This window comes from Perca fluviatilis, chromosome 3 (assembly GCF_010015445.1).
Source record: "Perca fluviatilis chromosome 3, GENO_Pfluv_1.0, whole genome shotgun sequence".
Taxonomy (NCBI): Eukaryota; Metazoa; Chordata; class Actinopteri; order Perciformes; family Percidae; genus Perca; species Perca fluviatilis.
The window spans coordinates 20879699-21023877 of NC_053114.1; the positions used below are offsets into that span (position 1 = coordinate 20879699).

General features: G+C 40.0%; 1 protein-coding gene across 1 annotated transcript; it reads right to left on the minus strand.

Moving 5' to 3' along the window:
• Window positions 1-41245: 41245 nt before the first annotated feature.
• On the minus strand, window positions 41246-110527 carry pcdh17 (protocadherin 17). The gene is made up of 5 exons (XM_039795143.1): window positions 110334-110527; window positions 106717-109510; window positions 83481-83539; window positions 82835-83007; window positions 41246-46048 (listed from the first exon to the last, which is right to left on the minus strand). Exons 2-5 carry the CDS (start codon window positions 109210-109212, stop codon window positions 45351-45353), a joined length of 3426 nt encoding a protein of 1141 aa, XP_039651077.1. The 5' UTR covers window positions 109213-109510; window positions 110334-110527; the 3' UTR covers window positions 41246-45350.
• Between the last annotated feature and the right edge of the window lie 33652 nt (window positions 110528-144179).

Here is a 144179-nt window from a genome sequence, read left to right on the forward strand (position 1 = left end):
ATATTAAGAATCTGATTTTGATCTTGGACTCAGATGAAGATCAAATGACCCAAGGCATGGGAGAACCTGAATTCACACCAGGGTACGACAAATGCAGGAAGGCAATGGGAGATGCTGAGTGAATACCAATTGATGTGGATACAATGTGATGGCGAGTGCTGTCAAGAAAAGCTGGCATATTCAACTCGACCGGAAGCAAGATACCATGAAACAGATTGAGCTGATTATGCTGCTGATTATGTTAGCAGGAAGAGAGACAAGCAGCACTGATAGCAATAGAGGAAGAGGCCCTGCCTTCCTAATGAACAACTGACGTATTTGCTGGATATGCAAGTAGATAGAACCATTATGTTGATATAAGCTGCTTATTCTAATGGTTTAGTTGAGGTGCATGGGCTTATAGTGAGGGTTTGTTTTGACATAACAAGTCAAAATCCAATTATGAATCTCAATTAGGCACTTTTGTCCATGGAATCTTTCTGCAAAACAATGGAATGCTTACACCGTACCCATATAAGAGAGGACACTGTTCAATACATTTTAAAAGTGTTTGGTCAATTTTTCCTACATAATTTACCTCAGGTCTTTAGAGACTTGTTACATATATAAGCCATATTAAGGTTTTAAATCAAATAGCATTGCTTGTAGCGTTTTCCAAACAATAATTAAGCCCTTACTTATTTGTTATTTTTCAATAATCTATAGATGCCACATTTTACTTTAAAAAAAAAAGCCTATTGATATCTTCTTACTCATCTGTGACTTCCAATATCACAGAAAGTTCTGACCTGCACTGTACCTGACACAGCAATGCTGCACCATCATGCTACTGTGACTGGTAAGGTCTCAATGCTTGTATATGCATTAATTTATAGTATAAGTTACATGGAAAAAAAATTACACTTGTCAAAAAGAACTAGTTTGAGTAATGTAAATTACTTGAGGGCTTGCTTGAATAAAATGAGGGAATTTGACAGGTTGCGTGCAATATACTGTAGTTCTGGGAACTAAGACCCAAGGTATCTGTTTCAGTGGTAAACAATCCACTTGACTGCTAGGAACTTTTAGTTTGATTCAATTTTGATTTTAATCTCTGAGAAAAACAGTATTTACAATACTAGTAAATACTGGGCTGTTTTGGGTGAAAACATGTAACATGGCTGAAAAATGTTTTATAAGCCTGCATTTTCTTTTCAAACTGTATGTTTTGAAATGGTTCCATTAGCCTTTGTCATAATGTAAAACATAATAAGCACAAACAAGTATCAAAGGTTACCATTGACTAAAAAAAGAAAGAAATGTTATTTGAGCAGTGTTGGCCTCGTATCTTGTGTATGATGGAATCAATCATTTACATCAGCCATGTCTTTTGTGGTATTGTACTCACTGGTGCACACAGCATTTCCTTCCTTGACAGTTATTTGCTACATAGAATATTTTTCAGTCAGACTACTTTACTTATCTCCTCATCTCTTGCATTACAGATTGGCGGTAGATTAAGATAGCTAGCAAACCTGTTAACTCTATTTTTCATCATGAAATGCATACCCACCTGCTGCAGCCTAATGTGGCCATGAGTACATTTCTGAAAAACAGAAAGCTTGTTTATTGCTTATTTTCCCATGTTACACAGGACTGAAAAGAGGATTTGCTGCCAAGGTTTCCTGATTGTAAATGATCTGGAAATGTAGTTTTATGATATTATTTGGTGGTGATGCCTTCGAAGAAAATACTTTTTGCTTCTTTTTTTTATTCTTGATTATGTCAACTTGAATGTATTTGGTTCATAATCTGAGTTCATGTAAAATATGTTTCTATGTCTGTACCATCTTAATCAATTAGCATTATCAACAAAACAAAAGCAAAAACTCTCTCCATATCTGGCCTTGTAATTGAGGCAAAAGACATAAAAACATTGCCTACCATTTTCACAGTCTCAAATTTTCTTCTGCTCAGTCTCTTTTCACAGAGCACTGTATGTAAGTTGGCTTTCATACAAGTTCTGAACTGCTTTTAATACATGTCTTTGAGGTGTTCTGGTGTGGATTGCTACGGAATCAGAGGTGGGCAATAGAAAGGCGAAGGCTTCGACAGAGAACACAGGGTTTTTCCTGTTCTGCCTCTCCCAGCATTAATAGTTGGAGCATTCCTATTACCTGCTCTGAGCCCTGAAGATGGGATTCCTGTGGTGCAGGCTGGGAGCTGCTCTGCTGCACTGCATTGTGATGAGTTCTCCACTGATGTTTTCTTGCTCTCGCTCCTCTCAACTCTGCCAGTTCTACTTTTCTCTCCCGCCTGTCTTCAACCATGGTGTAGTCGCTACACTATATGTGTAGTACTTTTGTGCTTCTTTTTTCTATCCTCTTGCTTGAATTTATGTGTACTCTTTCTGCATGTTCTCTTCATGTTTGTGTGTGTGTGTGTGTGTGTGTGTGTGTGTGTGTGTGTGTGTGTGTGTGCATGTGTGCATCTTTTCTTACTATATCTCATACTATTCCTATGAGCAAACTACTACTGTCGATTTGAGTAGAATAATATTAACAACTGCAGTCAAAATTGAAAATTGAATCACTATACATTTTCAGCTGGGCTATGAATGAATGTATCAGGTTTTAACCCTCTGATTTGGCCAAGTCAAAATACACTACAGCAGCATTGTTTCTTTAACAATGCACAGCTCTTACAACCCAACCCAAAGTATTGTCACCTTCAAATGAAACAAATGTATCATTTAAGAAAGGAGATACAGTATTATATTATGATGGATTATGCTCAGAAACATATTTGAAGCAGACTAACTGTCATTATGAAGCTAAAAGCAGAAGAACATAATGAATCCATACATTCTATGCACTACATGTGCAATGACAAGACCATCTGAGAGTTTAACTGCAGAGAATTAGACAGAAATTGCAGGCTCCTTGGTCAGTTTCTCTTCTTATTTTCAACTTCTGTCCTCTTCCCTGTTTCTCTCTTTCTACTAATGCTTCTCTGTGTTGTCACTCCATGTCTCGCTATCAGACACTACCGTTTTCTCATCTGTTTATACTCTCTTGGGAGACCCTGTTTGTCTCCTTTTTCCCCTCATGTATCCTTCCCTCCTACTTTCTCTTCCCTCCCCAGGAGTCTCCTGTCACCTTCTTTGCTCCCAGCGGTACATCTCGGAACAAACAACCCATGTGTGAATATAGAAACTGGAGGATCTAGAATATTGCATTGACAATGAAGTGCTTCATTAGTGTGTTCAAGGATGTGTTTCCAATGCTCATCTAATTAAAACTTAGAGAAATTAGGAATGTGTGTATATCTATATGCTTATGTGTGTCTCTGTGCATTTAAAATGTGTTCCAGTTTGTTTAAGCAAAGATGAAGTCCATATTCCCCAAATAACCCCACACTGCTTCCCCAGGCTCCTGCCACTCCTACTATCACACCCATCCTCCGGGTAATTCTGATATGGGAGCCTCTTTTGCTGTGGGGTTGACAGGAACCGATCCCCCCCCCCCCCATTGGAGCTTGCATGAAGTCTGGGACTCATCACAGAACTGGCTGCCTGACAGCTCATCCATTCCGCCTGGCCCCACTAGGCTTTGCCCCAGTGCTCGCTGCCTTAACTGGGCCTCCATAACAAACCTCTTTGCCATGTTGACTGTGGAAAGCAAAAGGCCATAGAGGAGAAACTGGCCAGACTGTGTGATGCTCTGGACTCGGGGGCTGTAAGGTGGATGAAATGAAAGGGGTGGAGGAGGAAAGGCTAAGGGACTGAGACAAGGAAAATGAAGTAAGGCAGAAAGAAGAAATATGTTACAGTCAATAAGTAACCTAATACAGCAGTGGTGAGCAGACCAGGCATTCCTCTTCTCAGTCCCTTGTGGTTAGCCCAGCAAGCCATTTTTCAAGTTAAAAGAAGGATTTGGGTTAGATGTGGAGGCCCATGAGAGTCAATGTGGCATTTGCACTATGCATTGGGAACCTGTGGAAAAAGGAAAGAAGGCATACTGTAGAGCAAATAATTTATCAGTTATAGTTAGATACATAGACAGACATAGTTGTAATAATTAACTGGCATGTTTATAATTATAATACTATAAAAAAGTATTAATTTATTTCTAAATACATCTTCACTGTCCATGACAAGTGAGAAAGCTCAGTTCGCTGATAAAGAATGTGACTGAAAGCAAATAGGGGGCCCTTGACTTTTTTTGTCAAATTACTGTGTGAGGTTGAAGCTCAACATGTCTCAAAATTACTTTTAAACACATTTATTAACAGTTGAAAACTGAATTTGTACATGAGGATTAGTTCAATCAATCATTAACTGTTGCTAGATTAGTTATAAATATTGACAAATACATTTATTAACACCTAAATGTCTTTATTTCGGCCTGTTCTCATTTTGTCTTACTAAGTGAAAGAAAGACAAAATGAGAACAGGAAAAATTGAAAAGAAAACATTCTTCCTATGAATGACATTTTTTTTGTCTCAGGTTGGTTGAAGACAGTAAGAAAATATCTAACAGCAATATAAACACACCTTCATTTAGAAGAATATGGGCACAAGACACTGTTTTAATCACTTAGACCTAGATACTGAGGAGCTCCACCAAAATAGCTCTTTGTTCCGACCCGCTTATTCCCTGACGTCTGAGTGGGTGCACCATTGCTGAATAACCTCCTCCACACTCTGATGGTGGCCAGCTTCTACTACAGATGGAGGGGAATTGGATGGATAGAAAAAGAAATAGAAATAGGACAAGCTGGGCCTGAAGCAAATAAAACAGAAGTGGGAATCAATTTTATCATCCAATTATCATTTTGGCCTGACCCCTGTGCACTCAATATTACAACTTTCAATAATAGATTTAAAAGTGCTTTCCCTACATTCTAATTAGAGTTACTACATAGAAATAAAGATTGGCCATCTTATTAAGTTACTATACATCAAGTTGTGTTTAGTAGGTTGTACTATATTGAAATCAGACATAAACATACCCACATATTCATGTTAATTAACATTAAATGAATAGAATGCACATATTTTATTTCTTCCAAAATAAAAACGAGACGCAACATGAAGCCTGCCGGTGACTAAGCATGACTAATCATATAATGCTGAGACATTTCCAAGCTGTCATTTGCCAGGAACCATCACAACTATGAGAACTGCTCCCTCATATGGAATACTTACTATTATTGTTGTTTAAAAACTGAATATACATACAATCTGGTGCCAAAAGAAGTATACTGATAGGATCCTCACAAAGTGATATGCATAACTTGTTTGCTAGATTAAATGCTACCTTACATCATGGGGCATCACCAGCTACAGTAAATGTCTTCACTTTGACTTTATTGTTTTATTTTTTAATATCCAGATGCAAGAAGTACAGTGCTGGGTAGCATTCATCAAACTGTCAGACAATCAAACTTAAAAATAAAAAAAAAATCTTTTGGAGAAGTGCTGGTGCAGCATAACAAGTCCTACAGGAATAAATTGTACAGATATAACTAAGGCTGTGGTAGCATGAGTTATGTGAAATGATGATCAATGGTAATGAACAGTATTTTATATATATACTGTATATATACATATATATATATATATATATATATATATATATATATATATATATATATATATATATATTATCTTGTCATCTTATTAACCTCAGATATTAGAAGACCGGGTGCAGCTATGCAGTTTAATGAGATGGCTACTAAAGCCCTAAAATAGCTAAATAAAGCTATAAACAATTATTTTTTCATATTCTTATTTTTATAGAAATACAGCCACTGGATCAGTGACATTAACTATATGCATGTACATGTATTTAATATTTATATACAGTATACATTCTATACTGCCAAGAGCAACATCCACAATAGGTTTCCTCTGGCAAACTCTTGTGTTTCCTTGTTTATTTTGGTGAGCAATAGCATGTGGATGATACATGATTTAAATGCTGGTATGCAGTATTGGCATTCTATAGCCTACTGTTAGCTGTTGCTTCAGTGACTCTGGAATTTCACAATGTTAATGATTCAAAATGTGTACAAAGGTTTCTCATTCTATGCTGCCTGCTTGACAGTGACTTGTTGCCAGACAATCATAGCTGAGTTGTTTGTTGGGGACATTGGATCCTCACAGTTTAATTGATAGCTGTATCTACATTCATTAGACAAATTTAAAGTTAAGATAATCTTAACAGTATGGAGATTTACATGGATACTTGATTTCTTGATCGCAGTGTGACAAGTGTACTGCTTTATTATAACACCAAATTTACAGCTACATCAGAAACAAACACACAGCTAGTTCTTGTATTCAGTTTTACATGAGGTAGCCATACCAAATACTCCCCCACACTTAAAGTCACAGGACATTCAGACACCACAGGCCTAAAGAACATTGTCTGATGTACTGCAATAGTGCTTCACTTCCCTGCAGGCGTGTTTATTGAATAGAAGGGATTGCTGACCTCTAGCCCAATGAACTACTTGTGACCCGAGTAGGCCTGTTTATGTGCCATGTGTGTGCTTCTGTCACTCCCGGACACTCCAGTGGCAGCCAACAATGACCTCTGCCAGCATGTCACAGTCCGGAGCTGCTCTCAGGATAATGGAACAAATTATGCAAGGAGCTGAACAAATAGAATGAACACACAGACTCATTCTAAACTCCTTCTTTCTCTCCTTCTCTTGTGAAGCAGCATGATTTCTGTTTGAACCACTGAGAATAATTGACTTTCCATGTTCCAATCTATAATTGTCATGCATTACCTATATTATCGAATTGCACTTTGATTCAATAAACATGGGGACTTTTGTACTCAATTCCCAAGGATGTAATCACTATTTTTTGAACATTAGATGGTGACTTTTCCACCACTAAAATTGATTAAATTATTTTAACTGTGCCAGCCAGAGGAGATACTGCATATACACTGCAGGCCAGCACAATGTGGCTGAGGTTAGATATACAACTCAAAATAATTGTAACAGTTTCCATATAGAGTGGTAGTAATCCATATGGGAACCTTGCAGAGATTAAAGCTTTTGACCTCAGTATGGACCCTTGTAGGCAGTCATGGCCAGCGAAAGTTTTGTTTAGCTGGATAAATGACACTGGAAATAAACTGAGACTTAACTTTTAATCTTCTGCTTCTCTCTAAAAGCAAATGTAACACCATGGTTTAGTGCACATTTTAAGTCTGTGCTTTTTATTTTGTCTTGTTCAGCATAGCACATTTCATTTCCCTTTTTGTCATGGACTGGTTTTCAAAATATTTCTGCAAATCCTACAGTAAAAATGCTGCAAATTGTTTGAGCAGAGGAAACACCATTGAATGTAATGTGCCCATTTACCATAGAAAATGTCTGTCATGACCCCTTACAGAGATGTCTCTATAATTTCTGTTTTTGCTTTATTATAGTGAAAACATTGGCTATTCTTTATAATGTTGATAAAGATCCCCTTCAGGCATGTTTTAAGACATATACAGTAAAATAACCTGCTTTGAATAATTATTTGTGTCAAACTAGAAGTCTGCATATACCGTACATCATTCTGCACATCCAAGTTAAATAACCATATGCAAAACTCCAACTTCAGTCAAACAGAAGGAACATAACTGATTGATGGATCAATGAAGCAAATGTTCCCAGATTTTAGTAGTAGTAATTTGTTTCATAGGAGGAAGAAGAATAATTTAGGACTTTCTGAATTGACTTTTTTTTAAAGTCTGAGATTTTTGGATTGCATTTCCTAGTTGGCTTAACTACTCAGCTGTGGTTGCTGCCTGCTTGGTTAACATTTTCAATATTTTCCTTTCTAAACAAATAATTACATTTAATACAATGAACAAGTCTTATGTTCATATATTTTAAACCACCACTTCAGTCTTGTATTCTATTATAATGAATTCAGTAAAAAAAAAGTTCTCAATGGTAATTACAGATAATCTGATTTATCATGTAGGGCAACAACACTCCATCGGTGAAATTAGCTTGCAACTGCATGGGCTAACACTGATGTTGAAGGCTGTCTGACCTACATGTTGATAAATTGGCCATGAGTGTGTGCGATTCTGCTTTTTTTCCCCTTCTCCTCTGGTATGTAGAGGCATATCCAGCCCTCTCCCACTCCTTTTCTCTGTTTTACACTCACATGCACACAATTATTCTTCACTGAAGGCAAATTTTATTTCAGAGTTTTCCAACATTTGAACTTGTCTTCTCTTGCATATACTATATCTGCATTTTGGACATAGTGCGTGGGGTCATGACATAGTAATTAGTTTGCATGTGTGTGTGTGAATACTAGCACTCATCTGGCAGACATCTGGCAATTAAAAGACACAGAAGGTGGTCAGCTCAAAGAAAGCCAAATTGCAAAGAGACCAAGAAACTGAAAGAGAGACTGGTAGGTACAGCAACATCACCTCACCTCAGACAAAGGGTAACTTCCAAGAAACCCTCTAAATTTAAACACGCTCATGTATTCTTGTAAATGGATGCAATCCTCCTCATTTTGTGACAGAGTTTATGATACCGCATTTTGTATTATGCATTAGGTCAAAGAAATGTAAACGAGGTAAGAGGAAGAAGAGCAGAGGAAAAGAGACACAGGTGTGACTGGCTGGGGAAGAGTTTGACCCAAAACGGAGTTGGACTGTTGAGACTGCTGGCAAGAAGCAGGACACATAGCCTTGGACAAGCTGGACATGACGAGAAGGGGAAAAGACTTGGTTCAACGCGCGTATAGGCTGAGTAAATCAGCTGCAGCAGTTTCGAGGGACAGTGGGACCATGTGGGGAGGACAAGTTACTGAGGAACTGAATCAGAGGGCCACAAAGGCCACACACCATTTATAGTTTTTAGAATATTAAGCTTTTTTTCTTTTTACGCTGAAAGTCAGTGAAGCGATCTTTAAATCGTCTTCAGGCTTCTTCCACTGCTAAATGCTACTCCTCCCACATATGTTCACCTACACACACCATTCAAACTTTAAACTTCACAAAACCTAATACTATTAGAAAATTATTAATCTTTTTGAAATATTTTACAATTTTTATGTTATCACTGTTTAATTTTAGTGCTTCTTTATGCTTTTCTGTGTTTTTAAGGGCTGCCGAGTGTGTGTGATCTCCAAGCTACAGTGCAGAGGAGAGAGAACATTGTCTTAAAACTTTCTCTTTAACTTGCTTTCATACACCATTTATAGGTCAAAAGCCAATGTGCTAATTTGAACAATATTACTTATACATTTGGCTCAGTGAGCCTCCAAATGCCCAGAGCCACAAACATTCCTTCATTGACAGCCCTTCTTAAACATCCTCGACATTTGGTGAGGTCATTATATTAATACCATGTATTGTTTAGGTTAGGCTTCTTCAATGGGAAGTTTACCAGTGCTCTTTCAGTTAATCTGACATAGATATACTATACTATGACTTTTTATCACTTTTTTTTATCACTTTTTAAAAATTATATTACTTTTTTTTTTTAAACATTCTATACTATGACTATTTTATGACTTATTTCGGGCATACTATACTTTGACTTTTTTCTGCTATGCTATGAAGGTAAATTAACATATTTGGTGGCTCAGTTATTAGCACTGCTCCAACAGGCAACCAGCAGGTAGTCACTGCATACTCTGATCCAGGTTTGATTCCTAGTTCAAGTTTGCCCATATCATGATGTTTTTTTTCGACATACAATACTATGACTTTTTTCGCCATACTATACTATGACTTTTTTATGACCTTTTTGACGTACTATACTATGACTTTTAATGACTTTTTTCAACATACTATACTATGACTTTTTTATGACCTTTTTGACATACTATACTATGACATTTTCATGACTTTTTTTGACAAACTATACTATGACTTTTTTATGACTTTTCTCAACATGCTATACTATGACATTTTTGACTTTTAATCTATATGTCATACAGGAGAATTAGCTCAAATGGTAGAGAGCTTGCTTAGCCTGCGAGAGGTAGCGTGATTGATGCCTGCATTCTCCAGAGGACTTGTTCCCTGTTTTTGACTTGTGTTTGTTGCTTTACAACTGACTCTACAAATTATGACTTTTTTATGACTTTTTTTCGACATACTATATTATGACCTTCTTCGACATGTTATACTATGACTTTTTTTATAACTTTTTTCGACATACTACACTATGACTTTTTTCGACATACTATACTATGACTTTTTTACACAGTCTCATTTAGGTGATTTTCCCTTTAAAATACAGATCTTAACTTGGTTAAGCTATCTGGTATTCAAGAAACAAAAGGAAGGAATTCGAGCACTACCTGTTTCAACCAGCAATTATTATGACACAATACACAAAACAATCAAAGGCAACTGCTATTTAAAATATAGTAGAATTTATTAACTTCAAAATTATCAATGGCCAATCAATAATCCTTCGATCAATTAAAACAATATACCCTTTTTTAAACTATAACAAAAACAAAGCAAAAACAAACCAGCATGGGGGGAGACACGTCTGTGTCTGTGTGAGTGTGAGAGTGTGTGAGAGAGTGCGAGGAGGTGTCGAAATGTAGTCTAGCCCAAACACTACAAAAATGGCTACTCCTGTGAGCTGCACAAAACTATTTATCTTTATCGATAATGACCAGCCCTCTCAGTCACTCAGGTCTGGACTAATGTGAAATTAGGGCCGACTGAGGACTTCTGACTGGGGGGACGTTCATTATAACCCCTCCAGTGGCTGATTCTCCGAGGAGATAACACGGCTCTGCCGGTTTACACAGACCGCGGGGTGGCGTTCTCGCGGCTGTGAACAGATGGACCGATGGAGATTATTATCTCGCAGAACAGTAACTAAAACTCCTCAGCAGTGGGAGAAGCAAAAAGTAGCATTTACAGCCTGAACAAGCTACGTATTCAACACAACATATCAACCATTCACCTTGATCAGTGGTGCTTTCACAGAAATCAACGGTCACAATCATAGATTAATAAATCAAACGCGCACCAGCACTTATTAATCAATCACATTAATGGTAAACAATGGCAACATTAGCCTTCACACATTAATAAACATACTATATTCTATCTCTGCCCAGAACACTAAGCCTTACTGTATGTAGTCCATCAGTCCGTAGGCTTCCACGGAAAAAAAAGAACGGGTCCGTGTCACTCGTCAGTGGCCACGGAGAAACTTTCCCTCCAAAAAGGGCAGAAGGAGGGGAGCTATGTTGACTTTGAAGAAACAACGGTGTCCTTGTCCTTCGTTCTCTCTGCAGTGTTGAAACAGTGTTTCCAGGATCCCTTAATTATATCCACTTTGTTTAGACCCTCCCTGAAGCCATTTTACACTCTTCTCCTCCTGGTAGTTTGGTGACAAGGGCTGTGGTTTTTCCACCAAGGCCAAGATCTCTTTGTCTGTGTCCACATGTGCCACATGTGTGTCTTGTCTCCAGAGATCAGTTTAATCTGAAGCCTTTTGGTTAAAATCAGGTTTAACACCACTGATGTTCCCAACAAAAGCATAACAAATCTTTTTTTTTTAAAGTTGGATATTCCCAAATTAAAATGTGTTAGTTGAAATTCGTATCGATGTGAAATGACGGACGCATGAACAAACATTCCAGTGTGGCTTACCTGAGGCAGGGATCAAACCCGGGACTGCTGAAGTCCTAACTGCGTCTTTCACCACTAGACCATCTCAGTCATTTCTTTTGTGTGGTGCTGAGTTTTTGAAGAGACAACTAAACAGAAATGTGTATTTGTTTTACCAACCAGTCCTCCAAACCATGCAAGGATATGGGTGGTTTGTCCCCTCCCTCTTATACGACCAACAGAAGCATTTCACAAATTATAGCTCCTAGCGGTGGCAGGAAATACGACCTCATATCTAAACAAGAGAAGGTAATGGTCGTCGGTAACGATGTAAAACGGTCGCAATTTTGTCACGTTTAGGCACCAAAACTACTTTGTTAGGTTTAAATAAATAATAATATGTGCACGACCGAGATGACTGCAACAATTGATGTAACAGTATCACTCAATGGCTCTGTCACCAAATCCATTTTGATTTGACTGATATCTTGCAGTGTGGTGCTCGGTACCCAGTCTGATGTCTTGATGACAGCATCTTCAGCCCCTAGTATGAAACAATCACTCCCACACAAGTTCTGTCTGGAGACTTGAGACAAGGCCTTATGAGGAAAAGAGAAATTGAAAATGTGATGTAAATTGTAACAGAGGGCGACAGATTTTTTTAGTATTATACGACATTGAAACAAAAGCACATTGTTGTTTTTCAACCTTTACTGAGCGGTTCAGATATATTTTTGCTATCACAATTAACATCTGGATTTGCACAATACTTTATTGTTCACAAAAGAAATTGTTGTGAAATTATGTGTTGGACAAGTGGTTACCTTTTGTAAAGTTTTGAAAGATGTACTGTATCTCTTGAAGCACTTTTGCAAAGGGAGTTGGCCTTTTGGTACTCTATCACAACAAGAATTTGAAAAATCTATTTAAACTGAGATATGTCTGAAACAAAAACCTTGGAAGAACATTTTATTTTGCTCATTTTCTTTGCTCCTCAACTACATATCTTATGGAAGTGTTGTATTTTGTGCACAAATGTTTGGTTCTGGTGCAGTAATAGGAAATTAAAACATTGCCTCAGAACATGAGGATGAGTAGGATGTAATGTTTGAAGTTTCTGTTTCAAGGAAGAGAACAATTGTGTTCTATACAACAAGCTCAATAAATATTTAGACAATGATACATTTAAGCTCCATTAATCTGCTGGGGGGGGCTTTGGAAATCATCTTGTCCTGGGTCGCGCTACGTGTGTATATCACAAGTGTCTGTTCCATCAAATGTACATGAAAATGGTGACTGAAAAATGTGGCTGAAACGCTTTCTTTGTATACATGCCTTAATTTCTATATGATGAAGCTACATTCAGTAGGCACTTGTTTTGCATAAATACTGGAAGGGGACGAGCTAATCTGGCGCCGTCTGAAGTAAAAAAAAACTTTTTTATGCTATGCTAAACTAATCTAATCACTTGCAGCTCTAGCCTCATATTTACAGTTTTTTTCAATTGCTTAAGCACAATTTTGAAAACAAGGACTGTCTTTTTCAAAACACTACACACAATTAGCACAACCACACACACAATTAGCAGAACACCTCAGACTCTTTGCAAAATGAAACACTCTTGCAAAAACTATACACTAATTTATAAAAAACATATTTTGTTACCATATGAAACACACATGTTTCATTTGACACACTGCTGTTGCTAACCTAAAACACTTTTAGCAATTCTACTTCTCAGTGATTAGAATACTGTAAATGAAGTACACAGAGAAAGTGCAAATTTACAATAAGTTCATCACACACTACACTAGACCAATGCTGCAGACTGAGGAAAATATAATTTATTTCTCTCCATATACCCAAATCAGTCAACATGTCAACATGGAGAATCACAACAAAACATGTCCCAGTTTTCATGCTACTACAGTAGTGTGCATAACACTGTTAGCTCAGTAAACAACAAACATAAAATACGGTATCCAGTACAGGTTACAATCACAAAAAAAACAACAACAAACAAAAAAATGATCTGAAAAAGTACAGAAAAAACTAGACATTATCTCTTCGCCTAGCAGGATCTGGCCAGAGAATTTCATCAACATCACAGGCGATATCCTCATTGGCAAGACAACCGTCTTGAATGTCGAATCCATCCTTGCGCAGCTGCAGCGTTGACTTGGTCACAGGCATCCTCCATGGCCTCAATGAGGGGTACCTGAGCCTGGGGCCGGAGATCGTAAACCATCACGTGAATATGGGCCCCCTTCCTCCTTGTCGTTCTCGACCCTTAATCCTCAAATGTCACAGGGAGGGGTATCAAAAGTGCTGATATGGTGCATACAATGAGCAGCTGATTACTGTAACTGTAGACAGATTTTCTTTTACCTGTTTCCTCATGACAGATGCCACTGTATATCTGCTAAGATTTGGCTGAACTCTTAGTCCAGCCTCCCTCAGCGTCAATCCGTGGTTCACAACATGGTCCACTAGTGTTGCGCGACTTTCATTTGATAAATTTGGTCCTCTTCTTCTTTGAGCATATTCTCCGGCTTCAGGTCTTCCTCTCCCTCTCCCTCTCCCTCTCCCTCTCCCTCTTCCTCTACCTCCACCTCAGTCTCTACCTCTGGCTGGGCCTCATCCTCTTCCTCTACCTCCTTCTCCTCCTCTGTGGATTCCCCCTCTCACTCTCAGTCTTCTTCTTCTGACTCCTTCCATTTTGGTTGAGGGCAGGTGAACTTACCTGCTGCATTTTATATAGTGCTTAAACCTGATTGGTGTGTCTAAAATTACAGTTTTTTCCAACTGCTTACACACGTTTTCAAAACTATGTCTCCTTTTTTCAAAACTCTACACACAATTCCCAAAACTGCACACACAAAATGCAAAATGCCTCACATCTCCTTCAAAATGAAACACTGCATTCAAAATACCATAAACACATCTCAAAATGAAGCATTTGCATCAAATGGCAAACACTTTTTTCATAATAGTAAATTTTTGGATATACCATGTACACACTGTTGTTCTAAATCTAAAGCTCTTTTGTCTTTCATAGGCTTATATCTACAATGTTCTAGAGAGAAAGTAGTCTGCTGAAAGTGGTTGAAAAGTGCACTGTAAAAAACAATGTAATGTTACAGTAAAACAGAAAATATGTATTGGGCAAAACATTACGTCTGTAAGAGTAGCCCAGTGTTGTATACAGTAGCATGAAACAAGAAAAAAAAAGTATAAACATATGTAAACCAAAGGTATCATTTTAGAATAAAGAATATGTGTGTGTGTGTGTGTGTGTGTGTGTTGTGAGTGTTTGTGCGTGCTTGTGTGTGGGCGGGGGGTACAGAATTGTATGCACTTTGATTGATTTGTAATGCTGAAATAGTCATTAGATAGTTGCATGCAGTATGGACGCCACTGTAAAGCTACTCAAGATGGGCTTCTCTCCCTGATCTCATCAGAAATGGCTCTCCTTCTTACTCTTCTTCCCTCCTCCTCCTCCTCGTTGTTATCCCCTGTCTCTCCCTCCTCCTCCTCTTGCTCTTTGTCTATTGTTGGCATCCATTGTTCCAAACAGGTAATCTGACCTTTGGCCTCTGTATAGGCCTATACTAAAGCAATGATTGGTTAGTGTTCAGTTATGACATAATGTGTTTGCACATGTGAGGAGTGTGTGTGTGTGCCCTGGTAAATAAGTGTAGCATTTTGATTGGTTGTGTTTAGAAATGGATAGCAAGTCACTTCTTGTTAGATTTTTGTGTCTTAGGTAGAGAATTGTGTTTAATGTTTTGAAAAAAGTGTTTTATGCAATTGAAAACTGAGTGAAAGGCTGAGAAATAGCTTATGGTTTTGGAGATTTGCTGTGTAGTTTTGCACTTTGAGTGAGAGGTTTCAAAAATCGTGTGACATGAAAAGATTTTGTGTGTAAGCAGTTGGAAAAAACTGTAAGCAATCATGTGTTTTCATACCTGGTGGCTGTGTTTAACCAATTGGTTCATGGGTGTGTTCATTTGAATGTCTTTGCTTTGAAATTGCAAGGAAATGACATTATGATAAATTTCTGTGTAAAATGCATACAAGTGTGTTTAGTGTTTTGCAAATCACTGTGTGTGATGTTTTGCAAAAAGTGTGAAGCTCCTTGAGTGTAAGGTTTTGCTAATTGTGGGAAAGTTTTAATTTTAGTGTGTAAGCAATTGTAAAAAACTGTAAAACTGAATGGTGTGTCTACAATTACTGTAAGCAATCATGTGTTTGCGTACCTGATGGCTGTGTTTCACAGGTTGGCTCATAGGTGTGGTAATTTGAGTGCTTTGGAATTGCAAGGAAGTGACATCATTATATACTTCTGTGTCTAATGTATACAAGTGTGTTTAGTGTTTTGCAAATCACTGTGTGTATTGTTTTTCAAAAGTGTGAGGTTGACATTGTGCTTAGTGGTGCACATCTGGGCCAATGTTTTGCTCCTGGAGTGTAAGGTTTTGATAATTATGTAATACTTTTGATTTCAGTTTGTAAGCAATCAGGAAAAACTATAATTTTTAGATGGCAGTGATGTCTGTGCAATGGCGATAGTGTAACTGAGGTTCAGGAACAAGACCACACTCTCCCACTAATTCAAATCACCTGTATCTCTCTAATTTACCCACCTGTGACTCACTCATACATATACATATAGTCATATTCTCTACAACACATGAACTCAATGATAGCAGAAAAAGATATTAGAAAAGATAACAGTAAGTAAGGAAAAAAGACTTCCAAAGAGATGTACCAAATCTAAAATTGAAATGGGCCATGCAGTATTTTAAAAGCTAAAGTGCAGATGACCATTATTATAAAAAAAGTGATGCACTAAAGCTTTAAGCACTCCAAGTAAAGATAAACATACATTCAGTAACAGAGTGCTGTCTCCCCTTTTTCCTCTTTTACACTTAAAATACCAAACTGAGAGTATTAGATCACTTTACCCTTGGCCTATTCCAAACATTGACAGGAGATCAATAAGACATGCTGTTCTCCTCTCATGGTGTTTGGAGATCATTTCAGGATGGAGTGATGAATGGCAGAAAAACAGGCTCAGCAGTAGGGAAAAATGAGCTGGACGGGGAAAAAGGGGTCAACCAGGTTAATGATGTTGGCCATGATTATTTGCAGGTGTGAATGATCAGAGATTAATCATTTAGGAGCAAAGCTTAAACGACAGGAGGTGAAAAAGGGCTATGATGAAACTGGTGGAAGCGTTCATGAGCTCTACAAAACCTTTACTGAGGTGGAACAACAAGATGAAGTGAAGGGAAAATAGTGCAGCTGTCCACTCTTCACTGTGTGTGTGTGTGTGTGTGTGTGTGTGTGTGTGTGTGTGTGTGTGTGTGTGTGTGTGTGTGTGTGTGTGTGTGTGTGTGTGTGTGTGTGTGTCAGGACAAAATGCTGAAGACATGTATTGTGCAACTATATAGGGTTTTGAGACCTTCTCATTGTGAATACTAAACTAAAATACTGGATTGGTTAACTTAATGATAGTACTGACAATTTGTTATAAACCTTCAATAATAACAAATAATTTCTAGTGTCTGAATAGTGGCCATCTGGATATTATTTTTGAAAAACAAAGTGATTAAATTCTGTCAGCGGTTCAGGCCACATAGCATTGTTTTACTTTAGTTCCCTTGCTGTTACAAATCAATGACCTACTTGAGACGCATAATCCAATGTTTAGTTTTCAACAGTATTCTTAAAAACCTTTTAGTCTACTAGCCAAAAAACAAGTTACATCCATACCACTTTATATTTAACAGATCAGCTGCATGCCAAATGATTGTTTAAGAGAATCAAGACACTTCACATGAATGCAAAATCACTGTCACGCTAAGCTAAAGACATGACTTCAAGGGTGTTTGTGGAATTATCTTAATTTGATAAACAGATGGATCCACATAATATGTTTCTCAAAAAGAAAACAACATATTAGGTGCATTCACAGGAAAAATAACCAAGCACTGTTTTCTCTGTGACATGACAGACACGTTGCGCTCAGTTCCTCGACTGGACCAAAGCAGATTACCCAAGGCACTGACAAGAGGAGATACATACTGTATGTTTTTTAAGACACACTTGACAGCCCCAGAAAGCAGCTGATATAGATTTATCGGCTCTGTTTAAAATGCATCCGCACGTACATCTAGACCCAGCTGTCTGTGTGGTGCAATCAGCAGCATAGTTCTGGGAATACTGTTGCAACAAGGATAATCTGTGGATACAGTTCCAGAAGGAAATACTCTGATATTGCAATCTGTATGTGAAATATATATATATATATATATATATGTGTGTGTGTGTGTGTGTGTGTGTGTGTGTGTGTTTTTGTGTTTTGTGTGTGTGTGTGTGCGCACCAGAGATAAACAAAATGGGGACCCACTCATAATCAGGAAGTCACATGGTCTGACAGGCAACTAATTCATTCAGTTTTGGTGATCATCCTGCATCATCCTGCATCATCAGCGCTACATTGGTAAAAACTAGTGCTGTCAAACGATTAAAATATTTAATCACAATTAATCGCATTAATGTCATAGTTAACTCGCAATTAATTGCAATTAATCGCACATTTTTATCTATTTTAAATGTCCCTTGATTTCTTTTTGTCCCCATTATTTTTTTTCTCATTTTAATGCTCTTCGTAAACATACTTATAATACATTGACGGTGCCTGAATGGAAATATATATATATATATTTAAAATAGGAGCACCTTGTTCAATTGTATTTTGTTCTGTTCTGTATTTAAAAAAAAAAACAATAAAAAGTTGATCTAAAAAAAAGGAGCACAAAACGGTGAAAAAACAACTGGATGGGAAAAAGGTTTTATTAAATAATACAGTGAATGCACCACGAGGCGGCGGGGTGAGCAACATAACATCATGACTGTGTATTTTCAGACACACAACGCGTCTGGTGTTGGAGTCCTCTCCAGTGAAATACAGAACAAACACGTTTAGCTGTAAACATTTTAACCGTGTTTAATCCAGCTGCTAGCTAACGGTAGGCTAACGTTACCTGCTGCTAAGTGTAGTGTTGACTGGCCTCCTGTGCGGCAATGTTTCAGTTCCTTCTAACGTCCGTTTTCGGAGCATCAGAAAGAAGCGCAGGCATCTAAGTGGCACCTAAATAAGGCACCGAATTCCACGTTGCTATTTGGTCCGGTAGATAACGGTCATTAAGGCACGGGTGCCATATTAGCACCGGGTCTCGGACCCCATTCAAAATGGCGATTTTCATCGAAAAGCGACTAGTTTGCAGGTATGTACTACTCTTTGACCGGCTCGCAAGCAAGTGCAAACAAGTGTGTGCAGCGTGTATGTTGTTTTGTTTCCAGTCATACAGCACTACTGAATCCAAACAATCTGCACCAGAATCTGCTTGGAAGCAGACCCAGACCCACCTTTTTAGGCAGTCTCAGACTGATTATTTAGTCTGCACCAGAGATAGATTGACAGCTTTCACACCAGCCTAAATGAGCCAAACCAAACGAGCCAACACACCAGTGTGCATTGTCCTTCTCACAAGTATAGAAATACAAAAATGTATGTATGTGTGAGTTTGTGTCAAGAGCTAGAGACGGAAGAAAGCTGGAAGTACACAAACATATACAGTATACACTTACACTTACTCATATGTAGATGCATACACAACTGCATACAATATACAATCATAATTTTATGATGTACACGCATATGCATTTCCCATGATACTTTTCAAAACCCTGTGGTGATATTAAAAGCAACATCTTGGCATTTAATGTAATCCAGATATTATTCATTATTTGTGGACATACTGTCCATAAGTGTCAAGAGGTGGGATGTAAATCGTTTCAGCAAGGATCGCGAGAATAACATGATTTGTCACAAGTATTGCAAATGCTGTTTTCTTGGGCAACATTTAAATTATTGTAATTTAATGACAAGGTCCATTGTTATGAGGCATACTTTTAATCACCAATAGAAAGGCATGTTTTCTGCTTCATTGTGATAAATGTGCACAGCATGAGTTTTGAGCTAATCAATGAAGTGACCTCCACAGAACTGTTCATGTCTTATGCATCTGACACAGTTGGTTGATATAAGTGGAATTATAAAGTTGAACCAATCAGATGTGTCATTCAGAGACACCATCAATTCGCATATGAGCTGCATGACTGAGCAGCATACTTGATAGATAGGAAACTGAAGCAGAGAACAACATGAAGGTCACATACGGTTGCTGTACAGGCTAGCAGCCATGGTAACTGTAGATATTATAAGGCAAAAAGCAAACAAACAGTTCAAATGTTTTTATTAGCTTTAGTAAAAGCTGAACTTCATGCTAACTAAATGCTCTGGACTCATATTTGACCTTTGTACACCATATTTTGCATGTGTGTATGTAGTTGTGAAGATGGATAATTTAAAAAAGCTAAAGGTAAAAGTTGTATCTTAAAAAGGAGGGGAGACCCCATGTGAGTTAGAAGTTAATTAATAGGTTTATTTTACATAACAAAATGAATGTATGGGAAATAAAGAGGGAAGGAGAGACAGGCTCACATAGCCAAGAGCATGTAGTGTAATCGACCAGTGAGTCCGGTTGAGTTGAATTCCACTTGATGACCTCAACTCAAAGATTAACGACGATTAATCTTTCTGCTACTGAAAAATGTAGAGATTTAATATTTTCCAAGATTTTGAGAGCATTGGGAGTTAATATGTATTAATGTTCTATCTTGCTAGCAGTTTAGGCTTGTAACATCATCAGCCTCATTGATGCACCTGAACAATCAGCTAGCACACCTGGTATTTATTGGCCATAGGAAATTAAAGTGTTTGTTTAAATGTGCTTGTTTCCATCAATTTTGTATTTGTCCATGTTGTTTCCATCGAGAACCACTTTAGAAATAAATGTTTTTAGTAATGCTAATAAGTGCAATTCTCTGGTAATTTAGTGTCATTATACTTCTTTGAGTTGTTGACCCTTAAATTCCTATAATAAAAAAATCAAATCAAGTGTCCTTTCTTGGAGTAACTTCACTCTTAAATATTCTGGCAGTGGATCCTCATTGTTAGTTGTAACTGCACATTTTTGCACCTTGCAGTTCTTTTAGTTGCTTTCATAAGTTTCTCTCAAGGAGATGCCTGTCTAAACTCTACTCTTCATTACAAAAATGTTGATCCACTGCAGTGTTGGTGTACTGCTCTTTAAGAGAAGGCAAGGAGTTGATTTAATTGGCCATGATTGATGATAGCTCCTACCACACTTAAAGATAATTTATGTCTTTAAATCCAACCCCTTTTACGACTGTGCCATTGCACCTCTGTGCTGCCATGGATCTGGTCATGAAATGACCAAAAGTCTCTTGTCATGGCCAAGTGAGCCTTTATTTGCAGAGAGAGGGCCCTTCTAATTTTCAAATAGATCCAGGCCTGAAAGACTGAACTCCCAGAAGAAAAAGACACCTACACACCCATGGCTTTAGCTAAAAACAATAATGAGGTAATAAGTAGTCTCGTTAGTTTCAGTACAGGTTGCATGTGCTTTGAAATAGTCCATCCTTCAAATGACCTGACATTTTTCAGAACTGTACTCAGATAAGGTCAGAAAAGTGACCTTGTGAAATGAGGGATAGGCTGGTTTGAATGTGCACCTGTCCACAGAAACGAACATCTCAGGGCTCTGTTGCTCTGAATAAATTGTACAGGCAAGAGCACGCAGGCTGTGTTTGTGCTAGTTCCATGACCGTAGGCAGAGTTTAACACTGGGTGGGATTAGAAGTGAAACATAATCAGTGGGCATGGAGGGGATTGACATGAGCTTTCACCTATTAATTCACCTGTTTCCATTCCCAATAAAAGCAGTGCACTCATCAGAGCGGTTCCATTACACATGTTTTTCTTAACACATGTAGACATGCCCTGAGTGAATATACTGCATCTTAATAATAAGCTTGGTAGGGAATCACATTTTTTTGTTTTTGTTTATATGGTCGAAGGTGACCCTTTCTCAATGTAGGAAACATTTTACAGTAGTAAAGTTGCACTAACTATCAGCACTAGCCCAAAGTGGAAGTGAATGAGAGTTGATGCAAAGACACTTTGTCACTACATGAGACCCAACCACAGTCGAGTTCATGGCAAGGTACCAAAATATAAATAAAGATTATTATTATAAAGATTATTATAAACTGCCCAAGGTGCGGAGCACAGTATCCTAAAGATCGTCCATGTGCAATGGTCCATTGTGAAGTCACTACTCTTCATACTACAAAACAAGACTTTACCAATCACCTTTAAAGGGTAACTACTGTTTTTTTCAACCTGGACCCCATTTCCTAATGCATGTGTGTCTAATAGACTGATGTGACCAAAAATCTTTGAATTTGGTCCAGTATTGAGCGTGATCGCAGTGACGAGCCGGGGCGAACCAAGCTGCAATGTAATCTAATGGGGCAATTGTGCAGCCTTGCTTTTTGTCAAGTAAAAGTGAATTTTTTGCTACTGACAGACTCAGATTGTTACTAACATTATCGATCTCAGGAGGGTAATCAACAGGGCTGTGAGACATGAGCAAGTACAAACCATTGTTTTTATTGAAAATCTTTTACATAACACAAAACCATGAATGTATTATAGTCCATTGACTGCACAGAACACTGCTCAGCTGCAGCCTCTCTCTCTCTCTCTCTCTCTCTCTCTCTCTCTCTCTCTCTCTCTCTCTCTCGCTCTCTCTCCTCGTCCGCTCTTTATCCGTAGCCTATACTTCATCCATAGCCTATACTCTGGCTCTGGCTCCAATGAATACGGCGGCCATCCAATTATGTGACCTCATCTAGATTGTTGAAATCATTTAAATATTGAGCCATGGCATTGTTAATCGTTTAGATTACACAAACCTATAATTTCTGCAGTCTAACCCGAAACAACAGACTCCCTAAATGCCTTTTCTCGACTCGCATTCCACTCTCCACACCGCTGTCTTCTGACAAGAAATCATGTCCTGAGATCGATAATGTTGTCAGACACTTTAGTAACAATCTGAAGTAGCAAAAGAAATCACTTTTAGTGGACAAAAAGCAAGGCTGCACAATTGCCCCATTAGGTTACATTGCAGCTCAGTTCGTGCTGGCTCATTACTGCGAGCTTGCTCAATACTGGACCAAATTCAAAGATTTTTGGTCACATCAGTCTATTAGACACAAATGCATGGGGGAATCCAGGTTGAAAAAAAAACAGTAGTTACCCTTTAAGGTTAAACCTCAAATATTATTAGTCTGTGTCAGTATTAGTCTGTGACATTCTGGTGAGGGACATTGATCCCAGGAACAAAACATGATTTAGTCAATGAGGTCAGGGTTAGTTTTGTGACCTCTGTATCAATCTCTTAAACAGACAAAAATATCAAATAGCATATAGTATACACTGTACGTGCATACAGTGTAGATATGGTGAACAATAAAACACAAATCTCAGAAGAAATCTGGTTGTGTTTTTTTATTTTGGTCTCTCCTAAAGTGCAAGACAAATACTAAAATAATAATAATCTTTGTGTTTTTGTATATAAGCCTTACATTAATGCAAAAGTGTGTTAAATCGATTATTTGTATCATACAAAACATCACAACACAAATATATAAAAAAAAGAACACTATGGCCCTGAAGGACTCTTCAGATATTACATAAATTGCATCATTACTCATTCCTCTTGATGATTATAATTAGTCTAATCCAATCCTAAAAAGTGATTGAAGTGAAAAATCCACACACACACTGCTACTTCAAAATCAGGAGAGTTGCTGTGTATAAATATTCTTTTATTTTTCTTCAGTCTCTATATAAGCATAAAAATCCAAACTATTTCTGTGTTAACTTTCAGGATTTTGGTTATCCCACACTGAGAGTAAAATGTAATGAAGTATAATTTTAAATTAAAAATGTACATCAGTATTCAGAAGGCACATTTATAAAGGGGACATGTGCAGAATCACAATGAGATGTTTAATGCTGCTGGAATCTTGAAAACAGTAAGTACACTGGTGTTAGTTTCATAAATCAAGGATCAGCTGAAAACACCTCTTATAATGGGAACAGATTGAAAAACAACCAATCCTACAATAGCCTGTTTTTTTTTTCTTTACAAAGGTTGAGAGTATCAGCTGTCTTCCTGTCTTGACATCACCTGGGGAATTAGTAAACACAATTGTTGATCGGTTAACTAACTTAAATCTGGGAAATTGCTCTGAAACACTGTCATTCTGTATAATTAAACTGCTAGTTACAAAACTGTATAGCTTCAACATTTTATTACTCTTCCAGGCAATACATTTCCTCGACGCCGAACTTCTGACAAAGAGTGAGAGTGTATAAATCTTTAGCATAAAAACCATAAAATCTGTTCCAAGTATTCTTAAGATCGCTTAGACGCTATGTTTCTCCTGAATCACTCTGATTGTGCAAAATCTGATGTTTAGTTTTTACCACACATCTTTAACAAATCAGAAGGCTTTCTTAAAATGGTGACTGCCCGGTGCTAACATATGGTCCCACAAAGTAAAGATAAACAATTTTCTAAAGTGCTGTTTTAACGGCTATTAAATATAGAACTAGAATGGAGGGCAACAAAAAAAGCCTCAAAGAGGCAGTTTTGAGAACAGAGGAGTTGCAAGGACAATTTAAAAAGAGCAAACAAATGCCATGTTCCTCAATAACATTCAGTATGAACTACAGTAAGGCTGATTGATGGGCATTAAAAAAGTCAGTCTGAAAACCCTCTGCACCTGTCCATGAAAATCTAGAGGTCAAGGAGGAATCCCTGAAATAAAATATGACCTTAAAACACAACACAATATAAAACATTCTAATTCATTCTAGCAGGAGTGCCAGGGTTACGGGCAGGCTCGCACTCTTTCCCCTCCTCCTCCCCACTCTAACTAATGAGAAGCTATAACTGAGGAGGTTTGGATAATGTTTATCTACGTGGCTCTGAGGGGGCCAAGGTGCCCTCACACACAGCAGTGTGTAGAGAGGGTGACTGCTGGGCATAATACTTCACACATCAGCTGCCTCTCACATATGGCTGTCCTCGCCTGGCCCTGGCTCCTGCCCCATCTGCCTTCCCACCTCAGTCCCCAAAGTTAGTTTTTCCAACCAGTGACTGGCTGCGTCTGAGTCCTTACTGTGTTGCCACATCGCGCCCAAAGCCAACTGTTCTATCATGTCCTCTTCTTCATTGTCATGTGCACATAACAAATTTATCCTTCTCCACTCAATACAAGCCCAGTCACCCTCCTGCCCCATAACCTTCCCTCCATCCCTCCCCCCTGGATAACTGCTCTCGTCCTGCCAAGCTTGGCGTAGGGTCACATCTGGAATGGAGAATTATTGCCGCAACATCCCAGCCCTCCCCTCCATTTATTCACAGATGGCCTGTTGATTTTAAGCCCTCTACTGTACAGTGAATGCAGCCTGTTGGCATGTAGAGGATGGTTAATGTGTGAGGAGGCCTGTCGAGGACTGCAATGGCTAAATAGTTTTTTTTGAAAACAGATGCAAGGATTATTACTAAACAGTTCACACTTACAATTTATACCAAAGTAATGATCTGTTCAGGTGACCATGGGAATTGGCCAGCTGTAATATATTAGATTACTGAGCTGGACCAGGCTAAGATGGCTTGGATTGATGAAGCAGAGTATGACATGTTTGGCTGCAGTTAGGCTGGGGAGTGATGAGGTTAAACCTGACATATGTTGCCTTTTTCAAACGGTGAGGATTTACTGCCATATATTTCTGAATGCTTGATCTACTTGATTTTCACACTGGTCATGTTTTTAACTGTTTATTCAGCTATCGCAAAATTTAATGTTTACTGTCTAGTGTAACAGAGACCAAGGGCTCTTTTACCTGCCACTGATCCATATACTGTATGTTACTCTGCACTCAATATTGATTGCATGGTATGGAAGAAGCACTACATGAATAAATGAATACTTGTACGATTCATTTTTGCAGATAATCTCTGCACTAAAGGGAGGTGTTTTTTTTTTTAATCAAATTAGCTACAGGGTTTTGTAAATACAATCTTGTATTACATTTATTCCCTGTGTTAAATTCATGTAAACGTCGTATTCTGTTGTTTTTTTTGCCTGTATGTTAAGCTTGGGGTTGATATTTTTCAGCCAATCATGTGCATCAGGGATCTATGAACAGCTGCTGGATGCTCTCAGTTGAGGAAGGTGTTGGCGTTTAAAGAGTTAAAATGCTGCTTAAAGAACAAAAGCCACAAGTGGTAGGTAATTAACTTTGTCTCATGCCGCTTTTTTGTGGAATTCCAAGTGCTACTCGTTATATGGATACACTGATTCTAGAATTATAAATATCAGGGTCTCTGATACAGTAAACAAGAGTTTCATTTTATGTGTAATAAAAAACAATTATTTAATAATACATCATTCTTTTCCTGATTAACATTAACCTCTGCTTAAAGGCATGGTGACTCAGTGGTTAGCACTATCGCCTAACAGCAAGAAGGTACTCCCTGCGTTTGCCTGCTCTGGTTTAATCCCACCACCAAAAACATGTAGGTTATGTTAGGTCAGTGCTCCTGCCAGTGCCCTTGACCTTTTTTATTTTATTTTATACTATTTATTGATCCCCAGTGGGGAAATTACAATTTACACTCTGTTTGTTAGAAATCACTACACACAGGCCCAAAATACAGTTACATACAGTTAGTGGGCTGCCAGTGTTGGACCAGCGCCCTGAGCGGTTGGGGGGGTACGGTGCCTTGCTCAAGAGCACCTGGCAGTGCCCAGGAGGTGAACTGGCATCTCTCCAGCTACCAATCCACACTCTGTACTTTGGTCCGTACTGGGACTTGAACCAGTACGGACCGTTTCAATGTATGTGAGTGCTGAGAAATGCCAATAAAGGAATCTTATCTTATACCTCAAATGAAGTGCATTAAAGTGGAAAACAAAACACACTACTGATTTTGTTGCTATTTATGGGTTTAAAATATTATATAAATATATATAAGTCAGTGTGAAGTATTATTTGATGAATTAATAAAAATTAACAGTTCAATGTGTATTAAGTAAATATTCACTTGTACTGTGCTGTTCGTTATCTGTTCTTCATAGAATTAAAGTAGAAATCTAGTTTGGGATTTTGGTACCCATAATTTGCCATTGTCTTTCTGTAGCATTTGTCAGTAAATATGAGAGGAATTTGTTTTCAAAATGTGCATCACCTGCACCACATCCCCCTTTACCCATCTAATGCCAAAAAACTATTACGTTGAAACTGCTTACAGCTGTTCTTGCTCAGGAGTTTGGCAAATGCACCCTTTGAACATCAACACATCGTCTAAAGCCAGAGGGGTGATTGGGAAGCCAAAGAATGACTGCCCAAATTTGGGCAATCTTTCTAACAGCTGCTTATCTGCTTGGCCAAACAGAATAAAGGAAGATTTCTGAACTGCAACATGTATATGGTGATGGACTCTCATTGTATATACAAAATGTTTTGACCAAAATAAAATTAATAAAAATTCAAATTAGATTAGATTTGCAGACTGTGTTCTGCCATAAACCAGGCAAACAGGCAATATCTCATTTCATGTTGAGTGTGTCATGATGAATGGACTATTTAGATTGGATGAACAGTGAAAATGTATATATTTAAGACTTTCAGCTACCTGTTGTAACATTTTAAAGTGAGATGGTACGGAAGGAAGAAAACAAGTTGTTTCCCATCATCCAAACAAGGTTGTCGCATATTTCAGCACGGTTTGGTTTTACTTAACACAACTATGTCACTTGCAGTGTTTTTCCCACAGAGATCTGCAACATTGTCCTTTTGCTGTTTAAAAACACACTGTTAGTACTGTACTGTACATTCATACTAAATGTAGAACACAGGAACACTGGGAATAAGCCTCAACAACAAAGGAAAAAAATACAGATTCACAGGGGAGATGGGTTGGTTATACTAAAAACATAGCAAATTCAATAATCACTATAATAGAAAAATAATCCAAGGTTGCTGAAATTGTTTTAAAGGAACAGGTTTTAGGAAAAGAAGGCCACAGTTTTTCTTCTCGTATTATTGCAGTACTGAAACTATCCTCCTCATTAATATTTCTATAATACTGTCCTTGTTGACATGTTTGTTTTTCTTTTCTTGTGTCATGCATGGAGAAACGGAGACAATCCTGTTATTCTGGTACTTCCCATCCAAACAGAGGCATTGTGGCACACAGTAGGTACAGTATATCAATGATAGATTTTAAAACACTAAATGTCAAATGAAGATAAACATTGCAACATGGAGGTCAGTTTAGTGTTTCTACCCAAACAGTTGCCCTGGGGAATTTCTGTCTGAAATCACATTTGGCAAGCTTCCCTCTTTACACCTTTTTCCCCTAATAGCTCTCTTCTGGTAGATACTGGCAGCACAGGTCTAACTATATTCAGCATCAGTGATTATTTTGGTATTACTGGCAGATGTTTTATTATTCAACATGCGTAATATATTGAAAAGGTACAAAATTAGTGGTTAATCTTTTAACACTGACTTGCACTTTGTTTTGCCCTTGAAAACAGTCTTAGTTAACTGCTGTGCAGATGGTAAGAGGTGATGAAAATGTTGAACAGACAAGCTGATTAGTGGTCGTGTTATTATTTTTTATTTATTTTATTTTATCAGTTTATTTGTCAGGGACAATGCATATAGGCACTGTTAAATCTAAAGTGCAACCGATGTAATGTATGTGGGACTTCTAGCCGTAGGCTAATCTGCAGTCCTTGTCTCTGGTTAGGCTTTTAGAAATGACACACATGGTAAAACACTATAAAATAGAAATAGACAAACTAACAATTGAAGCAGAAAAATAGGCAGTAAAGCAAACATGGGCCACATACAGTACATGCATAAAGACGAACATACAGCAGACTGAGGCAGCAACCTAGATGGTTAAAAACTGAAAATTAAAGCATACAGTCACATAAATACATAAAAACAGTAAAACAAACACAGACAGGCAGACTTATATAACTAAGGATAAGAAGTAAAGACATGTACAGAAATAACAACTAAGAATAAACAAAAGAGGAGCGTAAATTATACTGTGCTGTATCAAACATGTGACTTAGTGTTTGCAAATTTGCCTCTTTTTAAGCCATAGTTTTGCCTTAGTATTAAAAACGTTTTGATCAGTTAATGTTTTTATATCAGATGGTAAGTTATTCCAAATATGTGGGCCTTTTTACTGAAAAAGAGGACTGGCCGAATGCTGTTAGGTTGACAATTTGAAATTTCATCTCAATAGTAAAACATTCATTCAGCCCAATCCCATCTTTATTTTTACCATATTTTTACGAATGTTCAAAAAGGGAAAGTCTTTTTTTCTGTCCTAGTGCCTGCACAGGGAGGTCAGAGAGGTTCTGTTATTGAACAGCTCCTCTGGAGCCGGTATGGACTATGGGTACTATCTTGCTCAAAGACATTTAAACAAGTTGGATGCTTTCAGGCCTTCCAGTTGAAGGGTGCTGTCCCTGCTTACACCAGCCTACTGCTTATTTAATGGGATCTACTGACAGGGAAGGCAGCAGGATGTTGAGTTTGTCATGTTTGTGGGATCATTCCTGACCAGCCGTAGCCTTGCAGTGTGTGGCATTATCATGCTATAAAAATGAGAGATGGATTCATTACTGCAGTTAAGGAATGGAACAGCCTGGCAGTGATTGTAGTAGTCCCTGCATACTCATGCAGTCACTTTGGTGAGTCATGGTCTGTTGTAAGCTTGGAAACAATGGACTAATTTTAGGATCCCCACCCTTTTCCTCTAAAAAAAACAAATGAACAAATACACAGACACAGAAAATCAGATGATGATATGAGCTTATGAGCAATTTACAGCAAAGTGCAGATTATGTGCCTTGCTCAAAGGTAGGGCTAATTATTTAATTATGTTTTCATTTAATTCTATTTAATTCAAGGATTTATTGCATGCATTTTGAATGAAGTAGTGTAATATTACATTCTAAAATGTGAAGATAATTACAAGATGATTTTATTATAAAAATAAACCATGTAGCATTTGACCTGAAGCAAAATCAGCAGCTCTTCTGTATGTTTTCCTTAAAGATCTTATCACTATCTATTACAGGAAGTATAAAAAAAAGCTGCCCATGCCTCGTGACAAACCCATTTCCTGTACACTTCTGTGGTTATTGTCCTGTTACAGCAGGAAACATAAGAACTCTTCTTAAGTGAGAACATGAAATCGGTGTGGAAAATGTATATGTTTTTTTATGTGCAAATTGACACGTTTTCAAAATAACAAATGGTAAAAACAGGATAATTTCTTATTTCTTTGGACATCCCTCTGTCTGATGATTGTTAGTGCTTACAGAATTTACTACTTCAATTTATTATATTATGTATAGTCAATATTAACAAGGTCACAAATGTTTAGAGACACTGCCGCATAGCCGTAGTAATAGCCACTGCTGTTGAAACATTAGAAAGCACATGGGCCTGTTGTTGCTTCTAGTGCAGTGGCAGAGTGGGCTTATCATAGCCACTAGTGATAACATAACCCAAGGACAGCCCCTCGGCAGGATCTGTGTAGCATATGCTCATAGCCTGTTTCTAGAATTGATGGGCAAACCATTAGAAAACTGCCGATGGGTGAAGCTTGTTCAAGTTCAGTGATTTAAATAGCCCTACATCACAAAACAAGACAGTCTGAAAGGATGCTGCAGTGGAAAAAAAAGAGACAGGAATAGAAGCACAAAAGAAAAAAAAGAGATCCAATAAACAACAATACAATGCAAACTAACAGGTCTGTATTGTCAACGGTACCCGGCACTACTAGTGGGTAACCTAATCTGGCTTCACTCGGCATCCTGCCACTAAACAAAGTGCAACATTTTTCAAAACAAGCTTTGATAGTATTCTAGGGTCTGCACATTTGACTCCAGTAGTAGCCTGGAGGTTAGAGAAATAGCATTCTGACTGATAATTTGCCAGTTCTGGACTGACTACAAAAGGCTGAGTGGATACCCCTCAACAGCTTCCATCTAAGTGCAGTTGAGCAAGGCACCGGACTATCAATTGTTCCAGGAGAACTGCATAGTTGCCAACAAAAAAACATAATAGAACTGTGCAAGTGTGAACGTAAAACCCTTCGTGGGTGTCAGACTCTCCAGCTTTCAACTGCCTGCCGTAGCTGTGTGCTTTTAGTAAAAATATCTTGTACATCAACTCATCTTTTAAGTCAACATTATGAAATCAGTTGTAGTGTATATAAAAAAATAACATTAGGTTTCCTTGGAAATCTGTCTTGGAAAATATACTGTAACCATGAAAGTACATTTTATTATTCATTACATCACCTTCTAATGTATTGTGTCATTGGGAGAATGGCAGAGGATGTGTGCTGACTACTGATTTACCTTCATTTTGCATTTGAAAGTCGCAGCGATTTGTGTTATTACGACTCTGTCAGGCTGGTGGAGGCGGGATTGATGGAGCCGCTGAGCTGTTGCCAAATGCTTGTATGAGAATAGAGGTTACAGTCTTTTTCTCATCAACACCTATGACACTGTGATGACTGGAGGCTTGTAGTTTTGACTGACAACTAAATGTGCAGGCTTGCCTCATACTTATATTTGGATAAGAGGCAGCATGTGACTCTAATTTCAGGAAAACACTGCAATCCATGAAGCATAGCAAGACATGATTATGTAGTTGTGTGAAGATAGGGGATATAAAGGGAGAGGGAGGGCAGAGAAACGAGAGAGGAGTAAAAAGTTAGCAAAAGAGTATGAAGTCAAGAGGAGCACCGAAAAAAACTAACAAAAAGGGGCACGAAAATAGATAGAAAGGAATATAGCATGAGCTTGTAGCATCTGCAGTGTGGTTTATAAGTTTATTAGCTTACTAGTGTAGCACCAGTCTAATTTTAAACAGCAGCAGGCAGAGGTCTAGACTGAGGCAAACAAAAACATGTCCAGCAAAAGCAGGAGCAGAAATCGCTCATGAAAGTGCCAGCAGAGCTTGGCTGCCCAATTGACCCTGATGAAAAGAAGGGTAAACAAAACCAGGTGCAGGATAAGGTTTTGTCTGCAAGAATTGGGAAGTAAGTGATGACTGGCTCAGCAGTGAGTACCAGGTAAGGAAAATTGGACTTTAGTGGCACAAAGAGGAAGCTGATTTGCTACACATCTAGGGGTTATTTTTCCTGTTATTCCCTGACAAAAAAAAATTGTCAACAGACCGAAACATACCATCATAATCACTGCACTGGTAGTTAGCCATGTCGTTCAAAGGTTATCCCAGTTTTTTTACAGAGAGGCCAACATAACTTGACCCTTTTCAATGTCATGTTGTTCATCTGTCGTAGCATCTGTTTGTGAGCTAAACGCCAGCGAGAGAAACAAGCATTAGGAAGACTGGTTGATTATCTGCCCTCTATCTCCCTCCTGCTACGTTTTGTTTACATGGTGGATTTATGATAAAGTGACCTCTATGATAATCAATAGGGACAGGAACAGGTCACACAAGACAGTGTAAGAAGGCATGTGGTAACCATGAGCATACATTTCTCCTCTTTCATCTCTTCCTTTACATCTGTCTCAGTCTGGTTTAGTCTTTTTGCATGAGTGCCTGTATCACAAATCCCATTCCCTGCTAAAGCGGACATCAGTTGGCAGTTTATCTAACTCCACGGTCCTCCTTTATCACAACAGACCTCCAGCTGTCATAGTAGACATCCATCCAGCCATCACACTGAGGGGAGAAGAGGTTGAGTCCAACAGAGCTGCTCGGGTTCCTCTCTGACTCAAGCCCTCCTAGGAAGAAGGCAGCTAGAGCAAAGGGAGCTTTTCATCTCTCCTGTGGCTCAGTGTGCAAAGCTAGTTATTATCAGTAGGAGGAGGTGAAGGAGCACCTTATGAGGCAACAAGGTGCCGAATGAATGCATCTCTTTCTTCCTTTCATTCTTAGGTCTTTTTCCTTGTACCTATACGCTACGGTGTTTCTCCCTCACTGCGCTTCTTTCACCTTTCCTATCACCATGCCTCCCTCTCTGTTCCTATTCCACACAGCTGACACCAACACAGGTAATTCTGACTAATGTGACAAATGAACTCTTCTAATCTCAAAAAAGCGGCTGTTGCGTTCTCCTGTGCATTCATCTGTGTTAAATCAAAGGTTTTATGCAAATACAGGTTTTTACAGGGTCTTACTTTTCATCCAAATAAGCAGTTATATCAGGTTGTAAGCTGGACAGCTTTGAACTTACTATGTAAACAAGTGTCAGGCTTCATGCTGAAATGCAAACCTCCCCAACATTCACCTGTCAAAAGCAGACTTTTTTTTAAAATTACACCTTTTCTAGTGAAGCAACATCGCCTGCAGAGAGGTTTAATTTTAATCAGGTGTGTCTGGTGAGTGATTCACCTGCTCTGCTATTTGAGACTCCTGTGACCTTAAAGAGCTTAGCACAACATCATCACTTCCACCGTACAGCCTTACTGTATATGCAAAGCTTTACGCTGTCAGCTGTGCAAACTAGATAAATAATGTCAGTAAACGCTGCAATTCCACAAGTAAAGACGTCTGATTTGGAGGTCTGTGCAGTCTGGTCAATCATATTCCAACATTTATCTCAGAATAAGCTTCACACACCCAATTTTTTTATTTCTCCAGCTTGTGGGGAAGTACATTACTGTGTTTGGCATGGCAGTAAAGGCGTTTAAACATTAACAATACATCAGAATATATAGGGCTTGTCAGGTTGTATGTTGTGTACGGCTGGGAAGCGCATTGCCAAAGCGCAGCTGTCTTGTAAGTGAGGGTGGGTTCAGTGCAGCAGAAAGACAAAGCTTCACCCTGCAGTATTCATGAACAATTTTTAGAGGGGTGGTTCTGAGTGCTCTCCTTTGTACTCGCCAGTCTACATATCCTGACCCACATAACCTGTGTGACAACAAGCAGTCGTCTGTTGAGTGCTGTCTGCTCTCCAAGGGAAAGTCTTGTTTTCCTCACAGCACCTTGCACTCGGTTTAATGTGTCAAACAATTGATTCATTAGATTACAGGTGCACAGTGGAAGTTCCAACTCATGGTGATTCACCCAAATCACAAATAAACATTTTCCAAGCTTTTCCAAGTGGTATCTAGCCATGCAGATAGTTATGGTTGTACTTGCCAAGGTTTTGAGAGTCTGCCAGTGAGAATTATGCTGCCACCCCAATAAAATTGTATTGTGCGCAAAGAATTGTAAAATTTAAACATCTGCATGCCTTTCCAAACAGCATATTTTTCTTAATAGCAGGGATGGTGTCTGGCATTTCTTTTTAATTTTTTTAATTTATATTTTTTAATGCTTTTTATATTTTAAAGGATACTACTAACTAAGACAGTGCACGTTTTGCCAAATCGTTCCTCTTTTAGAATATTCTGTCTGTAAAAAGAAATCAATAGACTGCATTTTGTGATTACACTATTTCAAACATGAAAAAGGAATCTGTTCACCCCACGACCAACTACCATGGAACATGTGAGTGTGGTCCACTGGGCTATAACAGAAGGAGTAATGGCATCAGTGTCTCTTGATCCAAAACATACTTCAGACTGAATTTAGGTCAACACATTTTGATAAGTAAAATTCTGGGGAGACCAAATATGTTTTTTATATATTTCCTTAAGATTGTTGGATATCAATAATATTTGAGCCTATTATATTATGTGTGAGCATATGCTCACACATAATATAATAGGCTCAAATATCAATACTTGTGAGATTGTGTCATACAATGATATAATAATGTCAGCCAAAGCCCTCATCACAGTGAAAGTCAATCTAAAGAGCTTTACAAATACATACACCATACACCAATTTTGCATACCCAAATAGAGCCTAAAATAGAGCATTTAGACATACAATTAAGCCAAAGTATGGTTATTTTATGAATATATATTCACTATCTCCTCTATTTGACATTTTGCAGGCATGGGGTGGTTCTTCATATGACCCTGCCAGTCATCAGTGGGCATCAGTTTGTGCCCCAGTGGTCCTGAATGATGCCATCAGGAATGGATGTGGTCTAGATACCACACAGGCCTCTCAATACCATGCCAGATGCAGCTTTGCCACCCATGGCACCATCTCAACCTTTTGAAATTTAACGGTTCATGTACGTCAGGGCTGAACCATCTGGCCCTCCAAAGAGGTTTTGCATGTAAAAATGACTTTGGAGGTGATGAAATGGACAACCTGATGAGTGCAAAATATGCATTTGTTTGTTGATTTTAATGTGATGACCTTTGATCAGTGGTTTGTTCTGTGCTTGTTCATCCAAACCACCCACCAGAACTTCCCAGATATTTTGGGGCAGAATACTAATGTCACAATACAGTTTATTTTAAGCATTTCCAGTCTCTCCTTTTTGAATGAACGTACATCCCAGTTCTTTGGGAATATGTTTGTTATGTGCAAATATTGACATGAAATATGAATATGTCTCTTTAGCCCATGTGGGCTGGACAACTTTGGTGCATAAAGCTGGTGCGAAGTGAATCAATTATTTTATTAATAGCTTAATCTATTGAGAAGTCAGTTGATCAATGCATTGATAAATTAATCAAATAAGAGCTACACATGCTTTTTAGAAACAAAATAAGCCATTTGACATGACTGATTTTCCTGCGGTCATATCCTTTGATGTACAATGTGACACCTTTATTGTAAACTGGTGTCAGGCACACTGTGTCACACCGACAGCAGATCTTAGACAGCACTGTCACTGTCCTTATGCCACTCAACTGACACTTGAAAACAGGGTGTTCAGATGTGCACTGGGCTGTCATCTGAGTTGTAACACTAGCCCAGATGCATAACACACACACACACACACACACACACACACTCTTACACACACACAGTTACACACTCACGTCACTTGCTGTGATAGTCTGGGTGGGCCAGGGGAAGAGACAGACAGAGAGAGGCAGAAAAAATAGCAGTATATCTAAAGGGGGAAATATTAGAAGGGCATCTCTTATGTTTTCCATTAAGGTAGCAGAGATGTGATGGCAGGAATGTTGGACCAGATAAGAACAGAAAGAGACATAAGTGGAAATGGAACGCTTTTTTTCCACTGGATAACCTAAGGCTGGCATGATTTCACGGTGACTCCAGACAGTCATATTGCAGTAGTGCTTCAGTGATAGGTTAGATTTCTATATAAAGTTGCATTACTGCTCCATATAGAACACATGCAAAACATAATAAGCAGTATATTCTAATGTAATATATTTAGTACAGATTTGTGAAGTGACACCTCAAATGGAGAAAGACAGACAGCAGCTTGTACCATTGTTGAGCCAAATTGAGAATCCTTAAAGATAATTTTCCTTGCAGCTGCTTTAGTAAATGTCAGATAGCATTCAAACAAATCAAACACCCAAACCAGGGAGTCTTTGTGTTATGTGGCACACATCTCTGGGGAGTGCCTGTTATTTACACCCTCTCATCCTGACTAGGTTGGTGCTGTGCGGATGCATCACATTCTCACTTTGTTGTGGATCAGCATTAGACTGCTTTAACTGTCAGCCGCAGCCCTTTAAATCCCTCAAGGCCCATTCTATTTGCACTAGCCATTAGCTGAGGAAAAGGCCTCTGTATGTCGCCCAGCTTATTTAGCAACTCTTTGTTTGTTATTCCCTTGCTGATTCCATTTGATCGTTTCATTCCTAACTCCTCATTGATGCGGACTGTGTATTACTTTTTTGCTAGCGTTTCAGTGTATAAGTTTGGGGAATGGTTGGGAGTGTGGGTGGGGGTTCAAAGCTCTAAAGGATGGTCTAATCACATGCAGGCATGCTGTCAGAGCCTTTAATCGCCTTTGTCGGCCTTGTCTCCGAGTTCAGAGAGGGGCCGTGACACCCACTGCTGTGTTCATACTGGAGATACATAAACTTTGAAAACAAAGAGAGGAAGGCAAAGGCGCAAGGCTTTGATCCGACCAAAAGCTGCCAGTTGCCATTGCTGTACATTCTATGCCCTACAAAAGTTTGGTCTGACCAAGACTGAGTCATTGAAAAGGCACCAACAGACAAATGTGAGATTTTCATTGTGGTCAACTGACTCTCAAGACCGAAGTATTCAGCCATCAAAGTGAAGTATTATTCTGTTAGAAGCATTCTTCCTTCAAGTAGACTCTGTGTGAGCCGTATATATTGACTACAGTTGAAAACAAAATTTACCTTAAAATTTTTTAACACCAACCAAAACCCCCACAAAAAAAAAAAAAAAAAAAAAAAAAAAAAAAAAAAAAAAAAACTTTGATTTTAATAACAATGGTAGCTTTTCTTAGAAAAACATGTACTTGTTGGGTAGCATAATAGAAATAATCAACAAATGTATTAATCCATGATAGAATATATCCTTGTCTAATGCTGTTCTCTACCTCACTGGACACAACCTGTCTGGCGACAGCAGCGCTAATGATGAGAAATATCAGACAGACAGAATTCCTGGCGCTGAATCACATAATTGCTTGGAAATGTCATTTATGTTTTTTATTTTAACAAAGAGAGTCAATATGGCAGATAAAGAGCACAAGCTATTAAGGTAAATTCAATTATCTGCCCCTCTAATTTATTTTTCGTATCATGAGATTTATCATGCTGCAAAGGAATTGGTGAGTGTGGGGGTGCATGTCTGTACAGTGTGTGTGTGTGTGTGTGTGTGTGTGTGTGTGTTCACATTTCTACATGCATAGGCCTAGTTATATGAGTGGAATTTAACTCAACACTGTACATGTTCTGTTTATTGGATTGCATTGATGTCAGACCGTATAATGATGCTTTTATAAAGGAGATTATGTCATGCAAAGTTTCCTAACTCTGCTTTTAGCCCTAACCTCAACATGCCTTTCAAAGCTCAAACTTCCGCAAGCTTTCCTTTTCGCATAATGTTTAAATATAGAGTAGACAAAATAGGTAACTCAGGATATATCCCTAAGAACATTGCCAAAATGACATTGTGGTATAGCTCAGTTAATGATGGCATAGCTAATTGATATTAGAGCAATGGATCAATGCTGCAGCTCTGCCAAAGGAGAACAGCTTCAATAGTAAGACGTTTGTCCCCAAGGTCATATTCAGTTACTGTAATATTGACCTTCCTGTTCCCTCCTGACATTCTGTCTAAATCACATCCTGTCATTATTGTACAGCCATTTAGGTATCTGTCTTCTCTTTCATCCAATACATCCTCTCTGAGATGGCCTTTGTGGCAAATTATCAAAGTCTAACAATAAAATCACTTGATTATTTAAATAACTGATCAATTATGTTTGGAAACAAATAGAAATTCTCATTTTGCCTACAGATTTACAAATTATAATAATGCAGGTGTTCAACATGGTTTTTGGTGTCTTGCTTTCAATTAACATTTGTTTATGTGAACAGATATATAAAAAAAAAAAAGACATTTCCAAGCATTTATATTAGGGAACTGTTGTATTCGGCAATGAACCAGCTAATGCATATATAAATAAGATAAAATATATGACTAATTCCCTGGAACATCTGAGGAAGTAACCTCAGCTTTACAACAGAAAGAAACTCAGAGACTGTGTCCTATTTGACTAGAAACACCGCATGTGAAAAATTGACCAGTAACAGGGAACAAAATAGGTGAATATAACTGGTTAAAAAGTACAGGTGGCCTTTAGCGAAAGGTCCTCTTAGCTCTTGACTGTCTTACACACTAGACATTTGATATTTATGAATTGATTCAGTACTGTCAGTCACTCCTGCACTTTGCCAGGGGCACTAATCCATGTGATGGAATTCACGTCTACTTCATATTAAGTTTTCCGTGTTGCTTATTGACCTTTTCATCTAGCATATTCCCTCACTGATGTGAGCTGGCTCCTTCACACAAGCTGTCTAAAGCCATTATTTTTTGCTGCTTACTATTCTGCTTCCGGTAGGAAACACTTGAACAGTTAACACACTGCTTCTGTTCGAGATGACTGCAGAAGGGTTTGAATGTGAAAGGGAACCGGCAGTCTACGGTGTTGGGTGCAGTCACACCTTTCTTGAATGTTAATCACTGTGTTTGTGTCTTCATTTTGTACCAGTGCTCAATGTATTTTTGTAATAAAAATTGAGAAATGTCATGAAAAGCAATACAATAACAGTTTCCAATTGATACAGGCTTAAAGGATGGCTCCCTTTCAATAGAGTCTGAATGAACATTTACATAGAGTGTCACAAAAGCTCTTATCACCATGGAACATTCATAGTGGCATGCATTGTTATTTAAGTGTGTGACGTTGTTTGCCATGATTGCATGTGCCATCACTTCTTCTTCTGTTTGATGAAAAGTGATTCTCTTAAACACCCACTCAGGCACCGTGGCTATAGATACCTACTGTGTTGGTGGTGGTGGTGGGGGGGGGTGGCATCAAATCAAAGATGTCACGCATGACTGTTCCTGTTGTGAAACAATACAAACATTCATATTTCCAACCACGGCGTCTCTCATGTCGATTTTATGCAACCATACACGCACACAGTCTCCCTTTCACACACACACACACACACACACACACACACACACACACACACACACACACACACACGTTTTTTCATATTGCCTACCTTCTCGAACACTGCCACAAATGAAAGGAGAACCCTTGTCCTTTAACTAGAATATGATGAATACCTTCTCTTCTTTGTGTTGAAAGGATATTCTCTCCATTTGCCCTTTAAGCCAGCTCAATACGGAACAGTACTTGATTAAATCCCATTAGCACAGTTATTTGAATCAAGGACCTTGATTCAAATGTAGAAATATAATTTTACTATGTAGTGTTACTCTGAAATCTCTAACTCAATTTGCCTGTGACTAAACAACTAAATGAATAGTGGACTAATGTATCCACCAGAACTGTATGATAATTGTCTTCCTTCCTATATGCATGCATCATTTGCTGATTGATGCATGTTGTCAGTGTGTCAAGTATTATCAGACATAAAAATCAACTTCTTTATTATGTTCAGGTTGTGTTTGGTCCCATTATGCATCTTTATGACAGTCAACCATACTATTCATATTTCCCACTTTGTAACAGTTTAAAGTTGTGTGATCTGTAAAGTTCTGAGAGACTATGATTAAAGGTGATTGACACACACAAAAAGACGGACCACTTGGCCAAATGAGACTGCGCAGCATGAAGTAGCTCCAGTCCTAGAAATGGTGTTTTTAAAGGAGTACCTCTGCTATCTTTTTAATTAATATCTGCCTTGAGGCGACTAGTTAGATACAAACAGAAAATAGCTTTGCTGCATACCAATGGCCTGCAAATCCAGTATGGAGTAAAATATTCCCTCTGTGGTCAAAATGAAAATTAATTTGATCGAGTCCCATTCAAATAATGAATAATTCCACAAATAATTGATCTTGATGTATTTAAAGATCTTTTTTTTATTACCATCCCAGTTGATTCTGAAAATCCAAGTGTATTAAGATGGATCTTCAAACACGACAGACGTTAAGTTTGAAGACAGTTTTTCCTAATACTGAATCTCTTCACAAGCATTAAAAAATATCAAATGGTAGATTGTGGAAATAATTTGTGTAATTAGGATGTGATAGTCCTGAATGAGCATTTAGAATGACTGCAGTCTGGAAAATGACTAATAACTTAAATCCTTAGACAGCAGTATGCCGATTGATGCGTGGAATCACAAGAGCATAAAACCATATGTACTTCTGCAATTAAACAGTGATGATGGAAGAGTTTCCTGAGATAAATGTGATGGTGTATCATTAGCTTCCATGGTCTGTCATTTTGTTTTGGAAAACACTGAAAAAGGACATTAAAAACCCATTCCAAAGCACTAATACTTTAAGCACCAGTCAGCTCCCAAAAGTTTGTTCACCATTCTTATTGGGGGAACTAAACACCACAAGGGAGATCACATCTGCCAGTGTATGTGTTCCACCCTTAGCATCTAACACCTAATAGCAATTCATTCTAAATTAAGCAAACCAGATTTCACTGAGTAAATGGGAAGCGTACAGTACAGTTTATCTCCCTAACCACAGGCCAATGATGAAGAGACTTCAAATTGGCTTCTGAATGTGAATCTAGCTGAAGGGTGGACTGCAACATATTTTCTGAGTAGTATTATTACACATAATTTCAAGCAGCAATTTATTTGCCTCTGAGCAATTAAAAGAAAAAGAAAAAAAAACAGCATGAGCAGTAATCTTTTGTGTGGCGAAAATGTGAACTTATGACTGAAGAAACATTTGCCAAAGCAACATTTTGTCAGTGTGTGTGTGCTTGGGTACGAGGTGCATGCATTTAAAAACAAAGAACACTAATTGAAAAAGCCAATTGTTATCTAATCCAAAGCAAGCTGGCACTGTGAAAATAAACAGTGCAATCCTATTTGACAAGGCAAAATTGCGATTTTGAGAGAACAAAAAACAAAACAAAAATCGAGTGCTCGAGGTTATCTCTTGGGAGAAGAGAAATTATGAATAGCCATTCCTTTATCGACTCATACAAGGACAAGAGCAAACATTATTAGTAATTGTTTTATTTATTTGATCATTTCATCTTTTTTTTCAGATAGATCACAATGAACACAGCCTTTAGACAATAGCAGTTGAAATAATCCATACAAATGAATGTCTCTGGTCTTTTCACCAGTTGCCCATTGTAGCGTGGAGCCCTATGCTATCTGTGTGGGCTTAGGGGTGAGGGGACTACACTGACAAACATTGGGTGCTTGTTTTAACTAACCAAAATGGCATGTTGTCTCTATGTGTGGGAACCAGTGGCTGTCTGAGTCTGTATGCACCTGCATCAGTGTGAGTCAGAGACCAGAGGCAGATAGCCACATTCAACAAGTCCCTGTTCTAATCACTTCCTAAAACCAAGTCTCAAGTGGGCAAAAATAACCCACTCAATACCTAGATTTGAGTAATGCACTGCCAACAGTGTATGATGCCAACAGTGTGTAATTAGACAATAATGAGAGGCCTCGCATTATGCTTAGTCTCCAATTATGTGTTGACCTCAGCAACAGCTTCTGCTCTATTAAGACAGCATATAGCCTGAGAGAGGGACCATGGCTTTAAAGAATACCTTCCATACACTGCACACAGCTCATTTCCTGCCCACAGTTTGTGAGTGTCCAGACAGTGGCCAGGCCAGGAGAACACCATTCAAGGGGACAGCACTTTTAATGTGCCTGGAGTGTGACAGTGACTGTTTGTGGCAGCCAAACCGAGCAAAAGACAGAATCCTGGGGTGACCTCTGCACGTTGTTTAAATTAATGCACAAATAAAAAAAGAGACCACAGCAGTATCGGTTTTGTGTGAGTTGGAATTTAAATCTTTAGAACACAGGTGACATATATTAAATAAGAAGAAAGGAATTGTTTTGTCAAACAATGAGGGGCATGAAAGCGAATCAAGCACATGCACACAGACACAGTAGAAAATGCTTGATCCAGCATGAAGACTGAGCACAATGAGATAAAAAGAAAATAAACCACGAAGACAAGTGTGGAAGTGTCACATTTGTCTGGGTAGTGTTTTGCCCTCTCTTTCAGCCTTCGCATTAACATTAAGGGACTATGCATTTAGAAAAGCAGTGTGCTGCTTAAGTGCCTGGGTGCTTGTGTGTGTGTGTGTGTCTAGGTGTGTGCATGCGCGCACGTGTAACAGCATTTTTGTCAGGATCATAGCTGCAGTGCGCACTTTGAACAGCACATTTTAACTGTGTGTATGATGTGAATGTCACGCTTGTTTGATTTACCTAAGTATTTGAGAGAGATAACGAATAAAATCTCATTTAAAAATAACCATCAATATTTTCCTCCATCAAATCTTTCAAGCCCTCTCTAAAAACAGCCTCTGCCATCTCCCAGTAAAAGAGCAAGGGTAAACCGAAACCAAATATTTTACAGAAGAAAGAGAGGAGAAAAGCTAACAGTTGCTTTGCTCCTTAGAGGCGAAAAAGCAAACAGCTGAAGAGGAGAAAAGTAAGCAAATGAATCGTGAAATATAAAAAAAGATGGCAAGAAGGCAAAAGATACAGAAAAATGGCAGAATGACAGGAGGATGTCCATACATGTTTCTCGATTAAAAAAAAGAAACAAGTACAAAAATACCCAAATACTTAGATGTTCCATGTCTGCAGGATAAAATGTGTTATATCTGCTGTCAAAATTCCAACTCAGCTCACAAATGCTTTAAAGTAAACACAACAGGAGCCATATGAATGCAAGTCACTGTTCCCTCTCATGGCTGCATCTTACATAGATGTGGTGATTGTGGTCATATTTTCCAAAACACATCTAGTCTAATAGCCTACTGATCTGCTTTTTTTACTGTCAGAGTATATTAGAAAAAGCACCTCCCTTATTTCAGAGAGTGGCCGAAATGTGCCAAAATTTTCAAAAATAAATGTCTGTATAATTATTTTTTTTAAGAAAGCCTGAATGTGAAGACACTTGGTTATATAAACCATGTACCTAAACAGCTAAGACATCAAATCCAAAGTAACTTCAGATAGAATTTTAGATGTCAAGTTTCTCTGCAAAGTATGAGAATTCTAACATGTATCGAGAAGGAGTACATACATAAACACAGACTGCTGAAAAAGAACCTCTGTTGGTCCTTAATAGAAAATGCACATTCTGGTGGACCAGGGCTTTATAAGCAGTCACAAGCTCCACAGATACAACAAGCTCTCTGCAGAGACAGTAAGGCAGTTTTATGATCGCCAAGGAAACCACTCCATTTTCCATATGGCAGGTTTCTTTTTTGGAAAGAAAGTTAAAACATAATGAACACAAGATACGCATACTAGTTATTGTTAAAGAAAATAGCTGCCCTGTAAAAATCTGCTCAGTAAAAATATTCAAACTGTTTGTGGTTGTTGCTTTTTGTTGTTGGTTTGATTTGTATTCTAGATCAGCTGGCTCATTAAGCTTTTAACAGTTATTGTATTTGATCCAGCTGGACCTTCGGGTAAAAAGAGGCGACATCTCAAAAGCACTGAAGCCAGCCTGCAAAGACGCAGAATAGAGAGGAAAAAAACATCAACAAAAACCCAAACTAAAGCAAACTCACAGAGTTCGACAGCTACTAAGGCAACTTTGCCAAATACAATATAAGCCCATGTATATTGCAACACAACTATATATTAATTTAATAAAATACACAATATAGCTTTTGTACACATAACAATTTGGCTCAAATGCACAGAAATTGCAGTAAAATCAATAAAAATATGTCAGTTTGATGTAAACACATCTAAATTGGATACATTTACACATATAATGATATTATGTATAGTGATAATGTGAAGGGACATTTTCTTGTTTATTTATATTTTTGGATATTTGTCTTCGAAACAATGGCAGTGTCCTTTGCAGTTCTTTGAGTTAATACCCCGGACTTGACCTTAACTCAAGGACACTTTTTGCTGAGATTCCTCATTTCTTTTTTTCTTATAAAATGTATAAATATTTTGTTAATATTTGGACACTATACATGGATTCTTACATAGTCATCTATATAATGATATAGATATCATCTTTTCACAGTTGAGGAAAAAATGTCCCTTTTTATACAACTTGTGATTGCCTTAAGGCATAGTCACACACATGATAATTCACTGTACACAAGGGACTGAAAGCTGATGATGTTCATGTATAAGACAATTACACGGATGGCCATTTGTGTGTAAGCATTAGTGTGCACGTGTGTGTGTTTGCGTGTGTGTAGGGGCATCAGTGCATGTTAGTGTGTCAGCATGTGTATGCGCAAAGTGTAGTGCACATGTGTAAAATTGGTGCATGCAACTACACCAGTCAGCAACATGAATGTTTAAATAGAGGCGCGAGACAGACACAGCTTACACATGTGGCTACAAATGACAGGTGAAACATGGTTACACTGTTAATAATTATCTTTCAGCGTAGCAATTAAGCCCCTCCGTCCCCAAGTCCATAACCAACCCCTGCAAACACACACCTGATTAACCAATCTCTTCATGTTGATACGGGATCCATCACACATTAAACACCTATATTAAAGTCAAGAAAGATAAGGTTATTTTGTGTATTTCGGTCTTTCACTGTCCCAAATAGATTCAAATTTGTTTCACTGTATCCACATCGATTGTCATGTCTGACCATAAATAGTCCTTTTTCATTCAGTTTCTATGGCCGTCACACATAACAGAAATCCACCTACACACACTTAGATATGTAGGATTTCACGAGAGACCATGAACAACACACTTATGAGCTGGTGGGCACTTAGATAATAGCTTGCGAGGTGCCAGAGGCATAAGCCTCTGCAATTTGCTTAAGAATCCAAAACAAAAAGAGTTTATAAATTCAGCAGAATTCAGATGTTTGTTACCCAGTTACTTTTTTGTTGGTAGGGATCCTAGCACCTAAACTGGTGCCAAATGACGTAATAAATGTTCCCATTGTCTGTCCAGTGTCGGTATTTTCAACAACAAATACAGTGAAAAAAGCTCCCATCATAAGAGCCATTTAACCTTTTTGATTTGTTTTGGTGACAGTTTTGGCATGAGAGTTTTTGGAATAGCATTACATTCCTCTCTCTTCCTCTATACTTCTTTTTGTTGCAGTCATTTGTGTCACTTCCTGAGTGTGCCAGTGGCCTCACTTCCTCTGCAGTCCTGCAATAGTTTGTCGATGTCTCTCACCACCTGGTCAGCGTCCATTCTGTCACGGTTCGCGTCGGGCTCCACCTGCTCCAGAACACACTCCATTTCGCCAGTTGCCTCTTGGCTGATCCTGGAACGGGCCTCTGCAAGCACCTTGGCCACTGGGTCTGAGGGAGGCAAAGGTGGATAGACCCCCTGGTCTCTGGTTTGTTTGGTTGGTGACAGGTACTGGCCATCGGGAGGCCCGTAGTGGCCGGAGCAGGTGGCAGGAGGAGGTTTGCCTTCAGCTCCGTCAGCTGGGCTTTTGACTGAAGAGCAGGGAGACATGGTGGAGCAGCCCTTGGTAGGACTGCCAGAGGCTGAGGGTACCTCTTGGAGCAGTGGACTGAGGGTACGTTTTGCTTTTAAGTAGGGCTTGACATTGGCTACTAGGATGGTGTGGTCACGCCTCTCTTTTCCAAAGGTACAGAACGTCTTCTTGCCATTGGGGTTTACAGTCTCGTAGGTCTCGGTCTCTGGCACAGTCTCCATCCCCGCTGGCACGAACATATTATTGCGGTAGTCGACACCCTCTGCTTGGTTTCCTCCAGCGGGGAACTGGGGCATCCAGCAGCGGTCAGAATGACCCAGTACTCTGCACTCCTCTGTACAATTCACACAATCCTCATCTGCAGATAGAAAGAAAGGAAGGGGATGGATGGAGAAGAAAGTGATATTTATGTCAGTAGTGTGCATAGAATAAAGGAAAGCCACACAGCATGAGGGTAATAGAATCATAGTACCATTAAAGGAAAGCCACACAGCGTGAGGGTAATAGAATCATAGTACCATTATAAAACTAAACTGTACAAAGAGCTGGAGCCCAAAGTTAAGAGAACTAGTCTAATGAAGTTATGTAAAAAAGGAGAGCCAGCTACGGATGTCCCATTCCAAACTCACATGTAAATGTAAACACACACACACACACACACACACACACACACACACACACACACACACACACACACACACACACACACACACACACACACACCCACACACACACACACACACACACACACACACACACACACACACACACACACACACACACACACACACACACACACACACACACACACACACCTTTCCAGGAGACTGGGGGACACCTGCTAGCATTTTCCAAAGCTCTGATCAAGGGGATGGCAGAGCATACAGAAGGGTTGGGGAGAAAGTGAGAGAAAAACAACAACAGTTGAGGTTTGGCAAAGGCATAGTGCCGTTATCATAAATTCATGTCAGTGGGCTTTGAAGCCCTCCCTAGACAGAGAGGCTGTGCCAAATGGCTTGTGCTTCCTCCCTGTGTGTTTGTGCCTGTTTATTTGTGTACTCGTTGTTGATGTTGTTGTATGTGCGTGCATGTGTGTATTAGTGTGTGCGTGTGTTCCCTTCTTTCATCTCTATTCAGAGGGATGCACACACTCTGGCTGATTATTGGAGTGTTCATGCCTGTGTCAAACAGATCCAGAACTCGGTTAAAAAAAAAATAATAATAATAAAAAGAGGAGCCTATTTTTTCTCCTCTTGGGCGTGAAGTGAAAAAAGAAGCATCTGTTGTCCCATAAATGGAATATTTCCATTGGCCGGTGGGATGAAACCAAAAGAAGACAATATACAAATGAAATTGGTACAACTAGTTCCTTGTTTGTCAGCCAGTGAGCAATATACTGTACAGTAAGTGGTCAGTTGAATGATAACAAGATATGAAAGATATTAAAACACTGATTGTCTGTCATGTTTGGCACGGCTTTACCATGTGAAAACAGACAATTTGCACATGCTACTTGACACATTTCAGTATGCCACCTTTACAAACCCCCACCAATCATTCCACTAGTTAAAAAAGTGTAAACTCAACAAGGTACAGGCTAGACAAACACAGGAATGCAATAAAACAGCAGCATTGAACACTGCTCTCCAGTAAAATCCAAAGGTAGCTTGCACAGGCTTCCAAAACAAATGCAGCAGCTCAGGCCAATTTGCATATTGGTTTTGAGATATGAAATGCATCTCTGCCTGTTTGTAGAGCCAAACGTGGCAGACAAACACCACACTTCCAATTTCTTATAGCAATGCAACACTTGATTTTTTGCTAAAATACACTTTTTGGAACAAAACTAACTGCAACAAAACTGAGGCAGCTTTCTTTGTTAAGAGGAATTAGGCAAGTCTATTCATAGAAGCTTAATTTCAGCATTGTTGATGTTTGTATAGCCCAATGAAATTGTCACTTGCACAAGTCGCAGACAGCAATATTTTAGGAAAAACATAGTCATAGACTAAGCAATTACATGCTTTTATAATGAGCAGTAAGCAGCTTGTTGTCACCTTTCAACTCCCCTGCTGAATGTTAATGGTTTAAACCTTGATTCCTCATGATGAATCTTTGTCCTCGTTCAGTGTAGCCAAAACCACATTTTAAATCAATGTAATTTGTCCTCCTGTAACACGCCTGTTGGTGGTTTGAAGTCTGAAAACAAAGTCAGTAGGTGTAAACTATTGCCAACTAAATGTGAGAAGACAACAACATGACTGCTAGGAGCTGTAAAACCACCCCATCAATTCCATTATGCGATGCATGGTCCTTTACAGTATGGAGAGAGTGCTGCTTGCTGTAAAGACCACAAAATGGGGACTAATACAATCTTTCATTGATGCAAATGAGCAGACAGAGTGGATGTGCTTGAGTGCACTTGGCTAGGCTGTCTTTGCTGTGTTGCGGGTCAGCAGCCTAGATTCCTGAGAGACTGCCCTCCTAAGCTGTAGCGATGAGCTTAACACTTCACAAATGTTTGAAGAAGCCAAACAGCGCTGGCAAAGAGAGCCTGACATTTCCCATGTCGATGCAGTCATCTGAAGAGGAAAGAAGGTGAACTGGAAAGCCGAGGCCAGACCACTTTGAGATGGACTACATTTAAATGGTGTGGGGGTGAATGAATTCCTCTGCACACACGGAGAAGCATTTGCTTGTGTGTGCCTGGGTTTATGGGCGAGTGATTCGAGATTTGAGTGAGAAAATACAAACAACATGTCAGAGCACAAAGATCGATGATTTGGACGAAAGCTTGAACATAAATAATACAAACCTGAATACACTTTCCAACCAGAACACGCCATTATTGTAATCCATCACAAAGCCACAAAATATAGACCCTATGTGTAACCAAGCTTAACAACTGGATGGCAACTGGCTTCCATTCACCCACCTTGCATGCATTCCAGACACAGACAATTAACTTGGCCCCTACAATGTCTTCATGCTCTCAGAGGTGATTGTCCATTCACAGTGTGCATATTAAAGCATAAATAATCCATGCAGACATATTTCCCTCTATTTAGTTGGAGGAAACCTCTGATAGATTATTTATGTCTCAGCTGCACGTTCAACCTTGAGGCGTTCTCCTCATATCTATGCTTAACAATATGACATATGAGAGCAAGGGTGACATTCATCTGCCTCTCCCCCTCCCCCTCTCGCTCTCTTCACCATGGCTTCACCAGCTCTCTGGGATGGGCAACAAAGACTCATTTGCCTGTGATGATTTGGCTACCAGAGGCATGCTCAGTCGCTCTCTCTCCAGTTCCCCTCTCTGCTCTGGTCCAAGATAAATTACACTGATAGATACACTTAAACATGCAACCATTTGTCACAATTTGATTCACCTCTTGGTCAATGATTTGATATGGTACAATGATGAAGCACACTAATACGAAGCTTTATTCATTATTTTTGAATATGCAATAAATCATTAAGAAAAATAGTCATATTACTATATTACCTATCACCATATAAGCTTTACTATTTCTCCATCACTAGAGACTCACTGTTATGTTTTACATTGATATCCTGTTAGTAGATGTCCTCAATTTATCATGGGGTTATTTTTTTTTGCAAGCATCATTGCTTTCATTTTTCAGTTAAAATTATTTGTAGGTATTTGTTGTAAAATCAAAACCTCAAGATAACTTAAACCTCTAGATATCAATCTGTGTTTACAGCAGTATTTTTATCTTTTGTGTTCACTCTTTTATCAAGTTTGCAATCCTGGCCATTGATATTGTAGGGCTAAAGGAAAATGTGTCCTTAAATCTCATCTTACAAACAAGGCTTGAAAAGGACAGTACGTCTTATAACCACATTGGCCCTGAACTAAATTGGAACAAATGAAAATGACAGGGAACGATGAGAATGATATGCAGAGAGCATTTTAGATTACTCAGTATAAAGTGTGACCAAAACATTTTAGACATCAGAGAGAAGAGAAGACGCAAGCTTCAGCGCTCAATGGTGTTTTAAGCCCCCAACGTCGACTTTAAGGCAGCGCTGTGACCGTCGACTTCAAGGCACCTAACCCTAACCTTAACCCTAACCATTACCTAATCCTAGTGCTTTTCAGGCAGCACTGCCTGGAAGACGCTGTTGGGGGCTTAAAACACCAAACACCAGCTTCAGCATCATTTACAAGTGTCATTGAAACTCTGATCGAATTGCCCGGTCAGGAGGCTGACACAGTTGATGTTTGTATCTTTGCAGCCCTATTGTAGACACTTGACCTGAATCCCTGATTGAAATCAGATATTTATTACACCTCTATTGCCAACAAAAAAGTTTAATTAACTCCACACACTCTTTTGTACTTGTGGCTGCTTTTTTTAAGAGCGAGAAGCCAGAGCTATCTCACTACCTCTGGCAGGGTTAATTGCCTTGCTTTATGGCAGAATAGCAAGACTGGGTAACAATGAGTTAGATAGGACAGCTATGTACCTGCCAGTTATCTTTACTGCTAAGAGTACATGAAACAGATATAAAAGTAGCTAAGCTGCTTTAAGAAATCTGTGAGCAATAGCAAGGACACACAGTGTCAAAGAAACCTTAACGATTTCAGTAAGACCGTTAATTCAGCAACATTGCAAAAAGAAAAAAAAATGAAGCGGGTTCACTGTGTTATTTGTTAGGGGTGGAACGGTTCATGTATTCGTACTGAACCGAAACGGTATGGGCGTCACGGTTCGGTACATTAATTTACACGGAGAATACACGGTATAAAAGTAAATAAAACTTGCATGCAAATTAATTAATGCAATGCGGAACTACTGTTAGATACGCAGGTTCTTAAGGGACACCTAATCTGTAGGTGCGCCTTAGCTCTGAATCGCGCGCCGTATGTAGCCAAGCTCAGCCTATGTATGCAGTTTTAGTGAATTACAGATAGCAGCATTAATCACGAGTATGGCGAGTGGTGGCGAAGAGTTAGAGGACCCACCGGCCTCTTTAAGATCACAAGTTTGGGAAAATCGTTGCCCACGTGTGCATGACGTCAGAGCAATTTGGGATCAATTCGGACACAAATCTTACATATAGCCTAAACACCCCACACACACACACACCCACACCCACACCCACCAACCCCCACACACACACCCACACACCCACACAATCCACTATCACAACTCCACTTGACATGATTCACAACCCAGTGTTCACTGTAAAATGTCAAGATGGAATGAGGTTGATATTAAAAAACTCCAATAATCCAACGGGGTGAGAAATAAATGCTGAAGGACAAAAATACATAATACAGTTACACCCAGTGGACTTATTTTAAAGTGTGTGTTCTGCTGTCATTTAGCTAGTAATCATAATATAAAAATCATCAATAAACAGCCACTTTTTAATCACCATCTCATATCATGAGTTATCAGTATCATGAAAGCTCCCTCTGGCGTTTCAGCATCACAGCAACTGTGAAGGTGCTTCTTCTACAGAGCCATAAAATGCCTCTCATTTCTTTCCAAATTCTAAAAAGAAAAATGCCCCTCTTTTTCCCTTCCAGAAAAAGTATTTTACTAAATTAACATTTAATTAATGAGGGCCACGGGCCACGTAAAATGACACACAGGTGGGCAAGAAGGCACAAGGCTCTCTGGTCACCATTCCTGAAATCCGGAGTTGGAATTTTGCCTCACCTCAATTACATTTTTTAAACTTTCAGGGGGGGAGCTTTCAGTATGCTGCGTGAACGATGTGCACCTAAACCTGTGAGTGTAAAAATGTGCCTGTGTATCAGTGTGTGTCATAAAGCATGGTGTGATTTCCCTAAACACCCTTTTCTCCCTCCAGACGCCTGCCCCCCTGGCCCTACATGCCCATCCCTCCTCGCTTTATTACCCAGCCCTGTGATTAATGTCCCTCTGTCACACACCGCAGATCCTGTGGTGGGAGGGAGAGAGGAAACAAGAGTGAGCTGTACAAACACAGGCTTTTGCTAGCAAAGCATCAGCAGCAAGCTGAACACACAAACATAGTGTGATAAGAGTATTCATTAAGTTCAAAAAGAAGGTGCAAGAAAGTAAAAAGCTGCAAACACATAACAATTTAGCATCCATCACAGTAGCGGTGAATCATTTTACTATCATGCACACCTGGCTTGTCATTAGAAAGCTCTATGAGCTCCTAAAGTAGCCTATGAGATTGGAGAATGATCCAAGATAATGCACGTGTGTGTGTGTGTGTGTGTGTGTGCTGAGGTTGTATGTGGTGAATATCCCCCAACCCACCCAAAGTGGACAGGAGGAAAGGCAGCTGACGAATTGCGCAGAGCATCTGTGACAGACCATGACTGCACCTGTTCACCTGAGGGAGCTCACAGTGTGTGTTTGTGTGTGCATGCGGAGTGTTATGGTGTTTTTAATCTCCTCGCCTACTGTTATCTAGCCCAGCTGATCCATGCAACCCCCTCTCCCCACATTGTCAGCCAATCATGATGACTAAATATTTGAACTGCACAGATGAGAGAGTCTCCACTCTGACTGAGCCTAATGTTGAGTAAATATCGTATGACTTCTTAGGCCGCGAGTCTACCAAACAAACTGTGGTGTGGTGTGCGTCTGAAATTTCTGATTTTGTTTTCTAAAAAAAATAGTTTAAGTGGTGGGCAGGAGTGCCGATTTGTCCTGGGGCTATATACAAAAAAAAGCTTTCAATGAATATGGTATTCACTGTTGAGGTAGATCGTACGGTTTCCAGTTTTGGAATTTGTGGAAATGACATTATAAAAGAACTATGAAACTCTGCTCTGTTATTTATTCTGCTGTAAATTTGATTTTACAATGACACAGACCCAAAGGAATCAAAATGTTATATTTCTCATCACTTCGGATATAGAGCAGGTTGTTTTATATTCCTTTCTCCTTACACTGCATTGCTGTGGTGAAAATGAGAACATTACTCAAGTGTATTACTGAATCTGATATTGTTATGATTCTAAAGCAGAGCGGTGCTGGGAAAGCAGGTTGTTCTCTATAGTTGCAAGTCTGTATTTTAAGAGGTTGCAATACAATAGTTTCTCAATGAAAATGCTGTTTTGGTGTATTCAACATAGTTTGCTGTTGGACCTGCATTTTATACTGGCCTACTTAAAATCTATTAGCAACACTATATGGTGCCCATGATGTGATTTAAAATGGTAATTTAAAAAGTAAAGTGCAGTTTAAAATACATTTATACCATTTTTCTGGTGAAGCTCTATCCAAGGCATCACAGCACACAGCCAATAAAATGTATCGAAATAGTAGCTGTATCCAAATTAAAACATATTCTATATTATATGATAAATTGTTGTTTAGCGTCCAATTATTGATTCAAGTATGGCTGTGTGTTGAGGGAATAGGTCTGGATTTTTTTGTGCAGTGGGTGGCTTAGCACAATGAGAAGGATACTTCTCTCCAGTGTAATAGCTTTTATCACAGTGGGAGGCAAGAGAATACCGATGCATAGCAGGACAAGCTTGGCAGCAGCGGTGGGGGGTGCCTGGTGGCTGGCAATGCCGAGACTGAATCAAGGACATGTATCTCAGGATCAAACACGTCCTCTCTTCAGGCGTTCCTTCACAAACTGCAGGCCCCTTCCGTCAGCTAATGCCTGGCTAAGTTGTTCAAAGAACACCCTGAGGAGAGAATATTTATGCATAGGAGAGAGAGGGATGAAAACCCAAGAGCAGGAGGAGGAGGAGCATAAGCTCATATTCAAACAAACACACAAAGCCTAATCAATGATGAGCAAGCAGGGCTGTGTGCTGTGGGTGACGAGAAAGGTCTGTGGGTTGTAGAGATGAGGGGCATCTGGACAGCTATGTTGCTGTTCTCAAACAGCACTTTCATTTTAACACAAAGCAGCAATGAGGGCCCTAAAATGCAGGATGAGGTCCTTATAAATACAAATTAGTTTGCAAGTGACCTACCTGGTTATATAAAGGCTGCCGCATGTGTGTGTGTGTGTGTGTGTGTGTGTGTGTGTGTGTGTGTGCGCGTTTGTGTACGTGTATGTGTGTGTTTTTGCCTGTTTGTGTCTGAACAGGGCAAAACGTAATGTACACTTTGCCAAAGTCAATGTGAGTGCAATTTAAGGGCATATTGATAGTTTTGTAATGAAGCTCATTTAAAGATACATGGATTTATATAGAAATCCATTACAATATAAGTAACCTTTCCTTTCATTACAAGTTTCCACTACATAGGAATAGTGTTCTCTATTATCTGTTGACAATCACACTTCAGACTAGAAACAAAACTAGCAACCTCAACAAACAGGTTCAACAGTATTGAACGGCCATGGGAATTTATTCAAGGCCAAAAAGCAATGACAACAGGCAAACTGATGTTTATATGTAACCACATCTGTGATGTGTGACAACACTCTTCAGAAGGTTCCCACCGCTGTGTTAGGGCAGCTTATTTAATGTTCAAAGTGTTCTTCATTTTGCTGCTTTTCATTGCTGGACAGTTTTTGTGTTGTTGTTGTGCATATACAATTCCGAGCATTCACTGTTCACAGCGGTCAGAGGCACTCAAATATTGCAAGGTCAGTCAGGAAAGATCCTTGATTCAGCGAATCAAAAAACCTGAGCATCTTTCCAACCTGCGACTTAAGACCTTGTATAATTCACATTTCCTCTGGATACAGCTTACTCTTTAACCCCTCTTTCTCTTGCTCCTTAAGTGTTTGAATGGTGGCGCAATAGCAGCAGAGCAGCAAAAAGGAGAAAGGAACAACCCTTAGATCATTCCTGCTAAAGTCAAGCTATTAATACCCATCTAACACTTAACATGGAAAAGCTATAACCTGGAAGAAAATAAAAATAGTTTAGCAATACAACGATATACTTTAATATATGCATACATATAATGTATTAATGACACATACTGTCAGCTAATACAATTTTACCATATCTATATACCATAAACTAAATTTTGCCATAAATATATCAAAAGCTGAACTAAACCTGCATGTTAAAAACGCACACTATAAAATGTACAAATCTTTACAGATAATCACTCACAATGTTTTATATATATATATATATATCATATAAATTCAAAGTAATAAAAAATCTTGTTTTACTATTTATATACACAAATACAGAAAAGAAAATCTAAAAGAAATACAACTATAATATAGTTATTTACATGTTAAAAGATTTGATCCCAACGTGTTTTGGGCCTTAGTTAAATATATGGACTACAGACGAGTGAGATGTGTGAAAGCCCAGTATCAGCAATTTTAACTGGTATTCCCAGCTCGTCTCTACAGGATACAAATGCTGTAAACAATACCCACTCAGTGTATTCACCGATGAATAGACAGATTCCAGGTGGTACATTTATCTAAAGCTAACCTGTATAAAAAAATAACATAACAACATAACAATCACATGTTTACCCCATAATAAACAGTCACACATTGCCAACATGTGCACTAGATACAAAACAAAGCATGCACAAGAGAATGTGATCCTTTATATTACTGATGTAAACAGTGTCCAAATTATTGAACATAAAATAATAACAGCTACCAAAATAAGCCTGCTGCACAGCCTACTTTTAAAATGGGATTAGGTGGTGTTGTCTGAGGCAGACAGGTTAGCAAGAAGGAACAAAGAGACGCAAACAGCGACAGGTCAATAGTATATTGCTACCTTTACCTGGAGAGATACATGGAGGGTGGCACAAAGGGTGGCAAAAAGACAAGAAGGGGACTTATTAGAAGATGAGGCAAGCAGTGTGGTGAATCAGTGGCTAATCCTCCGTTTCCTCTAAGCCTGTGTAATTAGGACATGGGGGAATGCACCGTGACAGGGGATGCTTCTGGACCGCCTTGCTTTTTTTCCATCTCCTTTGTTTATTTCTTCCCTCTTTAGCCTGGGTTTATGGCAGTTTGTCATCTAAATATAGCATGCATGTGTGTGTCTTATCTCTATTGTGTGTGCATCGCCGCATGTTCACTCATAAGCAACATAAACAGACACAGCATGCCTGCACCATGTTTTCTTTTGACTCACTACTACTTACTGTTTGCAGATGTGAATGAGAGTGCACTCTTTTTTTGCTGCTTTCGTCGCTGCGTGACACCCTTAGATTGTATTTGGGCATATTTGCTGGAATCAAATGAGCTCTTTCAGTCAAAAAACACTTCCTCCACCACAGACACACCAAAAAATACAAACACACATTTGAAGGGCTCGTATAATTGAAGAGCATGAGGAGAGAGTATGTACCAGACATGAGACCAGAAAGGCTGATCAGCATCCTTGTGCATGTTAATAGCCTTAATCTACTTCCTTGCCCCAGTAGACAACGAGGAAAGTTGCCTTGGCCCATTTAGTGAGACAGTGAGCGCAGGAAATAAAGTGAGAGAGAGAGAAAGAGAAAGAGTGACAGAGAGAGAGAGTGAAAGAGAGAGAAGGGAGGGGGCAGGGAATAATAAAAAAAAAAATTCAGCTGAGAGAATCTATGACTCACCAGCTCATTACAGAAATCCTGTTTCCATCCATGGAGAAAACAGGTTTAAAACACCCTATTAAGGAAAGAATGAAGGGAAACCTTTTGTTGCTAATTCACAGAGGGTCGTCTTTTGAAGTGTTTTTTTTCACGGATGCTATTTCTAACACTTTAGATTACGGATTTAGTGCCTAAAATGAGGCGCCGTGGCCCTGTCCTTAAAACTGGCCTAAAACAAGCATAAACACATCCAGAATTGTGGAGGCTTCATTCAGATGATCCATACGATAACAAAAAGATCTACCAGACACCATACAGTACAATTCTGTCACATTTGCTGAATCAAATCAATTTCTTTTATTGTCTCTCTCTGTGTGTCTGCCTCTCTGTTTGTCGCTCTCTTTTGAACAAAAGGGATTTGAACAACTCAGGGTGTCATGGCTTTGTGCAAGTAATCATTCCCATGTGTACTGGTTTAGCGGGATTAGGGAAAGTGCTTCTGACTCTCTGTCTCAACAGAACCATTACTGTGATACAACAACACATACAGTATACAGTAGCATTGTTCTTACCATTGCATTAACGTTCTATGGTATCAAATGACCTTGACCAATTTTGAGCGTTGAGTTTGTTTATGTAGAATGAAGCTAAGCTTTAAGACAAGTATATAAATTCATCAAAATCATGCAAAAAAGCGGAAAAAGGAAAATTCTGTAAGCCATATGCTTATTTGATAGCTTGCTGCCACTAGCAATAGCTTCCTCTTAGTGGCTGAATCAGGACAAACTCAATAAAAACTGGGTAGGTAGGTGAAACATGTCAAGAGGCTTGACAATTGAGCCTAATGCAATCCAAGAAGGGGCCAAAAAATGCAAAAAATGCTTCAGACATCAACAAAGTGAAATATTGGAAAGCGTGGTTGTAACACAAGTACAAACAGATTTATCAACATGCAGGTGGTTTGCAATCTTTCAGATTCAATTATGCAGATTGGGATACATACTGTACCACCACCAGAACCTGCAGTATTTCTCAGGAGAACAGCTGTGACACTTCAAGATCTGTTGTATACTAGGGCTGTTGGAATGAATTCCAAAAGTCAAATATAATTTGAATAGTAAAAAAATCAATACTATTCGAATGCTGAAATTACTACTAATGTGATTTTTTTTTTTTATATAAATAAAAAATTGTGAGGTCTTAACATCACGGAGCACGTAACGTTAGTACAGGGGGAATGACAGGCTGCGGCTGGAATTTGGAAGAAGGATGGGAAATAGTTTTAACATGAGAATATTAGAATCGACATCCACCGAGACAAAATGCTTAAGTTATCAATAGTTAGATCATTCTGGTTTCCTAACTGCGTCGCGAGTTATAGGAGCTTCATGGAGACAGCTAAAGTTTATGTTAGCTGCCCTACATCTGTCAGAGTAGCTATTACTTCATATATTACCTTCTAACAGCTGCATTCTCAGTGACGTGACAATCTGCAAGAAACAGGTTACTTATAAATTACTAAATAGTAGTGACAGCACCGTTTGGCTTAGTTATCAATGCCGTTAATATCGCGGCTAACACTTTTGTTACTCAGTTCATGGCAAATAGTTACGGCTGTGCTTTCTAACATGCTGTTATTGTGCTAACCGAGTACCGTTAGCCTTTACAACAGAGCTGCTTTAATACACTTGTTAGATAATGTTATATTACAGAGTTCTCTGTTGATTTGTGTTTGTTGCTGTGTGTTCGTGGTGGAAAATGATAGTAAACAGAGAGTGGCGTGTCCGAAATGCAGTGCGCCATGACGTAGGTCCCCTTCACGGCCAGGCTAATGTTGGAAGCCCTCTAGTGGACAGAACGTGTAACAACAACCACGTGCTTATAGTAGCATTGACAATGCATAAGCCTGAGTAGTGTAGTACATATTAATAACAGGCTACATTTGAGCATTAAATATTCAAAAATATTCAAAAATAAATGAAATTTGTATTCCATTTGGCAAAAAATGGGGAATGTCACTGCTGGAACAAATGTTTGGCTAATTAATAATGTACACCATCATCTCTACAGAAAAGGTATACAGTAAGGTCAAATCACTGAACTTTTTCTTTGTACTGTACATGACACTGATACTGTGTGATGTATCAAACTATCAAGTAATCGTATCATCACAGACTGTGATAAAATGGGATCGCCCTAAGACTGTCTGCCTGGGTGCTACATCTGCCTAGAGAGGGAAAGACGTGTGAAGACACAGCACCTGTAATGCTACCTGCCATGCCACATAGCAGCACACCATTTTAATTAATCCTCCAGCACATGCACTCATGAGACTAATACGTGCAATAAGAAAACTGTATACTTTAGCATGTAGGCATTTGATCAATTGTGTCAATGAACAGCAGTGTAGCTCCCCTAAGGATATTGGCGGGTGTTGAACAGAGGCTAAGTGGAAAGGTGGAAAGAGGTAGGTTGAGTCGATGGTGTTGGCTTTCTCAGCCCTGGGGCCTAACACATTTAGAGAGCTAACTGACACACTTTGGATGTATTAGCCACAGTGAGCCCTGCCAACCTCTCCTCTATTTCTGCTACACCACCTCCTCCTCCTCCTATCACCGTCTGTCTGTCACTACAATCTCCTCTCCATGCAAGACTGAGGAACATGCCTTGTGTTTCAGCAACATTGCTTTAGCATTGATGTTCCACCGTGCCCCAGCCAAATTGGTGTTTGCAGTCTAGACACTGGTTGCTTGCGTCTCTGTATGGATAAACATGCACACACACTAACACTCTCACTCGTCTGTTTATAAGTATGATTAGATTAAAAGAAACTGACGGAAATGCAATAACGGTCTATTAGTCTACCCTTCAGGGGGGATAATCATTTCAAATAGAAATGTGTTTTTCATCTCACTATCTAATTTCTACTTTCTTTGCCTCTCCATCTGTTTCACTCCTGAGACTGGTAGGTTATGAGCACAAGGCTTTAAAATAGGCAGAGTTCAAGTCCAGGCTGCTGCAATAAAACACAAATAAATAGAAATATTTGGTAAAAAATAACTCTCAGACTCGGCTTGTGAAAAAGGAAACCCAAAGGCTAGAGGACCCCAGCTCTATTTGACAGATGTATGCATTGAATTTGAAGGTGAGAAAAACAACTCTCCTCAATCCATGTTGCCTCATTCTATGTGGGGGTTTAAGATTAGGGTCAAAGATTAGAGGGCTTACACAAGATAAGAATAGGATTAAAAGAGCTCAGAGATGTAAAATTACATATCAGAGAAGTGGTGAAAACACACCTGAATTGTAAACAAACTCATCACACAGCAGCCACCTGTCCTAGTAGACAATCCTGGCATCATGGGGGGGTTGGGGGAACAAAACAATGTATTACTGATGAGAGAAAGGGGAAGTGAATATTATGGAAGCAGCATCCAATATTCCAGCGAGGCATTCAGCACACATCACAGGATGCCTCTGCAGTAAGTCTGTTAGATTTGGGATTAATGGACTCCAGAGGGGCCTGGACACACATGCAGGCACACGCACAAACACGTGTACACACACACCCATACACCCACACACACACAAAATCCACTAGCACAACTCCGCCTGATAAGATTCACAACCCAAGCTAGCAAAGCACTGCAGCGCAGAGTATATCTATTCTAGTAACTCTCCACAGTAGACTCTCTACTGCAGCATGACACTGTGTTACAACATGTTGTAAGTCTGTAAAGGCAGTTGGTGTAATTCCTTAACATTCCAGTAAATGCAGGACAGCAAAAAGCTTCAACTGTCTAGTTGGTTCGAGTGCAAGATTTCCATGAATGCAGCACAGGCTCTTTCCAGTCATGTCTATTAGATGGTTTGGACAAGTTCTTTATTTTGCTAGTCAAATTACGAAGCACATGCCCAGAAAAACACACACAAAACACACACACACACACACACACACGCACAGATCCATGCATACGTGCACACACAACCGTAAGTTGCCTCCAAGCTCCAATGAGTTCATGCAAATTACAAAAATGCAAATACTGGTGGTAAGGCTCTGCTGTCCTCTGATGCATTTTGAGGAAAACACAACAAAATGGGGAAAAACTTACAATGAATCTATTTTGTTTAATCTCGACAGAAAGAAAGACAGCCTAATCCCAACCCTGACTGCCTTTCCACCCCAATGCCCAGACTCTCCCCATTCTGCCACCCCCCTCCTGCATCCCCTGCCCTCTGGGCTAAAACCACAGGTGCAGGCAAATGCAAACCACTGGGTGGAAAATGCTCATTGACAGCATTCTGGTGTGTTTGTGATTGGTCAGTGAACAATGAGGGAGTTTCCTGAACCACTTGTCGTGCTGATGGAACAGCTGGACACCAACACCAGCCACAGATCAGGGTGGGAAGAGACCATGCGAAACAACAGGGAATTTAAAACTAAAATGAGATTAAGCAGAGCTTAAGCTCACTGTCATTTCACAAACTGTGAGTTGCAAAGAAAAGAAAAAATTGCAAAGAACACAAACCTAGCTAAATCACAGTTATTTGCGAGAAATTCACTACATTTTAATGTTTGGACTACATTTCACACTGCACATGTGTTTTCTAGTAAACAAAGTGTACACAATGAAATAAGCTTCTGTATACTGTAGGATTTGTCTGATTTTACTGTCACTTGAAATTGGTGTTTTCCAATTCATTTTTGAGTAGAAGTGGTCATAATTTAGTAGCTCAAAGATGAAAAAGGAAGATGGTGGTAATCACCTGTTGTTCGATATGTCTTAAATCCTGATGTGGTTGCCTGGATACAGCAACAGCAAGAGAACATGTTCTCCATCAGTCTTTGTGTACTAATTCACTGGCTCGCTCTGCTATTGTCTGCTTCTTCTCTTTTGAGCCCAAGCACGCAGGCACACAAGTGTGCGCAAGCACAGATCCACAGCCATGTGCACACCCGAACCAGCTCTCATCCACATGATCATCCTGAGCAGCATTATCACAATCTAGGGAACTAGATTATCCCTAGGCTCAAAACTTCATCCTCTTTGATCCCCACTTGGGAGGGGATGAGAGGCAGCACAGGGGACCATCAACCAGATTTCCAACTTGTTAATCAAGGCAGATTTTGATCACCTTCAGGGACAGATGGACAACTGTTTTCAAAACATCGTCCTAGAATGGGCATTGTGCTATCGAGGATACTTTCCAGAACTATCAACCTTCACAGTGAGTACGTTTACATGCACACCAATATTCAACTATTATTCAGAATATGACAATAGTCCGAATTTGATACAGGTCATGTAAACAGCATATTCCGGTTGGATTTTCCGAAAAAGGCCTTTTTCCGAACATAGCATTTTCCGATTAAGACATGTGGGATATTCCGGTATTATTCGGGTTTTAGAAGCATTCTTTGGACATGTATACAGCACATTCGGAATATGCGTCTCAATCTGTGTTTTTACTGCAGTTTACGCTCAGTTCTAGGTCTCTTGCCTGTTTACGGCTTATGGTCAGCTCTGTGCGTTGCTATGGTTCCTGTAAACAAACCAACCAGCCAAAAGTTTGCAGGGCTGCAGACCCAATAAGAAGGAGAAACACAGCTACTTTTAAACATTATCAAAGACTTGGATATCAACAGGTTTTTGGACACGCGCACAAATCGCTAAGACGAGCTTTTCAAGAAGCTGGTTGAAGAAATGAAAGAGAGAGGCTGTGTTTGCACGGTCCAACAAGTCCGCCGCCGCTGGTAAACTTTGAAAAAATCATATTTTGCACGGCTACATGTAAACAGGAATATTAGTGCCATTTTTACTTTCTTTAGCCATGTAAACAGCTTAGTCGGAATATCATCTTTTTCAAAATAAGGGCAAAAACCGGAATATTATGTGCATGTAAACAGTCAATGTTTATAAGATTCCATATATTAATATATAAAAAAAATTGAATTGAATATTAATCTCAGTAATGCTTATTTTCTAAAACTATATCAGATACAGCTGCAGATATTTCAATTAATGATGCATTGTGTGGTGCCTTTTTAAAAAATGTATGTGCTACATTTCATCTAAAGAGTAATGAGATTCAGTTAAAAACAATGTAGTGCTACCCTCTAGGATGCTTTAAAAAGTATTTAAACTTGCTACAAATAAGTCAAACAATAAAAAATGAAAACACATTTAACACAGTTAATCCGGTGCTAACTGGAGGGAGTAAAATATATAGGTTGAGTGGTGTTCTCTTCAGAACCTGTTACATCTACAACACATCCAACCATCTACCTCACCGTGGTCTGAATTTCAATGAAGTGTGTGAGAGTAAACCAAAAGAGGAGGGGAAAAAACAGACACCCATAAGCTCTGTATGAAGATCCATCATACTTAGTTGTTTACACTGCAAGCCTTCGAAATCTCCATAATAGATCTTTGTTGTGGTTTGAGGTGGGATGTTGAGGTCAGTTGTTAATTGGCTGCTGGTAATTACAGATGCATCTTAAGCTTGCTGACATTGTCCGTGGGGCTTTTGAGACCTGCCTTGCAACTAATGCACCGCAGAGATTACTGCAATGTACACAAAACTCTCATTCATGCCTACTGAAGCAGCAATTAAAGCTCCTCATCTTAAGTCTAACCTGGTTCTCAGCCTGTCATGGAGCCATTGTAAGCATCATGTGTTTGGTATATCATGTATTTAGTGGGTTAAATTATATTTAGGTTGAGCAGGCCCATAGCTTTTTACACATTTAGATCAAATCACACTGTCTTTGCCACACCCCTCTTCATTTAAATGTTCTAGCTCGTCACTCCTTCACCTCTTCCATCCTTTGACAGTAGCCACAAGGGTGTTTTTCCCCCTCTATGGGGCTGCTTCCCGGGGAAGATGTAGAGCAGGGACAATAGCAGCCACCCAATTAAAGCTGTGTTGGCCTCGCAATTCCTCAAGGTATTGCCATGTGACAGTTTAATTAACCAAGCCCCTTATCTTAATTTAGCAGGATCAAAAAGTAACAAACTGAGGTTATCTGAGAAAAACACTCCCAGTCGCCATCCTTGCATACTCCCCAAGACTTACACATGCACACATTCTCTCTCTCTCTCTCTCTCTCTCTCTCAATCTCCATCACTGTGAGAAAGCTATGATACAGTGCCACATGTGTAACAGAAATATTTGATGAATTCATACAGCTAGCTTTAAATGCAATCCACACAGTTACCACAAAGCTCCATTAATGGTGCAAATGCTTTAATGCATATTTATTGCAGCTGCAGGGGTCGGCCTGATGACGGGGACATACTTGCCCACACTGTGGCGAGTGTGTATGCATGTGACTGGGTTCAGGCATGTCTTACTAGGGTATGTGTTCACGTTGACAGGTTTTTCTTTTGAATTTGAACTGGTGGTTTACTATGTGCAGGAAGCCAGGCACCATGCTACTTAAGCCAAGCTCCCATGGAGTCTGCCTGCTGTCCCGCCTCTCTTCATCCATCCATCCATCTACTGTATGATGAGCGCTTTCTTCTCATTATCTTATCACTCATTAACTGGTTGCCATGTTTCTTCCTTCCTCTATTGTGGCCCCAGGGCTCCAGGCAATTTTTTTTATTACTAGAGGCACTGTAGCCCATAACTGAAAATTTTAGGGACACAGGTAGAATATTTAGGGGCGTAAGCCTTAAATCGACCAGCAACGCAATTTTTCACATTTTCCTTATTTTAACTGTATTACTGATACATGCTTTATAATGCTAATGCAATGCATATGAATAAAGTAACTACAATGTGCTGTTTTATTTTAGTTCACAGTCAAATTTTAATTGTACTGCATTACTGCCTCAGCCTCATACAGGCTCCCGCCCTCTCTTTTTTTTGTTAAAAATAAAATAGTAATCATATCTAAGGTGATTAAACTTCCAAGGAAAGGGGAGTATCTAACATCTAGGGCCCTATTTTAACGATATAAGTGCACGGCGTGAAGCACATGGCGCAGGTGCGTTTAGTGCGTGTCCAAATCCACTTTTGCTAGTTTGATGGCGGAAAAAAAGGTTTGTGCGCCGGGTTCAAAAGGGTTGGACTTAGTGTCTTCATTAATTCATAGGTGTGTTTTGGGCGTAACATGCAATCAACCAATCAGAGTGTCATCTCCCATTCCCTTTAGAAGCCAGGCGCGTTTGTACCTTGACACATTGCTATTATGATGGCAGATTTGCACCGTAATATTTTTATTTGTAATCTTTTGTGTGCTGCTGCACTTCCCTGTTTGTGTGTGTAACAAGCATAGTGTGCGCGCTGTGCATAAGCCTAGGCACATTTTACAAATTTGCATGTTAAAATAACAATGAAATGCTGCGCTATTGACTTTAGACCAGGTTTTTGTTGGTCAGTGGCGTGATCGCTTCCCGCTGCCTCAAGATAGCAAAGAACATAACTGAATTCTGGACTTAAACATCATAATTTTCAAACACAGTGACAACAGCGTCGTGCAACAGCATGTGCATCTTTCACCATGGCTGACTTGAACGTACGATGAGTGTGACACCACGAAAGCGAGACACACAAGTGTGGATGATGTTACCCACCCAGTTGACTAATCCCTCAGGGACCCTCCCACTCTCATACACATTGGCAGACTCGCTCCCTCCTCGTTTTTTCAGCATGAAATACATTTGCAGGTCACTCATGTTGTAAAAATTATGCGCACTGTCTCAAAAAATGGTAACAAATCATTTGGTCGCAGTCTGGAGCGTTTTTTTTTTTAAAGATTTTTATTCTTTCAATCCACTTATTTGAGTTTATTTATTTAATGCATGTGTAAGCCCTACTACTATAATTGCCCTTAATACCCTTTCAGATATCAAATCTGTCTTCTTTTCTGACATTTGTGATCCCCCTATCCACTGCAATCGCATAAACCACATCTCCTCTCTTTGTTTTATTTCCTCTTCTTCAAATACTCCATTATCTATAGCACTGCAGGCAGTGGATGAAAGGACATTACTAGTTATGGTTGAGCAGAGAAGAAGTCCTGATGCCTTGGACAGGCCAGGCCCATTTATCTCTCTGGTTCCTGATGCAGTGTAACATGGGGAAACAATGCCCCAGGGCACCACAAATATTCACTCACATCGGCAAAGGAAACAGGCGGGACAAAAAGGCCCTTCACTTGTATCTTACGATTCAGTGGAAGTTGTGCTGAATTCAGTGTTTAGGGAAACTTTTAACAGGCATTCTATTTTAACATAATCAAAGCTGAACAAATCCCCCCTATTTCAAATCTGCCACCTGGAGTTTTTGAAATTAATAATGTTGCTGCATCCACTATAGCATTACTGGGCACAACATTTGTCAAACCACAGCATTGAGTGATCCAAACATCAAGAAAATAATTAGAAAGAATTAGCTTACTGTGGCTGTCCCAACAAACCTATACAAAAATATATACTGTATAACAGCACGCTAACAGATTCCATGTTTCCAAAGGATCTACGTTTGTAAATTATACATTGTCAGTAGCAAAGTTTCCCCTTGTACTGAGTGCAGACACTAGAGAATGGTACACAAAATACAAAAAGTGCGCCAACCAGTTTGTTAATTTAAAGTAACTGTTCTGGTATTGAAAAATGGCAGTAACACACACACACACACACACACACACACACACACACACACAACAAGAGTCCAATAATCCATTAAGCAAGCAGTGAAATTGCAAGTGAAATGCGTTTGGTGAGATTAGACAAAGTGATTTCACCTCCCACAATATTGTTACCAGCTGATTAGATAACCAAGTCCTCTAATTGTGAGAACAGCCTACAGGTGTGAATTTGTCATATGTAATACATCACCGTTAAAAAGTCTCTCCATCTGTCTCTTGATAATAAAGTCAAGTTTGATTTGATATTATAATCTAGATAGGGGAGAGAGAAGCATGAAATAACCCTCAGCCCATAAAAAATACAAAATGCACCCCAGCCAGTGAAGGCATGGAGAATACTTGTTGTGGCATGCCATGAAAACGATAGTTACGTTATTGTAACTCCAGATTCTATGAGTATAGGCGTAGCCCTCTAAGCCACGCTATGGGTTCATCCCTTTGCGCATGCGCAGTCGTGAAGATTTTCTTTCCCGCCCTTGCGTGTCGCACGGGCTTCAACTACGTCCGCAATTACTGTATAAAAACAGGGCGGACCCGTTGCTCTGCTCCCAACATCAGCTTTTTCTTCAGCTAATGCAATAGGAGCAGGTGGCCCGAATCTTAGAGGGCTACGCCTATACTCATAGAATCTGGAGTTACAATAACGTAACTATCGTTCTATTTCGTATAGGCTTCGCCCTCTAAGCCACGCTATGGGTTAGGGCGAAGCTGATGTAGTCAATGCCACCTGCGACAGATCCCACAAGTGGAACATAGACTAACTATTTTCCCTTACTGTCACTTATCTCTCATGTGCCGCCATGGCAACGACCTGTTAGCTGGCTGAAAGCCCAAGCCGAGAATGCAGGCGCGCATGATTGATGAGGGAAATACATGATTGATAATTATGGGACGCCCGAGTTCCTCCCAGACACCCAGAGTGGGGGGGGGGAGGGGAGGGGGCATAAGAAAACATAAGGCGGCACATGTCGTGATTGTATAATAGTGACAAAAACATATACATATGTACATAATATATAGAATTATACATACGACAGGGCCTCATTCGTCGTTGTGAGAAGAGAGGACCGAGTCAGGGAGGGCTCAGACACATCCCGCAAATAGAAGCGGATGAAAGGGCATGGAGATGCCCAAGAGGCCGCAGCACAGATTTCAGCCACTGACATGCCTCTGAACAGGGCTGTCGATGCAGACAGAGCCCGTGTAGAGTGTGCTCGAATGCCCTGGGGGGGCACCGTCCCCTCCGTGTTATAGGCCTGGGTGATAGCCTCGCACAGCCAGTGGGACAGGCGTTGTTTCGACAGGGCCGCCCCTTGGGAGTGTTCCCTGTAGTGAACAAACAGCTGCTGTGTCCGCCTTATGTCCGCTGTGCGTAAAACATACTGTGATAACGCACGCACCAGGCACAATCTGTGGGAAGTCTCCTCCGCGTCGTTGTTATGAGGCGGGGGGAAAAAACCCTGGAGGGAAAAAACCCTCGACCGAAAGGAATTTGTTAAAATTTTTGGTGTGAAGGAAGGGTTGGGCTGTAGGGTGGCTGCGCTCCCGTCCCCTCTGATTGAGAGACAAGATGGCGATACGACGACGCGCGCACATAAGTCGCTCACTCGTTTGGCTGATGTGCAGAGGACGCCCGTTTTTAGAGACAGCAACCTGAGAGGGGGCTTGTGCCAGGGGCTCGAAAGGGGGCTTCCCCAGAGCTTCGAGTACCAGGGCCAGATCCCATTGGGGCGTGAGAACGCACCCGGGGGTTTCTGCCGTCAGACCCCTTTCAAAAATCGTTTAACTAGGGGGGCGCAAAACCGTTCTCTCTCCATAGCCTTCGTGGCAAGATGAAATGGCCGCCGTGAGTTTTGACGCGTGGATGGGGCCAAGTCGTTATTTACCAGTGTTTGGAGATAAGTCAGTACGACGGGCAGGGGCACAATATGGGGTCTGACTCCCTCTCTGTGCACCAGCGCTGGAAAGCAGACCAGCGCCCGCCGTAACACGCTGTTGTAGAGGGGCTCCGCGCTCTGAATGGTGCGCACCACGGCAGGTGGGCGCGCCGCCTAACCTCTGCAAGCGTTCCCGCTCAGCAGCCAGCCACAGTCGCTGGGTTATCACCGGGGGGTGGGCTATCGCGCCATCCAGCTGTGACAGGGCGTCCTCTTGCCACGGCAATTGCCAGGGGGGAGCCGCCAGCAGCTGGACCAGCGTCGGGAACCAGGATGCGTTCGTGCGCTCCGGTGCCACCAGGATGACCGACAGGCCTTGCTCCTGGGTACGTTCCAGGAGGCGAGGGATCAGAGGGACCGGGGGGAAAGCGTAAAGGAGGGTTCTGGGCCAAGGATGGTGGGAGAAAGCGTCCGTGCCCAGGGGTGGGTTGTCCCGTGAGCTCAAGGAAAACCACAGAGCGCACTGTGTGTTTTCTCGTGAGGCGAACAGGTCCACCTCCGCTTCCCCGAAGCTGCTCCACAGCTTCCGAACGATAGTGGGATTCAATTTCCACTCGTTGTGAGAGGGTCCCCCCCTCGACATTAGGTCTGCCGCCCGGTTTAGTATCCCGGGGATGTGGACGGCCCTGAGGGACAGCAGATGACTGTGAGACCACAGCAGGAGGCTCCTGGCTATTTCCAATAGCCGGGCCGAGCGTACGCCGCCCTGGCGATTTATGAACGCCGCTGCTGTGACATTGTCTGTCTGCACCACCACATGTCTCCCTGCTACCTTCGGGGCGAAGTGCTTCAAGACCTTCAGCATCGTGGACAGCTCCAGGCAGTTTATGTGTGGGAGGGGAGGAGGAGGCCATTCCCCTCCCACCACCTGTGATTCGCACATTCCTCCCCAGCCAGTGAGGGACGCATCCGTGTACACTGTCACGTATGACGTCACTCTGCCCAGGGGAACCCCAGCTGACAGGGTCTGGGGGTTTCCCCAGTATGACAGGTCTGACTGCAGAGAGGGAGGGATAGTCAGCATTCGCCACTTGTGGCGTATGGGGTCGACGCGCTGACGAAGGAACCACCTCTGGATTTTCCTCATGTGGCGAAGCCCCAGGGGTACTACCATGTAGCCCGCAGACTTCATGCCCAGAAGGCGCATGATAGACAGCGCTGACACCTTTGCGCGGGGCGTGGTGCGCGACAGGAGAGAAAGCAGCGTTTCTTGCCTCGGCGTTGACAGCCTGGCCCTCATAACAATCGAGTTTAGCACTACGCCCAGATAAACTATCGATTGTGAGGGAACCAACGCGCTTTTCTGCCAGTTTATGGCGAAACCGAAGTGTCTGCAGGTGCTGCAGGACTGACACGCGGTGTAGCCCCGCCGCTTCCGAGAGGGAGCCAGGATGAGCAAATCGTCCAGATAAAACAGGACTCTGACGCCTTTTTCCGCAACGGCTGAAGTGCCGTCTCCATGCACTTTGGAAAAGTGCGAGGGGCCAGTGAGTAAACCGAATGGCAGTCGGTTGTACTGAAAATGAGCCCCTTTGGAAAAAGAAGCGCAGGAATTTCCTGTGTCTGGGGATGACTTGGATGTGAAAGTAAGCCGCTCTTCAGATCCACGGACGTAAACCACTCTTGGTGGGCGCACGCATTCCAACACATGTTTGGTAGTCAACATGTGGAATGGACGTACTACGACGCACCGGTTGAACTGGGACAGGTCGAGGATGGGGCGAAACCCGACTGACTTTTGGAGTGAGAAAGTATCGGGAGTAAAACCCTCGTTCTCCTCCCCGGAGGAACTCGGAAATTGCTCCTTTGAGAGCAGTTCCCGTAATTCTGACGTCATGGCGTCTGATTCCACCTGGGACGACACAGTTGTTCTCCAACACCGCCAAGCGCAGGCGGGGGAGGCGAACTGGAGTGTAGCCCCGTGATATCAGTTTTGACATCCACGAGTCCATGTGTGTCAGTCTGATCCATGCCGCTGTGCTCTGAGAGCGGGCGCGCGTAAGTTCGTGTGTTGTTTACAGACATAGCTAGCAGGAAGCGCAGAGCCGTCCGCCCGCTGGGCGAGACGTGGGTAGAACGTGTCGCCCAGCCCATGGTAGGGCCCTGTCGAAAGGGTGGCGGGTCATCGTCGTCCTCATGGGGAAGAGGAGAACTGAGCGTCGCTAAGTGTAGCAGCATGGCGTTTGCTCCCGCTGTCTGCATAGTGAGAGAGCGGTGCAGCCCCGCGAGCAGCGGTGACCTGGTGTGTGTTTGTGCTTGTGTGGGGAACATCTGTCATATTATCAGCGTAATGTTCAGTGGGAACAAGGGCTGCTAGGTTGAGGGGAAACTGCTCTTTAGAAAGACTTGAGTGGCCCTTAAAAGGGCCGTTGTGTTTCGGGTTTTCAACCGTGGAGGGACCGTTCCCGCGCCCGTCATTGCCACCGTCGCCGCTGCTTGGTGGGTGGCTCCGGGGCGGGTTAGACCAGGTGGGAGCCGCCTTCATGGTCCTTCGACCCGTGAAGCCTGCCGGTCGGGGGGCTGTCGCCGCGGTGGGCCGGTGCGGAGGGCGGAGGTCGAAGCCTGGGAGGACGCAGCCGTAGCAGAGGCTGTGGGCGTTTCCTCTTATGGCGGTTGGTGGAGCGGTGGCGCTGTTGTTGAGGCGCCCTTCCAGGGAGCTGCCGTGAAGCCGCTTCGGCTTTTCGCGGCTCGTGGAGGTGGGAAGTGGCTGTCTGTAAACGAGGTCCAAATAGTCCATCGGGAGCTATGGGACCGTATAGCAGCGCGCGTCTTCGACCTCCGTGGGTAGCTGGGACGTGGTGGAGCCAGATATTTCGCTGGGCCACAGTCTGCCACGCCTGGATCCTCGACAACGCCACCGTGGTCGCCCGTGAGGGTGAGGATGGCGGTCATAGCCTTGCCGATCTCCGTAGCCAGCTCCGGAGGGGCGCCCGGGTTGGTGGCCATGGGCGGAGACGGGCGGAGGCTAGCAAGGCTATGTTGTTTTGCGCCGCTAAGCCCTGGGCCGCACACTGGTGAGACCGGTCAGTGACTTGGGCGCAAACCTGGTCCTGAGGGGACGGGGGGGGTCGGCTTCCGGTGGCCGAAGAAGGTAGCCTTCGGAAGCAGGATCGACACCAGGCTCTGCTCCAGAGGGGGGACCGAAGGAAAACCTGCCTCTGTGTCGCCATGAACCCGTGTAAACGGGGCATAGTGCGAGACTGGCGCCCTCAGTTTCCCTGGCTGAGAGAGAGCCTCCTCCACCAACGGCCGAAGCTCCGTGAAGCGCGGCCAGAGTGGGGCCCATTTGGACGGCGGCTCCTGAGAGTAGATGTCACCGCTCAGGAGGCCGCGAGAGGGGGCTGGAGGCTCCGCTGGAAGCGCTATGCCCCTCTGGTCCGCCGCCCTTTTTATGATCTCCGGCAGGTCCATAAAAAGAGCCTTGGTGGTGGAGGGTGGGGCCACCTGCGGCAGAGGGGAAGACCGCTGAGGCGGTGCCCCTGGCCGTTCTGGGGACTGGGAGAGCCGTAGCGGAAAGGCGTCGATCCCAGTCTCCAGATCCAGTCCTCCCAGTGGGGAGGAAGGAAACCCGGTGAGAGAGTCGTCGTTCGGGGGAGACGAGTCATCGGACTCGTGCCCGTCGAAGACGCTCTCTTCCAGCGGTTCCAGGGCGTCGACGGTGTCGCGTCGGTCCGCCCAGCTGCCGTCCCCCTCTCCGTCGACCTCAAAGGCCAGAAAAGCGTCCGCCCGCCGTTGAAGCTCTTTAGAAGGCAGGCGGGCGCAGAACGGGCAGGAGGCGTCGGAGGTGAGAGCCTTGCCGGCGTGGGAGGCGCCGAGGCAGGTCTCGCAGCGGGGGTGGAGGTCCGGCGAGAAGATGTAGCCGGTCCGGCAGGTGGGGCAGAGGCGGACGCCGCTGGAGCTGGTAGTCTTCATTACCTTCTTCATAACTGCTCTTGCTTGAAGAAAAAGTGGGAGCAGAGCAACGGGTCCGCCCTGTTTTTATACAGTAATTGCGGACGTAGTTGAAGCCCGTGCGGCACGCAAGGGCGGGAAAGAAAATCTTCACGACTGCGCATGCACGAAGGGATGAACCCATAGCGTGGCTTAGAGGGCGAAGCCTATACGAAATAGAATCACCAGTTCCATTTCCACAGCTTTTGACTGCAAACAAGAACATGTAAAAATGCTGTGAAGAAGTACAATTCACAGAGCTTTAATCTTTTTTTCAACCCCCGAAAACATACAAACTAAACTTTAAACTGTTACATGTAATCAGTGGTGGAAGAAAAATTCAGATCTTTACTCTAATACCAGACTGTAAAAATACTCTGTTACAAGTAAAAGTCCTGCATTGAAAATGTTACTTAAGTAAAGTATGTAAGTAGCATCAGGAAAATGTACTTAATGTATTAAAAGTAAAAGTACGTAATGCAGAAAAATCTTCAAAACAGTTCTGTGTTTAATAATTTCAGCTGGAATTGTAGGTCTAAATGTTGTTGGGTAATTTCATTTATAATAAAACATTGTATTTTATAAAGTACATGTGTTTTGTGTGCAAAATTCTTAATTTGTAAAGTAACTAGTAACTAAACTGTCAGATTAATGTAGTGGAGTAGAAGCAGAAAGTGGCATAAAAAGAAAAGACTCAAGTAAAGTACAAGTAGCTGAAATTTGTAATTATCTGTAGTCTTTCTAATGTTTCATTTATTTTATGACTCTTGGCAGATTAGTTTCTTGTGGTCTGAAAGAGATCCAACTCAAGAGACAAAAACTACAGATGGCCCCACTGCTTTGACTGTTACAATACTGACAGAAAGCTCTTTTTTTTAATTCACCATTAATCAACCAATGTTTTGCCAATAAAATATTGCAAACAAGGACAAATACCAATTAACCAACAAATGTATTCTAATTTAAATGTTGCAACTCGTCAGCAGTAACGGTTTGGTCTTTTTACTTGAAAAATTGCTTAAAACAATCATCAAAGTTGGTACCAATGACATTGTCAAGGCACGTAAATCAGTGCTGAAAGAGTTAAGAATGATGATGTATATGACTGAAAAATGATAGGAAGTAAAAGAGGCTATAAAAGCATATGTGCAAGAATGTGGTTAATGTCTAGAATTACATCCAACACACGCGCGCGTACACGCACACGCGCCCGGCTGTCCATGGACAGAGGACAGATGGCCGCGGAGTGGCTCTGGTCCAGGAAGTGACGACGCTCTGTATCATTATAATCTACTCCGTAGTATCCTCCCTACTGCTGTGCTGGACAACATGTTTCACCCACTGAGAGCAGAGACGGGAAGGGGGGTTTTTGTTTTTTTAAAAAAAAAATTTAGGGGTGGTGTGTTTGTCAAAAAAAAAAAAATTTTTTTGGTTGTTTTTTCTAACCCACAATGTTTCCCCCACAAAACAAAAAAAAAAACCCCCCCCCCCCCCCCCCCCCCCAAAAAAAAAAAACACACTCACCATTTTTATTTTTTTTTTTTTTTTTTTTGTTGTTTTCCCCCCCCAAACACAAACACAAAAAAAACACAAAAACCACTACTTTTTTTTTTTTTTTTTTTTTTTTTTACCCCCCCACCCACCACAAAAAAAAAACCCCCCCCCCCCCCCCCGCCATCTTAGAATATCTTAGCATCAAAAGTTATGATAACGGCCTAATTGTGTCTGCTGTAATCACAAATTTAACTAAGCTTTTCAATGAGAGGTTCATGCCTGGAAAAACAAAAAAGAAAAAAAAAAAAGAAGTAGGCTGCACTGCCATAGGGCTCAGCCACACACTGTTAATTAAATTCATTTATAGCACAGACACCACATCTACAAGGTTGTTGTTCATGTGATTACAAAGAGAACAACTGGGAGCAGAAACATGTCTGTTGTGATGATAGGGCTGATAAATACACTGGATTTTGTACCTCGCTGTTGCTTTGGGGAATATATTTTACATGTGTGTGGTAGAGCAAGTTTGGCAGGGTATCTTTTTTTTGCAGTCAACTTAATCGATAATGCAGGTTACTAGTGTGTTTACAGCAAGCAAGTCTGTGTGCATGTATAAACTGTAAACATGAGAACTCATCAAACTGCCTAGCCTCACTTACTGAGTTCTATTACACACAAATAAGGCATTAAAGCAAACACATTCAAATCCATCTGCAGGTGAGGCTTCTGACAAGAACAATGACAAAAACAATGACAAAAACCATTTTCATAGGGCTCAGCCACACACTGTTAATTAAATTCATTTTCAGCATGAAAACGGGTTTAATGCTGCATATGTAAAATCTGTTTTCTAGAGACTGACAAAAAATACAAATAAAAAAGAATAATAATTTCACTGAGGGTTTACGGGACCCAACAGTGGATGAAACTTTAACAATATGGTTGAAGAGTGATTACCTTTTAATCTCCAAGTCTCTGGACTAATCCTCATACTCTTTTTTTTTTTTTTTTAATAGGCCTTGAATAACATTCCCATAGCATTTAACGGCTGTGTGTTTTTTCAATGTCTAATATGAGTGAACACACACACTTGGATTAATACCCTGTAATGTTCTCATTACAGAGCGGTGTGTGGAGTGAGGGCTGGCCAGCCATAAGCATTGGAATGTGTAGGAAATGAACGCACTCTCAATGAGATCTAACACAGTTTTTTTTTTTAAGCTGAGAAGTCCAATCATGGTATGATGAGAGGTTGTAATGATACCCAGAGTGAAATAATACAAATGTTTTACCCGTTGCTTCCATAAACATGCCATAATTATTCACTGCGGCTACCAGTGTGAAGGGATAATGCCAGAGATTTATAGCCCAAGTGGTAAGAGTCTGAGATATTCATCAATCCTCTCCAACGCTGTGGTGCCACAGTGCTTGAGATGGGCTTCACTGGCTGAATGAGGATCAGGGGGTGAGCCGCCATGCAGGCGGGCTGAGGTTTAGAGGTGGAAATCACACCCCACAGCCAGCCCAGCCCAATATCACACACACTAAGCACAAGAGAAAGGACACAAGAATGGACAGTACCCTTCATGAACCACAATCATAACAATGGAATTTAATAAAACTTCGTGTATTAAAGAAAATAGACTAATCCCTATAAATCTTCCATAATGAGAGAGAAGAAATCCTAAGACTGTGATATTTCCCCTCCCTTCACCCCACAAGATTTTAGGCTTTCCGCAGGATTCCACTAGCTTAGCTGCAAATCGCCTCACTGCTGTGCGATACCGCCATATCCGCTAAGAATGGGGTGAACACACAGGCTGGCACGTGTGTGGGCACACACACACTCACAAATCGTATTTAACTTTGAGTGATGCATCCTGGAGAGGTCCAGATTGCTGATGGTTCTCATTTTCTACACCAGGAAAGTAGCTGGTGATGTTGCCATGAATCAGGCTATCAGCCCAGCCAGGGACAGGCCACGGAGAGCTGAGAAGATGAGGAGCAGGAAAAGATGAAAGGCTCAGAGACAAATCCGCTCTGTCCAATGGCCCGCACAAACCGTAAGAAGAAACATGAGCATCTGGCGGCTGTTTTTAGAGGTTGCTTGTTTTTCTAATCTACTGCCCAAGGTTACGCTACAGATTTTATATCATTTATTTAAGGTTTGATATTAAAACACGACAGACACTTCATGAAGAGAAGCCAGCAAATATCAAATTTATTTTTAATAATGAGGAGGGTGGCAAAGAGGACCTCTGTAACACATTAAGTCCTGACATGCTGCTGTGAGCAAGTTCACTGGAATGATGCACGTACATGTCTCCACTGGAACAACGGTTGTAAACACACTCTGATGGCCTTAATTAATCATGTTTAAACAGACAGATGTGATAGCATCACATGAAACTCTGGCTTCTCCATATGCTACCTGTTTGGAGTAATGTTTGTAAACCAACTAATTACAATGCTCTCAAATGAAGCCTCTTTCTCGGCAGATGTTCGTGCATTAACCTGCAGAACAATTACTTCAACATTGTGTGAAGAATCGTACATTAACAATGCCCTCTCTGCACTGGAGAGTACTCCCTGAGGGAGACGTTAGTTTATCCCACTAACTTGCTAATAGGGGGGTTATATAATAAATAGAAAAGCCTCTGCTTTTAACTTTGAAAAACTAAGTTCTTGCTGTACTTATATTATGGAGAAAATACATCAATGAGAAATGATTGTGTCATATTTGTTCGTGTCACCACTGATATATACATTTACTAAGGACTGAAAGTTATTTATGCAATAGGGCAACATAGCCTCTTGATAACACGGCCAACAGGCCGTATGCATGTATGAATAACATACATCATAATAACACGCATACATACAAATCTCACAGCTAAGAATAATCAATTAATGGTAAAGAAAGATTGGCATTTTACAAAAAAAAAGATGAATATAATTAGATTTTCTGTTCTAGCTTGGAGGAGGTTTACCAAATCGACCAGAGTTTAGAATGCCAACACAAAGAAAACTGAAGGTGAGGGACATCCAGCCGAAAACAAGGGACATCCGGCGGCACCTCCGGCGGCACCTGAACTATCCCGTAAATGAAACCTCGTCAATAATGACTATAACTGCAGTAACTGTTGTTTTTAGTTTTCATCTGATAAATAAATGTCTAAAAGTCAGTTTAGGCCGTGTCTCCATCACATGTCCACTTTGGATCTGATGCCCAATGGAAAACTGTGTTGAGATTTCAAGCAGCCCTTCTTTCAGGAGACAGATTTTGTGTCGCTTTGTTCATTTGCTTTTGAGGTTCAATTGTGTCTGAATTGTGTGTTTCTCTCTTTTTTTCTCTCTGCCTGTCTCTGTCCTTTTCATACTTCAACTAAAAACTGTACATGATAAACTATACAATAATTCACCTCTTAAAAGGAAACCCACAAAAAAATTATATTTTTAAAACAACAAAAGATATAAGTTTATCCATTGGACTGTAATAAACCATCAGTCAGAATTGCAACAGCCATCACTGTTTTAACAGATGTTTCAAACATTTTTAGAACGCTCTGAAACAACTTAAACTGTCTGAGTGACTTAAATATGAATATATCTTTTATGGACTAATAATAAACTAAATTGTCTTGTCTCAGTTTTGCCTATAAAAAAGGTACACATGGTCAGCCATAACAAAAGCACTTTATATTATAAATTACATTATAAATACAAATAACACCAAATTACATATACATGCATTATCAATTGCAAACAGAAGTGTAAAATATATTTACTCGACTGGCCTAAATGCACTATTTGTAACAAAAATGTCATGCATGTAAACATTGAACTCATAACAGGCTGATCGTGATACATTTTGAATACAAATTTAGAATTATAAGAGTAATACACATCTACCCACCCTATAAAAATGTGTCTGCATTTATCTGTCCATGAAATATGAAGGATGTCGAATAGATTGCCCTTTTCCAACAGTCAGATAAAGGTTTATTGAAGGCCAAAGTGAGCAGGATAGCGGTTGCCATGGCTGCAAGTGTGAAAAGGGCATCTGATCTGACTTCTGACCAGTCAATTAATCTTGGAATTGCATTTTTTTTCATCAAAGGTTCCCTCATGATTTAAAATTAATTGCTGTGAATAAAAATAAAAAAATAAAGACGTGATTATGGGGACTTAAAACCCTTTGGAAAAGTACAGTAATGCTAGAGTCTTAAGATTAAGACCGCCAGGGACATCAGGGAAGATGGGTAAATATTTAAGATAGATTAAAGTCTGAATATTTAGTTTGCTTGGTCTCAGTGTGGACTTGTAGAGAAACCTATTATTAAACAAAACAACATATAAATATTTTATTTTCTCATGATTCTACAGACAAATAAATGTAAAGACAAGCCTTCTTCTTGCTTGGAAGTGACACTATGACAACAATGATGTAAAATAAATTACATGAAATTGCTATTTAAAAAATATGTTGTGCTCATTGTTTTGGCTGCTATATATATATATATATAATAAATAAATGCTAATGATGAGAATAATAATAGTGGGGAAAGCAGCCTTATATCTAAAAGGAATAACTGGGCTCTCATGGGTGCTGGTTGTTCCCAGAGGCAAAAACTTACAGTAAGATATACTGTGATATTGTTATGTCAACAGGACTTCCATATTTGACATGACACGTTCTTGTGGGATTACGGATGACAGTATTGTACAATACCTAATAGCTAAAATGTCAACATAAAGGCTGCAGAAAGAAATGCCAATGAAGGATTAACCAAAAAAAAACTGCACTGGCGGAATCCTATTACATACTATTTACAGCTTTAACTGAAAGATTCATATAGAGACGAGGACTTCAGTTATTTTTAGGCTTTTGAGATTGTATGAAAATGAGTTATGAGTCTGCAAGGGCCGCATTAAAGACATAAAGGTCCACATTGTGCAACAAAGTCAATTACACATTAACTTACCAATGTAATTTACATTTTAAGATATCCTCCACAAAAAACTATACATGCATGCATCCAAGTTCATGAGTATAAGTTTCTCACTGAATATATTAAATTAATCTGTGTGCATGTACATCATTGTTTGGGTGTAGAGTTTATGTGCCAAGAGTTTGCGTGTGTGAGAGCAATTGACAAAGCATTTCACTTCCCTTATTTAAGCTATTCACAAGCTGAGGGTTGATGTGGGGGAGGGGCTGTCTTTCACCCTGCCACAAATATAGAGGAAAAGTCCATTTCATTGCCTTCTATTGCGCTGCCATAGGAACACATCTCATGCCGTCTTCACTGTATCCACACTGTGCTTGTAGTATCACATTCTCCTCCCACCTCCTCCCTCCTCTTTCCCACTCAGGCCTCCCTTTTAAAACAAGGCAGGCGGCTTGCTTATCACACTCCAATCACAGTTAATGAGGACAGGTCAGCTGGTACAGTCATACAGTATCCCTGTCAAACAGTGTCCCTCCACGCTCTTCCTCCTCCTCTTCCATCATCCCTCTCTCTCAATTTTCTCGGACAGCCCTATCAGCGGGTAACATCTCCCTACACCACTGCCGCCTGTCTGTTCATGATTGCGACTATAGCAGTCATCTCCACAGAGGCAAGCGATGTGCTGCCAGCCACTCCGCCGGAGCCAGAGAAGCCCATATCAACGTCTGCTGCAGGCGCGTTGGAGCATCAATTAATCGCCGTTTAAAACTGGCAAAAAATGCATTTGATATGCTTAAGCTTAATTAATACGTTGCTACCAATTTTGCCGGGCTAATTAATCAATTTGAGACTGATCCCTAGTGCGAAGATGTCCAGATCATGTAGTCTGGAAGGAAAACGTACTGAACATCAGAGAAGATGAATTACGCATAGAAATGGGCAGAGATGGCAAAATTACTCACTTCCCGTACTCAAGTAGAAGTACAGATACTTGTGTTAAAAAATACTCTAGTACAAGTAGCAGTACTGATTTAACTTCTATAATCAAGTAAAAGTAAAGAAAGTACCGGCTTGGAAATTTACTTAAAGTATAAAAGTAAAAGTAGCCTTGCCATTTTTTATGCAAAGCTCTGCAAAAAAAGGCTCTTTATATGCCATTGTCTACATTTTAAATGGATGTCTGCCAATAGGCCTAAAACATCACATATATGATTATTGTGACAGAGACTGGGACTCCAGGTTAATAAGATTCCAGGAGAACAAATGTAACTGACCATTAACGTAAACTTAAAGTTACTGAAACAAACAACAAATAGCTTTTGATAACAACAAAAAGATGCATTTACCTCTATGTGTTTTTTTCAAATTCGATGGTGAATTCTTGAAAGCCAGCAGTTCGTGGTGTTTCGGTTGGCACAATTTGCAGCACATTCGCCAGGAGTCATTCTTGATGCCTACTATCTCAAACATCTCACTCAGATAAGGCCAAGGATGATTGGGAACGTCTTGCTGCTTGTCTGCCGAATCTCTGGGATCTCGGTTTTCTTCATTTTCAATCATGCCGCCGTCCATACTACTATGTGCTAACATAGTAGTATGTATCAAGCCGCAATGATTTGCCACGAATGAACGCCGCCTAATCCGTTGAGTCGTCTTGTAGTGGTGCGTCAAGCGCAACGTATATTCCCATTCATTTAGATTGAATTCGGTATTGATGACGCGAAAAATAATAATGGGAACTCCACTGACTGATTTTTTGAAACTAAAGTCACAAGCCAATTTTGTAAAATGTAAGGAATAGAAAGTACCGATATTCATGTTAAAAATGTAAGAGTAAAAGTAAAAAGTTGGCACAAAAATAAATAGTAAAGTAAAAATATCTGAAAAATCTACTTGAGTACAGTAACAAAGTATTTGTACTTCGTTACTTCCCATCTCTGGAAACGGGGGAGTTGTATGTTTGTTCTACCAATGCCAATTACCACAGGAGAGCATAAATAGAGAAATTGAGGGGGGAATAAGTAGAAGTAAGAAAGGAAAAGGCCCAAAAGGGATGGCAAAGTCAAAAAAGAAAAAAAAAGAAAAAGGTACACAATTGTGTGTACACTGTAAGCTAGTGACCATAAGGGCTAAGAACTAGAACCGGTTAAGGGATTGATTTGGGACTTGAACTACATGCTTTGTGCACTTGTAGTTCTGTTATACTGAGCCAGTGAATGAGGCCGCAGAGTTCTGGCAGACAAGCAGAGAGAGCTACAGAGAGTAATTGGGAGGGCTATGCTCGGAGAGCAACAGAGGACTTAGGATGGGATAAAGGAGGATGGGAAGGGGGGGAACAGAGAGAGACCTATGAAGTAGATGCTAAGTGCTGAGATGTGAAGAAAATAAGCCTGCAGAAAAAACAAACCCAGGGACAGTCACCAACGACAAGCTCCCGTTTCATTTTTTTCCCCGATCTGATAACAGACATACCTGTGTGCTTTCATGTGTACAGTTCATGCGTGTGCACGCAGGGAGCTTTATTAAAACCACAAATGTCAGTATCTGAAAGCAGAGCAGCACAATACAGCATATTTCCTTTAATAGCTCATGATTCAGTTTCCCTGATTTTCTTTTTCTAAGCCTCATTAATTAGCCATGAAATTACTATAATAAATTACCTGTACATGAGCTGTTTTGTTGAAGACAAAGTAGCAGATGGGACTAGTCTTGAGCTCACCAGGCACAAGGTGACCATCTTGCGATTTATCTTAAACAGCAGGACATAAAACATACAAACAGACCTTTCGAAGCAGATAAAATTGTAATTTCAGAGGCAGAAGATCACACCATAATATTGGTTTCTCGTATAAATATTCACTCAAAGTGAGGCATAATTTGCTGCTTTGAAACATTCGACTGGTTTCTTTGCAACTTAATAAAGATGAAGTCGAACACTGTCAGAGCGATGTTCACCACCCCTCACTCATCACTGCTCTTGCACCATGCTTTGGCCTCCTGCCCCTGCCCTCCCCCACAGCTTAGCTAAGCCTGCATGTCATTGGCTAAACACAGCCAGCTTCAGCCAGTTAACTGTCTAATCTCACATCAATCGATTTCCCCAAACAAGGAGAGGTGGAGAAGTGGAACAAAAGTCGTGGAGCAGAGATGAAAATACAGCAGAGTGTGAGAAACAGGCAAAGGCAGGTTGCAGCCTGAATTTCCAGCACCACCGGGCTGTGTATGGGTGCGACAATCTCTTGTTCGAGACCATCAAAACGATACTGATCGAAGACACAGACAACATAAAGGTGGATGGACAGGTTGTGGTTGGCACTGCAGTAGAAGTACCCATCCACCAACAATGTTGTATTGGGACAGTTTTTACTGACTGACTACTACCCAACACACATCTCCGGTTGTCATGTGTTTCATTTCGTATGTATAAATGTGATACTTTTAGTCCCTCATGGACAATTAAATAGGAACATTTTCAAAATGAGAAACATATGGAGTTGTTTAATTGGCCAATTTTTCTTGCCAACGTGTGTGGCTTTTTTTCATTTTAAAAACCAATAGAAAGGGGGAGAGGAAATGCTATCTAATCAGACATGCATATTGCAGCACAGAGTGTTTGTGGACAAATTGTCATTGTCCTTCCGCAAAGAGTAAAACAGCCCTTCTGTTCCCTGGATTAATAGCACCATTACACAAAATCCATGTTCAGTATGCCACACTGTACTTCTGGATCCATTCAGTGAGATACATACTTCTTGGTGTCGAGACTTCAGTGAATTTGTATTTCTGTGAGAATTTCTGTTTTGCCAAGCAGGTAATGGCCCACACTGAGGTACATGAGTGAATGAAGCTGCAGTGAAAAATTTACCATACCACCTCCTGTCCGATTACTTCTTTCTATACCATATGTATGTCTATATGTATAATGTTGGCTTTCTTGCCTCCCCTGACCCTGCACTTATCATGTGAGGTGGCTGGGGTGGGGACAGCTGCAACAACTCATATCTGGGGAGTTATTGTTCTACACATGTCATGTGTAATCTGCCCGACCCACAGCGCTTAGAACAATTATTCATATTTAATCACCACGCTACGAAGCTACATCTTCTGCAGCTCACTAAGTCATTTTCCATGTTCCATTATCAAAGTTTCAGAGATGGGTGCTCAGGGAAGGGGGACTAAATGGAGAGGCTGAAGTAGTTGGGCTTATAAAAACATAATGGGCTTGTCTGCTTTGATAAACTGAGGACGTGTATAGAATGCACACTCACACCCTCAAATACACAAATAGACACACATAGACACAAATAGACAGACAGACAGACACCATACACACACACACACACACACACACACACACACACACACACACACACACACACACACACACACACACACACACACACACACACACACACACACACACACACACACACACACACACACACACACACACACACACTAAATGAGAAAAGTGCAGAGAACAAAGTAGGAAAGAATAAAGTAGCCAAGTATAAATTCAGATTGTGAGCGTTCAGGCAAGTCAGTAGCTCAATTGTTAATACAAATAACCCAGATCCCAGATTGATAGTCATTTGGTTCAAGTGTGTCTAGCTTGAGCAGCATCTTTCATTTCTCATGCAGTCAAATTTGCCAATGAGGGCTTACCTTGCTCCAAAGGCGGTGGTTTCACGCCTGTAGCCTTCAACTTTAGGGCTTCTTTTGCAGACATATCGCAGCAGGAGCCTTTGTTGGTGTCCTGGTCGCTGTCAGCCTGGTCACTGTCACCATGACCACTGTCTCTGAGGCTGGCTCGCTCTGGGTCTTTGAATGTTGAACTACTAGACACATGAACAAAAAAAAGAAAAGAGTGTTAGTACACAGTGTTTGGATTAGAATTAGTCAAGGCTTTTTGTTTAACCCTCATAGGAAGTTTAAAGCGAGCATAAAACATTGATGAGCAATCCTGAATGCTTAAGTAAAACAAACGAAAATATAATAACAGGATTTAGGATGTAATAAAATGCTTCTAAAAAAATACTGTACCAGCAGTAGTGTCTGCTAAAGGAAACTAAAGATAAAACAATAAAACAGAGCATCTTGTGTGTGATTATATTTGATGTATTATAGAGAATACGGTTGACTGTGACCATTTTTAAACCTAATTAAATGTGCATGGCCTTCCTCTCCCTGCTATGACACTGTACAATTAATTGTCAGCTTAGTTACTGTTGCTGTAGTACTGTGTTGCGGCTATTGGAGAAAAGAAAACAAAAGGTCTGATGTAGTGACTGGTATAGATCCCAACTCTTACCTTTGAACAAACTGTTGTCTGCTACCCATATAATTAGGCTCAGTGGGGAAATTGTCCGTCTGTGGAGAAGAGAGAAAGAGAAAAAAAAAGTATGTAGTGGGCTCTACAGGAATGAGTGTGAGCTTTGAAACAAGATCTCCCAGTGACATACTGTATGATAAATTATGCAGAAAAATATGAGGTAGAGGACAGAGTAGGGGCAAATAAAATGCTGGGGATGTTGGCTCTATATTGTTTAGGTTTGAGCATTTCATTAATCACATAAAGCAGGCTAATTAGCCTTTCCAGAGTAAACTGCAGAGCTGAACATCAAATCTGGCAGACATAATCAATAACTGCTAGGACAATATGATCAATAACTGCTAGGTCTTGATGAGCATAGAAAATGTGTCAGCTAAACATCTCATAACCAAATTACAGCACTATTTGTACAGGATATGAATGAAATTTGGTAGTTCCTTTCACAACATTTCTGTGAGAAACCATTGACTTTCTAAACCTCAACACTTTGTTTTTCTCGAGAAACTGAAAAAAGTGTTTGTGAGGAGCTGGGGCTTGTATGTGTTGAACCAGAGATGGGGACTCGAGTTTGAGACTCGGGCTCGAGTCACAATTAAGTTGCACACACAGTGACTTCAGACTTGACTCAAGACTTGTCCTCAAAAGACTTCAGACTTAAGTGTGACTCGAGGTGTGGGACTTGTAAACAATCTTTATTTTTAGGAAACTTCAGATGAGCTGAATGTTATTCCTCTCCCTGCGTAACCTATAACCTACCTAAGTAATACGGAATACGTAACCACACGTGAGAGGATATTGAACATGTTGACCACACAGGCAGCTGCTGTGCCTTCATCAGAAGCTTTGGCTTTAAAAATAAAAGAAGAGCTGAATGCAAAATATGTGCTATCAAGATAAAGGATTCTGGCTCAACCACATCTCATTTTATCAGGCATCTGAAAAACGCACCCTGATAGGTTAGCAAACATGATTAGTTCAGCATTGGCCACCCAAGCTTGCTTCTTGCTTTAGCCATGACCTATGGTCGGTTAACTCTGACTGTCTTTTGCTAGATGTTATGAAAAGATGAATGAGCGTTTGTTTGCCAAACTTGTGGTAGTAATTTTACATAATCATTTACGTCCCGCTAGCTGCAATGCTTTGAATTCCTTATATATAGCTATGTAGCGTTCTAAGCAGCCTGGATGGAACGTAGCAGGCGATACAACACTCATTATAACCACAAGAGACTTGGAACATGATTTGGACTCTAGCTCAGAGACTTGGGACATGACTTGGACTATATATATATATATATATATATATATATATATATGGGGCTTCATGCTATGTGGATCGATAGAAAAAACTCTAAATACTGTACACGCTTGTGCACATTTACACTCAAACACACTAATGCAGTACAGTCTTACATACTGTATACAGTCACACAAAGACACACTAACACAGTACAGTCTTATATATACAGTCACACAAGAAACAGTATGTCATATATGATAATACAGCAGTATAATAGAATGCTGGTACAAAGCCTATACTGCATAAACTGCACAAACACTCTTCAATCCTCAGCACTGTATGCAGCAGTGCATTACAGACTGGATCAATCACATTGGCACTGGAAAGTACTGTCTCTCTCTTTCTTGTTAATTATATCAAAGTACGTTATATGAAGGTTTTTAATCATGTCAAGTGATCTAAAAGGTCACAAAAGATCCCAGTTTTTTTCTGGCATTTGTAAAAGTGCCTGTCAACCTTCCTAATGATGGAAATAACTAATGTATAAGAAATCAGGTGTATAGACTCGCTGTAAGGCACAGAGAACGCACAGATAGAAAGAAACTAATGTGTTTATATGTTGTTTAAATTATTACAGGGATATTTCAAACTCCCTGTTGGGTAGAGGTAGGGAGGGTGGAAACAAATGGCTTCAAGAAAAATAGCTTTCATACTGTTGTAGGTGTATTCATCACAGTAACACAAATAATTACCCTATGTAGTGCACAACTCTCTGTCCTGAATTGATAGCAGTAAAATGTCATGTTTAGTGAGTAATGTCTCCGTGTGCCAGGCTTTTTCACATGCACAGCTTGACTCACAGTCGATAGAGTATTTCAATGTCATCCGTGCTCTGCGGTGGCTCAGTATGAAAAAAACGGTGTGTGAAGGTCAGACAGGCCACCTCAGTACTTTGACCTTCCATGCTTTTGCCAACACCTTTATCTCTACCTAAACACACTATTCCACCTCAGCCTTCACCAAGATTAAAAGAAAACACCCACAGAATATATCAAAGGCTAGAATCTGACCACAGAGTAAGAGAAGAATAAATGTTTGAAATCTTTTGGCATTGAAATGATAACAGCCTCTGAGTTTCTCAAAAAGGGGTGATGGAAGTCTTTATATTGATGTTCCCCTTCTGTACTTTTATGACCAGGGACTCGTCCTTGGACATACTTTTCAATCAACTCAGCTCTGTTGGCACTGAATCTGATCAGGATTAAAGGATGTTATAATATTTAATTTACTTTCCACACCTGTGCACATAGAGCAAATATCATAATGATATCCTTCTGCATTGATCATTTTGATATATTGCATATATATAATAGTCTTAAAAGGTTTACCCACTGTAGTGTTTAGCACTGACGGCAATGGTCTACTGTACTTTGATTGTGTCTTAAATAGGGTTGGGCATTGAGAACTGATTCCTACTTGGAATCATTTCAAAAATTACAATTCCTGTAGAATTGTTTCTTTATTGGAATAGTTTAGAGGATTTGGTTTCAAATTCGATCATTGTTTCCCAATTTAATATGCGCAAGTTTTGGTTTCCATAGCAGCCAGGCACTTGTTTTGTTGCAGCCTTGGAGCACAGTAAGCGGCGCTCTAGTGTGGCTTTATTTTACGCTGAAAAAGCCCTGTTAAACTGCAAACCACCATTGAATCAAAATAAAACTTTCCTCTTATTTGTGAAAATAGGCATGTGACCCGTTTCAACTCCACCCCTGAAAGAATCGGAATCGAGAATTGATAAGAACCGGAATCGAAATGAAGAATCGGAATTGGAATCACAATCGTTAAAATCCAAATGATGCCCACCCTAGTCTTAAATGGAAATACACCACTAAATCCCATCGCATGGTATTCACAACGGTAGTTATTTCTTACCAAAAAGAAAAAAACAAGCCAAAAACATGTCGCATGTGATCTACATCCATCTACCGCCTATGCCCCCTACAAGCCAATAAAAAGCACATTACGCCACTTCATAGAAACCTCTTTCCTGCCAATTAGAGTCCAGGCTGATCTTAAGCCTCCATCTCTTCCTGTCTGTCTATAACTGCCCAGCCCTTTCACTACAATGGGCCGCTTTCCAATTAATGGATCGATAATGGCCAGTATGGGCTGCTTTGTACTTAGCCAGTCAGAGCCCACAATGAATACAAGATAATTTGAGGGGGGAATGACACATACTGGCTAGATGTTCAGTAGTTGTATTATCATTATTAGACACTGAATTATACAGTACATAAATTAATTTAGCATTGCAAGTATCATTGAGTATTTCATGTTGCATGCTTGCACTTCTTGCCTCCTAATATTGCCTTGTGGGACTTCTTGAAATGAAATTAATTGAATGGACCCAAACTGCAGCATCTGTATAGTTGGCCTTTAGGTTTCAAACCCTGACTTGCTTATGGACCTAAAATATGAGACTTTGACCTCATACAAAAGGTTCAGAGAAGCACAAAACATGTTCAACGCAGGATCAATCCAGCGGTTCTGGGTCAATGCACTAGAAATCCGGAGAGGTGAGTTTCATTGGTAGTGTGGATGAGAATAGCAAAAGCCTGTTGTTGAATGGTACTGAATGATATGTTGTATCAAGTCCATGCAGCAAGGCCACAAAGGTCAGAGAGATACTGAGTACAGTGAGGCTGAGCAAGTGTAAAAAGCTGCACTCTATTCTGTATTCCCATTGAGACCCTAAGACTGACCGAGCAGACAGCGGGCCGATTGAGACAAATGGGACGAGCATATTGGAGTGCTATTCTACTCTCAGGCCTTGTTGGTGCATTTTGGGGCACTGTTCATTTCTATCGGGTGTGTATTTGTCTACGTGTGTGTACATGTGCGTTTTATATCTTAGATAGGGGTGGTGAAAGAGGACAAATTGCAGCTTCTCTTCCACACATCATGAGACAGCTCTCTTTTATTTACAGGAACAAGAGTACACCCCCTCCCTCTACCTACCCTGCTAGGTATGATACATGCATTTGTCCTTTACTGACTTCCAAAACAGACATACTCACTCTGTGTGTATGCGTGTGAGTGTGTGTTTATTTATGTCAGAAGGTGTGAGTGGTTCCAAATCCAGCATAACCTTGTCAGTAATCCAAAAAGATCTGGATCGCAGTTTTTTTATTTGATAAACTATGTCTCTGGGGTGTAAGTGTGCATGCTACGTTACCACCAAGGGAACTGTACTTTATTCCTCTTGAAAAACTGTCAAAGTAATGCAGCAACAGCCAAATGGGAAGGATGGGTGGGTTAAGGATAAAAGAGAGGGGAATTGAGCTTAAAGTGCTCATATTATGCTTTTTGGCTTTTTCCCTTTCCTTAATTGTGTTATATATCTTTTTTGAGCAAGTTATAGGTTTACAAAGTGAAAAAGCCCAAACTCCACCCAAAAGGCACTTACCGTCTCCAACAGAAAACACTGTTCACAAACTGCTCCAAACAGCTCTATTGTAGTCCAGCCTTTACTTCCGTGACGAACATGCATCACTTTGTAACACACGTTATAATGCTCGCCTAGCTGTTAGCATGGCACGCCTCATACTCTGACTGGATAGTAGTTCTTACCTAGCTACTGCACATGTGCGACTCCCGACAAAGATGGAACAAAAGTGAGATGCCTCACGCTGTAGCTAAAACAGAGCTCAACACACAGGGTGAAAAAAGGAGCTGCACCAATGTGCAGTACAACAAAAATATGGTGTTTTTTTGAAAATTAAACCACATTCTATTCTGATATAACCTCTAAATACAATTATGAACCTGAAAATGAGCATAATATGAGCACTTTAAAGGAAAGAAAACACACTGGTAAAGGGGAATGCAGCAAAAGCAGGAAATAAAAAAAGAAAAAGGTGAGCAAAGTGAGGGGATGATAAAGGAAGTAAGGAAAAAGGGGCGGAGATCTAGACAATAATTAGACTGCATTGATTACCTAGTGGCTGAGGAGCAATTGTAAGTGATCAAATCTAATTAGCTGGTCCTATACATCTTCCTGGAGATAACAGAGCAATCAATCAATGGGCTTAAGTGAACTTAAAGCCATCGCAGTCTACTGCCTGCTAAATATCTTCCACTATCTTCCAAATAACTTACAAGAGGTCAGGTCCAAATGAATTTCTGAGAAGTAAGGAAGTGCCGCTGGTGCCGGTAAATGGAGATTTCAACCATCAGTCCAGATGGACACATTGCTAATGATTTTGGACGGTGCTTAATCATAAAGCAGACTTTGAAAGATATCTCACACATATTATGAGGCATTTGGATTTCAAGGTGACATACGATTGTTTGGACATTGTGTATGTAATCATAGTATTTTAGAATGCCTTAACCATATTCATGGTAGGAGGAAGTGGTTTCTCTGTGGGAAAAAATAACATCCCTTTTAGTCATTTTGATTCACCAAAAATGCTAAGAAAAAAGCCATTTAAAAAAAAGCCATTTATTTAGAGTGTAAATATATGTGGCTGATTTTTGATCATTTGCATCTGTACCACAGAATGTGTACACTATTTGCAAATTATCCTGCAAAGAAAGATGTGCTAAAACAGGTACAAATGATGCAACCTGTCTGTGCGCCAATTCTTCCAACAAATGCCCAACTAAGAATAACAAACTAAAAAGAAAAATGAGCTTTCTAATATTCTACTGCTAGTTGCAATTCTGTCACATGTCAGCAACACTCAAACACAACCTCTTGTATAATTCCAAGGAGCCTTGGTGAGTTTTGTGCACAAAGGTACAAAATAGTAGTTAAACTGGCATCTCCCGAGGGTGAACAAGTGCAGCTGTATGAATGGCATGAGGCACAGCTGACATCGAGCATGCATGCTCAGCAAACCTCTGGACGAAGTTACGAAAAAGACTAAAAAAGAATGTTTCTTTTTGCAGTGCAAAGAAACGCTAGTAAGGGAGTATTCACCTCGTTTGTTGGGTTAACCATCTGAACCACATAGCTTTAACTGGACTATTTTAGTTCTGCTAGTTTCAGCTGGAGATCTATCCATTTATTTTACATTTTGACAGCAGGATTTATGGACCATGGGCCAATGTTTAGTGTTGTGGTTTTTCATTAAACTAATTAAAAGGAATTCTGTGTTTTGTTTTCCTGGCTGTACTGATAACTTAACGAACCCTGACCCCAATACAACTGTGAGTTTTGTGTGAAGTTACAGCCCTGATTAACTGAATATCATCTCCTGTTGCTTGGTATCTATGAGGTATAAAGCCCAGTTTCAGTCTTGAATGACTTCATATGCTCTTCGCTGGTCAGACCACAACAGAAGATGAAAAAGCCCTTGCCGCAGGGTTTTGTGCAAAATGATTTTCTACTGTGAGTCACCTGCATTTAAGCTATGTTGATTTTCCTCTATACCACAATGTTTGTCACAGGATGACAGGTAACCATAACTGTCAAATGAATGAGTGAGCTGACTCTCCATGTGACTGATGTTTAAAGCTCTGGGTTGGTTTGATATAAGGCAGCGTAAACCCTAAATGGACTTGAAGCATGTGCAACTTCTGGCATTATTAAAAAGGTTTCAGGTTATTTTTCTGGATAGAAAAAATGTCTGCAGGAAAAGAAGGACATACCTCAGTAACGCAAGAGAAAAAGCTCTGTAATTAGTGCCAGTGTAATGATAACATATCACTAGAGACTGTATCATAATATGTTAATTATTTGTCTCACCCCTAGTGATCAGTGGTCATTTAAAGTATATATCTTATGACAAGTCTCTCCTCTCTTCCCCATCTCTAATTTTACTGAATTCAACTTCAGTACCACACATCTAATACGACTCAAGTTGAATAAAGTCGCCCACATCTGCATGTGTTAAGGTTGCCGCTGCTTTGAAATATTGTGTTTCTTGGAGAAATATAATGGAGCATTCTGTAAGAATCGCTGGTTCATAATGAAGCTGGTGACTCAGGCAGCTCTAATCCAAATCAATAGTCTCATCGTGTTAATCATGGTTTGCCATAATTCATAAAATATCCACATTCTTTCTCATTTTTTGTGCGTTTGAGTTCATTTGGTAGGGAATGGGGCTATTTTTTCCCGTCATTAAATCGGGCTAAGTAGCAGTTTGGAGGCTTTTATATTCAATTGTATAAACAGCATGACCTCTCCCTTGCATATTCACTGCTCACCAGCAAAGACACAATATTCATAATTAATATGCAACCACTCACATTGATCGCCTATTATTTTGGTTGACCATACAGTGTCATTAGAGGTGCCTATTAAGAAGCCCAGTGGAAAGCATCAAGTCGTCTTAGTGGCACTATTTTTCTTTTCTTTTTTTTCATCCTCAGGCTCAACAAAACCACTTCATATAGTGAGAAAATGGCATGCAAATGAAAGAGTTGACCTGTTATTCTAACCGCACACTGAGTGACTGAAATCATGGATAGGTGCAAAGTAAAAAAGGAAATGCAGAAAAGAAAGGGTGCACAGGGCAGAGGGAGGGCTGAGGTGGTTGGGCTTGCCTCTTTTCATCAAGAGAGTGGAGACAGAAACACTATTTGAAAGATGATTTCCTTCAACCTGGGCAGTTACTGCTATTTTATTATTCCTTTTGAGGAAGAGCCCGAGCGAGCATAAATATAATTTTCTCTTCTGTCTACAAATGACTACTTTGGTCAAATTTCTAAGGTAGTTATCTTATGTACAAGCAAGATAGCTGCATTTGCATTTGCAAGAGTAACAGCTATTAAATATGTCTTCAGTGTGGATTCTTTTTTGGTTTGCTTGAGCTGCTTTTGTAGAGTACATTCTTCCTTTGTAATAATGTTGGAGACTAAATTACTTTTAAAAGGGCATGAAAAGAAAACTCTATGGGATAAACAGTCTGAGAGATGGTCAACAAAGCATGGTTAAACTATATTCCTTAGCCTTTCATTATCATATTAGAAAATATTTAAATGTTTTTCTCTTTCACTTACGCAGTCCACACACACGCACATACCATTACAGGTGAGATCTTACAGTCTAGCCTATTTTATGATGCATGAAAAAAATCAAATGATGGGCTAACCTAAATCCTGCATACACAAAATGGCTCAGAAGGCTTGTCTTAATAAGCAGATAGTAATAAAGAATAATCTGTTTACCACAAATTACAAAACAATATATAGTAATCTGTTTTTATTAACTCATATGAATGTAATTGATTCATTAATGGGCTGATTAAGCTATTATTGAATGAATCATCCTTATCTAACTAAAAAAGGACAACATTACCCATAAACCGTTATGATGTTGACCAACATCCCCGCGGGTAAAGATTACAATAAGCTGCCACATTGGAAACACAAAACTAAGGCTCTATACTACAACAAACTGGGAAAAAAATTTCACTAAATGGAAGAAAATAACACCAATTTGACTGTGGCCTATTTAACAATGGACCTGCAGTTTGAAATCATATTAATTGAATTCCAAGTGTTTCAGTCGAGGAACCCATATCTTTGTGCTAGAATTCAACACCTGCCGCCGCACAGTACGTTTCGTAATCATTTTTTTTCTTTTTATGCCATTTAAAACATGCAGCATTCGTTCAGCTGCATTTCCTTTCCCTGCTCTCCTCCGTCTCTCTGTCACTCACACGCACACACACATACACACACAACCCCTCGATCATCACCCCGTGCACTCAGCGTCTGTCTCCATGAACACACAGAAGACGGCTGACAAAATTCACAAGTTCACAAAATGTTGGTATCTCATGAACAATAACAATTAAAAAGTGCTATAAAAATATTTTATATTCTGAATACAATGTTGTCAGTGTGTTAATGTTGGAGTCCCGACCCGACTCTTAGCAAACAAGTGATTGCGCCTTTAGTTAACTAGTCTCAAGTTTGCGGTAAAATGCAGTTGGGTTGTCGAGGTCAAAACACTATATGTAGCAGCTGTGAATCAAATAAACTTATTATAAATAATGTTATGTCATTTTTTTACTCTTACACTGAATGTTTGCTGCTTCAATCCAGATGAGTACTGAAAAGTATTTTCCGCGATTGAAAAAGGCACAGTCTGGCATGGGGCGTCGAACCGACAACACCCCCCCCTGCCACAAATTGCTTTCTAATCTGTGGGAAACACTATCCTGTATACTTCACTTTTGGATTTAGTAATAGGGATGTGGTGCTTGTCGCCTTGTGAGCTTTACTTTTCCTATCTACACTAGTTCTGAATATATTTAAATTAGGGGTGACAGTGGATAACAGGTCAATTTTGATATAGCTTCCAACAGTACGGAGGGTTTTTTATTGGCAAATTACATCTTTATAATGTGATTTTCTCTTCAAATGTTTCCACAAAAATATACATAAAAACTATTTTTCTTTCCTTTTTAAATAACAAACAAAAACAATTAAGAACAAACATTTTCACCAGCGGAATAAAGTGGAGCATAGCACGCACGTTTGACATAAATATGAAGTACATGAATCACTGGTGTGTGTACAGTATATGTGTTATTCCTGAGCCATTATGAGGTGTAGTCACACCTGTGTGCAGTGCAATATAATAAGGGCAGCCTGTTCAGGTGTTGACAGTCAACACTACATCAGACATAAAAGAAAAAAACTCATAAAATAGGACCTGGACATGAAATAAAAAAATATACAAAAACATTCTAAATAACAGTCCACTAGACAAAACAATGAGTCTAAATGGAACAGGTTGTGACCCTGTCTCTATTCCCACCCTTTCTTTGGTCTCCAGTTGAAAAGGGCAAAAGCACTCCTCATTCTAATCTTACTCAAGTATTATAGGCCCAGTTACATTTGCAATTATCGTCTGCAATATGACTTCTGTATGCCTGCAGTTCCAACCGAGATTATCTTTTAAAAACACTCCGGCAGTCAATTCCGTCTCAGCTGCCATCTCAGAGGAAACCTTTCTACTCTGAAGAGGAAGGGCGACACAAGACAGCACGTTTGTACTCCTACCAACACAATCCACATCTGTGGCAGTTTAGCCCCAGGAGTAAATGATAAAGCTTTTGGCATAGATATTTATTCCAACACACAAAACCCCCTAACACAGCAGTTTCCCTTCTCTCCTAAAATAGCAGTGTTGTTTTCCCTCACTACTTGAGACATTTTGTGTAGACACATTTAACCAGCAGTAGCTTACAGCTGGGACCAGTCTTATGATTATTGATAAAGGAAAATCTTTCAACTTTGGGGGAAAAGAAAGAGGAGTGGGAGACGGAGGACTTTACTTGATGCTGAATTATTTATACAACCTTCAAACTTTGAGGAAAGCTCTCAAAAGAAAGAAAATGGTGCAGTATATGATCTTGGTGTGTAAGCTACTAATCATTCAGTACTTGCTCATCAATAGTTACAACAGCTTTGCTGTTAACTGAAGTCTTGAGTAAACACTGACCTTGCTTCACCCTCATTAATCCAAAGCTAACTCAGCCCAAATTCCCAAAGCTGTTACAGAGGTAACAGGCCCACTCTAACGTACATTTTTATACAGAGTTAAATTCCCTGTATGTGTTCACACTTAGTCAGCCATTAAAACTGATTCTAAAGACACGCATGCATGAATGTAACCAAACAAGAGCGTGCTCTTATTGATTAAAAAGCATTTAACGACACTTAAAAGCAGAACTGTCTGGTCCCCCTCCCATTCAGACAGATTTCTAGCCGATCACACCCTGTCTGCAGGAATCACAACCGTATATCATATGGGGCCGATTTGATACGATGACTGACAACTTGCAGAGTCTTCACACTTTTGGCTCGCGACAGGGATACTATGGCAAGGACAAACCTAGCTTAGTAAAGAGGAGCGTTGAAGCGTTTTTGACACACAACAACCAAGATGGCTGCAGCTGATGTGGAACGTTCTGTTGAAGTACGTCTTTAAAATTATGATCGCAAAAACGGCAACACTTGTTCACAGACATATTGATGCTACACCATTTGTGGGCCCCTTGGAAACAAAAAATGAACTGAGAGGTTCCAGAAAAACTCGCATTTGAGATTTGGTCTAGCGATTTCAGGCTAGGAAATCACCGTTTCTGGCAACAACAAAAACGTTTGACATAACCTCAGTTGTAACAAATTAATTAGGGAGCTTCAGAGGTGCTGGTAAGTAGGGGTGGGCGATATGGACAAAAAAATTATATCTCGATATTTTTGGCGATTTTGACGATAATGATAATTAGACGATATCCTTTACAAATGTGTTTTTAAAAGTCTGGGTTACTTAATTACTGATGATAATAATGGGCACAATGTTGAATGAAAATAGTTCTTATTTATTTTCTTTAAAATGTAAGTATTCAAGTAAAAACAATTCAAAGACATAAATACTAATACTATACTAATTTGAACTCTGAGTAAACATTCAGTTGTACACCTCTGCTGTAATGTAAATTGTGCAGCATACAAGCAAGATGAAATCATAATAAGGGCTCTGTTCTGTAACATATTGCACACAACCATGTCCTTATTGGAAGCAGTCCTGGAGCTGGGATAGGGCAGTGTCCGACCAGGTTTTGATAGTCCTTCTACTTGGCTGTATAGTCCTTCTGACTAGGGCTGTCCCAAACGAACGAAGGATTACTCTAGCGATTATTTTTTCAATTAGTCGACTAATCGAACGATTAATTTTTCGATTAATCTAATGATTCATTTTTCAATTAGTGATTATTTTCCCATTTCTCAATTATTAACAATTTACACAAAAATAATTTCAATAAGGCTCAAATCTCTATTTATTTAAATTGTTTAACACTGCACTGTTCAAGTAAAATACATTTTTAGTGCAACTTGAAGCCAGATGTAGGCTATCAATCCAACCACAAAATAAAGTCACTTTCAGGAGGAATACAAAAATAAAAACTTAAAGTAAACAGAGCACGTGCAAAAAGAGTAGCCTGTATTTGCTTTTTTAACAGTAGGTAAAATAATGAATAAGCTCTTGTTTAACATCCAAACTCTTCTCCCTTTAATTTAACTTTAATTATTTGTATCTAAAGGCTGGTTAAGCACTGTAGGGAGGAGAAGTTGGACAGTTTTTTTGTCTCGTTCCAGTGATTGGCACATCTGGGTGATGGCGTTGGATATGCGTTAACATGTTAGATGTATTTCCACTCACATACCCAACAACTGCTGAACAACCACGACACACAGTCCTCGTCTTATCCACCACTCTCTCGTCTGTAGCCTACTACTGGAACTGACCCGAAGACCCAAGTTTTCGAGGCGGGGACGGCACCAGGCGGGAGGGCATGACACGGGACCTGACAAAAAACTGCATGTAGGCAGAGAGCTCGGCTAGCTTCAGAGCTAAGGCGGGACCACAGATTAGGTGTCCCTAGAAACCGCTTATCTAAAAGTAGTTCCGCATTATATTAAATTAATTTGCACGCAAGTTTTATTATTTGTGTCGACGCATTTACGTAAATCGATGACATCGACGACGACAAATCATCCCAGCCCTACTTCTGACCGGGATTTATGCTGGGATCAGGAATAGTTGGATGTGATCTGACTGGCCCAGGTGAGGGAGAGGCGCAGTTCTGTATGCTTTCCTGATGTTAGAGTATGCATGGTCTAGTGTGTTCTTCCCTCTAGTAGCACTATCTACATGCTGGAAAATGCTGGGGAGTACAGACTTTAAGGACGCCTTGTTAAAGTCCCCTGCTACAATAGGTGTCCCCTCCTGTCGATCGCGCTGCAGTTTGTTCACTATGGTTAGCAGTGAGCCAAACTTGTGCTCCATCACAATCGGGGGCTATGTAGACGGCAGTGTGATGTTTTCGTGGTAAATAAAATGGCCTGTATATTACCGACAGGGCTTCCAGGTCAGGTGAGCAGTGCTGGGCAACGATCCTGTGTTTGGTACTCCATTCATTATGCACAAAAATGCAGTCCTCTGTTTTGCCGGAGTTCTTGTCTCGATCCTGCCGGTAGCTAGCTCGGCCTGCTAGATGCCGACAACAATCCACGGAGCGCCCGGTCTGGCTATGTCCTCCGGGATGTTATGAGCTCTCGTAATGGCTGTGTTGTATCGTAGTACTATATTGATTAGTTCAGTGTGGCTGTACTTCTTTAAATATACACCGACAGGAGAGCTAGTAGCCGCTGCAAAATCATGCGCCGCCATCTTTATTGACATTAGTGAATGTGTAGCGTTCCAATGCGTGTTTTGAAGTGTTTTTTTGTAAGTAATTTAAATACTCGATAATGTCAATTTGCACATCGTTAACACAACAATGACGATATTATCGTAGACGATGTGTATTATATACACCCCTACTGGTAAGCCGATTTTGTTACCTTCAGACAGAGCCAAGCTGTCTGTTTTCAGCCTGTTTCTTTATGTCTTTATGCTAAACTATGCTAACTGGCTGCTGGCTGTAGCTTCAGATTACTGTATAGAGGGGTGGAGCGTGGTATTGAGCTCCTCGTCTAACTCTCAGCAAGAAAGCAAATAAAGGTATTTCCTAAATTCATCAAGATGTGTTTTTCAGTTAGATCTACATTTTCACTCTTCAAATGATTTATACAAATAAGTAGGGCTGGACCCGAATATTCGAATATTCGTTCGGTGGGTTGGTATTCGATTTGAAAATTTGACATTCGAATTTTCGTTTTTTTTTTTTACTTTGGTTTATTTATTTTCTGCATTAATCTGTCATTCACACTCCAGTCCAGTTGGAGGCGGTAATGCACATTTAAGTTGGTTTGCCAACCGCCAATAAACTACAAAGAAGAAGAAGAAGAAGAAGAAGAAGAAGAAGAAGAAGAAGAAGAAGAAGAAGAAGAAGAAGAAGAAGAAGAAGAAGATACTGTCGGTACACGATGACGCCCACTTCGAGCATTTAGCAAGCTGGGCAGAGAAGCTAGCGGCAATAACAAGTGCGGAAATGGAAAACTGTTTCGCGTTTTTCCGTTGTGATTCGGCCAGAAACTTCAACATTGTGAGGCGAAGACATCGTTTTGGAATATAAAGCTTGGATATTACATTTCCTTGGACTCTTGGGGATTTATGAAAATCAAGTATTGGTCAAAATACCAGTTTGTTGCTGAAAGGACAACAAAAACAGGTATGCATGCACTCTCGGCTGCGCAGATTACGGCTGAATTGTTTTATTTTCTGTTACTTTGTAACAGTTGTGTACATGGCTGTATATTTTAAAGATTTAATGCTTTAAAGTAATAAAAACGCTTATGAGTGGAAGATTTATCGAGGTTACAGCGACGCCCCAGTCACAAAGTGTCCCGTTGACGGGACGGTGATCCTTGAGAGGTTAAGAGTTTATTAATTCCGAACGCGTCTGGCCTGTCTATCTATATTGCACCAAATACGACACTGCACTCCCTTGTGAAGTCGTTTGGATGAAAGGTTCTCAAAATAATCAAAATGCATAGAGATTCCTGCCTTTATTAGAGATAATATGTTCAGCCCCCTCTCTCCGAAGCTTCGATTATTCGATGCTCATTACTACCGAAGCTTCGAAGCTCAAAAAATGGTATTAGAAAATCTGAGTGCTTGCAGCCTTGCAATCTAAAAAGGGCTAAAAGCACACCTCTAATACACTTTCAAACTGATATTATTAAGCCCTCCTATCCAGTATTTGTGTTAAATTTGACTAAAGAAACAAGCCTTTTATAATTTATTGTTGAAATAAACCATCCACAAAATGTGGTCTAGTTTGCGGGTTAACAAGACAGAAGCTGAGGGCTAGTGAACAAAAACATTAAAAGAACAACATTATTCCATTTGAATGGATGGAGGATGAAAGGAGTTTTAGATATTTCCCCAAAGCCTAAACCGAGGAAAACAGACGCAAATATATAAACACACAAACCCAGACACACAGAATGCATGTCTAATGTCAATACATGCACAAGTGCATATACACACACCTGGGTTCTCCCTCTCTGTCTCCACACACACACACACACACACACACACACAAACACACACGATTTTTTGTGTTTTCACTTCAATGTGACCTATCTGCTGTATATGTATCAGGTCAGAGGAAGCTGAGCAATGGAGGGGCGGGGAAAGGGAGGAATAGAAGACAGGAAAGATACTGTCCATACACCTGGGTAAAAACTGACAGAAAAGGCTTTAGAATAATGCTCTCTTGTCAAAGTGTTGGACGCCAGTTCCTCCGAGTCTCTTTTAAGTGCATCTATGGTGCATTAAGTATCTGTCAGACCAGCTTTAGCATTAATCAGCTAGCCCACAGAAGAAACAATCACACATAATCTCAAGCTCTAAACCCTGCTGACCTTCTCTTCAAATGCACAGATAAACCCCCCTTCAAACCTCCGTGATCTAAAGACACACACAGGCCCAAGCTCCAGCGCAAGTAATTTCTTCCTCCCCGCTCTCCCTCCCCTGTAGTCTATCCGATTGGTTCATCCCACAGCAGCACCCATGTCTCTACATCGACTCCGCATGTCAACGTGACCTCAAAGAGGACACATTTCAGACAATGTGTGTGGGGAGTGGGGCTGTTTTACCCCATCAATCTGGAAATAGGAGAGGAGAGTAGGAAAGACAGGAGCAAAAGAGAAGAGAAGGGCAGAATACACAAGTTCCATTCATCATTTCAGCAGCGTTGAGTGTATGAATAGCAAGATCTGTTCAGCGTTATCATTGAGCCAACGCTTCCTTCGTGGTACTTCATTTATTAAGACTGTGCGAAGATCAATACAGCAGACATATACACTCTGTACTGTTGACAAGATAATCTCATCATTATGAATTTGGCTTGGGTCGTCAGTAACATGAGCAATTGCATCGCTTATCTGAGATGACAAGAGCAGAGAGAAAGAAAGGGAATCTGAAAAGGAGGCGAGTCAGAGCAAGAGCAGGGGGACGCAAAGAAGAGATTGAGAACTAGTCCATTTTTTTTTTTAACTAAACAATGCTCAGAGCGATAGATAACGAAATACAGTATTTTTAGTACCAAACAGAGGAAAAAATCCATAAGAAACAGAGCAATCCAGAAATTGATCTGTATGCTAAAGGACCTAAAAAGATTTCTGTCTAAGACATAAACCCAGTGAGGGGCCAATTGAGTACATCTGTGGACTACAATAGAAAAATACGAGACCGGCCAAATATACCATTTTCAATACGCTATTAGCACTCAGCATCGCCACTGCTACCCTGAAGAGAAGACACAGTCAAACGTTTGATGACAAATCTTTTGTGCCCGCTATTTAGTGGGCCTTTTGTGTAGGCAATAACATCTGAGAGTGCCGACTCATTCGCCTCTGTTGCCACAAACACACAACAGCCACTGCAAAACACAGTGGCTGTCAATTCCCTTCAGACACACACAGGGCTGTAGACATGGGAGTCAGATTTCAAACTGTGCTACAAATATAAGCAGGAACAGAGAAGACCGTGGGATCTCTCCTATTAGGACCTTCTCAGACACACACACAAACATGCAAACATAAACTGGCAAGATTAGATTAGATTTTACCACTAGATTAGATTAGATTGTACACGGTTAACAAAAATACTCCTCAAATTGCAAAGCAAACAGTCGTTTCCAGATTGGGCGACTGTAATGTACTGGGAGACGAAGCCCGTTTTATAGTGCTTTGTTTTGACATGTAGTTAGGTCAAATTAGAGAAAATGAGATGGTATTCATGGTATATCCCTCCAATCAATTAATCACATTACTGAAGAAGCTGAAGAAGTGCTGAACTGTAGAAGGCAAGGACAAGGAGAGAGAGATTCAGGGAGAAAGGGATAAATCATTTCTCTTATACTAATGAGATAGAAGGTGAGAACAGATTCCCATAACTCATTCTTTGAGCTGCGTGTTGTTTCTACAGCACATGCCTAGGGGGCACAGTGAAGGAAGATGTGGCAGAAATAAAAGCTCTCTCAGGTTGGACTGGTTCCAAGACACAACAGAGCGAGTTTCACTTTGTTTGACTTTGAAAGTGTTTGATTTACAGCAAGGAGACCCAGCTGCTGGCAGTTCAAAGAATACATCGCCATGCCATGTACGCCAATGCAGCCCTCTGTGAGCTGTGCATCTCAGCGCACATTACTGTGAGGTCACTCCTATATATCCACCTATTGCTGCAGTTCCAGCACCCTGCTGCTCAAAATGTTAAGTCTAAAGACCCCAGGAGGGATCTAAGAGCCCTCAGGGGGCAGGCGGTCCCTACAGGGAAGCCCATTTCAATCTGAGGGAACCAGCAAGGCCTGTGCTTCAGAGCACAGCTGGTAGTTGCACAGGTGCATGTGCATGTACATACACACGCACATACACATGGCAGCTGAATCTTAGATTCCTCCACTGTGAAAGTTATGTTTTGTTCTCTTGTTTTTGTGACCTCTGTTGAGGCTAGGTTGGCTCCTTGTGCCAGAGATTTTTGAGCACAATTCCAGAAGCACTAAGGAAAATTTACTGGGGGCATGAACAGATTTTTTTTTGTCACAATCTTCTCTTTCTTCTAGCTTGTATTGGAGGAGTTTAAAATAAAAAGAAAACACCTCGCAGTAAAATGATTGTCAGGTATAAAATGCACATATGCATCTAGTGTAGGCGTGCACTTGAAATGCAACAGAAATATGGAAAGCTCGCAGTATCAGTAGGGTCAAGAACACAAGAGACACTGTCACATGAGAAAACAGCCACAACAAACACAAACGACAGGCAAAATAAACAAGTCAGGCTCTTGGTAGCCTCGTTAGAACAGAATAGAAAAGTAATTACTAAGTGTGATAGGACTTGATCTGAAACCACTTAAAATGCCAGTCTGTCTATGGAAGCTAAACCAAGCTAAACAATGGCTCTTACTACTCAACAAAATGACATGACAGTAGGTCATCCGGTGTCAGTGAATAACGCAGAGTTCTGATCACCCACTTCCTCTCTATCACAAACACACTCATGCGCACAAAAACTCGAGAGCGAATGTCCACTGACAATCCACAGTCTTATTATCGTGCCCATGTCATCTCCAATAGGCCGCTTCCTATTGAACCAGGCAAATTGGTTTAATGTGTCCGGGCAATCTGGCTATCACGGAGGTCAACTTGTGTTCTCATATCCTGTCTCTTTCTCTACACTTGGAAAAAAAACAAAATCTCTTTGTTTCCCTGCATTGCCAGGTCGGGAGGACTGTTAAAAATAATGAAATTATGCACTATGCAGCACAGATAAGTGCTATGTCCAAATGAATGCACAACAGCTGCCTGAAAGGTTTTATAATGGCTGACCAATTTATAATGGCTGACCAATTAGGCCAATATAATGTATACATACACGATCTATCTACAGTTTGACTCAGCTCAAGTTAGGGTTAGTGGTGGGCATAGTCAGAGGCCTACATATACATTCAGTTATTGAGCAGGGTTACTTGGATTTTTGAGAACTTGCGATAAATAAAACATTCACTTCCACAGCTGCCTCCGATCTCAAACAAATGTTCTGGGTACTCGTAATATGTTTCTGAAAATTAACTATTCATTTGGTAAATCTTCAATTTTCTTGAAGAATCTTCAACCTGCGTCGCGTTAAAAGGTTTTGATGGAAATAGTGGCAAGTTAAAGACAAAGACATCGGTGTGTGTTTATCACCTTTTTCTTTCTAAAACTTGAAAATGTCATTACCACAGAGGTGTTGAGAGGACAAGAATCGGCTACATGACAGATTACTACAGTCATCCCCACTTTTCTCTCATGCTGTCTCAAATTTTGCTAACAGACCCAGGAAAAGTAAATGAATGCTCAAATTCTGCTTGTATCATGTTCACAAATGTGTAGCCAGAGACCTGATGCTTATCGTGACATCTTCCGCTTCCCTCTGATTTGTTAAACATATGATTTATTAATGAAAGAGGATGCAAATATAGCTGCTGTTTTGTGCTGTGCATTACACTTCTGCTAAGGCTTCAAGACATACTGACGCATCTGCACTGAAACAAGCTCCTCTGCAAACTGAAATACCACTAATGGCAGCTAATAAACCAAACATTCAATGAGAACAATTATATATTTTGGTTAGATAGAGAGAACATAATTTACTGTTGTTCCCCAAGGCAACATTCTGTGGTCTGACTGCACTTCCTCTCAGTTGTATCTACAATACGAGCTTGGGGAAGATGAAGAAAAATAATACTGCCTATAAATAATTCAGAATTTCAGCATGTAGTGGTATGTACAGTAGCAGAAGTTTTATTTGAGGAAATGAAGACACACCCCAAGGCGAGACGATAATTTTCTTTTTTCTTGAACTGGCAAACTCAAAACAAATCTGGCCTAGTGGCCCAGAAGAGCTCAACTGGGGGACAAAAGTATACAAATTACAAATGGCTTCTCGAACCGTCTCTCATTTCTATAAATGACTGTTGAGACTGACTGCATCTAGTTGCTGAGCTGCTCAATCCTGTCAGCAAGTGGGCTTCAGTACATACAGGTTTACCAAACTCATTCCATAGAAAGCTCCAGAGGAAAGCAGTTATCTAAAGATGAAGGGAGAGGGAGAGAAATGAAATAAAGAGTGCTTTTCTATTCATTGCCTCAGTGGCCACTGAAGTGTGGGAGCAATTTCAATACAATATACAGCGGAGGCTTTGATAAGACTTCGGTAGAATCCTTAAAAACAGTCCAAGCCCGGTTACATGTGCATCTGTGTGTGTGTGTGTGTGTGTGTGTGTGTGTGTGTGTGTGTGTGTGTGTGTGTGTGTGTGTGTGTGTGTGTGTGTGTGTGTGTGTGTGTGTGTGTGTGTGTTTCTTGGAGGAAGGGTGTTTCAAGGTTCGGACAAATACAAGATTGTCCCGCTCATAAAAGAGAGGGGCTCTGTCACGGAGCCTGCCAGCTAAAGGCTTAAATCACATGCCTGGAATACACAATGACACTACACCCACAGACACACACACACACACACACACCCACACACACACACACACAATCTCACTAAATTATGCAGAGTAAGACCATTCCTGGAAGCACCCATTTTCCACATCTGCTCCAGCTACATTGTGCACATGCTCAGCCTAAACAGATCAAAGGAGTGAACGTTGTATCTTCTATATTGTATATGTGCCGCTTAAATGATCACAGCCACACCTCTTAACTGCATTTTTTTTTTAGCATTCTTTAAATTCCCTCAATAGGTTTATGGCTGCCAGTCATTTTTAGAATCCATTTAAAGACTTTGGTTTATTATCAATTGCTACAAAAAGTATCTGCCCTGCTTTTCTAATTTATATGCAGAAAGAACTCTGTGCACAGTTTACATATTATGATTATTATTGTGATTTTATGATTAGGTGTCTGCTTGGTAAATTCAGTGATTGCCATTTAAAACAATTGTACCAAAATGTCAGGCAATTCCAGAAAGAAATATTCTATATCCCATATGTTTGTTACGTATTTATGTCTGACATTTTTCATTAGAGCAGGAGGAGCCTCCCTACCAAGTGACAAGTGACAATGTAAAGTCAGCAGAGACTAAAGCCCCTTTTCTCCTTGACACCCTCATCTCAATGCCACCCCATCTCAAGGCAGAATGCCGCCACCTAAAGGCAGCTTTTACTGCCTTTCAGACTCCCCCTTTGCCTATGTACCACCTGCACCTTATTAACATGGATGGTCTCCCACCGAGACAGGATTCAGTTTAATTACAGTTTCATGGTGAATCAAATTACTACACTCAAAACTTATCAAAACAAATCAATATGATAAATTATGGGCCATTTGAAAGTAATGACACAGGAGTCTTTGAATGTTTGGTAACAATGTTCCCGAAAAGGTGTAAAGAAAGAAAGCTGCAGAGAAACTTCTGAACTAGTCGGCGAGCCACAGCTTGGCACAGCTGCTGAAGCTAAACAGAATGTGGGACAAAATCCTAAAACGTATCTCAAACAGATGGCTAATTCTGAAACTTACTGAGAAATCACTTGATCTCTATCAATGAAAGGTGAGCAGAGCTCTTTGATTGATATGTTCATATTATTCCCTTCTCCCAGCTAGAGACCAAGCCCAGCCTGTCTGCCAGTGCAGCACTATAAAACATCATTAGAGGCCAGCAGCAGTGTTGAGAGAGACTGGGAGTTGCAGGCAGCTACAGTAGCCCCACTAGGTGCAGATGAGGAGAGCAGCACTAAGGTGCCCTTGTGAAACCGACTGAGCAGGTGATATGCTCTCCCGTTTTATCTATCTCTTTATTTATTTTTCCTATTTAGCCTGTCCTCCCGGTGCAACTATAGTGACAGATGGGCTGAGAGGCCTTGGGATCGATGGAAGGGGAATTCTGTCTTTGTTTCCTGACATTTTTCCCATAGCCACTCTCCTCCGACTCAGGTTACTTACTGTCCACACGAACGGAGAGAGGAGGCAGAAGCAGGGGAGGAGGGAGAAAAGTGATACGCTTCTGTACAGATTCTGAAGAAACGTAATGCCTCAGGCCATCTCCCTCTACACAGGTTTCTGTTGAATAATACAATAGAGCACCCTGCACGCCTGAATTGTCGAGGGGACCCTCTGTAAACAAGACTCTAAGGAATGTGTTGTTGCTGTTCATGCGTGTTTTCCCTTTGACAGTCTGAAAGGGGAAAGAAAAGTAAAGATGTGCAACAGCCTCACACAGTCTAATTCATCATCACTACATTAGCAGAGAAACAGCCTGCAGAATGGACCAGCAATTATTCTGTCCCTCTGATTAGGAAGCCTTAACGGTCTTTGTGCTGACCCTTGCCCTATGCAGCTGGCTCATAATAGAAGCAGGGCTGAGACTGAGAGTGGGAACAACAGACAGTGGCCTTCCTCCCTGGTGGGAACACATCACATCTGATCACAGTCATTGTCACATCTACATCTAGTGCAAATAGTGGTATAGAGAGCCTAATGGAGAGACTAATAGTTACAGTCCATCAGGATGTAACTAGAAAGAATGTAATTCTCCAATTGTGCCCAATAGAATAAGGCCATAGGCAGAACATAATAACAATAATAACAACAACAATAAGAACTCATTAAGGACTATTTATTATTTCTATCAAATTATGATTTTTTTTTATTTGTGAACAATAGGTAAACATCAGAAAAAGGCTTTCCTACAACTGCCCATATCTCCAGTGTTACATACCACTGTCTTAAGCAGGCCTTAATCCTCGTCTGACATGACAGACTTTTAATGAGCTTAAGGCCAAAGACACAGAGAAGTTATCAGGTTAGAGGCTTATACACCCAAGTACTCCACCCAAAGACGTATAAAAGTAGCTGTGAAAATAAGTACAATCTGATAAGCTCTAGGAATTAAGATCGCTACAATTAACCACATGGAGCTATAGAATTTGATGACTGATATTATGTTAAACAGTGGCTTGAAACAGTGAACACACATCTGTCACTGGTGTAACTTTACTCTAATGATACAACAGTTTTTTTTCTGTGTACAGGTATATTAACATAATATACAATTATGTTTTATGTATTTTCAAAAAGAATTAGACATGCAAATATCTGTGGGATACGTAGTATAACATGGAATTGGTCCTCTTTATTCCACGGGAATGAAATGACAGTGATTGAGCTATTAATGAAAGATTTCTACATGTCAACTGATTTCAAAAGCCTGCCGTGACGTATTTCAAGCACAACTGATTTTTGTCGATGTCACTGGTTCTGTTCTATGAGAGCACCAGAATGACTGTTTAATCCTCCTAATGCTCACCCCTCCCTCCCTTTTTTTTTTTTTTTTTTTTTTTTTTTCTTTCTCTCTATGCTCTTGGGCCTCTCTGCCTCTGCCCGCCCTTATCTTTTTTTTTCTTTCAATTTACAAAACAAGGGGCCAAATGTTGATATAGGAAATGGGAGCTTCCTGAGGGTTGTGACGTGAAAATGGTGCCATAACAGTGAAGGAGAGGAGTGCAATTTCTCTTACCTGTATGATGGACATGCGGTTAGTAGGTGTGTCTGTAGTGCTGGTGACTGGGCCTGTGAAGCTGCTGTGGCATCCCACGTGGCCTTGGGGCACGCTGAGGTTATTGGCAGTGGGTTTGAGGTACATAACCTCTGACCTTGGTGAGCTGAGTGGCAGGCGTGTCTGGTAGTCAAAGTACATGGGAGAGGTGGCCAAGGAAGGGCTGCTTACCACATTCATCACATTCATGGCATCCCGCTCCTCCACCTCGCTCTGCACCAGCATGATGTCGTTCTTGTTAATCTTCTTCTTCTTGCCTTTTCCCAGCTGAGGGTGCGAGTACTCTGCAATGCGACAATTATAGGTACGGATCTCCTTGTTTTCTTGCTTGCACTTGATCGCTATGGTCACCATGGCAGCCAGAAGCATGATAGATATGATGCTTAGAGTTACAATAAGAGGCAGGGATATGTCCCAGTTCTGAGTGTCCTTCGTGCGTGGCAGTCCATCAGGAGGACGGCCGTTGGAGGCCTTGACGATGAGCCTGGCGGCAGCAGTGAGAGTTGGCTTGCCATGATCCGATACTCGGATGATCAGCTCCACAATGGGGTTCACGTCGTCCCAGAATGGGTGGGCTGTTCGCACCTCCCCAGTCACCGGATCAATCTCAAAGAGGCGCTCCTCATTTCCATCCGAGATCTCATATGTGAGCCTCCCGCTCTCACCATAGTCATTATCCACCGCCCTCACTGTGGTCACAATGTAGCCAACACCAACATTACGTGGCACATGTATCTCAGCCGTGTCGTTTAAGAGCAGGGGCAGAACTATGACGGGGATGTTGTCATTGACATCCAGAACACTGATGCGCACTGTAGCATTGCTCTCTAGGTGTGGAGATCCTGCATCTCTAGCAAGAACCTTAAAGTCAAAATACTTTATTTGCTCATAGTTAAAAGATCTCACAGCATAGATGGCTCCATTAGCAGCGTTCACATTAACATAGGTGTTGACATCACCCCCACTCACATTGGAGTTGATTATGCTGTAGTACACTGTGCCATTCTGGCCAAGGTCTGGGTCATGTGCCAGAACTGAACCTAGGTACTCCCCAGGGATGTTGTTCTCAGGTATTTGAAGAAGGTAAACTGACTTGGTAAAGCGAGGAACATTGTCATTCTCATCCAGAATCTTTACAGTGAATGACTTTGTGGAGTTTAGAGGAGGAATGCCATTGTCTTTGGCCACAATGGTGACATTGAACTCATCCTGCACCTCTCTGTCCAAGGGCCTGTCTGTCACCACAGTATAGAAGTTATCATAGTTCTCCTCAAGTTTAAAAGGGACATTACCCAGCACTCTGCACTGAAGCTGCCCATTCCTTCCCGAGTCCTTGTCTGTGACACGGACAAGAGCAATGACAGTGCCTGGAGGTGCTGCCTCGCTGATCGCTCCCTGTCTCACGGACACAAAGCCTATAGATGGCCAGTTATCATTCCTGTCAAGCACTTTAACAGTGACTTTACAATGGCCTGGGATTGGATTTGGACCTAGATCCTTTGCCTGGACGTCAATCTCAATAACTGGGCTCTCTTCGTAGTCAATTTCTCCCTGAATCTTTATGACCCCTGTTCTGGAATCTATAGAAAAGAGCTCCCGGATTCTCTCTGGGGCATATCCACTAAAAGAATAGACAACTTGTCCATTGTTGCCCTCATCAGGATCAGTGGCGTTTAAATCAATCAGCACTTTACCAGGAGGTGAATTTTCAGGAATTTCCACAACATACGAGGGCTGATCAAAGACCGGGCTGTTATCATTGGAATCAATAACTTTAACATTTATCTGCATGGTACCTGACCTAGGATATTCCCCCCCATCGGTGGCTGACAAAATAAGTGTGTGATGGCTTCGTTCTTCTCGATCCAATGGCCGTTGAATAACTAATTCTGGGAATTTAGTCCCGTCCCCACGGGATTTTACCTCCAAGGAAAAGAGATTGTAGTCATCGCGTGTTATTTGATAGGTTTTCAGGCCGTTCTCCCCTGCATCTGGGTCATGTGCGCTGGTCAGGGGAAAGCGTGTCCCTGGCAATGCATTTTCAGAAATGTCAATATCAATCTGATCCGAAGGGAAAATGGGTGAGTTGTCGTTAATGTCCTGAATATCTATTTTGATCATGCAGATTTCCTTGTCATTGGCAAACACCTCCATGGAGAGCTGGCACTTGGGGTTTCTCTTACACAAGGTTTCCCTGTCGATGCGCTGCTTTGTGTACAGCAGTCCACTTTGGGGGTCCACATCAATGAGATGCGGAGCGGAGTTCTCCAGCACCCTGAAGTTGGCTTTCTTACCCTGTCCTCCCTGCCCAACTTGTTCGAGTCCGAGTCTAGCATCTTTGGCAATGTTCCCAATCACTGTACCCGGACCCTGTTCCTCCGGGACAGAGTAATTCAAGTTTTTTAATGTCAGGGCTTGAGCCCATAAGAGGAGGAAAAAGAAAATAGAAAGATACATCCCCACTCCGTAAAAGCTGCTATAATCTGTCTTGTTTACGCTTCCTTCGACCTGTTGGTATTTTCTTCAAATGTGGCGTTTCTATTATTCAGGATCAAATAAAGAGTTCTGTTCATCATCTGAGGCCTTGGCATTTGTCTTTGTGGATTGTCTTTGCTCTGTCTCTCTCTTCCTCTTCCAGCAATCTGTGGTGCTGAACACCTAATTTAAATTCAGCGGAGCGCCCAGACTCATCTGAGCAATAATCACGATCCAGTCGCCAAACTGAATAGTCATTGTAAGTGTTCACTCAAACCACCTAAGGAAAACAGAAAAATATATATATTTGTTAATAATGTATATGTGTCAATTAGTCACCCAAATAAAAACAGACTAGGCTACACTAGCCATTCTGCCAGTAAGAAATCAGATCCACCACTGAGCCAAAACTGAAACAAGGCTCATGTGTAATTCATCTCAACAATTATGGGAGAAGCTTGTCAATTAGTTAACCTTGGGAAGACACTCGGCGCAGCCCAGATACACAGGGAAATAATGATTCCCCTTGTAGCGTGTATCATTATAAACAGAATGTAATTTTTAATTTATCTCCAACATGCAATCCACACCTTGACCTTAGCCTGATGATGGCACATTCACACATTATAAGAATGCTGACTAAAGTGTAGCCTAATAGGCAACTTTAATAATATGGTAACACTGCAGGCGTACAGCAGAAGATGGCCTATTGTGGCTATTTGAATAAATGTGTATAAAAATGAGCCTCTTACACACATTAACAAATCCGTATAATCCGGATATTTACAATGAGCCTTATAAAAATTCGGAAATGAGCTGTCAACATCTCAGCGCAGCCGTGTAATTCTCTCCACTGATGCCCTCTGTCTGTGTGCGTCTCTCTCTCTCGTTCTCTCTCGCTCTCTCTCTCTCTCTCTCTCTCTCTCTCTCTCGCATTCGCTCTCTGCTATATTCAACGGTCCTAGGAAGAAGCTGTTGCATCCGCATGCATAGTGATGGTTGTGAAATAACCGTTTGGGAAATGAGACACAGACAGGGCTTCCAGTGTGGAATTACACAGCAGAAGAGACCTAAAGAACATAAAAGACAAAACGTAAACTTACCGAAAGAAACCACTGCAATAGTCCCCCACAAAAAAAATATTACTGTAAAAATCTAAACAGTCAGTTCCAGCAGGGTTCAGGGAGTTTCATCACCTAACCACTTCAGTAGGTACCACCCGTATCCTCTTTCCCTCCTCTGTGCAGAAAGAGAAGCCACAAGCGTCCGCTGCACACGCAGGCTACAGTGCAGCGCAGTGGGGAGTGCTCCAGAAAAGTATGACTGTAATGTCAATGAGCTGAAGTCCTCTCCGCTGTCTGATTAGGATGCAGCGGCTCGCCTTCTGCCTGCAGTGAGTCACCGTTCTTCAGTAAAGGAAAACTGAGAAATACTCTACGAGGAGATAATAAAACAGACGTGTAGTAAGGTAGATCCAAAGTAGATATTTAAAAGGTGATCAGTGTTTTCGCCCCCCGTCCGAAACAGCGTTGAGTGACTGATTCCCGTAGTGGCATTTTGTCCTTGTCCGCCGTCCCCGTAAAAGTCCACACAGAGAGACAGCTGCTGCTGAGGAGGTGGTCAGCAACAGCCCCACATTCTGCCACAGGTCTCTCTGTAGCTGACAGAAGAAAAAATTGTGATTTTCTTTAATATCTACGCACAGTCGTTACTTAGTATTGTCTGCACGTAACACAATCCTAAGCACATAGAACGCTTCCTCTCACTGACTGAAGTCCGGACACCGCATGGTGCATTAAACATTGTCGCTACTCCTCTGGCAGCCAATGAATTTGAAGAGGTGGGCAGAGAAGGAGGGATTCAAACGCCGCTTTGGGTACAGACTACAAATGATTGGTGGCTCGTAGTTCACCGGTGGTGCGTCTGTGTTTTTTCAAATATCACACTTCATTGTTGTTTACAATAAAGGAAACGGTGGGGGCCAGGCTGAAGTGAAATTTCAGTTGGGTCGTTTATCAAAAACAGACAATATAGGATTTGAATTCAGTGGAAATTAATTCATTTTAATGAAATGGATTTAAATGAATTCCACAAAAAAAAAACGTTGAGAACCACATCTTAAATGCATTCAGAGCAGAGATACAATGTTTGGTAAAAAAGGAGCACAGATTATACATGCTTGTATTTTTAGATAAAGCTACTACAGTATAATTGTAGTTTAATTTAAGGATTACGATTGGATTGTGAGTGTTTTTGAGAGCCACACATCTCTCCAGTTTTCATTGTCATTCTTCATTTAGAGTCTTTGGTATTTTGCAGCCATCTACTTTTGAGACTTGTGTTTGGAATCAAATTTAAAGGTTTATATTAAACATTACTTCCCTGTACCAGTGCCTGGATACCGTATCAATTAAACTACCCATTGTTATGGGTGGTAGGTAGTTCTCTAAAGAGAAGAAACATCAAAACTGTCCATTAAAGTTTTTTCTTTGGAAGTAAAGCTGAAATGATTTGGTAATTGCCAGAAAATTACTGATCGATTAAATGTCATTTTTCAAGCAAAAATACAAAATTGGTGACATTACCTGTTTCTCGCTTCTCAGTGGTGAGGATTTGAAGCTTTTTAAAAAATCTTTTGTGATTTAAATTGAATATATTTGTTTTTCAACGCTTTCTCAGACAAAACAAGGACTATGAAGACGTCACCTTAGATTTGAGGAAATCGTAATGTTTTTAATTTTATAATATAATTATTATTTAGCATTTTAAATATATCATAACTCATTACACATCCATAGAAATGTCAGATTAAAGCCCTGCAGACTTTTAGTCGTCTTTTGACTTGACTGTTGTCATAGAGTTGCAGTTTTGTCAGAGTTTAACCATGCCCTTCATTTGGTATTGCAATTTCAACATGTCAGCTTTGTTCAGAATAATCTTGTAGTCGATCCATGTATAAACATGGGTCTCAACCTCTTTGACTTTCCCACTGACCTTTCACTCTGACAGGAGGGACTGACATTACTGTCAGAACCATTCGTTAGTCAGAAGGCGACCAAAGCTCATTATTAAACAGCAGGTTTGATGTACTAATGTCAAGATGTTGATAACTGATGAAGGTAAATGTCACATCACTGTCTCTGTCTGCATACTGTGTGTGTGTGTGTGTGTGTGTGTGTGTGTGTGTGTGTGTGTGTGTGTGTGTGTGTGTGTGTGTGTGGGTGGCGTGCGTGTGCATGTGTGTGTATGTGTGGATCAGCAGCTTGTGTGGAAAATAATGAGAAAATAATTCAATCTGCTCTTGAATGAAGTTGAATTATCCATTTTCCTCAAGAGCACATTGTTCTCACCACGTTTTTTTTATAATGTGTTCAAATAATATGTTTGCTACACACTGAGCTTAAACAATACCTGAAAAACCACCTGCTTTGATGAAATGTCACCAGAGCTGCCAGAGATAAACCCAGCCATTAGCAGCTTTCTTCATTAGCCCAATTAAATGGCCCTCAGGAAATTCACTGCCAGAAAGCGTATTTGGAATGGGCTGCTGGTGAACAGCTGCATTAAAACACTATTTCGTAAATTCAATTTCAATCTAATGGCAATGGCCTTTCTTCAGGTGGTAATAAGAGAGAGAAGGCCTCTTCCTGCCTATGCTTTTTAACCCATTTTTTCTTATTCTCTTTTTCTCCCTTTCCTACACTCTCTGATTTCACTTCTTCCCTAAGGCAATACAATGTGTTACACTGTTAGAAGAAATTGAAGACGGACAATGTGGAGTCTGAGTGTGAGCTTTTGTCTACTACTGTACCTCTGTCAGGAAAAAAGAAAAGAAAAAAAAGAAAGAATCAGAGCTGACTTTTTACACATGGAGAGTTTTTCCAGGAGCAAACTGTCACCTCCTTCACTGTTACTTTTTACCTGCCTGTTGTTTGTCTCCCACATAAATCTTTCCATGTTGCCGTCTGAATCTGTGCCTCTCTTCTTCTTTACACTGTTTAACTATTTTCTGTGTTGGAGGGAGAGGGGTGAGTAGCACCTTATTGTTTACTTCACTTTGCTGTGGTTCAGCAGTAGAGAAAAGCTGGTTTCCACAAAAATTTTAAATTACTTTTTTTTTTTTTGTTTTTATAAAAAAAAAAAAAAAAAAAAAAAAAAAAAATTTTTTTTATATAAGGTGTTTTTTTTTTTTTCCCCCCCTTTTTTCTTTTTTAAAACAAACAAAAAAAACAACCCCCCCCCAATTATTTAATAATTTTTTTATAAAAAAAACAAGAAAAAACAATAAACTATTTTTTAAAAAATTTACCCCCTCCCCCCCCCCCTCCGAGACTGTTGAGGCTGTAATTCCTTTCAATTTAATTCCAAACCATAGACCTAAAGTGAGCTGCAAAGAATTGAACGTACTTGCTCTCTGTTTGTTGCTTATTGGAGTCTCTTTTCTGTTTCTTTACATTCCATTTTACTAGCCCGGGAACCAGACAAAACCAAGTAGGATTCTCTACGGGTCCATAGTACTACACGACACGCCTACTAAATGACACACTCTCAAAACAGTTGCAGTTGGGTTACGTTAATTCAATCAGGAGAGACTTCGTTGCAGATATGCAAATATTTATTGTACATATGCATAATATGAAATGCACTTTCATATTATGTCATTGGAGATTAGACTCCATCGTTATAAAATTATTTTTTAAAGGGGTAGAGAAGCCAAGAAATATCCCCCCGATGGAGCCTAGACACTGGTGATGGTGGAGAAGGAACCCGAAGACCGAACTTAGGAGCTGTCTGCCGGAAGCGGACTCAGGGTGCCATGGTTGACGATGACCAGAGGTGGAAGGGGAGGAGGAGGGTTGCACATTTACCAGCTGACAGCAACGGAGAGAAGACATTTAAAGCAGGATGTCATGCTGTGATTGGATCATGAATTTCTTGGCCAATTCTAGTTAGTTTACTGAAAAGTGAACGCTTCTAAACAGCTGAATACTTTTAGGAAGAGAGAGCGGTGATTGAAGTTATTAGAAGTCTTCCTGAAAGAATTTACGCTGAGCTTCATTAGGGACCAAAACTATATGGTTAGGTTCAGGCAAAAACTACTAAGGCAAAAAAACTACTTGGTTAGGTTTGGGAAAAGTAGGCTACACAAATACGCATTTGCGAATTAGTCTGACAGTGCTAGGCTAATTTTTTACATTTGTCTGGTAAATAAAGTATGCTTCAAGTTAACTAGTATGTATAAAGTGTTGTCAACATTCATCTAAAGGGAAAAGGTGTTTATGCCTGTTCTAAAAGGCCACACTCAAAAGTAAGGTGAAAAGTGTTCCATAACAGGAAAGGACACCATGGATCTGGAAATGTGCACAATGGCGCACACTTGCAGACATGCTCTCATCAAAGCCATTCATGGTGTTGCTCTTGATTGTACACAAAAAGTAGTCGTGTAAAGAAAGAAAAAAAGAGAGCCTGAGATACAAGCACTTTGTTTGAGGCACACTGATGCCTTAAATCTTCATGAATGTAATTTAAACCTCAATAATAATGAATAAAAATGGCCATTCCTAATGGAGATGCCTGTTAATTAAAGCTGAATAGTGTCCAAACCACATTTAAACAACCAGGTCAGGAGGACCGTTGGGAAGCCAGGTCAGATGTAAATGCATTGATCCATTCAGATGGACCGCCAAGACCCTTGTTTAACCTGCTAAACTGTGTTGGTCTGAAGAAGGTATAATAGGGGTAAATACTGATGAGCACAGTCACGGTTTACACTTTGAGCCATTAGAATCTAGCTATATGTTTATTATGCAGCCTGTCTTTTTTTTCTTCTCTTTCAGCTCTTTGCTGTCTGCTTTAGCAGTGTCATCAAGCCTTAAGAAAAACAATGGTTTATTTAAAGAGGTTGATAGACAAAATGCTATTCTACATGACATTGTGTCGTTCCTTAAACATGTCTATATGTTGATTTCTAATTCATCTTTACATGGGCTGCAGGTAATGAATGCTTCTTTTGAGCGTATTGGACAGGATGAATGTGTTTAATGGTCAAGCACAATCTGTTTGTGTGCTTGTTTCTGTTCGTCAACCAAATGTGTCTCCAAGAAATATGTCCTGATCAATGCTCACTATGTAACTAATTCTGCCTTATCACAATCCTCACAGTTGCACTGTGAGCCATAATAGGTCTCAGCAGGTGGAGGGCTGGATCACAGATTACCACAGTGAAAAGGCTTTAGTTTATTTTTTTGAAATCTTCAGTGAAATGTTTATAAGTTGCTTTGTAGGGATACTAAGATTGCTTTTCATCAGGCGGGATTTTTCAGCAAATTGCTTGACAACCTGTATTTCTACACTGACTACACTTAAAAAAAATGTGATGAGTTGGAATCGGATGCATAAATTAATGCTCTCAGCATGCTCTTAGTGGAACACTTTTCTCCTTGGAAAGAACATGAGTGAGAGATGAATTGTAATCATCTCCTATAGCTTTTTAGCATAGTGCTCCTAAAGTGCCAAATCCCATTTGGCCAGCTGAGACTGGACACAGAAAATAGGTGCAGTATGGGAGTCATGCACATGGTTATGCTTACAGTATGTCTTGTTTTCACCCTGAGGTGCTAATAATTACCTCTCCTCTCCCATGCACTGCCAGGTGTCATGCAAGGGGATGAGACCAACAGCTCCCTTTGGCATACTGTAGGTGGGCCGTTAAATGTTAGCCTAGCATCAAACGATACACCAACACCTGCATTAAAAATGTCCATCAACCATCTGTTCTCTTCTGGATCGCTTCAGTCAGAAACACTTTAAAATTGCTGGATCGTGATCTCTTGGGTTTCCAACATAATTTCTTCGCCTGAACAGGTGACAAAGAAAGTACCAAAACCCTTTTCATACAAAGTTTAAAAACCTGTGGAAGAAGTCAAGCTGGGCAGTCTTTGGTATTAGCACCGACCACGTACATCTTTTCCTGCAATGATTTTGTTTTGCTTATTAATGCTAGAGAGATGAATTACAGCAACAAACAGAGGTGTTTATTAGGCAGCGTAAAGAGCTTACCAAAGTGATAGAGGGGGCCCCCTGAGAAACAATAACTTTTCATCAACACTTATTAGCCGCATATGATTTGATTCTTTTTTTTTTCCAGGCCAGGCAATGTAAAAGTACTCAGTCCATTAAAGGTTAATTTTTCCATTTTCATTTGAGTTATGCAAATTAAGGTATTGCTGTACACAGTTTTATTAGAATGACACTAAAGATGTTAGTGATATTAACAAGCTTGATTCAAGTGTATAAAATATATATGAAATACTCCAAAGTAGTGTCTTGGTTATACTTGCCTAAACTTGTCTGAAGTTAAAGCGGTTAAAAGACACATCTGAAAGATCTGATTTCAAATATGCACAAGCTCTACTCTCTTTAACAAATTTTGATCAACAATAACAATAACAAAATTATGATGAGCTGACAACAGAAGAGAGAAGAGATACTGTTTGACACCGAAAACCGCAGAATGGCAATATGAGCAATGCAACATGTGTGGGCAGAAGTCAATGCAAAAAGGTGCCGTTTTATTAACAAAAACGATGAGCAGCTCAACGAAAAAAACTTTGAGCTGAAATAAAATCTACTAATGAAAGCAACAGTGAACTGCCACCTTATCCCTCACTACAGAGAATGACTGGCATTTATTGTCTCAATCTGGAACCCACAATCTGCTCAGGTGAGCACAGGGGTGAGCTCAACAATTCCAAGCATCCAAGAATACTAAAGAAAAACCAAAAGAATTAAGTTACACTTAAAGCTTTAGTGTGTAACTTTTTGATATTAATAAACGTCTGTTACATTCACGCCATTGCCAAATGAGTTGCTACAAAGCTAATTAAGACTATCAGCTCCACACAACTCTCTCTGTATTTCTCAGTATGACTATGTTCAGAAGATTGTGTCGTCCGGTGACTTTCCTGTGCAGAAGCTCGAGTGAAAATAATGACCTCTTCTGAAGAGTCCATCATGTTTTTTTAGTTTTCCGTATCCTCCTTGGCTACTAGCAACTGCGTGGAGGAGGGGTGGGGGTGCGCGATCATGTGGACACACCACAGTTTTGTTTGTCATTACTTAGAATTCCTCATGGGGGCGAAAAAGAAACTACGCACTATAGCTTTAAGATAGATATTGTTGAAACCTACAAGAATTCTAGCTGTCAGCAAGAACCCACTGTTCGCATGAGCTACATTAATCAACTGCCATCTACTGTAGAACAGTTTCACCCCTACTTCAACCACTTGTGAGTGCCCCGTTAGGATACAATAATGCACACCTGTTTTAAATATCACTGAATATGAAGGTGATCGGCCACACCACAAACACAACTGACACAAGCTTGTGGTCTGTTGGTTGTAGAACTTGAGTGATAAAATACAGAAACAATAGACTTTATGATTCAACACTTTAATACACCTTCTTCTGAAAAGAGAAGGAAGTTGCCTTTTCACATTTGAAGATGCAACACAAAGTTATCTTAAGCTTAAAGCACCACCTACCTAATACATACACATACACATCAGTTCACCAGACTCTTGCAGAGAGATAAATATATTTTTTGAATGACACTGAATAATGTCTAGACTTAACAAGCGTATGTCTAAACTTGTTCTTTTGTCTAATTTATTCGTTTATATCATAAAAGGCAGAAATAAGAACATGGACTACATTACATCGAAATAGGTCAAAGTGATTTTCTACAGAGAAGATAGAATCATATGGGTCACTGCATTATTTCTGGAAATTCAGAAAGAACAAGTGTTGTAGGATTGTTGAAAATTACCAACCAATTTTATATAGGTGACCTAGTAGAGTGTCTATATTTGTCTTTCATTGGTCTTACCGTATGTGGAGGGAGTGGATTTGTGTGTCTCTCTCCCTCTCTCCTTTTTTTTTTTTACATCTCCTCTCACTTTATCTGGACTTTATCGTCTTCGCTCTTTTTCTCTACATGGCTGCCTGTCTGTGTTAGCTGCCTGTCAAGGCCAAAGACTACTACAAAACCACTATACATTTGCTTTTTTAAAAGCCATTCACTTGTCTCAGATTTTCATATAATATGCCACGGTCTTGTTTTAGAGAATTGGAACCAGTCTCAATCATGCCTGATATTAAAAAACTAATCTTAAAATGTGCATAAAATGAACTCTTAATTGTTCTATTTCACTCAACAACACTTATGAGTAGCATTGTCATTTTGATTACAAGAGATTGGGAATTTGAAAACAGGATTTGAGATTTCTTCTTTGGTGTTTGGCTTGACTTGGACTCAACTAGGCCAGCTCAGTTTGTCTTGTCAAAGGCAATTTTGACTCTAGGGATGGTCACGGTTTCATCCTCTGTAGCTGAACATCCCTGTCTCTTTGTCTTTATCTCTCTCTCCCCACTCCTCAGCTGCTATCTCCTTCTTTCTTTCTGTGAACTTTACCAACCACTCCTTCTATCTTCCTCGTCTCCTTCCCTCTCCGTGCCCTCTGTCTCAGTCACCCTGTAGTGAACAGGTGTATCTGTCTCTCTCCTGATGAGTTTATTACTCTGAAGTGTCTCCATGGTCCCCGTGGACCCCCTGCCTCCTAATACGCTTAGCCCTCACAGCTTATGTCAGCCAGAGTGGGTGGTCTGATAACGCTGCACTTGATCAAGCCATCCACATCAGGGTCCATCTGGTCCACAGTCACTTTGGTCAGCTTGTATGTCAGGGAGTAGACACACAGACAGACAGACTCCCACACAGAGTAACCATTAAAGGTGATGGGAGTGACACTGCAGTGTGGTACCACGGTGACCAGCTTTCCAGACCTGGGGAACATTTCTAGAAATCTTTCCTTTTTCTCTCAGCAACAGGTATGGAGATTAATGCAGAATGACTCAGCTTGGTTCCTTCAACACATCAAACTGCCTTGCTCTCGAGAGTAATCGGGAAGATGTCCATTATATATATATATATATATATATATATATATATATATATATATATATATATACAGCAGCTAAGTGACAGAATTCTCCACTCACTCCCAAAAAGTATACCATCATATCCCAGGTTTAAAAGCCAAAAGCTTTAATATTAGGGAATTCATATAAAAAAAGCTGCTATCTCCTTTCTGTCTGTGCACTTTACCAACAACTTCTCTTTCTATCTTCCTGGTCTCCTTCCCGCTGCGGTAAGGACTCAGCTATAATGGTACGTGCTCTACCCGGTGAGCTCCCGGGGCTCCCCACAGAACCATCTGAGAATTTGTAAATGGAAACTGTTCAGAAAAGGGCAGGCACTTTCAGAAAATAATTGGTGATTGGATGAAGCATCTATCTATCACCGTCTATCGCAAATAGTCACCTCTCCGTATCTAAATCATGCCCATAGCTGCCAGTATCTTTGCACAAGACGTTGATTGGTTCCAACCACTAGTGGTTTGGCCCAAATGCATTACTTGAAGCCTGACTTTTGTGTGACTCATGATCCTGCAATTCTCGCGTATTCGCGAATTCGCGAATTAGTTGTGTTTCTGGCCACCTGATTAATGTAAATCCAATAATCACTCTCTCTTTTTAGCTCTGCTTTTGGTCTCCACCAATTCCTGGGGGGAATATTTGTCCCTGTAAATGCTTCACCACATTTACAAGCCATTCGATCTTAGGTGGTGAGAGCGATGAGTGAACCTAAACAAGGTAAGTTGAGGGCCTGTAAACCTAAACATTGAGTTGCAAGATGCTGAAATACTCCATAGAGCTGAGGGGAATTATGGAGTTGGCTAATAATGTTTTGTGGATTAAACACTACAAGCGACCCCTTTCACATATCATTTGATCCATTGTTAATATGAAAATATTGACTGTAGCAGCTTTAAAGTAAAACAATGTAAATATGTAATATATTTTTAAAAAATCATGACAATATAACTAATGGAAAAATAAGTACTGTAGATGCAAGCAAAAATATAGACATATAGTTGACAATATGGCAGTGAACACAGTACTGTGATACAGGGATCAGGATCACAATATACTATTACAAAGTCTCAAGGTTCGCAACGTGGTTTCACTGGCTGAGTTCAATATTCTATATTTACTGTAACAGGGAGACTGTATCTTCTTCTCATTAATGGTGTTACCCTCCACTGTTTCTTATTCACAGTATAAATAACAGCAAGCTAACATATGTACTGAGTAATCCATGGAGACTCCCTGCTCTGATCCTGGGCAGCAGAGGTGAAATAGGATGGAAATGTTTGGCTTGCCATCAACAGAGGAATGAGCTCACCCTCTCCACCTGCCTTTTCTCCTTCCCTCTTTTTTCTCTCTCACTTCAGCATTTTCCCCCTCGTCTTTTACTTGCAAATGCCTGCCCCCTAACCTTCCCACGAGGAGATATCAAAGGGGTTGAAAGCAAGACAAAGACTCCAACCCAGCCTCATAGAGCAGTGCGGTGCCTGCACTTAGATGTGAATTGCGCTGAAGTGAGAGTGCAGCACCTGATTCCCACAGAGCTGCTGCAAGTCTTCATAGACTCTCAAGGCCTTGAAGTATGCATATGGGTTGTGTACATCATCAGTAGAAGTACACAACAGCAGGAGACACCTTTTTACTCTATGAAGTGCCTACAGGTGTTACTCACAATGATGTTTGACATGCAAAATAACATGTTCAGTACATTTCCCACAAGCATCTGAGTTATTCACGGCATTTGTTAGAGCCAAACCTGCATTGCACTGCCATAAGATGAATGGGCTGAGAAGTAATATCTTATTTACAGTGATATGTTGTATTCAATTTACACTGTTTCCATTATCCAATATATACAGTCCTCATTAATTGTAAAGAAAAAAGTACCCTCTATACTTTACACCATACTTTAATGTCTGGTTGTCCATGGCAACCACACACTCTTTTTTTTGCTCTCCTTCTGTGGTTACAGAAGATGCACACAGCTCATCCTAAGCTGAACCTTTGAAATGTCCTTCTCTTCTGTTTACCATAGTAGGAAATTCATCTAAGACCTTTCAAATTAATATGTTTAATTTAACCTTAAATTGTTCAAGTGTTGCAAAGAGAACACTCATCAGCTGACAGGAATGGGGTGGGAAACACATTAGCACCATCTAGTGGTGAGTTTAAAAGAGCCTTTCTGTCCCTTTACATGATATCACATCTTTTTTGTCATGTGTGGACTCATCACTGCAATTTTTACCATATCATTGTAGACACCTAAACAGAGTTTGCATGCCATCATGTTTTACATCTATCTATCTATCTATCTATCTATCTATCTATCTATCTATCTATCTATCTATCTATATCTATCTATCTATCTATCTATCTATCTATCTATCTATCTATCTATCTATCTATCTATCTATCTATCTATCGACATGTTTACTTCCTGGAATATGCAGTAAATTGTAGCTATATACTGACACACATCATGCCTTGTAATGCTCTGATTACGAGAAATCTCAAACTAGAGCCAATTAACCAGATAAAGAATTCTGCATTTCAAGTCAATTATGAATTCACTTCCAGCGTGTTCTTGTAATTGTCTCCAAATGTGTCCTTTTTCAAACCCATCTTTACCTGTTTGAAAGTGCCAGTGCTTTATGTCGTATATAATAGATCTAATTTCAAGCCTTGCTCATGGAAGTCACAATCCCATCTCCAAACCAACTAAATCAAAGATGTCAATGCACATAACCAGCTTCACACATGCCACGGTATTCTCATGTGATTTGTAGGGATTTTCTGATTTTTGTCACTCATAATAGTCTGGATGTGTGTTTCCATGTCTAAAAATTCCATTTGAGAGGTCCATTTTCTTTCTTGTACATTTCTATTTATTTATTTTGTGTTTGGTTATCATTTGGTTGTGTCTCTATGAGAGCAGGACCAGTAACAGAAGGCTGAAGTTCAGCAAGGTCAATATTAAATCAGTCTGGGCTAATGTTACCGCTGTCTCACTCCCTTTGGGATGTATTTGGCTTTTGTGGCATACACATTTAATTATTTAACATGCACCTTAGTTAATTAATGTATAATACTTCATGTCAAATCTAAATGCTTTGAAGTCCAAATTGCATGACTAAATTGTTATTTATCTGTAGAGGAGAGTTGATTATGTGGTCAGAGTATTGTTATGATTCTAACTCTGGTAGAATACTCAGGTACAGTACAGTCTTTCCCAATTAGAGATTTGTTGTAACGGTATGTGTGATGCTACAGGTGCCTTTTATAGCTTGGTAACTTTTGCTAAATTTATACGTGGCCAGCTATTTTTATAAACAGACATTTTAACCTCTCCATTTTCAAAAATAACATTGTGCACAGCTGTCAGTTTTCAGAAAAGTGTTCATTTACACATACCCATGTATATATGCTGTCAATGCCGTCAAGAGCTTGCCAAACCTGTAGATGGTAGTGTAACGAAAAGCTCGAGCCCACGTTAGCCAATCAGAATCCTGCAAATAGCAACAACAGCAACGAATCACTTCTTCTCTTCCTCATTTCCTCAGCTGCCTAAACCTCCGTTTGTCTCAGTTTACATGCAAACAAAGTTTTCCCAAATCTCCACTCTGGCTGGAGTTTTTAGAAAGAATTGTTTTCAGAGGCAAATTCTACATTTGCGTGTAAACGAAGGGCACATACGAAGGGAAATGTCTCAGTTTTTTAAAATAACCATGTACGTGTAAACGGGGTATTTGAAGGTCAAATCTGTCCACATTTGTCTGTACAAGGAGAAGCCATTGTTCCTGTGTCCATGTTATTCAAGATATCAGGTAAATATATACTGCACATCTGATTACATTGAATACCTGTTAAATAGTCATACTGGTATTAGAAGTAGGAAAGTGACAGAGGTCTTCTGCCACCAGATTTTGCGTCCGTATCCCAGTGCTTCGACAGATGATTTTTGCTGTGAATCTGACTTGGAGGTAACATTTTACTGTGATAATATTATCTAAACATGAAAGAAATTAATGTAATGGCTCCATATCTCCATATATTCATATATCATACTTCTTTTTCCCCCTGCACACTGGTGCATTCTGACCGCAGAAGTAGCAATCAGCCAAAGCAAAAAACATCCTTTGACAGATACAGTATGACATAAATTTGAATTCAATGAGCCCTCGTATAATTATGTAAAGATTTGATTTGTAACACATTAAGTTGTCATCAGGACAGTAACTGTAAAGTAATTGCTAGATAATCTAATTGTAATAGTTTCACTATTCATAATGTGTTTTGAGGGAAATTAATGAGATTATCCTCAGATTATTGCCCTAATTAATTGTGGTGAAGTTGGTGTGGTGTTACAGCAGCCTAAAGTTTTTTTCCCAAGAAACAGCTATACATTTGTAAATGTTGTATTAATAATGTATTACACAAATTCCCTTTTTTCACCTGTGGTGATGGTGTTGCTGTTGTTTTAATAACTTAAGATAACCTGTGCTCTGTTACGCAGTTATTCACCAGGCTAAGGTCATTTTAGATTGAGGGAGAAGTGGACGGCTGCTTTAGGAGTTTCGTGGACTGACTCTGACTGAGTGTATTCATGGAGCCAGTAGATGATCTCTGTATGAATCTCTGCTGCTGTCTGCATATGAAATATTTCTTAACCCTTTCTGGCTGTATGACTTTAATGCCAATTTTTCACATCTTTTCTCTTTTCATATGTCTCATTGGCCTCCCACGCGATATATTTGTCCAAGCAACAAAATGAAAATAAATACATTATACTGTAAGTTTTTAGAAGCTAAATCAGTGCCAAAGATCTGCTGAACCTGCTAACAAATATTCTGAGGTTGACTGTGTTTTATGAAAACATGGAAATGAAGTGGAAGTGTAATGATTGCAAAATCCAACATACACCAATGATGATTTTGTATAAGCACAAAATGTTACTGTTATTATACCTTACCAAAGGCAAAAAGGTATCCCAAACAACATCTAACTGTAACTCCAAGGTCATACAATCACTGCAAATGTATTTTAATATAATGACAAATTTATGGGCAAAATGTCCTCCCAAAATGGAATCACTAATATAGAATTGTTGAATATGTAATTCATAGGAAATTGGGTTGGAGTTAAATATTTATTTGAAACACTTGATAAAGTAACAGTAAAATGATCCCAAATCCACCCTTTTTTCCATCCCCAGTGCTTTAATGCCTGTGGTGAAGGCCACTCTTGAGGCATGAGTAACCATAGTAATTTATGGACACTGTGTGTAATTGTAGTGTTCTGCTAGGACAAGAGGCATGAAATCACAACCTGATATTTTTTGGGGTCTTATTATAGACAAACGTGGACACAGTAGGATACTAAGAGGAAGAGAGAGAGAGAAAGAACAAGTAGACCCTGACACAGTTTACATAGTGAATTTGTCACATTAAAACATAATATTCTATTGAAATAGTATTCACAGTGCATGTTTGCCATATTTTCTTTTCTTATTTAAATTATCTAAGTAATGTTAGTATGTTGAGTACTGTTTGAGATTCAAGATTCATTTTGTATTTAATTTAAATGTTCAAGACATTTTCTTCTGTTTCTACAGGTTTTGGTATAAATAGCTGAAAATCAATTACGCTGTAGCTTCTGTCTTTACCTTTCTTTTAGGTTCAGGCTCAATTACAGCCTGCAACATGAAGCAGCAGCAATAAATCACATGTTTTGCTGGATTAGAAACAAAAACAACCTTCAAAAACAACCTTCAAATACGTTTTTGAAACTGCATCAAAAATGTGACAGAGAATGAAAAACCTCCACCTTTGAAGTAGCTCCAAGTGCATTATAAAAAAGTCTGTATTAGCCACCACATCCACAGAATGACACCTACATTTCAGGAAATTGTGTGATTCACTCTGGTTATGTATTTATGTATTTCTTAAATCTAATTATCTTAGTCTCTTGGTTTACAGCTTAGTTGGTTTACAAAAACGTGCAAAAAGACGTGGTTCTCCATGGTTCTCCATGGTTCTGATCTTGTGGCTGGGCCCGGCTAGGGTGCTATCCTGGCTGCTCTCTCTCTCTCTCTCTCTCTCTCTCTCTCTCTCTCTCTCTCTCTCTCTCTCTCTCTCTCTCTCCCCCCCCCCACCCACACCAGTGGGAAGGTAGCTGCCAGCAGGAAGATCCAGCCAATAACTTACAATGTCTAATCATTGACTTCACCTATTGCCTATCATAGATAAAACCCCTGTAAGTGTTTCCTGGTTGCTGAGTCTTGAGTTCACCTCTCATGCCTGCTTCTTCCAGAGAAAATGTTAGCACAGTAGATTGACAGAGGCCAAGTAAGGGTAGTTAACTAGCATCGTTGGTTGTAGTGTTTTTGTTTTGCCAGGATAGATATCAAAAAAATTATACTGATTTTTCTAATAAAAAGTTTAAGTCAACACCATCCTCATTACAAAAATAGCTTTGGTAGTTTGTTCAAACACATTAAACAACATGTTTACATTTTTGTGACAAATTACCTCTTTTTGTATGTGAATAATGATTGTTCTCTCTCAGAAGAAGTGGTGTCATGTTGTTATAACCCCACAAAAACTCTTAGAGAGGAGGTCAGTGTAGATACTAGAAAACTGTCAGAATTTGACATCAACATTTTTTTGTTTCTTTTAATCCTAACCAGGATCCTACCCTAACCTTAATCAAGTACTTTTAGTAGCGTTAACTTAACCTAATCCTAACCACAGTGGCCTCCTGTATTTATTACGGGAGCAAAGCTGGAATTAAGGTGACAACGTATAAGAGCGCCAGAGGTCAAACAAACAGGACTTTCATCCAGGAGACTGGGGTTTGTGTCCCTTTTAGTAAACGTCAAGGTTTTTTATGAAACAAACATGCGTAAGAGAAAGTTATGATTCCAACCCAAAACCATAATCTTTTTTTAAACTTAACTAATTTTGGTGCCTTAACATAGCCATGTGTTTCAAACAATGACAGTTAAGTTTAGATATGAGGACAGAAAATGCTCCCGTGGGTCGTATTTCCTGCTACTGCAAGGGGCGCTAATTTAAGAAACGCTCCTGTGGGTTGTATTAGATGGTAGGAATAAACTACCTGTATCATCATTTGGTTTGTAGGACTTGTTGAACCATGAGTTGGCAGATCTGAAAGGGCTTAATGAGTTATTTTGGAAGGCATTGAGAAACTTTCTTTTAAGTATGAGGACTTGTTGGGCAAGTCATACAACCGATTGGACCGCCAGCACAGAAAATGCTAATATGGGTCAGTGACAATCTTTTTTGTCTTTTGGTATGAACACTGGTTATATGCGTTTCGCTCATAATGATAATGACTATCAAACAATAGCCATCATTTTATCCCTAACTTATTTTGTCTTTTACTTAAAGGTACCTGTGTAGTTTCTGCCCATTAGAAACTATATGGGGCAATGTTTAATGTTGGTTTCTTTTTCATTTGATCTTGTGCATGTGCACAAGAACACAAATTCACACGCACGTGTATGCTGGTAATGAAATACGCATTACAGCCAATGGTTTCACACCATCCCTGTTGTACAGGTGGCAGTAATGCACCAACAGAGGCAGGGAAGAAGAAAGGAGTAAGGGAAAATGGATGTGAACAATGCAGGTTTTAGACCTTTAAGAAATGTAAGCTTTGCAAATGTTCCTTGAAGAAGAAAACACATTCAGCATGTTTGTTAATACCTCAAGGACAGGCACATGGACACATAGACATCAAAAGGGGCTTGAGAACTTGTCCTTTTTCTTCCTCGAGAAAACGTGCCCTTTTTTTATTAATAAATATAGCCTATATATATTCCTGTTTGCATACAGCTTCCCTGTCGAAAGAATATATTTCTTTAATAAAAAATCAACACATCAGATCAGGAGATGAGACTTTGTCGATCCCTCTCTCTCTCAAAAAAAATGAACGCGCAAAAAGACTGTGCACTGTAGCGCTCTCCATGGTACTGATCTTGTGGCAGGGACCGGCTATGGTGTTCTCGCTCTCTCTCTCTCTCTCTCTCTCTCTCTCTCTCTCTCTCTCTCTCTCTCTCTCTCTCTCTCTCTGCGATGCATCTCCTCTTACCACACACACACACATACACACACACACACATACACACACACACACACACACATAGAGGCAGACAGGCAGGCAGAAAGGCAGCAGTCCCTTCCAGCTTCTACCTCAGAAAGTGTTTCTTGGCTTGTGTGAAGGTGAGTGGTGATGAACAAAAGACTTAGCAGCCAGTGCCTCGAGTTTACAGCTAATTAGCCAAAAGACAAAACAAATAGTTAACTTCTGTCTTGCTAACATGCATGAGCTACGTAATAAGTTAGCTAATGTTTAGCTGAAGCATCATGGCCCTACAGGCTAATGTACTGTAAACGGAGACACTCCAGGTGAACAGCTACAGTAAAATCTGTGTCTAATAACGTCATTACAATCACTACATTGATATGCAAATTAGTGGTTAACTAATTAAAATGCGCTAATTTGCATTCATCTGACAAGGCACTGCAGGTGAACAGGATAAACAAAATACCGTAAACATGTTACAACAGAACTTCCCCAGTTAATGAGTTGAGAGGCTTTCCCCCTTAAATGTTAGGTATAGATTAATTTAGAAGAAATCTACAGATGCAGCCCAAAACAAATACCATCTAGATGTGTATTTTGGAAGTTTTATTTCCTTTAGAGTAAAAGAAGACATGAAAGCAAAAAAGACCAACATCTCTAAATTGACCACAACATGAAAAAAAGTGTCATGCATTAAACAGTAACTTCATCATTTGGATGGTAGGCTCCTTATCTAATAATAACAGTGTTTTTCATTATTGGTGCAGTATTTTGTAAAATTAACAAAATTGCAGCAACAGCCTTCTTCAGTTTAGAGTGTTTTTTGTTGAGATTTTTCAAAAAGATTATTTTTTTTTCAAAAAATAAGTTTTATTTATTCCAATTACACTAAAAGATTTTAAATGATTTATTGCCATTTGCAAAACAAACAAAACTATGTCCCTTTCCTTGGTGCAGTCACTTGTTCTAAATATATACTTGAAACTAGTAGCATAGAAAACATGCACATTGTGGCAGTTTCCTTTGGGTTTTTGTGATTAACCTTATGAATACTAAAAAAGTATCTGTGAACTGATTATTTTGTTAAGTATTTATTAAATATGTTAAACAATTGCGTAAGGGAAATAAGATAAATTGGTAAGGTAGTCAGAGTTGTGTTAATATATTTAATGTTTTGTTTAAATTTCAAGAGACCCTGCCACACAAAATGTCTGCGCACGTCCCTGCTCAAGGATAACACACAATGCATTTGGGTGAGAAGCACTGAATGTGAACAGAATTTTTTTTTTAAACTTCAGAGGGCTCCTTTTTTAAAGTTCTAAATGTGTAGTTCATATGTCAATACAGTTAGCACTAAAATCTTACAGTATATTACCTAACCGACAAAAAAATAAAAAAGGCTCATTGTTTCCAGTTTTTCACATACAAAATTTATGATTTTTAAAGGCAATATTGGTTTACGTTAAATTTTCAAATTCTATGTTCCCACATGCCAACATCTATTCTGCGTCCAGCAGTGAAAGAACATTGTTCCCTGGGGTTTACAGTAAAATTCTACAGTATAGGGCCCTCTCATGGTGAGCACAGCTGCAAATATATACATTTCTTTTATATGTATTTCTTTTATATTCTTTCTTTATATATCTGTATTTAATTTTCAATAAGCCACCACTGAAAATGAAATAACTCATGCATTCATTTGAGTTTATGTTCCCTAGCTGTTCAATAAAGCTTGAAGTCATGATGAATATTGATAGGACGAAATTAATATGGTAAGCTGTTAATTGATATTACACCAGCTGTACAGAGGAAGAATGAAAATTGGAGGGAAAAAAAAAGACAGAGAGGATTTGTGGTTTCTTAAATGGCTCAGTGCTGTAATTTGTACTACATAAAAGAAGGAACCAAGTCCTGAAGGTTGAACCTCTCATTATAAACAATGAACCCACAACAAAGGCTCTCACATAAGCATTTGCACTACACTAACTACCAACTAGGACTAAGACTATTATTCTGAATGCCATTCTTTTAAAACAATCTTTTTGTGTGTCCTTTGCAGGGTGTGTTATTATTATTATTATTATTTATATTATTATATTCTTACTCCCTTCTCATGTTCAACTAGTTTCTTTTGGAACAAGTTTTAAGAATTCTCTTTGACTTTGCAAAAACCCTAAAAGGTTTGTTTTGTTTAAATGTTGATATTTCTCTCTGCTTCGGTCTATTCTGATGTTCTGCCAGACAGTTCCTCAGCAACGGAAAACACATATTATCCCTCGATAGCAACTTCCCTTCACACTCCCACCCCGGTCCTCAAAAAACATGAGCATGCACCTCTTCAGCATCTCTGTTTCCCCAGGCCTTCTGCTGCAAAGGCAAAAAACGAGTCTCCTCTTTGATGTTGAAGTGTAATGCAAGTGGCACGATGAACACTGTATACCATTGTGGTAATAGGAAACAAAGCCCAACGAGGTGAGAAGGTGCGACCCCTGACTTTTCAGTCCTCCTTTGCACTCCCACCTACAATCACTAGCACTTCTCATTAAAGGGCACTTCCCATTAGAGTGTATCAGTCCCTCAGAGTCTATGGCTACAAGGCTTGGCTTATTTCTCATCAGTCCCATGCTGCATTCATTATGTCTTCTCTTTTCCTCTATTCATCTTTTCAGATTAATATTCCTGAAACGAAACGAAAGTTTTATTTGAAAAACAGCACCTATAGATAAGTTGGGTTGGGCCCCCATAGATAATCAATGTGAAAGAGCCTGTCTTAAATACAACTCCAGTATTGAATTAGATGAAGATCTGGGTTAAAAACAAGTATTTAATGTGCCTTTTTCTGTGAAAGTATCCTGCCGGTTGAATCAGAGATACCACAGATGCTTTTGAACACAAATCTCTGCACAGATGGTCTGAAAAACAATCACAGAAACACCTTCAGGTTGCTGCCAAAGACATTACTAACATCATATAGTGCAAGGTAAATAAGTTTCACTAGTGAGTGAGCCAAACGAATATATTTCAGCTATATATATATGCTACATATGAATTGGATTTGTTTAACTGACCAAAAAATCATTACATTACATTTATAATGTTAACATTTATTGGGTAAAACCTATTGATGTGATGCTGCATGACCATGATGCCCAGTTTTGCAAATTTCTGAATGTGGTCCTCCATTCATTTGAGCATATGTTCCCAAATGAGGGTCAGGACCCCCCCAAAGGGTCACAAGATAAATCTGAGGGGTCCAGAGACAATTGATAGAAAGGAAATCAGACGAAACATACAGTATTTGTGTTATTCCAAAATGTATTGATGTTTTTAAACCTATTTGTAGTCCTCACCAGCGAATTGCTGGATATGTTTACATCTGGCCCCTAAAAAGGACAAATCACTCAATCACAATCTGTGAGAGCAGTCAAAAAACTTCCTTTGAAGGGGTTTCAAACAAAAAACATTGGGAACCACTGCTTTACACATATCTTTTTTTTTAAATAAACATTAGATACTACTAATAAACAAAAATGGCATTAAAACAATGTAATTTCTCAAGTATAATCACGTTTTCTTTAAGTATGTACTAAAAATCTAAAAGCTAAAATCTAAAATAACTGCTGAAGATATCACCACCATTGGTGCTTGCGCTTCATCTGTGTTGCCTCTTGTAAATGTGGCTCCACAACACAAGACCTGTATCGCTTGTGAGACAATCCACCTTAAAATCTTCAACTATCAGTTTCAGTATTAATATTGGATGTAGGAAAGTAGAGCATTTACGTAATTCTCGACTCGAACCCACATGTCTGCCAGTTGCCAATCTTTGGACTTTTGTGCAGAGATTTTAGTCACACTCTATCCAGCTGACATTCTGTTTTTTTATAAGTGAACAAAGATCAGGATGCAGACTTTTCATTTCTCCGACTGTGTGGAAATCTGATATTTTCTCATCACAAATGATGAAGAAGGGCATTCAAAAAAATGGGTCTTACAGATAAAACATGAGACTAATGTAGGCTGATATAGGAGTTTAGTGTGTGGCGGCTGCTCTGCAGGTCTCCATCAGGTATCCCTCAGAGTATTGCATCAGTCACTTAAAACATCAATTTGTAGTACATTCCAATTAATATTCTTCAACTCACTCTCCAAGCTTGGGAATTCCTGTATGTTGATCGTTATAAATACAGCTCTGGAAATGTTTTTTTCGTTAAAAAACTTAATTTTAAGGTTTATGTAAGGTTTATGTGAATCTTTATTACCACAGTGTCTAAGCATTTAGCAGGTCCACAATAGAACTAAAATGGAACAAACACACACACACACACACACACACACGCACACACGCACACACTTCAGTACCTGTCTATACTTAACAGGTTCAATACAAGTGCAAACTCAATACACCAATCTAAACTGAATGGGTGTATATGACATGGATGAAAACAAGAGAGCAGGGAAAATGGGACCTCAGCTGATTTATAGCTTCTCTTTCCACCAGGTGTTTTGATGGCAGTAATCCTTGTCTCTCTGTCTCTTTATCAGCCAAAAGCAGAGGAGCTCTGCTGCAAAGATGGCCTCTTAGCCTGCCCAGGTCTCTATTGGATTATCTTTGCTTTCAAAAAGAATTACTGGTGTTATCGAGTTTTGCGCCCATGTTGGTTAGTGATTTGTTTTCTTGTACTTGTGACAACTTTAGCTCTATCCATTGTCTTACCAGAAACTCTGAACTGAAATTGACTTGCTTCACAGAATCCAGTGTTGTCAGAGTGTAGGTCGACACAAAATACTAAAATAAATAGAATTCAAAGTTAATAGAGGAATTTCAATATAAGTTATCCATCATTGTGACAATATTGCCAGTGCTCATGTTGGGAAAGCTTGTCTGGACATTGTTTTAGGAAATGGACCTCATAAAAGTAAGCAACACACTGACTATAAAATATCCCGATTCTTTAAGAGGAGTAGTTGATTCAAGCTGATTTTCATCTGGGTATTATGTCTCCACACATTGTTTTTGTATTTTCTACTGCAAAAGGACTGCAGTTAACAGTAAGCAAGGTCCTGTTGTGGCTGGGGCAACTCAGAATATTTCTCCAGTAATAGAAAGTAGAAAGCAAGATGGTGTGGAAATGCAGCTCCTCTGCTGTTTATGCTGCTGTTCAACCCGAATCCAGCAAAGAACAAAAGATAAAGATTTTACTGGGGATTCTGCAGTGTTGATTATTTTAATGAAACCAATTAAATTCAGACACTTATGAGAAAAATAACAATGTGTCCAAATATTATCTCACCGTGTGACTTGAGGTCACAGAAATGTTAGTTGTTTCCTAAGTGAGTAGTAACATCAATATAATCTGATTTTAGTGAAGTCTTTATTGTGGCCCACCCTCTCCCCACAGATGAACTACTTTATCGATGACAGAACAACACACTGTAAAAATGTTTGCTACAATGGACCACAATGTGCCACCACCACGTTCTGCAATGATGTGGTGATATTTGCAGAAATGCATAAGGGGAGTGCTACTCACTCTCTTAGAGTGTATTTCCATCCACATGTTTTTTTATGTGCATTTTATATTTGCTCATAAAAGAAGCTGAGTGAAAACAAAAGCAATAAATGCTTGGCAGAGGTAGAAACACTGGTGTATGCATACAAAAAATTTGACATGAAGTGAATAACTCATGATGTGCATGAAGCATGTGATTTAGACGTCCACTGAAGCTCCTGCTCTACTGAAGAAAGGGAAAATAGCAGCAGATGAAATATATATTTTTTAATCTTTTACAACATTTTGTTACGTTCATTTAAAAATATTTGTGCTACATTTGGATGGAAACTTGACTTTTGACAGTTTATGTTCCTCCAAGTTACATGAAAGTGCACCATCATCCTTGTATGTGTTCTAGAGACTGACATGGATGCATGGTGGTCCCTTTCCTTAATGATCAAAGGTCATGGCTTAATCTTTTTTACTTTAATGTTTATTGGAACTGGGAATTTTTATGACCCAGGTTTATGGTCTATTCTGAGATGTGCAGGCGGGAATTTGTATAAAATAGAGTAGAAGTTGAGTTTGAGCATTGAAACGCCTTAGTTCTATGAGCACAGGTGGAGCCCTCTTACTGTAGGCTATTTGTCACCCTTCTTCTAAGTCGCTGGCTTTGTGGATGTTATTGGGATAGAATACAATATTCATTTGAACAGCCTGTGTCTATCAAACCTAAACCGACAAGCAAACAAAACACAGAGATTGCATCAGCTACATCTTTATTTGTATTGTTTTTGTGAGACACTCATGATAGCACATTCGGAGTAAGGTTTTTTGGAAATTTATACCAGCTGCGGGTGTACTATAAAACGTCATTCCCAAGTGTTATAATTATCTTTAATGATCAACAAACAAAATCAGAAAATAATTTTAGTTTGGTCTCAGTCCAACATTTCATCTCACTATCAACAGCTAGAGGAATAGGATTTGATTTGAAAAGAAAAAGTACTGTAATGTCTGACGAGCAGCTTGCAGCACAGTCACATATGTAATGGGACTCAAATACTATTACTTCTACATTTTCCAGACATTTTATTAGAAAGAAAGAATACTGACAATTATGACACAGAAATGTCATCCTCAGAGCGTATCTAATAGCAAGGCATTCTGTCATGTCACCCTGCTTGAATTAACTATGGCTCCAAAACTGTTTGTCATGGACTTCAACAGCCAGGGAACATTTGAAGAATCTAAAACTACACTAATCTGTGTAACATCACTTTCATCATCACCAATTACAGCAATGATCAATGTTAAATGAGGTTTGTAAAGTGTGCAATTGATAACATGAAAATGTCATTCCTCTTCATGAATATTTGGTTAATTAAACAAGTAATGTTTCAACAAAAAGCTTGTAGTATTACAGCTATTTACATTACTGCATAAAATCTTTATTGATTTATGTCTAATATTTCAAAATCAAAACCAACAATGCTCATAGAAGTATTTTGCTTTTAGATAAAAGGAATCCAGTCAATGAAATATGGACATCCAATGGGCATCCAAATCCATAACCCATTAATACAAACTGCAAAGGGTTTAAGACAATATTATTAAGATCTGTTATGAAGGAAAACACTTCAATGCTAACATATAATGAATACACATGAGCTGTTTTTTAGAATCCAATGACAACTGAGACAATTGTGTGGCTCTCAAAAGCTACCTCAGACACAGAGGGCCTGACTTTGCAAGGGCAAAGTTGGTAACCCTGTCACATGCTGATTGGTTCGGATGCATTTGAATGACAGGGCTCACCTCATCAGGTATAGGTTCATGTTTGTGTGCACTCCACTTGAGTCTGAGTTGCATTTTAAAGAAAGCTAGATGCTCACATTAGCATCCCCTGTGGAGCCCAGGCAAAGGCATCCTGGTCATTTGCATGCAGCACTCGCACTTGCTCAAACTGACTGACAAATATAAACAGGAAGTTATTTTCCATTGGGACAACACTGTATACAGATTGACTTCAAGTCCCTTCAGCGACTCTATCTTTAGGTAGCCCACAGCACTCAGAGCCATTAGCTCAAGCAGTTTAATAAACTACTTTGTGTCCTGCGTTGAAGTAAACATTTCACGCAGTGCACTTCTACTGGTGTAGATGCCCAGCAAGGCAATGCTCCTTACGTCGTAATCAGTGTCACAAACTCATTTATGAATGCGTCTTAAGTGGCTGACTGTCAAAAATGCTGTCCACTGGAAGACTATCTCCACTGGTGTTCTCGTGACAGAAGCTAAGTGAAAAGACTAGGCTACATGGAGGATAGAAAGGGCACTTCAGCCTGAACATTCAGTTCAAAACACAATTATTCCTACAGTATGCAGCTATGATCTGGGTTTAGTACAAAAATGTGTGATGAACAGTAAAGATTCAGGGCTTTGCTGAAAACATTTGGGGCTGAAGCCCTTTAAGAACAACTAAATAAATAAACGACACACACAGTAAAAGTGTGTTCAGACCATAGATGGTAAATAAAGATGGACGACGTGTCTCCACTTAATCCCACTGTACAAAAGTAAAGCTAAAATATCCCGGATACAGGCGCTGCCATCTTGTAATTTTGGAGCCATAGTCTGCGCAGTAGTGATCGGGCGGCGAAGCCGCAGTATTAAAGTCCCACCCGTACACACACCTGACCAATTGCGAGTCAATCACAGCTGACAATCATGACGTTTCATCCTGTTTTTATACCATCAAATAACTAATACAAATACTTAACTGAAAAAAAACTTGAACAAACATCAGCATGACAACAACTACCTAAAATGACAGAAACTGTATTTGGAAAAAGGTTATTTGACATGTACTTTGATTTTTTTGTTTGGCCCATATCCCATCCGGCATCCGCTAACATGGAGGGTGCGGGATATATGACCTATACTGATGCCAGCCACCATGGTAAAATTCCCGCAAATAATGTAAGCCACTCAAACTGCTGTTTAATGAGTGATGACATAGCATTAAATGGCATTAATGTGTGCTGAGTCCTGGCTGGGGTTCGAATCCAACCTGCGGCCCTTTGCTGCGTGTCATCCCCTCTCTTTCTCTCCCCTCTTTCCTTTCGATCCACTGTCACTATTAAATAAAGGAAAAAATAATCTTAAATTTCTAATTAGCGTCCAGTGCACAGTATGACAGCTTTGCTGTGTTTGGTTTTGTGGTCAGTGTTGTAATTGTTTGTACTATTTGCCTTTACCTGTTCATGTATAATATAATTTGTAGAAAAATACCAGTGTTTGTGCAATATCTTTAGATAATAGATAATAATTAGATAGATAGTAATGGTTTATTACTCTTTTGAGCATGTTGCATTTAATATCTTAGAGCTCATAGTTGCTGAACACTGTAATAGGCTAATTGATGACTGTGTTTAGCGAGGGTTAATGCAGCTTTATGCTCAGGAGACAGTGGGCCAGACTGGGCACTGGGTAATGATAAATAGGCTCAATTGTAAAAGGTTGAAATTGAACTCTTACTTGACCTGTTAGGTTAATCAACATATTCATGTGTTATTGTTTTCATTCTTATAGGCCACACAAACATGCTGCTCATTTACTTTTTCACTTTCTAATGAAGTAAACTGACTTGAGCATACTCTGACTAAAATCCCATTGACATTGAAACCTATAAATTTCTAAAGGCTTGCATTCCTGAATAGAATTTCCATTAGACCAAATGGATTTTCGTTTATCATAAAACAACAATAGCTGCTTATAGGACAACAACAACACATGTGTGGTGCAGTGCTGCTCTGGTCACTTGACACTAATTGATAGTGGGTAAGTTGGCGTCACTAATTCGTATGTCATAGGGTTGTCAAACGATACAATTTTTTAATCGGGATTAATCGCTGAATTTCTATAGTTAATCGCTATTAATCGCATGTTTTATCACATGATTAAAATTCTATTATTTTGCATTTCAGAACTGTTTTTAAGTACATATTAACAATGGAAAGCAATTATTACCAGTGTGTATTGATTGGGAATCAAATGAATGCAAAGAAAGTGACTTTATGAACTTGATTTTAAGATTTGTATTTGGTTATTATTTATTTATTTACTGTAAACAAAAGAAAAATGTGTGAATCTAGTCACACATTTGAATCTAGAGTCAATATTAGGGTTGGGTATTGTTTGGTTTGGAGACCGGTGCTAAAGCGGTACTTTAAAAACGTTACTGGTGCCTTAACGGTGCCTGAACCGATACTTTTTAAGAAAGTAAAAAAAAAAAAACAGTTGGCAACATTAAAGAACGGCTTGTTTATTGCTAAGGCCATATTGTCAAAATTAAATGATTTAATAATAATGTAATAACTATAACAATAACTTATTTCACTAGTAAATAGCTGTTGAACGACAAAAACAACCACCAGATGGGAAAAGGGCATTTAACAATAACTTTGAATGCACCACGAGGCTGTAGGTTACCAGTTTCATGGAACGCACCGTCTGTGTTTTTCCAACAACGGCAGCTGCAGATTGTTACATCCCGGTGTCGGAATCCTCTACAGTGAAATACTGACAAACTTTACACTGTTTAGCTTTAGCTGTCAGCATTGTAACCATGTTTAATCCAGCTACTAGCTAGCGTTAGGCTAACGTTAGCTGCTGTCGAGTGTAGTGTTAACTATAGCGTCATGTGCAACAGCAGGATGTGTTACGAGAAAGTATGGAAAAGTGCGACAAAGGGTCAAAATAGTAGCCTGTTAGGCACGACGCGAAGCCGAGTGAAGTGAATATAAATTAAATGTGATTAATGCGATTAAAAAAAATGAACGCGTTATGCTCGGCCCTTAATCGCAACGCGATTAACACGTTATTGCTGACAGCCCTAGTATGGCATAATTGAATTATGTATGTAAACAATAAAGATTGCATCATGTTAGTGTACATTTTTATAGACAATATTATAAATACTGTATTATAGAATATTATGTTCTATATTTGGAACATAAACTGTATATTTTGTCCAGGTTCAGAGTTAAAGTGCATCATTTGCATCTGTCTCCGGTAGCAAAAACAAGTTGCCATCTGTCCTCTCATCTATCTCTCTGCTAATAAACATATTTAAATGTATATTATTAAGTTTCCAAAGACACCTGTATACTCAAATACAGGTAAAATGAAAAGAAATTGAATAATTAAAATTAAATTGTAAAATAAAATGTCTCTTATAATGAGAGTAAGGCAAGGCAAGGCAGCTTTATTTTTATAGCACATTTCAGCAACAGGGCAATTCAAAGTGCTTTACATAAAACATTAAAGAGCAAAAAAAAAAAAAAAGATTAAAAAGAGATAAAATACAAGACAAAAATGTACAGTGCAGTATAATAAATTAACAATTATTTAAAGAAAGGCAACATCAAAAAGAAAGGTCTTCAGCCTTGATTAAAAAGAACTGAGAGTTGGAAGAAAACTGCAGGTCCGCCGCACCTGCAGTTTTCTGGGAGTTTACTGAACCCTGCTTCCCCCTGTTTAGTTCTGACTCTGGGGACAGCAAGTAGACCTGTCCCAGACGACCTGAGAGGTCTGGGTGGTTCATAGTGTAGCAGCAGATCAGATATGTATTTTGGCCTTAAACCGTTTAGTGATTTATAAACCAGCAAAAGTATTTTGAAATCAATTCTTTGAGGCACTGGAAGCCAGTGTAAAGACTTCAGAACTGGAGTGATGTGATCCACTTTCTTGGTCTTAGTGAGGACTCAAGCAACTCAATCAGCTGCAGCTGCCTGATTGATTTTTTAGGGAGACCTGTAAAGAAACCGTTACATTAGTCAAGTCTACAAAAGCATGGACAAGTTTTTCCAAATCCTGCTGAGACATAAGTCCTTTAACCCTTGATATATTCTTAAGGTGATAATAATCTGACTTTGTAATTGTCTTAATGTGGCTGTTGAAATTCAGGTCTGAGTCCACAACTACAACAAGATTTCTGGCTTTGTCTGTTGTTTTTAACATTGTCATATGAAGCTGAGAACTGACTTTTAATCGTTCCTCTTTTACTCCAAAAACAACCAACTCAGTTTTTTCTTAGTTAAAGAGTAGACATGCATTTAATGTTTTACAGAATTAAAACATTTTTTAGAGAAGCTGAAATCCAGACAATGGAATTTATCTGTAAAGCCTGGGGAAATGATTACATTTAATGATACTTTATTAAAAACATTTTTATGTTTAATAAGTATAGCATGATGTACAGATTGTCTTGCAGGCCTGTTGGAGTGGGTTCCTCTGACAGTATAGTGCATAAATAGAAATAACTAATGACAGTCACACCTTTTTACCTTGTGGCTTAAGCTATGTGTATCGTGATAATGTGCTTACATGACAAATATTAGCATTTTTATAGACGCTACTAGCAACTTAGATCGTGGTGACCACTTATCATGACAAGATCAAAATTAGTCTTATGCATCATTTAGTCTGTGTAGATATATTTAAAAGTAGTAGCAGTTCATACAGAGGGTCCATTAAGTTTCCTTTTTTCTGTAGATTAAAAGATATTATGAGCAATATGTGGGTATTTGTATTGGAGAATGTTTCAGTTCGGACAAAAAATAAATAAAACTAATGTCCGTGTAAGATATTCTGTCATATTATTTCTAAAATAACTGCATTCCCCATATACACTCACCTAAAGGATTATTAGGAACACCCTACTAAAACTGCGTTTGACCCCCTTTCGCCTTCAGAACTGCCTTAATTCTTCGTGGCATTGATTTAACAAGGTGCTGGAAGCATTCTTTAGAAATGTTGGCCCATATGGAGAGGATAGCATCTTGCAGTTGATGGAGATTTGTGGGATGCACATCCAGTGCAAGCTCCAGTTCCACCACATCCCAAGGATGTTCTATTGGGTTGAAATCTGGTGACTGTGGGGGCCATTTTAGTACAGTGAACTCATTGTCATGTTCAAGAAACCAATTTGAAATTATTCAAGCTTTGTGACATGGTGCATTATCCTGCTGGAAGTAGCCATCAGAGGATGGGTACATGGTGGTCATAAAGGGACGGACATGGTCATAAACAATGCTCAGGTAGGCTGTGGCATTTAAACAATGCCCAATTTTTAGTAAGGGGCCTAAAGTGTGCCAAGAAAACATTCCCCGCACCATAACACCACCACCACCAGCCTGCACAATAGTAACAAGGCATGACGGATCCATGTTCTCTTTCTGTTTATGCTAAATTATGACTCTACCATCTGAATGTCTCAACAGAAATCGAGACTCATCAGACCAGGCAACATTTTTACAGTCTTCAGCTGTACATGTAGCGTTTGAAAATTCCCCCTTTTTTTTTTTTTTTTTTAATATGTGGTGCCTTTTTTTTTTTTTTCTTTTTCCCCCCCCCCCCCCCCCCCTTTTTTGTTTTTTTTTTTTTTTCTCCCCCCCATACCTCAGTTTACGTGGTTATTTGAGTCAAAGTTGATCTTCTATCAGCTGGAATCAGTCGGCCCATTCTCCTCTGACCTCTAGCATCAACAAGGCATTTTCGCCCAGAGGACTGCTGCATACTTGATGTTTTTCCTTTTTCAGACCATTCTTTGTAAACCCTAGAAATGGTTGTGCGTGAAAATCCCAGTAACCGAGCAGATTGTGAAATACTCAGACCAGCCCGTCTGGCACCAATAACCATGCCACGCTCAAAGTTGCTTAGATCACCTTTCTTTCCCATTCTGACATTCAGTTTGGAGTTTAGGAGATTGTCTAGACGTGGACCACACCCCTAAATGCATTGAAGAAGCTGCCATGTGATTGGTTGATTAGACAATTGCATTAATGAGAAATCTTACATGTGTTCCTAATAATCTTTAAGGTGAGTGTATGTATCTATATAAAACACTATAGGGTTTCATGTTAGAACCATGCAAAGTATGAACAACAGTGGGAAGTGCCTGGGATGGAAATAGCAAATTGTCAAGTATAACATTTTTATATACAATTTGTCAGACAAGAAATTGTAAAACTGATAAAAATGGGTCATTTGTTGTCTGGTTAATGGTGTTGTGTTGTGTATGTGTTGGCCTGAAGGTAATTGAAGTGCATACTGAAAACAGCATGCATTTCTATACTATAAAGTTCAGTGTATATGTGAACTTGTTTGCAGGGGTTTTGGAAAGAGCTGGTATTATGGGTTGAGGTGGAAGATACTACATAATCATGTGATCGGCCATTCCTATCTCCATTTGTCAGAGTCTCGGCTGTAGTGTGCCTACCTGTATACTGAGAAGAGGGGTTGATGCATGAGAGCTGGGTATAACAAATACCGCCCAGAAAGACAATGAGATAGACCGACAGAAGGAGAGGAGGGAGAGTGAGAGAGCTGTTGTCTTGTTGAAGCAGAGTATTGAGGCTTTTATTCCATCAGTCATGAAGCATCCATAAAGCATGCAGAGATAAGGTTAAACAGCATTTAAAGCACATGGTTATAAAAAAATAAATGTTGACTTCATTATAATGAGATTGACCCTTTTTATAGGTACCATTTGCAACAGCTCATCTGTTTGTTCTGATAGCTCAAAACAATTGTAACATGCTGAAGCTAATCCTTTCTGGTTATTTGTATTCACTGTTGACAATAAATTACACAATTGAAGCAAATGTTGTTTTTAAAATGTGTCTTACTTCCCTTCGGAAATAAAACAAGAGATTTGGAGCAGATGACAGAGAAACAGGAAGCATGCATGAACGTTAGGAGTATTCTACACTCATGCTGGGTTTGAGATGACTATCTAACATAATTGATGTACCTGTTTATGTACCTGTTTTGACTTAGAGGAACATATACAGACACATAGGGCCCTATCTTGCACTCAGCGCAATTGCCTTTGTACACCGACGCATGTATCATTCCTATTTTTCACCCGACGCACAGCAGACTTTTCCCTCCACAGACGCACGTCGGTAAATTAGGGAATGTATTTGCGCTGCAGTGGCTGGTTCAGCGAAAAGAGGAGGCAAACGTTCCCTGGTGCTATTTTGCAGTTTCAGAAAACAATTCCGCCACTGACCAGGAAAAACCTAGTCTAAAGTCTGTTTTGCTAGTCTAAAGTTATTCAGATGCTATTTTAGAGGCGCATGCTTGGCCATAATATAGCTTGTGCACAACGCGCATACACTTTGCTTCTCTCATCTACACGGACACAGCAGTTCCCATTTTTGCAAACCATACATAATTACAGAGAAAAATATTACTGAAAATGCGCTTCAGGTGTTTGGATAGGTCAGGAGGCACTTTACAGTACAGTCCTCAAAAAGTCACAGCATTCTTTGTGGCTTGTTGTGTTTTACATTTACATTTACATGAATCATGGATGTGTTGATGACATAAATGAGGAAATATTAGAGGACTGAAGGAGACGTGATGTTGAACTACGGCAGGATTGGACACTCCGGTGGGATCTGGTCTGGGAGTGGCAATGCTCCTAGTGGAGCGGGTGGACGGAGAAGGAGTGGGGGGAGGAGGAAGGGGCACAACAGGAGCAGGTGGTGTGTTTGGAGGTCCACGCTCCATGGCAGCAGCAATCCTCTCCAGACTTGAGGAAATGCGCCCGAGTGGCCGCAGCAACATCGCCACCCGATCAAGACGGGCATTTATTAATTTGCCGCATCCCGTACAGTTCCCGCTGGCATGCGCCAGGCAAATCCACCATCATAATAGAAATCTGCCATGGAACAAGCGCCCTGCTCTTAAAGGGAATGTGAGATGACACTCTGATTGGTTTATTGCACGTTATACCCGAACCACACCTAGCTACTTCAGACCAACCCATTTTAGATTAGCATCGGGCGCAAGAGTCATTTATCCCGTTGGTATAATAGCAACAGCGCCCAAGATCCGCCAACAAAGCTACTTGCGTTTCACGTTTGATACTTGCATTTCAGATCGTTAAAATAGGGCCCATATTCTCCAATGTATACTCAAATGTTTTCTTAAATGAATTCTCAGACGTATTCTCATACAACGATTAGTATATCTCACAAAATATGACCGTTCCATTCAATGTTTTAAAACAGCGACCGTTACATCGTTATATAACCGTGAAATTACGTTTCGGAACCAAAACTTAAAATAACAACTTGCAATTGCAACAATTGACTTTTGGATTCACATGGGACATGAACACCTGTCTCCCAGGTTAAAGTCCTGGGTTTTTAGACCCATCCATCACCACAACCTCCTCCCAATGTCACGGTTTCAGCAGGAAGACCCAAATGCAAGGCTCTTTCAGGCAGAAGTGCAGACAAACATGTTTTATTTCGACTCTACAACTTACAAACTTACAACTACAAACGAACAGGACTCTCACAGGACAAACAGAGTGATGAACCGACAAAGGACAGAGGAACACCAGGACTAGAAATACACAGACCAATTAACAGGAAGACAGTGGACTAGACAAGACCATAATAGGGAACAGGTGTAGCAGAAACGGAGGGAAACTAACGAGACAGGAAATGCAGACCATATAAGGGGATGGGCGGAGACAAAGACACATGACAGACAGGTAACCACAGAGCACATGGGAAACAGAAACAAGCACAAAACACAACACAATGTACAAAATGGCCACCAGAGTGGCACAAAGGCAGTCAGTCACAGCAGCATCCTGGTGACTAGGATGATAACTGGGATGGTGACTGGAACAATAACTGGCACAGGGACGGGACTGAGAACAGAGACACAGACAGGCACGGTGACAGGGACAAAGGTGGGGTCAGACAGGGACGGACGTTCACAAACAGGGGTCGACGGACACTCAGGCTCAGAAACATAGGCAAACAAACTCAGGAACTGGAGTAGATAAGGGTGAAGACAGACAGACAGAGACAGAGGTTGAGGAACCCGACTTGGGCAGAGGCGGAGCCTTATCGGGCAGAGGGCTGACTTGGGCAACCGGACCACAGGCATGGCTGTAGGTGGGGCAGACTCTGGCAGAGTTGAGTCGTAGGGCTGCAGGCGTGGCGTCGGGCGACTGGGCTGCAAGCGTGGCATCGGGCACAGGAGCGAACTCAGCTGCGGGCACAGGAGCAGACTCAGCTGCAGGCACAGGAGCGGACTTGGCTGTGTGCACAGGAGCGGACACCTCAGGACTGGGCAAAGGAGTGGACTCGGTTGCAAGCACAGGAGCGGATTCGGCTGGCCGACGCTTGGAGCCACGTCTCTTTTTGGAGGGAGGCTTGAGGGCAAGCCTAGTTCCCCAGAATGGCGATTCCTCTGGATTAGGGAGGATGGGGTCTAGCAGGGAACTGGCTTGTGAAAGGCAGACTGAGGGCTAGCTGGTTGAAGATGGAG

What these genes read in the sequence shown, in the direction of transcription:
- pcdh17 (XM_039795143.1), bottom strand. Translation starts at nt 109,212, where the DNA reads ATGTATCTTTCTATTTTCTTTTTCCTCCTCTTATGGGCTCAAGCCCTG. An exon ending in ACCGCATGTCCATCATACAG is followed by an intron (nt 83,540 to 106,716) that starts GTAAGAGAAATT and finishes TCTTCTCCACAG; the next exon opens with ACGGACAATTTCCCCACTGA. An exon ending in ACCACCGCCTTTGGAGCAAG is followed by an intron (nt 46,049 to 82,834) that starts GTAAGCCCTCAT and finishes TTCTATCTGCAG; the next exon opens with ATGAGGATTGTGTGAATTGT.